Here is a 144,179-nt window from a genome sequence, read left to right on the forward strand (position 1 = left end):
CAACCATGAATTTTGTCGGGGACGATTTTGGAGACGTGGTGTGGCTTCTTCCCAAATAGTTCATGAAATACATCTCCATGACACTTGATATCAACTTCAACTTCAACTTCAAGCTAGCCTGTCACTCCCATACTTGATTGAATGAAAAATACTCTAGGGAATTAATTACAGAGTATAAAATAAATATGGATTTTGAATTTTGAGATACGAATAATGTTTATAGAAAGACCTTATTTATAGGTGATTGGCAGACCATTGCACAATTTGCATCATTCCTTAAATAAAAAATAAAATAATAAAAGAAGGGTCAAGAATACTAATAATTGTTTTGTATATAGTGAATACTAGTAGTTGTTGGATAGTAAGTAATAATTGGTTCGTCACCTTGTTATCATTTATTTATTAATTTATTTTTTTTAACTTTTTCTAAAACCTCGTGAATCATGTGTACCAAATCTACTAGTTTTTGTCTCTCTATCATATATAAATCGAGAAAAAAATGGTCATTTGATGAATAACCATAATTTAAAGGTAATGATTTTTATTAAAACTTGTGTGAACCTAGTTAACAATGATATTACTGTAGATCTTGATATTTATAAGTGTCGATGTTAAATGACGTTATGTTAAAAGTTACTGGCCCTAATTTACAAGTGCCTTTTATATATATTCATTCATATTGACCCATATATTAAAACTCGCATCTCTTATATATTTAAATATTTAATCATGCATGTATAACATAAACATTGATCAACGTGGTGTACGTAAATAGTGTAAAAATCAAAATGAGCGCTTAAAAAAAAGGGAATGTGGAGAATAGTACTTATTGAAATAAATTTGTCCTAATTTTCGTGTATTTTTCCTCCGTTAAAAGAATACGGAGTATAAAAATTGACAACTCTTTCATGTGGCATTGCTACCCATGTATTCTGCACTCTCTAATTTGCTAATTGATGTGTCTATATTGTTTGCATAATTACATTATTGGTTTTGTTTGCTTGAATATATGTCTAATGATGTGATACTCTGTATAAGAATTACTACGTATTAAATAACTTTCGCTCTCATTTTTGCTATACTCCATATATATACACTTAGCAAGGGGAATTTAGCTAACCAAATTCATTATTTTTTATGGAGATAAGTATAATTTTTAGCCAACTGATAAGGTTCTAGCCAAACAACTTCACTTTTTTTAATTGAAGTTCCAATATCAACCTTTTTTTTTTAATTTAATTGTTTTAACACTACCTTCGTTTTTTATTATTTGCAATAAAAGAGTATTATTTGTGTGACATAAAATATTTCTTTATTACAAATAATAAATTAATGAAGGTAGTATTTATATTTAGGATATGTCAGATAAGCATTTAAAATATTACATAAAGTGGTAGGAAATGCATGACAAATTCATGTGTCGATCGTTGTTGTTAATGTTCATTTTAATTTAATACTCTATTTCTACTTTTAGTTATCTTCTCCTAGGCCCCGGAGAGTTTGTTAGCTTTTGCCTTATACGAACTAGTATTATTTTCATGTTAGGGTCTGTTCTCTTCAGCTTAATTTCAATTCATTTCAGCTCCATTCAGTTTAGTTCAGCTTCAATCAGTTCAGTTCAGTTCCTAATTTTCTTCTGTCATAAACAATTCATTTCAGCCTTATTCAGTTCAGTTTCGTTCAGGTTCAATCAGTTTAGTTCAGTTCAGTTCAATTCAGCTCAACTCAATTCAATAAATCAGAATAGGCCCTTAATTAGACAAGTACTTTAATGTGATGGATGTTTCAGCAAACATGTGTATTAAATATTATCACTACGACTGACTAAATCTTACACGAATATTAAAATTTACCCTACATAAATTTTATAATTGCTCAATCATTTCTCCAATAAATTATTATCTCTAATAAATACATACATGTAACGTCTTCATCAAGGTTATACTCACCGGTCACCGGCTAACAACCAGCCATTATGAATGAAGTGCAATAGCTTTTGCCAAGAAAGGTAAAAATGGATCTCAATTTACCGGAACAAGCAACGGACAATGACAAGCACTTAATGATCTCGTATTAAGCCCTGTTTATTAGAGATGCTTTTTTTTTTTTTGGGCAGTGGTGAGAAAAAAGTAATACACATTTCACCCACGTTCCCTGCAAGTTGTTGCTAGGGAATGGGCTTTAGCTACATTGCGTCTATGGACTTTAATGCAGAACACAAAGTCCTTCCTTCAAGCTACTTTGATAATATCCTTGGTTATACTCTTGAGCTCTTCTTCCGCCTTTGAAGGATGTTGAAGTGCTTTTACCGCAACCAAAGAGTCTGTTTTTATCACAACATTTCTGTACTCCTCAGGGATCTCCTTGATAGCGTTCCATATAGCTAGAATCTCTGCTTGGTTTGAGTTAATTGCAAAAACTCTTGTTGCACTTTGCAGTTGTTGCGAATCCACATTCTCTGTGATCCACGTTGTAGCTGCTTCCCATGATGACTCTTGTTTCTTTTTCCTTCTCTTCCAGGCTGCATCAACACAGACTGAGACAAAAGGCCTATTTGTTGTCACTCTTGAGCTCCAATACACCATGCTATTGTTTCTAATGATTGTGCAGTCGTTGGAGGGGGTGACTCGTCCTTGTGTGTTAGAGCTTGATTCCCCCTGTTGACGTGTGACTGTATCATATCCATTACCAAAGAAGGATTGATACTCACGCCTCTAAAGATGATATCATTTCTATGATTCCATATTGCCCAAAGAATTACTACAAATAACCTGAAACAATGTCTGTTAGTTCTTCTGTCCTGCAAGAAAAAACTCAAGAAGTTAGTGACCCATTCCCTACATGAGATGTTTACTAGGGTGGTAGAGGAGATGCCAAGTAAAAAGGCCTTCCATATTCTCTGGGAGAATTCACAAAATCTGAAGAGATGGTTCATGGATTCTGACTCTGGTCTTCAAAAAGGGCATAACGTGGAAGTTTGAATTCCTCTCTTGCTTAGATTGTCCATGGTTGGTATAATATTCTAGGTGATTCTCCAGATGAACCATTTCCATCTTGGGAGCAAGTGACTTTTCCAGAAGATCTTCCAAAAATCATGTTTCGAAGGTCTCCAGATTTGAATACCTTGATTATTCTTTAGCCACTAGTAGCCTAATTTGACAGAAAACTCCCCTCGCTTATCCAGTGTCCAAGTGAATTCGTCTGGTTGATCTTCCTCTGGGATGTGAATTGACAGAATTTCTTTGGCCGTGAATTTATCAAAGGCTCTCCAAATAAGACCTGCATTCCATTGTCTCTCCGAGTTAATCAAATCCGAAACCTTTTCAGGGGCAGAGTGCCTTTCTTGTGCAACCATGCTGACTCTTCTTCTGTTTACCCATATATCTCTTTCAATGTAGGTAGATCTTCCATTACCTATCCGTTTCCCACACTCTTGTTTGAAGCTTACAATCGCTCTTATCATGCTTTTTGCAGCCCAAGACCCTTTTTTCAACTTATGATCTTTCAGTCCTAGCGAAATAGGGTCCTTTCCATACTTTGCTCTGAAAATTCTCCTTGCTAAAAGTGAGGGGTTTGAGTAAAGTCTCCAACCTTGTTTCGCTAGCAAGCTTTGATTGATGGCTGAGATTTCCTTAAGTCCCAGTCCCCCGTTATTTTTATGAAGATACAAGATCTCCTTCTTCCGCCAGCAGATGTGGTTCCTAGAGTTAGGGGATTGCCACCAACATTTATTAATAGTGGAGCAAAATTTGGAGGATAAGTTTTTTGGGCACCAGTATAGAGCTAGGACATGTTGAGCTAGAGCAGTAAGTACTCCATTGATGAGTATAAGTTTCCCTGACTGTGATAGAGAAGAGAATTTCTAAGAAGTAATTCTTCCCTGTATTTTCTCTAGTATGAAGGTTAGTTTCTTGGTTGATCTTCCATTCACATCCATGGGGCAGCCTAAGTAGGTTCATAACTCCGAGCAGCTTTTGACTTTGAGAGGGGATCTGAGTAGCCTTACAAACCTTGAGGGAGTGTTTGGGCTAAACAGAACGGCTGACTTCTTTTCGTTCACTACCTCCCCCGAGACCAAGCAAAATTTATCTATGATATTCTTAACCAATCTGCAGGAAGAGGGGGTATCTTTGAAGCAGAAAAGGGTATCATCTGCAAAGAACAGGTGATTTATTGGAGTTATATTCTTAGCTAACTTGATTCCTTGTAGGTCACCCGAACTTTGGAGAGAGACCAATCTCCTTGATAGAGATTCCATTACTAAGATGAATAGGTAAGGGGAGAGAGGATCTCCTTGACTAAGCCCTGCCTTTGGATTAAAGAAACCTGTAGCTTCACCATTTATCAGCACAGAGTATGAGACCGTAGTCACACATTGCATAATCCATCGGCACCACTGTGTTAAAAACTCCATCTTTTCCAGAATAGTTTGAACAAATTTCCAACTTACCCTGTCATATGCTTTACTGAGGTCAATTTTCAATATCCCTTCAAAACGGCCTCCTTTTTTCCTTCCTTTGACCTTAGAGAGAATTTCATAATTTCATGGGCCAAATAGCGATTGTCTAGCATAATTCTTCCTGGGATGAAAGCATTTTGGAATTCACCTACTAAGTCCAGGAGGATTGCTTTTATTCTGTTTACCATACATTTCGAAATGATCTTGTAAATAGAGTTGCATAGACTAATTGGTCTAAACTCATTTACATTTTTAGGTTGTTTCACCTTTGGAATTAAGGTGATAAATGTATGGTTAGATTCGGAGAGCATATTTCCAGACCAGAAAAAGTGTTGGACTCCTTTTATAACATCCTCTCCTATAGTGGCCCAATTTTCTTGGAAGAATAAGGGTGGGCATCCATCTGGGCCCGGCGATTTTAGAGGATGAGGTGCAAAAGCAGCCCTTTTGATCTCCTCTTTTGAGAAAGGCTTATTAAGCCAAGCCTTGTGGGCTTGAGTGAGAACTTGTAGAGAGGCGGCCCAGTCTTGACAAAGGGAATCCACTTCCATAGATTGGGCTTCTGTGATGGGCCGCCCACAAAATAAGTCTTCGAAATGAGCTTTGAACTTGTCTTTAATCTGCTGTGAATCCGAAATTCAAGTATCATCTTCATCTTGTAGCATTCTAATCTCTGTTTTTAATGATCTATCTTTGACACTTTTGTGGAAGAAAGAGGTTGATTGATCACCTAAGGCATCCCATTTTGATTTTTCCCTGTCTCCAGTACCACCATTTTAGTGTAGCCATATCTTCCAAGTCTTTCCGTTTTCCTACTTCGATTCCCTTATCCTGCCTGGACAAATGGCTTCCTCACATTGTAGATCTTCCAACGAATCCTTTAACTCTTGCCAATTCACTCCCATATAAACGTTCCTGTAATTTAGGAACCATTTTCTAATGTTTGTAAGACAATGCTTAATTTTCCTTTGGGCTTTGAATGACGGAGATCCATTGTAATCCGGAGCCCATGAGTTTTCAATTAGCTTATGCACCTCTTGGACCTTTAGGCACCAAGCATCCATTTTATATGGTGTTTTCCTACTTGATCTCGTAGCACTAACATCTAGGATTATTGGTGCATGATCATAAAACATAATGGGAAGGTTCCAAACTCTGGCATCTGGAAACATGAGTTTCCAACCATTAGAGGCATATGCTCTATCCAGTTGTTCGTAAATAATATCCTCTTCCCTATTTTTGCACCAGGTATATTTTATTCTAGTTGAGATGACATTCGACAAGCCATTTTCAATTTTCCAACTAATGAAGGATTGGTTGCCATTTATAGAATTCCCGCCTCCCATTTTTTTGGTCTAAAGACTCCAATTGATTAAAGTCTCCAATCAAAATGTAATGTCCTTTGTGTGATTGCATCAGTTGACTTAGAAAAGTCCACACTTCATTTCTAAGCATAAGATAGGGATTACCATAGACACACGCGTGATAATAAGAACGGCCATCCACTAGAAATATTTTACACAAGATGACATTAGGGTGCACTTCAACGACATCTACTACTACCCTATCCAACCAACATAGGAATAGACCACCCTTGTTGGCTACAGCATCGATACCCGTACTACCCTTATAGCCCTTCCTACTGAAAGAAGGAGTTAGAGAGTTAACATAACATTTAGTTTCGCTTAAAAAAATAAAATATACGTTAAACCTAGCCGCTAAGATCTTCACATAGGGGAAAATTGGGGAGTTATGATCACTCACTCCCCTGCAGTTTCAACTGATGCAGCTCATTTTCCCACCCAAGGCTGTGGGCCAGCTGCGCCTTCAACAACATTCTGAATTGGCTCCCTGCTGGTAACTTCATCGTCCGAGCCAAAAGTATCTTCCTTCACCGTGATCCTCAGAACCTGGACCCTTGTGGGGAGGGCATCCTTACTTTCCATTTCCTCCATCTTCACCCATAGGTCATCCTCTTTGCTGACCCCGTACTTAAGCTTCTTGTTGCTTCCTTGGTCCGACTCACCATCCGACCTTTTCAGAGATCTTTCCACTTTCTTCTTTCCTCCACAGCTAGCTTTAACATTCAAGTTATCTTCTACAGTATCTTTTAGCAAATCCTTCCTAACCCTAGAACTCCATATCTTTTTCATAGCACCATTTTAAGAAAATCACCTCCCCTTCCTTCTCTTGTAGAGCATTTAGCGCTATTCGTGAGTGTAATACTCTTGTTCAAATTCAGATGACTCTTGGCTAGATTCAATGACTAGCTTGCTAATTTCAAGGGTTTGTTTCACGGAGTCAGAAGAGATGGAGGAGGGAGCCGTGTTAAACGACTCTATCGAAGCAGGAGAATTGGGAGGACTTTCACCAAGATCGTTTGGACCTTTCGGTTTCGGCCAGTTGTGAACCGGGTTAGCAGAAACATGATGAAAATATTGTTTACAGGCAGATTGAGAGCTAGCTAGGAGAGAGTGCAGAGAAACGTACTTAGAGGAAGCTTGAGAGGCAAGGTAGGTTTCCAGCTCAGCCTTGTTAGCCATCCTCAGAGGAAAAGCAAACTCAATTTCCCTAATAAGGGGGTCAACTAATATGTTTTTTGGTTTAAAAGGGTCAACAAGAGGATTCAGAGTATAAACTCTGTCTGATGGGAGTAAAAAAACTCTATAGTCCTCTTTGCCTTCCATTTTTGTGGTTGACAAATCAAGAGGGAAGTTGACAGTTGGTGGTTGGGATGAAAATGGCAATTGACAATGATAGAAGAAGGTGGTGGGGCTTTGAAGCGGATAGAACGGGGGATAAATATTATTATTCAGAGAATAAAGAGGGATAGCAGGGGAGTTTAACTCCAACTTATCATCAATGCAGGTAGTTGGGAGATTTAACCAAAGGAAACAAGATAGAAAACCAGTAAAGGAGTTACTATCCTTAGTAAATGGAGGGTCTATCAAATTAAAACTCATGCCAGGTATTTTCCATTTTGGGGCTCTAGGCAGATTACGTGGCATGGTTAAGTCAAACCCAGTTGGAAAGTCATAAGCCAATTCAACAGGCAAGTCAACCTCTAGAGGAGAGTTCTTTTGAATTGAAAACTTAGGGCCTGTTCTCTTTCGTTAAAATTCAGTTCAGTTCAGTTCAGTTCAATTCTTAATTTATGTCTAATGATATTGCTAATGATATAAAGCCAAATTTCATTCTTTTAATCTCTTATTACAACGGCGACAACAACAACAACAACAACAACAACAACAACAACAACAACAACAACAATAATAATAATAATAATATTAACAATAATAATAATAATAATAATAATAATAATAATAATCAATAAATAATAATAATAATCAATAAATAATAATAATAATAATCATCAATAAATAATAATAATAATAATAATAATAATAACAATATTTTTTTAATTTTTTTTTAAAATTTGTTTAAATGGGTTAGATACATGTAAGTGTTTGGTGTTCTTTTGTCATAATACTATTTTATTTTTAAATTAAATAGTATATGTGTTTAAAATGATGTAGACACCCATTTGTGTCTCCCCAAAACCAAATCCGGTGATGAGTACCTTTCACATCGAATCATAATCGAATGAAGTAAAAGTGTGGAAAGTCTAGTGTTGCGGATAGTTTTAATTTCTTTTCTCTTCTCTCTATTTTTGAAAATCTATTTTAAGAAAACAGTCAATCCAGTTTGGTTGGTCCATGATATGAGTCCAATAGTAGTGTAATTGGATAGGGTTTGAAAAGAGCTCTCCAACGATATATTATAAGCCCAATTCCGATGAATATTGAGGAAATTATGGCCAAATTACTAAACTGGGCCTGGTTTGAGCCTTATATGCGGCTCAATGATCTAGGGGAGGGCCTAATATAGATTTACCATTCCTAATGCAATTAGGAATGGTTTTAGTCTTCTAGATTCTTCTAGAAGGTTCTTTTCATTCCTAATTCAATTAGCATTGATAAATTGACTTTTGTTGACTTTTTAGAGTTTTAATCAAAATAAAAGAATGTTTTTGAGGAAAATACGATTTTATCCTCCTGTACGGTTAATTTTTATCTGATTTTAAAAAAACGCGTTAGAAAGTTAATCAGCGCCAAACGCCAGTTATTAGCGACTGGCTCTAAGCCTGGCGCCTAGCGCTAGCGTTAGCGCATGGAGCTAATGTCAGCGTCTGGTGCTAACCTTGTTTTTACGCGTCAGAACTCTATTTCGATTTTCTATCTTTTTTGGCTGATTTTCTCTATAAATAGCCTTCTAAAAACTCCGTTTTGATTCATCAGTTTTCACCAATTCTCACCAACTCTCATCAAGAATTTCTTGATTCTCTCTCTTTTTCTAAACCAACCCTTTTTACAAACACAATTCCTCATACATTAGCACTAGACATACCTAGCATAATTCAAAGTTGCCTTCGCCCTAGACATGAAAGGTTTTAATATTTCTGAGGGTTTGGTCCCAAATCTCTCTTTCAACTATTTAATTTAATTGTTTGATTTTATATTTTCCTTGAAGTTACTAACGTGTGTATTTTGTTATTAGAAAAAGGTACGAGGCATCCAACTAAGTGCTTTAATGGTTTTTATTGATATTATGATGTAGAAATCATGCTTAGGTTGTTATTATGATTCCTAGTGTTATGTTACGGTATTTTGATCTTCCTAGTATCATGTCTAGGGTAACTTTAATACCAAGTATGATTAAAAGTATGATGCCTTTTATGTTCTTCATAATATTTATGATCGTTAGTATCATGTTAGGGATAAATATTTGATTTTCAACGCTTAGTGACATGCTAGGGTTTGTTATTAATCTTGTTAGTATCATGCCTAGGATCTTGCTATTATGCTTTATCATGATTATGATGACTATTATTATGATTTTGATTATTTATTATGTTACTATATATTTATTGTTATTGCTTGATCACACCTTTTATGCATGTTTAAAGGGAATTGGTACTTGTAATCACGCTTAATAAGATAATTAATAATCTTGTTTAGGGTTAATTATGATTATAATTCAATTGATCGCCAATAATAGATTTATTTGTGCATTAATATTCAACCAACATAGATAAACAGGTTTAGGGTTAATCCTATTGATTGCATGTTAGTCAGAAAGCGCACATGAATACGATCAGAATAAAGTAGAGGCCTATTATTAGGGCAGGTTCAATCTCTTTTAGGTTTGATTTGTACCTTCATCCCCGAACTACCAGTCATGGTTCCAGACCTATTGGAGTTGACGATCTCCTGGATCGTTAAAGGGTGTAACCTTTACCCTGTGAATGGTTTACAAGATCCTAAAACTTGTTGGCGACTCTTTTGTTCTCTATTTTTTCCCTTTGGACGCCACCGTACTTTAGTGTATGATCACAGTGGGGTTCAGGTTAGGGGTAATGCTTGAAATATTCCCTACAGTTTTTGGAGACTCTGCTGGGGAGGATTTCTATTTTAATTCCTGAAATTTATTTCGGCAATGATTTAGAATGAGTGGATGAGACTCGAAAAGTTCTAACTATTTCATGTGGGTAATTTTGATTAACATTATTGTCATATGCATAAAAAAGATCTCATTGGAAAGACCATCCGTAATGAGTTAAAACATAGGATTTTTACACGTAGGAAATTTGAGGAATATCTTTCACAACTAGAATCGAAATAACACTTCACGAAACTTGAAAATTTTATCGAGCACAGAAAGCTGTTGAGGCATGTAGGAACTAGCATCAGCAAACAAAGATTAGCGCCAACCTTTTGGCTTTAGCGCCAGACGACAGTCCCTGTCCCCAGGCGCTAAAGGCAAAAAGTGGCACCAGCCTCTGTTTGCTGGCGCCAAGTTCTTCCAATACCGAGCTAGAAATATGCGTTCTAATTTCGACCAGTTTTTTAGCATTGTTTGCTCGATCCTACTTCTTGATTGGGTTTTTTCTCACTTGAAACCCATATGTGTTCTACATATGGACATAACCCTCTGGGAATTCATGCTCCATCTACCTGATTGAACGCTCTGAGCAACAAAGGGTACATCCAAGAATGATGCATTCACCAAACCATGGAAGCGAGTTTTTTCTAAATTCACGGTGTCCCATCCACTCGCGCCAACCCTTCACGGTTAGGCTTCCGCGCGGTGCATCCAGACAATTAACCATGGAACCTCTATTGACTAACCCATATCCCGAACTTTAGAGAACTAGAGACATGGTTAGGTTGCAAACTCATTGCATCACGTTGTGCCTACTTGACTACTTGTGCATTATTGCTTGTGCATACTCTATGTCTTTTTTCCTAACCATTTGTTTGACTTGTGTTAAAACAAAATAAACTGCTTAATGGCTAAAAAGACTTTGCTTAATTAATTAATTAATTTTGGTAATTAGAGTCTAATAATTTAATCAGAGTTGACTTAATACGACTTTAGGCATACCCTGTAGAGTAATAATACCGAAAGCAGTTCCAGATCAACGTTCCAGCACTGGCGCCGAGATTTGGACTGCAGCACCACTCTGTGGAGTGTAGCGCCTGGCGACCGCTCTGTCGTCTGGTGCTACACTATACAGTACGGCGACAGTCCTTTCGTTTTGGCGACATTTCGATTTATTGCTCGAGTCATCACCTTGTGTCTAATTAAACAGTTTGCTAATTAATTCGGTTAATTTTTACTGTTAATAATACCGTGTTAAGTCATTAATTAAGTCACATGGTCATGACACGAGTCTTAACATGTCACCTACACTCACCAGTCTTAGCACACACTTTGAGTATATATCACCATGACCATGTCTTAGGTTCATGCATGAGTCGGTTTTTTCCGTCATTTGAGTTGGGGGTACATTCCATTCCTAATTCTTCATATCCCTCCATCTACATCATCTTTCTTCACTTCCTCCATCCATTGCATGTAGAATAAATTTTGAGTCAAATAATTAACAATGAATATCCCCAAATTCCTTTTCCACAATACTTGGTCGAGGATAGAAGGGCGATTAATCAAGGACAACCTCTTTATTCAAGTCTTACTTTTTGATAAACCAATTCGTCAAAAGAAGAAATCTAAAAAGATAATGGCAACTCAAGAAGAAATTAATGAACTTAAGAATCAATTGACTACCATGACTGAGGCATTGAAGGTTTTAATCCTCAAAATTGATGACCCTGTGAAGCAACAACAAATGGAGCTCATGCAAGAAAGCTTGAGTAAGCTATCTAGTGATTACAAGTTTCAAGGCATTAGTTCACAAGGGGTCTTGGTGGACAAAGAACTTTGTCCGCATAAGTTCAATGCCAACGACATCCCAAAATTCAAGGCAACAGATAATCCTTACCTTCACTTAAGAGCCTTTGAAACTATGACGAACATTAACGGGATTAATAAGAAAGTCTTTCATTCCTTGTTTTCCTTATCTCTTGAAACCGTTTGCCAACAACGGTTCTTCTCCCTGGAAAAAGAGAAAACCTCTACCTGGGAATCGATGGTAAACGCTTTCATTGATAGGTATAAATGCAATATCCAAGTCGAAACTGATTATAGACAACTTGAAATGCTAAGACAAAAAGAGAATGAAGGCTTTACTTCTTTCTTCAATAAGTGGAGGGAAACTTCCGCTAAGATGATTGAGGTCCCCACCGAAAAGGAGTCTGTGAGGATGTTTATCAAGAATCTCCAAGAAAAGTATTCAAAGCACTTAAAATATCAACACAACTTAAATACTTTCAGAGCCATCTATGACATAGGTATCGAGATTGAAGACAACCTCGCAAAGAAAAAAGCTACTAACAATAGTAACCACGGTGGCTGGAAAGGAAAAAAGAACGACAATCCTTCTTCTTCCGAAAACGCCCACTCTAGTAACAATGTTAGTACCTTTGATCTCAGTGAAGTTTTAGCCATGGATAACCAAGGATCTAAGAAGCAACTAAGGAATGACTTAACCCCCATTGGGATGAGCTACGATACTGCCTTCGATCGACTCCATGCCAAGGGACTCATTACTCCCATTGGACCTATTCAAGATCCCGCACCTGAAAAGAGATTTCCTAGTTGGAATCCAGATGTACACTGCAAGTACCATCAAGGTAAGGGTCATGCTGAAGAGCTGTTGGTAGCTAAAGGAGGCTATCCAACATTTGATTGATAATAACAAGCTTCCCATGCCTCCAGTTAATAAGAAGAGCGAGTGATGATAAAGAAAAAAACACAAGACAAGAGGCGAGCTTCAACGACAAGATTTCGTGACCTCTTTTTCTACTTCTTTTTTTTTTATTATTTGCCCTTTCCCCAATAAGTCTAGCATAGGCACCTTTTTATTCCCCTTAGATTAATTTTGTAGATTCTCTCTTTTTTCCTTATAATAAAATGAGCATTTATTTTCTTGCATATGATCATTTCATTACATTGCATTAAAAAAAATTAAAAAAATGTCAAACTAAGCACAAGGTATACCAATGATTTGAGGCACCCCTTGTAGCCACCTCATATTATCTTTTACCCTTCAAATACGCAATCCTTTCTTGATTAACCACTTTTGAGCCTCGTCTAACAATAGACCTGTCTTTCTTCAACCCACTTCTACCTAACTTTGGGATGGGATGGTGTGTAACCTATGCAATTACAAAAAGCTTGAGTGATTCAAAAAAAATAAATAATAAAAAGCAATATAAATAAAATAAAATAAATAAATAAAAGTGTACAAAAGGGCAAGTGTTCCAATGTCTTTCATAAGAACACGTCTCAGATTGCGTCTCTTATCGAGTGCTCGGTATCGTGCCTGAAAAACATGAATGTCAAGTGAGTGATAGACCGCATGATCGGGATTGCCCACACATATAAAAATAAAATAAATAAAGCAAAAAGAGAGCTAAACCTCAATCATAAAAATACAAATATTCCAAAAGCAAAGTTGCACACCTTGGGGGCTTATCTAGGGTCTTGAGCCTTTTATCCCCTTCTTCTTCAAGACTTTAGCCTAACCACGTTATAACCCTTTAAAAGACCTTTTTGAGGTATACACACACTTGTGTGAGGTTCAGCTAGAGCTACGTTGGGCCTGATTCCTAATGGATACGTAGGCAACCTCACATCGAGGTGCGGCCGTAATAAACTTGCATTCATATTCACATTCACACACCATGATCATATTAAGGGATCTCCAATGCTTATCCTTATTCATGTAGAGCTAGACTTGGGGGCTTGATCCTTACATCATTAGCCTACCTAGCCTAAGAGTCACCACCATTTGACTCTTTTAAAAATTAATATCTTTCCACACACTTAACTCTTGGGGCCTAACTTTAGTGTCACTTTCACACACATCACAGATACATGACCAAACATACTTCCCTTAGGAACCCTTTTGTCATGAAATCTTAACACAATTTTGAAGCATGCCTTGTCATATCAACATCACTCATCAATCATAATTGTCATTGCTTCACGAAGTATGAAGTGCTTAGCCTCCGCGCCTAAGTTACCTAAATACTTTCATTATCGAGTCAACTAGGATAGTCTAAGATGTTACAATCCTTGTACTGTGAGAAACAATGTTAACGGATTAAGCTCATTCAACATGAATCTTCAAAAAAAAAAAATTAACTTCGATTCTTTTTTTTCGCGTCTTTCTTTTTCGGGAGAAAGTCGGTACCCTCCACAAAGATGACGGAAAATTTTTGCATTTTCAAGTCGCACGATCATATTACAATGCACACATTGATTCATGTAGTGTCATATCACCTTGATTTGAGTCTAACACATGTGTCAAACACTTTGAATCGAGTCAACCTCGAGTCAATCACAGCGACTCAAGTTCATACCTTGAGTCGTGTCAAGTCACTGAGTCAAGCAATACAAAACCTTAGGTTAACCCTAAAATAATTAAAGAAATATAAGCAAAGTCCTATAGTCAAAGATATAAATGCAAGTGCATCCTAGCAAGCGAGGACATTCCCAGATTTTTTCGAAAAAAAGTCGCGAATATGAAACAGGAGATTCCTCCAAGATAAGAGAAATTACATTGATCGGTAAATTAGAGATGAAGAGCTTTAATTTACAAAAGATTTGAGCGGATTTGGTTGAAAGAAAACGACCAAGCTCAAAGTTCAGAGAAAAACCGAGCAGCAACGGCAGAAAAAGCAGAATAGGGAAGACTCGACTCCCGCGCTAGACAACGACATCCAGCGTCTGGCAACAGATTTCAGCGCCTGGCGCTAGATCCCAGCGTCCGGCGACAGAGCCAATTCTTGGCGCCAGAGACATTTCAGCAGCGACATAGCTCGAAGCCTCTCAGAACATCAATTTCGGGTTCCTTGGTACGCCAGTTAGCCCCTATAAGCAATTTGACATGATTGAGTAGTCGATTTATTACAACCGCAAATAAGTGATTGACCTGACGAAAGATCCTCTCGCTTAGCTTAAAGCGCCTAAACATTGGCTCATCACAAAGGCACCGACATACTGGTTTAGAAGCACCGACGTAATAGTTCACAACACTGACATACTGGTTTACATACAGCAGAAGCGCCGACGCACTGGCTAAAGCAAAGTTCAAGCGAGCTTTAAAGATCGACAAGCGTTGGTCTTCGGTGATTTTTTTCGGAATATTATCACAACAACTGAGGATGACTTCAAGTAAAGTTATTTTCGACGACATTCACTGAGATTGTGGAGGTTGTCACCGAGATTTGAGAAGATAGCACGAGATGGGCGGTCTTCGATGACATTCGCTAAGATTGTGGAGGTTGTCACCAAGATTTGAGAAGATAGTACGAGATGGCCAGTCGTCGACAGTATTCGCTAAGATTGTGGAGGTTGTCACCAAGATTTGAGAAGATGGCACGAGATGGGCAGTCTTCGACGGCATTCGCTAAGATTGTGGAGGTTGTCGCCAAGATTTGAGAAGGACGGTTCGTGATGAGGCGGTCTTCGACGACTTTTGCTATGATTGGAAAGGTTGTCATTATGATTCAAGAAAAGGCTAGAGATGTAGCAACATTGATCGACGGCGTTCCCTAGATTGCGGAAGATCGTCAAAACAAGCAGCAAGATGGCGTTCCCTAGATTGTGGAAGGTTATCACGACAAATACAACAGAAAAAATAGTAGCAAATCGGTTACCTTCAGAGACGTGTGCTCGACGGTGCAAGATACACGTTTCTTAACTCTTTTTTCTGTTTAACTAACGCTAGTTTGCAGGTATCGGCGTTACAAGAGTGATTTAGGATCGCCGAACGTTCTGAATCATTCTCCGTCCCTATCTATACTTTCACTTTTGTTTTCAAAACCTGTGTTTCTGCAAACTCAGTCAAAGTGGAGGCTTCTGTAGACGCCCATTTGTGTCTCCCTAAAACCAAACTCGGTGATGAGTGCCTTTCATGTCGAATCATAATTGAATAAAGTAAAAGTGTGGAATGTCTAGTGTTGCGAATAGCTTTAATTTCTTTTCTCTTCTCTCTGTTTCTGAAAATCTATTTTAAGAAAACAGCCAATCCAGTTTGGTTGGTCCATGATATGGGTCCGTTAATAGTGTCTTTGGATGGGGCTTGAAAAGACATTTCCAACGATATATTATAAACCTAATTCTGATGAATATTGAGAAAGTTATGGCCAAATTGCTAATTAAACTGGGCTTGGTTTGAGCATTATATGTGGCCCAAAGATTTAGGGGAGGGCCTAACATGGATTTATCATTCCTAATGCAATTAATTAATTAATTTCGGTAATTACAGTCTAATAATTTAATTAGAGTTGACTTAGTACGACTTTGGCTAAAAAGACTTTGCTTAATTAAATAATTTAATCGAAATAGAGTTCTGACGCACAAAAACAAGGTTAGCGCCAAACGTTAACATTAGTGCTAGGCGCTAACACTAGTGTCAGGCGCCAAGATTAGTGTCAGGCGCTAATGCTGGCGTTTGGCGCTGACTAAATTATTGACGCGTTTTCTAAAATCAGATAGAAATTGCTGTACATGAGGATAAAATCGTATTTTCCTCAAAAATATTCTTTTATTCTGATTAAAACTCTAAAAAGTCAACAAAAAGTCAATTTATCAATGCTAATTGAATTAGGAATGAAAAATCTATATTAGGCTCTCCTCTAGATCATTGGGCCGCATATAAGGCTCAAACCGGGCCCAGTTTAGTAATTTGGCCATAACTTCCTCAATATTCATCGGAATTGGGCTTATAATATATCGTTGGAGAGCTCTTTTCAAACCCTATTGATTGCATGTTGGTTAGAAAGCGCACATGAATACAGTCAGAATAAAGTAGAGGCCTATTAAAAGGACAAGTTCAATCTCTTTTAAGTTGGATTTGTACCTTCATCCCCGAACCCTATTTGGTTCAAGACCTTATGGATTTGACGATCTCTTGGATCGTTAAGGGGTGTAACCTTCACCTCGTGAACGGTTTACAAGTTCCTAAAAAAACTTGTTGGCGACTCTTTTGCTCTATCTTCTTTCCCTTTGGATGCCACCGTACTTTAGTGTATGATCACACTGGGGTTCAAGCTAGGGATAACGCTTGAAATATTCCCTACAGTTTTTGGCGACTTCACTATGGAGGATTTCTATTTTAATTCCTAAATTTGTTTCGGCAATGATTTAGAATGAGTGAATGAGACTCGAAACGTTCTAAGTATTTCATGTGCGTAATTTTGATTAACATTATTATCATATGCATAAAAAAAATCTCATTGGAAAGACCATCCGTAATGAGTTAAAACATAGGATTTTTACACGTAGGAAATTTGAGAAATATCTTTCACAACTAGGACCGAAATAACACTGCGCGAAACTAGAAAATTTTATCGAGCACAGAAAGCTGCTGAGGCATGTAGGAATTAGCGTCAGGGACCAGAGCATTAGCGCAAGAATTTTAACTGTAGCGCCAGACGATAGTTCTGTCGCCAGGCGCTACAGCTAAAACTTGGCGCCAATCTCTGTTTGCTGGCGCCAAATTCTTCCAATACCGAGCCAGAAATATGCGTTCTAATTTCGACCAATTTTTTGTATTGTTTGCTCGATCCTGCTTCCTGATTGAGTTTTTCTCACTTTTCTGAAACCCATATGTGTTCTACATATGGACATAACCCTCTGGGAATTCATGCTCCATTTACCTGATTGAACGCTCTGAGCAACAAAGGGTACATCCGAGAATGTTGAATTCACCAAACCATGGAAGCGAGTTTTTCTAAAACTCGCGGTGTCTCATCCACTCGCGCCAACCCTTCGCGGTTAGGCTTCCGCGCGGTGCATCTGGACAATTAACCATGGAACCTCTATTGACAAAACCATATCCCGAACTTTAGAGAACTAGAGCCATGGTTAGGTTGCAAATTCATTGCATCATATTGTGCCTACTTGACTAATTGTGCATGATTTGTTGTGCATATACTATGTTTTCTTAACCGTTTGTTTGACTTGTGTTAAGATTAAATAAATTAATGACTTAAAGAATTTTTCCTAATTAATTAATTAATTAATTAATTTGAATAAATAAAGTCTAATAATTTAATCAGAATTGACCTAGTACGACTTTAGGCATGCCCCTGTTGATTAATAAAACCGAAAACAGTCTCAGATTGAAGATCCAACATTGGCGCCAAAGTCTGAACTGTAGTGCCACTCTGTGGAGTGTGGCGCCTGGTGACAACTCTGTCGTCTGGCGCTACACTGCAAAAGAGGCGCCAGTCCTGTCGTTTTGCCGACAGTTCGGATTATTGATCGAGTCATCATCTAGTGTCTAATTAACCAGTTTGCTAATTAATTCGGTTAAATTTTACTGTGAATAATACCTTATTAAGTCATTAATTAAGTCTAGTCACATAGTCTAGCCAAATGGTCATGACACGAGTCTTAACATGTCACCTACACTCACTAGTCTTAGCACGCACTTTGAGTACATATCACCATGACCATGTCTTAGGTTCATGCATGAGTCGGTTTTTTCCGTCATTTGAGTTGGGGGTACATTCTATTCCTAATTCTTCATATCCCTTAATCTACATCATGTTCCTTCACATTCTATTCCAATTTTTCTTCACTTCCTCCATCTATTGCATGTTGAATAAGGCTTGAGTCAAAAAATTAATAATTAATATCCCCAAATTCCTTTTCCACAGTACTTGGTCGAGGAGAGAAGGACGATTAATCAAGGACAACCTCTTTATTCAAGTCTCACTTTTTGATAAACCAATTCGTCAAAAGAGGAAGGCTAAAAGGATAATGGCAAGTCAAGAAGAGGTCAATGAACTTAGGAATCAATTGAATGACGTGACTGAGGTGTTAAAGGCTTTAACCCTAAAAATTGATGACCCTGTGAAGCAACAACAAATGAACCTTATGCAAGAAAGTTTGAGCAAGCTATCTAGTGACTATAAGTTTCAGGGCCTTAGTGCACAAGGGGTCTCGCTGGACAAGGAACTTCTTCCGCATAAGTTCAACGCCACTGACATCCCTAAATTCAAAGCAACAAATAACCCTTACTTTCATCTAAGAGCCTTTGAAACTATAATGAGCATTAAGGGTATCGATAAAAAGGTTTTTCCCTCTTTGTTCTCACTATCTCTCGAGACCGTTTTCCAGCAATGGTTCTTTTCTCTCGAGAAAGAAAAAACATCCACCTGGTTGTCTATAGCAAACGCTTTCACAGATAGATATAAGTGCAACATCCAAGACGAAACAGACCATAGACAACTTGAAATGTTAAAACAAAAAGAAAACGAAGGGTTCACTTCTTTCTTCAACAAATGGAGGGAAACTTCCGCTAATATGGTCAAGGCTCCTATCGAAAAAGAATCTGTGAGGATGTTTATCAAGAATCTCCAAGGGAAGCATTCAAGGCACTTAAAGTACCAACACAATTTGAATACTTTCAAGGCTGTCTATAATATAGGCATTGACATTGAAGATGACCTTCTGAAAGATAATAGTGCGAGAGGAAAGAAGAACGACCATCCTTCTTCTTCCTCTCCCATTAATGAGGTACATGCCACGAACGCCTCTAAATCACGAATCCAAAGGTCAAAAAGGGTGTTCACTCCACTTGGTATGAGTTATGAAACTGCTTTCGAGAAGCTACATCACAAAGGACTAGTCATGCCCATAGGGCCCATCAAATATCCAATTCCAGAAGCCAGGCCACCCAAGTGGGACCCTAATAAGTACTGCAAATATCACCAAGGAAAGGGTCACGACACTTAGGAATGTTGGAAACTCAAAGAAGCTATTCGAGATTTGATCGATAACAATGAAACTTCCGAAATTCTAGCCATCGAAGGAGATCAAACATCATTCGATCCATCACTTCTTATCACACCTGTAGGAGAGCCCATGATCGAGACAGCTTATATAACCTCTCTCGATGAAGTGGCCATAATTGAGGAAGATAATACCAAGGAAGACTCGTCAAGTCTAAAAGAGGACGTTCGAAAACTGCAAGATGTCGTTGCCATGCTTTTGAATGTGGTAGATGGATTAGCAAATCGGGTGATGGTCATCGAACAAAATTATCGCCAAGGGTTTAATGAAGAACTCAATACTCCTAAGCCACGGGCAAAACGGACCATTGAAGAATACACACCAACAGGAATGACTTACAATGAAGCTTTTGACTGTCTTCACGATCAAGGTCTTATTCACTCCATTGGTCCCAGTCAAGACTCTCCATATGAAAAACGTTTTCCCAATTGGGATCCAAATTCCTATTGTCGATACCATAGAGGTCGCGGTCACACTACCGAAAAGTGTCTCTCCCTCAAGGATCGTGTTCAAGACTTCATTGATTCAAATCTCCTTCATGTTCCTCTGCGCGACAAGAAGGCCAAGATTAGTAACGATAGTAACAGTGGCTGTAAAGGGAAGAAGAACGACTATCCTTCTTCTTCCGAAAACACCCACTCTAGTAACAGTGTTGGTACTTTCGACCTTAATGAAATCTTAGCCATGGATAATCGAGGATTTAGAAAGCAACAAAAAAAGGATTTTACCCCTATTGGAATTAGCTACGATGATGCTTTCGATCGACTCCATGCCAAGGGAATCATTACTCCTATTGGACCTCTTCAAGATCCCCCACTTGAGAAGAGAGTGCCTAGTTGGAATCCAAATGTGCGCTGCAAGTACCATCAAGGTAGGGGTCATGCTATTGGGAGCTATTGGAAGCTAAAGGAGGCTATCCAACATTTGATTGATAATAACAAGCTTCCCATACCTCCAGTTAACAAGAAGAGCGAGTGATGATAAAGCAAACAACACAAGACAAGAGGCGAGCTTCAAACGACGAGATTTCATGACATCTTTTTTTTCTTTTTCTTTATTTATCCTTTCCCCAATAAGTCTAGCATATACACCTTTCTTTTCTCTTATATTACTTTTGTAGATTCTTTCTTTTCCCCTTTTAATAAAAATGAGCATTTATTTCCTTGCATATGATCATCGCATTGCATTCCATTAAAAAAACAAAAAAAAATCAATGTCAAACTAAGCACAAGGTATACCAATGATTTGAGGCACCACCTTGTAGCCACATCATATCACCTTTCACCCTTCAAATATTCAATCCTTTCTTCATAAACCACTTTGAGCCTCGTCTAATGATAGACCTTTCATTTTTTCAACCCATATCTACCTAACTTTGGGATGGGATGGTGTGCAACTTATGCAATTCTAAAAAGCTTGAATGATTTCAAAAGATCAAAATAAATAGAAAGCAATAGCAAAAAAAATAAACAATGCAAATAAAAGTGTACAAAAGGGCAAGTGTTCCAATGTTTTTGATACGAAAGTATCTTCGATAAGAACACGTCTCAGATTGCGTCTCTTATCGAGTGCTCGATACCGTGCCTGAGAAACATGAATGCCAAGTGAGTGATAAACCGCATGATCGGGATTGCCCACACTTATAAAAATAAAATAGATGCTAAAGAAAAAGATAAAAGAGAGCTAAAAAAGAGCTAAAATCCTCAAGCATAAAAATATAAATATTCCAAAAGAAAAGTTGCACACCTTGGGGGCTTATCTAGGGTCTTGAGCCTTTTATCCCCTTCTTCTTCAACCTTTAGCCTAACCACGTTACAACCCTTAAAAAGACCTTTTTGAGGTATACACACACTTGTACGAGGTTCGGCTAGAGATACGTTCGGCCTGATTCTTAACGGATACGTAGGCAACCTCACATCGAGGTGCGGTCGTAATAAAAATGCATTCATATTTACATTCACAATTGATCATATCAAGGGATTCCCTGTGCTCATCCCTATTCACTTAGAGCTAGACTTGGGGGCTTGATCCCTACATCATTAGCTTACCTAGCCTAAGAGTCACCACCGTTTGACTCTTTTCAATATATTTTCCCACACACTTAGCCCTTGCGCCCTAACTTTAGAATCACTTTCACACACATCACACATACATGACCAAATATACTTCCCTTAGGAACCCTTTTTCATGAAATCTTAACACAACGTTGAAGCATGCCTTGTCATATCAACATCACTCATCAATCATAATCATCATTGCATCACAAAGTATAAAGTTCTTAGCCTCCGTGCCTAAGTTACCCAAATACTTTCAACATTGAGTCAACCATTGAGATAGCCTAGGATGGATTAATCCTTGCACCTTGAGAGATAGTATCAAATGACATTTGACTAAGCTCATTCAACATGCACCTTAAAAAAACTTCGATTCTTTTTCGTGTCTTTCTTTTTCGGGAGAAAGTCAGTACCCTCCACAAAAATGACGGAAATTTTTGTTTTTTCTGCATTTCGAGTCATGTACATATCGAGTTTCATGAGTCAACACTACAGTCACATCGAGTCGAGTCAACCTCGAGTCAGTCAATCACAGTGAATCAAGTTTATACCTTGAGTCGTGTCAAGTTAATGAGTCCAACGACATTAAACCTTAGGTCAACCCTAAAATAAATTGGCAAAGTTCTATAGTCAAAAATAAATACAGGTGCAGCAGAATAGGGATGACCCTACTCCAGCGCCAAACGACAATATCTAGCGTCTGGCAACAGTTTTTAGCGCCTGGCGCTAGATCCCAGTGTCTGGCGACAGAGTCAATTCTTGGCACCAGAGATATTTCAGCAGCGACAGAACTCGAAGCCTTTTAGATAGGTGATTTCGGCCTCATACAGCAATTTCGGGTTCCTTGGTACGCCAGTTAGCCCCTATAAGCAATTTGAAATGATTAAGTAGTCGGTTTGATTACAGTCATAATAATTGATCGACCTGATGAAAGATCGTCTCACTTAGTTTAAAGCGCCTAAGCGTTGGCTTATCACGGACATAATGGTTCACAAGCAGCAAACCGCCGACGTACTGGCATAGCGGAAGCAAAGTTCAAGCGAGCTTTAGAGATCGACAAGCGTTGGTCTTCGGAAATTTTTCATCAGAATATTATCGCAACAAACGTTCAAGTATCGAAGCTCTTTTGTTCAGAGACGCGTGGACATATCATAAAGCTCTTTTGCTCCAGAGACGCGTGGGCATGTCATTCAAAAGCTCTTTTGCTCGGAGACGCGTGGGCATCCTATTTTCAAAGCTCTTTTTCTCCAGATACGCGTGGGCATATCAATCAAAAGCTTTTTGTTCAGAGAAGCGTGGACATATCATCAAGCTCTTTTGCTTAGAGACACGTGGGTATATCAATCAAAGCTCTTTGTTCAGAGGCGCGTGAACATATCCAAAAGAAGCTCTTTGTTCAGAGACGGGAGAACATCAAAACAGCAGGATGGCGTTCCCTAGATTGTGAAGAGTTGTCAAAAACAACTGAGGATTGTTTCAAGCGAAGCAATCTTCGATAGTATTCCCTTGGACGTGGAATATTATCAAAGCGGAAGAGGATCGTTTCAAGCGAAGCAATCTTCAATATTGGAAGCAGTTACAAGCATAGCGGTTTTCAAGCGGGATGGCATTCTCTTGGCAGGAGGTCATCAAAACAAGGATACAGCAGCAAATCGGTTACTTTAAGTGACATGTGCTCGACGGTGCAAGATACGCGTTTCTTAACATTCTTATCTGTTTTAACTAACGCTAGTTTTGCAGGTATCGGCGTTACAAGAGTGATTTAGGATCGCAGAACGTTCTGAATCATTCTCCGTCCCTATCGATACTTTGACTTTTGTTTTCAAAACTCGCGTTTCTCCAAACTCAGTCAAAGTGGGGGCTTATGTAGACACCCATTTGTGTCTCCCCAAAACAAAACCCAGTGATGAGTACCTTTCGCGTCGAATCATAATCGAATGAAGTGAAAGTGTGGAAAGTCTAGTGTTGCGGATAGTTTTAATTTCTTTTCTCTTCTCTCTGTTTTTAAAAACTTATTTTAAGAAAACAGTCAATCCAGTTTAGTTGGTCCATGATATGGGTCCAATAGTAGTGTAGTTGGATGGGGCTTGACGAGACCTTTCCAACGATATATTATAAGCCCAATTCCGATTGAGGAAGTTATGGCAAAATTACTGAACTGGGCCCTGTTTGAGCCTTATGTGCCGCCCAATGATCTAGAGGATGGCCTAATATGGATTTATCATTCCTAATGCAATTAGGAATGGTTTTAGTCTTCTAGATTCTTCTAGAAGGTTCTTTTCATTCCTAATTCAATTAGCATTAATAAATTGACTTTTGTTGACTTTTCAGAGTTTTAATTAGAATCAAAGAACATTTTTGAGGAAAAAATACGATTTTATCCTCCTGTACGGCAATATTTATCTGATTTTAAGAAAACGCGTGAATTTCCAAATCAGCACCAAACGCCAGCTGTAGCGCCTGACGCTACGCTTGGCGCCTGGCGCTAGCCTTAGCGCCTGGCGCTAATGTTGGCGTTTGGCGCCAATGGTCAGCGTTGGCGCTAATCAAATTTTATTTGCGTCAGTACTCTGTTTTTGATATTTTATCTTATTGGCTGATTTTCTTTATAAATAACGTCGTAAAAACTCCGTTTTCATTCACCAACTCTCATCAAGATTCTCTTGATTACTCTCTCTCTTTCTCTTTTCTAAACTAGCCTTCTCTCAAATATAAAATTTCTCATTCGCAAGACATAGAAACACCTAGACATATTCGAAGTTGCCTTCGCCCTAGACGTGAAAGGTTTAATTTCTGAGGGTTTGGTCCCAAATCTCTATTTCAATTATTTAATTTAGTTATTTTGTTTATTATTTTCCATGAAGTTACTAACGTGTGTATTTTTTTATAGAAAGAGGTACGAGGCATCAAAGTAAGTACTTTAATGGTTTTTATTGATGTTATGATGTAGAAATCATGTTTAGGTTGTTATTATGATATTCCTAGTATCATGTCTAGGGTAACTTTAATATCAAGTATGATTGTTATGATGCCTTTTATGTTCTTCCTAATATTTTTGATGTTAGTATCATGTTAGGGCTATAACTTTGATCTTTATTATTTAGTGACATGCTAGTGTTTGTTATTAATCTTGTTAGTATTATGCCTAGGATCTTGCTATTATTATGCTTTAACATTATTATGATTATTGTTATGATTTATGATTATTATTATTATTTTGATGATGATTATTATTTTGATTATTTATTATGTTGCTTGATGATTATTGTTATTGCTTGATCACACCTTTTTATGCATGTTTAAAGGGAATTTGTACTTGTAATCACGCTTTATAAGATAATTAATAATCTTGTTTAGGGTTAATTTGATTATAATTCAAGTGATCGCCAATAATAGTTTATTTGTGCATTAATATTCAACCAGCATAGATAAACAGGTTTAGGATAATCCTATTGACTGCATGTTAGTCAGATAGCGCACATGAATACGATCAGAATAAAGTAGAGGTCTATTATTAGGGCAGGTTCAATCTCTTTTAGGTTGGATTTGTACCTTCATCCCCGAACCCTATTTGGTTCAAGACCTTATGGAGTTGACGATCTCTTGGATCGTTAAGGGGTGTAACCTTCACCTCGTGAACGGTTTACAAGTTCCTAAAAAAACTTGTTGGCGACTCTTTTGCTCTATCTTCTTTCCCTTTGGACGCCACCGTACTTTAGTGTATGATCACAGTGGGGTTCAAGCTAGGGATTACGCTTGAAATATTCCCTACAACACCTTTCTATTATCACGCTTGCTAACACATGTTTTTAACGATTAATATCTCTAATTATCAACATTGTTAAGTTATAAAAAGTGGATATTAATAAAATATACATTGAAACGATTCAAACAAGATCCCACATGAATATGTTTTATCGTATCTATTAAAAGTGAGTCAAAGCGTGTTGTGTGAATAGTATAAAAGTCAAACGGTGTCAACTAAAAAAAACAAGGGAAGTAATAATAACATATTAAGTATAAATTATTTTTTTAAAAAAAAAAACCCTAAAAGTGTAGCACTACAAGGTAAAAAAAACATGAAAATGTATAAGACGTTCGATTGTTAATAGACGTTCAGTTCACTAGAATTATGAATCTATTAACTATTACTAAAACAAAACAAAACATTGCTGACATCATCAACTCTAAACTATCCTATGTGTCATTCTCACATTAAAAATTTTCACTCCATTTCTAAGTATGATGTCATCAATATTATTATTATTATTATTATTATTATTATTATTATTATTATTATTATTATTATTATTATTATTATTTCATCTACACTATATATATTTCAAACAAAAAATAATTGCCACTCTTTTTTACACAAATGATAAAAACTAATTTAAAAAATTTTAAGTCTAATCTAGTAAGCTAGTAAACCAAGCATTTCCAAAAAAAGAAAAGAGGGCTTTACAAGTTTTTTGATAAAGAAATTTTCGAATTAATTAATGATATATTTAACGTAAAAAACATCAAATCTATACTTTTATACTAAAGTAATCCTCGTAGTTATCCCCTAAGTACACGTGTCACCACTTGATAAAAAAAATTCACAATGTTTATTGTACAATTTTTTTTATTTTTTTTTGTAGTTATAATGATTTCGTTTTGTACATTTTCTAATAAACGATTAATGAAATCTAATATATCATATAACTAATATATAAAGCTAAACTTTTAGCCAGGTCACGAGGAAGTGACACTTGGCGCCATAATTTTTCGCCAAGTGACGCGCCACGTTGGATAGATTTAAATAGAATTGAAACGATAAAAAAATACTCTGTATTAGTTTAAAATTCTATGGATAAGATTGTTAGTTTAGTGTTTTATTTTCGATAAAATACTAATATTTCAGATGTACAAATTGAAATATAACTTTATTCAAAAAATTATTAGATTACAATTCTCAAAATTATAATATAAATTTATTATTTATATCATAATATTTTTTGGAGTGGAGGAAGTAGTTCAAAGCATAAAATATACATTTATAATATATACTAATCGGTTAAAATAATATATTTCACAATCTAATAGAATTTTATACTTCCTCCGTTCTTTTATTATTGCACCACTTGCCTTTTTAGGAACTTTCACGAATATTGCACCATTTCCTCTTTAGGAAAAAATTTATTTGTGTTCACACTACAAATACCAAACATACCCTTGCTTTTCACACTTACTTTTTAATTTATAAATATGTCACATGGGCAATTTTGTATTTTTACCTTTCTTTCTCTTACTTTTTTCCACTACCAAAATATTTGTACCCAACCCCTATGGTGCAATAATAAAAAAAACGGAGGAAGTACTATGTACACCTGTTAATTAGGATCGGGTCATGAGTCATCTCGGATTGGGAAACTTCAAGTTACGAGTAAAGAAATGTTCAACCCTTGCACTTATTTTATTTAATTTATTTTTTGCTATTTTTTAATGTATTAAATCGAATATTTCCACCAATGCGCAACATTATTATTATTAACATTACACGCCTACTAAATAGCAAACCATCACAAAAGTACATCAATTTTTAACTAATTTTCTATCAATGATATATTTTAAAATTTGATATATAGATTAAAATTTTTATCTTAAAATTCAATAAACAATCCGGGCATCGCACGGGGCACAAAACTAGTATATATATAAAGGTGAGTTTTTCCCCGAGTTTTTAGAGAGCCATGTAGGATTTAATTTTCTGAGCGCACCACGTAGGATTATAAATTTAAGTTGTAGCCAATTAAATAAGACATTATTAATTTCTTTTATAATTAAATTATTCAAATGCCACGTAAGCAAAATTAATGAATGAGATTTTAAATTTTAAATTAATTAAATACAAATATTATCTTTTGAGATTAGAAATTTTATTTAATATTTTAAAACTAATATAATAACAATTTTAATCACATAGATATGAAAAATATTTTGAAAAAAATACTAACAAACCGTGCATTACACAGGCTTCATCTAGTAATATTGTAAAATCGTGCATAGCACGGGTTTTGAACTAATATATTAATGATGATGAACATATTAATCCCTACCTTATAAAAAGTAGAAAGTTGTTCTTATGAATAGTGCACGGACTTTTATACCCTTTAAAATGTTATTTTACCTATGTACCCCTATTTACCCTTCAAAATGTGTTTTACCTTTGTACCCATATTTGTAATTTTGTACTCCAACAGTCCAACTTCAAATCGTTCTTGCCCGTCTACATTTTCTTACGCATTTGAGCTTTCTCTCCTCCTCTCCATGACTCCATCTCTTGAAATATTAGAGTTTGGTTTGTTAATTATGTTAATATTGTATGTTATGTTAGAACTTTTAACTTTCTCTCTCCACACTAACTTTGCCATTTGCAAGTACTAAATTCCACATCTTTGTTCACCACCTTCCCAAAATTTCCAAATCAAATTGTGGCAAAAAAAAAAACAAATTGTGGCAAAAAAAAAAGTTGACAATACCAATATATAGTAGAAAAGGAATAATTAATGAGGACCTTTTCACAGTATGTAGACACCCATTTGTGTTTCCCCAAAACCAAACCAAGTGATGAGTGCCTTTCACGTCGAATTATAATCGAATGAAGTGAAAGTGTGGAAAGTCTAGTGTTGCGGATAGTTTTAATTTCTTTTCTCTTCTCTCTGTTTTTGAAAACTTATTTTAAGAAAAGAGTCAATCCAGTTTAGTTGGTCCATGATATGGGTCCAATAATAGTGCAGTTGGATGGGGCTTGACAAGAGCTTTCCAACGATATATTATAAGCCCAATTCCGACGAATATTGAGGAAGTTATGGCCAATTTACTAAGCTGAGCCCGGTTTGAGCCTTATGTGCGGCCCAATGATCTAGGGGAGGGTCTAATATGATTTATCATTCCTAATGCAATTAGGAATGGTTTTAGTCTTCTAGATTCTTCTAGAAGGTTCTTTTCATTCCTAATTCAATTAGCATTGATAAATTGACTTTTGTTGACTTTTCAGAGTTTTAATTAAAATAAAATAGCATTTTCGAGGAAATTATATGATTTTATCCTCCAGTACGGCAAACTTATCTGATTTTCGAAAACGCGTTAAAAACAAGCTTGGCGCCTGACTCCAGGCATTGGCGCCTGGAACCAGGCCTGGCGCTAGCCATTGGCGCCTGGCGCTAGTGTTGGTGCCTGGCGCCAGTTAGCCAGGGTTTGCGTCAGCTCTGTTTTTTATGCGTCAGACTCTGTTTTGTTTATTTTATCTTTTTGGCTGATTTTCTCTATATATAACGTATTAAAAACTCCGTTTTCATTCACCAATTCTCACGAATTCTCATCTACAATCAGTTTTCATTCGCAATCATTAATTCTCTAATTCTCTTAATTCATTCATCTCTCTCTTTTAAAATTAGTCTTTTTTATACAAAATTCCGCATTCACAAGATCTAGAAACACCTAGCCATATTCGAAGTTGCCTTTGCCCTAGACGTGAAAGGTTTAATTTCTGAGGGTTTGGTCCCAAATCTCTCTTTCAATTATTTAATGTAATTGTTTGTTTTATTATTTTCCTTGAAGTTACTAACGTGTGTATTTTGTAAATAGAAAGAGGTACGAGGCATCAAAGTAAGTACTTTAATGATTTTTAATTGATGTTATAATGTAGAGATCATGTTTACATTGTTATTATGATATACCTAGTATCATGTCTAGGGTAACTTTAATATTAAATATGATTGTTATGATGCTTCCTATTTTCTTCCTAATATTTGTGATTGTTAGTATCATGTTAGGGTTAAAGAATTGATTTTTAATGCTTAGTGACATGCTAGGGTTTGTTATTAATCTTGTTAGTATCATGCCTAGGATCTTGCTATTATTATGCTTTAATCTTAATATGAACATGATTATGATTATAATCATTATAATTTATTAATATTATTATTATTGTTTTGATGATGATTATTTTGTTGATGATTATTATTATTATTATTTATAATGATTTTTATTGTCATGATATTTTGATTATTATTATGGTGATTGATGCTTATTTGTTGTTATTGCTTGATCACACCTTTTATGCATGTTTAAAGGGAATTGATACTTGTAATCATGCTTGATAAGATAATTAATAATCTTGTTTAGGGTTAATTTGATTATAATTCAAGTGATCGCCAATAATAGATTTATATGTGCATTAATATTCAACCAACATAGATAAACAGGTTTAGGGTTAATCCTATTACTTGCATGTTAATTGAAAAGCGCACATGAATACGATCTGAACAAAGTAGAGGCCTATTATTAGGGCAGGTTCAATCTCTTTTAGGTTGGAATTGTACCTTCATCCCCGAACCCTTATTTGGTTCTAGACCTTATGGAGTTGACGATCTCTTGGATCGTTAAGTGGTGTAACCTTCACCCTGTGAACGGTTTACAAGTTCCTAAAACTTGTTGGCGACTCTTTTGCTCTATCTTCTTCCCTTTTGGACGCCACCGTACTTTAGTGTATGATCACAGTGGGGTTCGAGCTAGGGGTTAACGCTTGAAATATTCCCCACAGTTTTTGGCGACTCCACTGGGGAGGATTTCTATTTTAATTCCTGAATTTATTTCGGCAATGATTTAGAATGAGTGGAGGAGACTCGAAAAGTTCTAAGTATTTCATGTGCGTAATTTTGATTAACATTATTGTTATATGCATAAAAAAGATCTCATTGGAAAGACCATCCGTAATGAGTTAAAAACATAGGAATTTACACGTAGGAAATTTGAGAAATATCTTTCACAACTAGGACTGAAATAACACCGCGCGAAACTAGAAAATTTTATCGAACACAGAAAGCTGCTGAGGCATGTGGGAAGTAGCGTTAGGGGCCAGAGCTTGGCGTCAGCATTTTGGTCGTAGCGCCAGACGCCAGCATTGGCACCAGGCGCTACAGATAAAAGCTGGCGCCAGTCTCTGATTGCTGGCACCAATTTCCCCCAATACCGAGCCAGAAATATGCGCTCTAATTTCTACCGGTTTTTCGTATTGTTTGCTCGATCCTACTTCCTGATTGAATTTTTTCTCACTTTTCTGAAACCCATATGTGTTCTACATATGGACATAACCCTCTGGGAATTCATGCTCCATCTACCCGATTGAACGCTCCGTGCAACAAAGGGTACATCCGAGATGTTGAATTCACCAAACCATGGAAGCGAGTTTTTCTAAACTCGCAGTGTCCCATCAACTCGCGCCAACCATTCACAGTTAGGCTTCCGCGCAGTGCATCCGGACAATTAACCATGGACCCTCTATTAACTAACTCATATCCCGAACTTTAGATAACTAGAGCCATGGTTAGGTTGCAAACGCATTGCATCATATTGTGCCTACTTGACTAATTGTGCATTATTTGTCGTGCATATATATTATGATTTCTCTTAACCGTTTGTTGACTTGTGTTGAGATTAAATAAATTAATGACTTAAAGAACTTTGCCTAATTAATTAATTAATTAATTAATTAATTAATTTGAGTCAATAAAGTCTAATATATTAATCGGAATTGACCTAGTACGACTTAGGGCATACCCCAATTGACTAATAACACCGAAAGTAGTCCCAGATCAAAGCTCCAATATTGGCGCCAAGGTCTGAGCTATAGCGCCACATTATGGAGTGTGGCGCCTGACGACAGCTCTGTCGTCTGGGGCCAAGCTCCACGGTGCGACGCCATTCCTGTCGTTTGGTCGACAATTCGGATTATTGGTCGAGTCATCACCTAGAGTCTAATTAATCAGTTTTCTAACTAATTCGGTTAAATTTTGCTGTCAATAGTACTTATTTGAGTCGATGATCGAGTTTAGGCACTAAGTCCCATGGTCTTACACAAGAGTTCAAGCATGTCACTTACACTCAACGCACACACCAATACACATACTTTGACCATGTTTAAGAGAGTCTTGTGTGCGCGTTTTTTCTGTCATTTTTTTAAAGGGGGTAAGTCGGATATTAATCCTCCGAAAAAAAACTATACTTAGTCTTGTGTGCGCGTTTTGACTTTTAACACCAAAAAATTTGGACAAATTGTTTTTTACCACCTACTATTTTAAAAGTTGTATTTTACCACCAAATAAAACTCAAAAATTGTTTTTACCACCTACCGTTTAGAAAACCGTTAAATCTAACCGATTTTTTTTTAAATTCTTGAATTTTCGTGCCAAAAATATGTTCTAAATAGGTTTAGGGGGGCATTTTAGACCTACGGGTCCATTTTGAAGTCAAAATTAATAAAAAAAAATGATCAGAAATACCTCGTTTTGCGTGTTTAAAAATACATCGAATTGCGTGAACACGCAAAACGAGGTATTTCCGACCATTTTTTATCAATTTTGACCTCAAATTGGTCCAATAGGACCAAAATGCCCCCCTAAACCTATAAAAAACATATTTCGGGCACGAAAATCGAAAAATGTTTTTTAACACCGTTAGATTTAACGGTTTTCTTAACGGTAGGTGGTGAAAAACAATTTTTAAAACATTATTTGGTGGTAAAATACAACTTTTATAATAGTAGGTGGTAAAAAACAAATTATCCAAATTTTTTGGTGGTAAAAGTCAAAATTTGAAAATTTTTACCAAAAATATGCACCCTTTTTTACTTTATTCTTTTTTCCTCCTTAAAATAAACCGTAAAGTCAAGTTGATTCGAGTCAAGTAATTAAAACGCAAAATGGTTTAATTTACAGCGTGTGGTCAAGAAAGGAAGGACGGTTAATCAAAGACAACCTCTTCGTACAAGTCCAACTTTTTGACAAACCCATAGCTCGTAAGAGGAAAGCTAAGACTATAATGGCAACACAAGAAGAAGTCAATGATCTTAGGAACCAACTGGTTACCGTGACTGAGACACTGAAGCTTCTCGTACTCAAGATCGATGATCCCGTGAAGCAACAACAGATGGACCTCATGCAAGAGAGTCTAAGCAAACTGTCTAGCGACTACAAATTTCAAGGGCTTACATCACAAGGGGTCTCGGTGGACAAAGATCTTCTTCCGCAGAATTTCAACGCCAACGACATCACAAAATTCAGAGCAACCGACAACCCTTACTTTCATTTAAGAGCATTCGAAACAATAATGAGTAATAAGGGTATCGATAAGAAGGTTTTCCCCTCTCTGTTCTCACTATCTCTCGAGACCGTTTGCCAACAATGGTTCTTTTCTCTCGAGAAAGAAAAGACCTCTATCTGGGAGTCCATAGAAAACGCTTTCGTTGATAGATACAAGTGCAACATTCAAGTCGAGACTGAGCATAAGGAACTTGAGATCCTCAAGCAGAAAGAGAATGAAGGGTTCACCTCTTTCTTTAACAAATGGAGAGAAACCTCAGCTAAGATGATTAAGGTGCCAAGTGAAAAAGAATCCGTGAGGCTGTTCATCAAAAATCTTCAAGAAAAATATTCCAAGCATCTCAAGTAACAAAATAATCTCCACACCTTCAAGGCCGTTTATGACATTGGGATCAATATTGAAGAAGACTTGGCTAAGTTAAAATTTGCCAACAATAACTCCAACAGTGGCTGGAAAGGAAAGAAGAACGACAATCCTTCTTCTTCCAAAACCGCCCACTCAAACAACGTTAGCACTTTCAATTTAGGAGAAGTCCTTGCTATGAACAATCAAGGATAGAAGAAACCATTTAGGAGGAACTTCACTCCTATTGGCATGAGTTATGACACCGCATTTGATCGATTAAATGCAAAAGGTCTTATAACTCCTATTGGACCATTTGGGGACCCACCAGTCGAGAAGAGGTTGGCTAATTGGAACCCTAATGCACACTGCAAGTATCACCAAGGTAGGGGTCATCTCACCGAAAACTGTTGGAAGCTTAAGGAAGCTATCCAAGACTTAATCGATAACAACAAGCTGCCGTTGCCCCCTGCCAGTAAGAAGCCAAGCATCGACAATGCACCTCTCGCTCAGACCCTGGCTATCTCTGATGAGGAAAACGAGGTTGACCCCTCATCTCTCATTAGACCTGTCAAAGAAATCCATGCCGCAGAAAAGGAAGAGGAAATCTTTTTCGATGTCAAGGATAACCTTCTAGAACTGGCAAGTAAGGAAGATATACAATTGCTCACACTGTCTATGATGGAGGTATCGCATTTACTACGTGAAGCGCTCAAGGCTATAAAGGAATCCCAAAAGAAATGTAATGAGGTTCCACTTCCGAAAGATGAACCTAAAAGGGAATTCACACCAATAAGAACGACTTATGAGGCAAGCATTTTCCCTTACAAGTCACTGAAAAACCCAAGAAGATCAATAGAATCTACACTCCAATTGAGATCCCATATGCTCAAATGGTCGAAATGCTCTCCGAGAGTGGCGAGATCAAACCTCTCGAACCGAGACCATTCGAATCGTTGAAAAGAACAGATAGATATTACTGTCAGTATCATCAGTATCATCAATCAGGGGGTCACACTATAGAAAACAGTTTTAAATTCAAGGATTTGGTTCAGAAAATGATTGATGAAAAGAAACTAGTCCAAGTTCAACAAAAAGAGGATGCGACCAATAATGGAGTTTGGGACAGTGATGAAGAAGATGTCTATCTAAAGGACATAGTAGGACCTACACCTTCTGTGTCATACACCACAGATGACATTTGGGCTGAAGAAGACTCATAGATAGACGTCCTCACAAGATCCGGGAGAATGCAACCTCCCGTTTCAGTACAACCTATGCCAACCACACAACAAGTTCCCATACCTATCATTGAAGACAATGATATTGTTAAGCAGTTTAAGAAGACAAAAGTTGAGATGAATGTATGGAAACTTCTGGCAACATCTCGAGAACATAGGTTGGCTGTAATGAATGCCTTGGAAGAATTTGGGATAGATTTTGACACTACTCCTGAGGGATTAGCCAACTTCCTCACAAGTGACCTTCCTAGTCCGATTAATTTGATCACCTTTTTTTACAAAGATCTGCCCCCAGAAGGTGACAAACATTACAAGGCATTAAACCTCACAGTAGTTTGCAAGAGGATGAATGTTCCTATGACTCTCGTAGACAATGGATCGGCCATCAACGTCTGTCCACTTAGGACTGCTGGGATGCTCGGCATAAGGGACGAAGATTTAACTCCGTCTACACAAGGAATAAGGGCCTACGACAACACTCGTCGTCAAGCTCTTGGCAAGATTACCCTAAATGTAACGACAGGAGCAATAGAACATGCTACTACTTTCCAAGTAGTAGACATTAAAGCTTCATTCAACTTGTTGTTGGGACTCCCTTGGCTTCATGATCTAAAGGTCGTCCCTTCGTCTCTCCACCAACAAGTAAAAGCTATAGTTGGGGAAATTCCAATCACCATCGATGCTTCGCCTATGAGGATCAAATCTATAGAGAATCCTATCACTAATGTGGAGCACGACGAGGATGATGAAGATTTATGGGGCTTTAACGAAGAAGTCTCCTTAATCCAGGAGGATGAAAGGACCCCTCTTTGCCATGATCCCCATTCCAACATGATTGTCAATGCCATAATGAAGAAATAAGGACATTTTCCTGGGATGACTCTAGGAAAGAAGAAAGGAATGGCAAAACCGCTGGAGTCACCTGGCCTCCCTAAGTTAAACACTTTCGGAGTTGTTTTCAAACCGACTCGGAAAGATCTCAAGCGAGCCCAGGAAAAGTCAAAAGCACGTAGGGACGCTCGCATTCAAAAGAAAGCAATCCCAATGGATCAGTACCCTCTTACGCTTAATGGTCAATTTATAAAAGAAGGAGAGGACTATCCATGCCATGAATTTCCCAAGCCATTTTTTGTAAACAGCATAAGATAACCGGGATTCGATATTTTCTTGGATTGCTACTTCACTGATGAAATCCCAACTCCTGTCTACAAGGAGAAAGCACCCCCATTCTTTGACTTTAACGTCATGGGATTACTGTTTGGGCGAGAAAAGAATTAGTCAACTTATAAAGAGGATAACTCCTCGCTCATTCAAACAGTCCTACAAAGTGAAAGCTTCGTTCCCTCGAAGCTAATCACTCCAGCTGAAGAATCCCTACAAGGGTGGCGCAAGATTATCAAGGTGAGTACTCCAAGTGGAAGGAAGATATCCATCACGACAGGGCAAGGACCGATGTTTGAAGAGTCGTCTAAGTCAGAGTCTGAGTCAGAGTCTTTCCCCCTAGAGTCTTCTAAGTCTTTAGTAGTAACACCTCCCCCTCCTTTTTCTTCTCCTAGGATAGTTAGTGATCCAGTCCCTGAGGACATATTACTCTTTGATGTAATGATCTCAGAGTATAATAATATTTCTCATTCTCCTTACTTCTCGTGTTCTTCTCTAACCCAAGATGACGAGCATTGCTTAACTAACAATGAAAAATACAAAGAAATTATTAAAGCAATGGAAACACTCGAAAAGAAAACACCGGTAATTGAAGAAACTAAAACAGTTGATATCTCAAATGAATCAACTCATAAAAGAGAAGTTAAAATCGGATTAACAATGAATAAACAAGAAAGAACCAATTTAATTAACTTACTTAAAGAATTTATCGATGCATTTGCTTGGTCATATGAAGATATGCCAGGCATTAATAGAGAAATAGCTTAACACACTATACCACTGATTCCAGGAATGAAACCTGTAAAACAAAAGTTACGTCGAATGAAACCTGACGTAACTCTTAAAATAAAAAATGAAGTTCAAAAATAAATAACTGCAGGTTTTATCAAGGTATCCAAATACCCCGAATGGGTCGCCAACGTCGTCCCAGTTCAGAAGAAAGACGGAAGGGTAAGAATGTGTCTCGAATATCGAGATCTAAATAAGGCAAGTCCAAAGGATGACTTCCCTTTGCCACACATCGATATTCTGGTAGATAACACGGAAAATCACACACTTCTTTCGTTCATGGATGGGTACGCAGGTTATAACCAGATTCTCATGGCAGAAGAAGACATGGAGAAAACAACTTTTATAACACCATGGGGCACTTACTGCTACACGGTAATGCCATTCGGGTTGAAAAACGCGGGTGCTACTTACCAACGTGCAACAACTGCCTTACTCCATGACATGATGCATAAAAAAGTTGAGATATATGTTGACGACATGATTGTAAAATCAAAAGACCGTCCAGGCCATCAAGTAGCCTTAAGGAAATTCTTGGAAAGGCTAAGAAAATATAATATGAGGTTGAATCCAGCTAAGTGTGCTTTCGGAGTCACCTCACGCAAGCTTTTGGGTTACGTCATAAGCTCTAGAGGAATAGAGGTAGACCCAACCAAGATCAAAGCAATCGCGTCAATGCCACCGCCTAAGACCGAGAAACAAATTCGAGGATTTATTGGCCGGTTGCAATACATAAGTAGGTTCATATCAAAACTGACGACAATATGTGAACCAATCTTCAAGAAGCTCAAGAAGAATGTACCAGTGATATGGGACGACGAGTGTCAAAAATCCTTTGAAAATATCAAATTCTATCTCGCAAATCCTCCCGTATTAGCACCAGCACTCCCCGGAATACCTCTTAGGTTATATTTGACGGTTACCAAAGAGACAATGGGATCTATGCTAGCACAAGAAGTAGAAGGCAAAGAGAATGAAATCTACTACCTAAGAAAGAAGACGCTTGAGTACAAAGCACGCTATACACCGCTCGAGAAGTTGTGCCTCGCCTTGGTGTGGGCCACAACCAAGTTAAGACATTACATGCTAGTGCATACCGTCTTTGTAGTCTCCCGATTAGATCCACTCAAGTATCTATTCGAGAAATCTACACTCAACGGACGCATATCAAGATGGATAGTCAATCTAGCCCAGTTTGATGTAAGGTTCATGCCACAAAAAGCTATCAAAGGATCCGTGGTGTCAGACTTTCTAGCAGATTTTCCAATAGAAGACTCGACGCCAATACAAGACAATGAATTTCCAGATGAAGACTTAATGGTCACTAAAGATGATACTTGGACCTTGTACTTCGACGGAGCCTCAAACCAAAAGGGATGTGGCGTTAGAGTGTTACTAGTATCACCTAAAGAAGAAGATGTTCCAATCTCCATAAAGCTTGATTTCGACGTTACCAACAATGCTGCTGAATATGAAACATGTGTGGTAGGCCTTGAAACAACTTTGGCATTGGGAGTAAAAAAGTTAAGGATATTCGGAGACTCTTCTTTGATCATCAATCAGATATCTAAAAGGTGGAAAGTAAGGAGCGAAATCCTAGCCCCTTACCAAACCTATTTGGAAACTCTTACCGATCAGTTAGAGAAGGTAGAATACACATATCTACCTAGGGAAGAAAACCAATTTGCTGATGCCTTGGCAAGACTAGCCTCAATGGTTAGGATTCCCACGGAAATTGAGCAAATGCCTCTAACTATAGAAAAAATACACAAACCAGCATACATCCAGGCTATAGGAGACGACGAAGCAGTCCAAGGCGAAGCAGAAGAAGAAGAAGAAGAAGAAGAAGAAGAAGAAGAAGAAGAAGAAGAAGAAGAAGAAGAAGAAGAAGAAGAAGAAGAAGAAGAAGAAGAAGAAGAAGAAGAACCGTGGTACACAGACATACTCAATTATGTCACCAAAGGAGAATACCCTCCTCATGCTGACAAAAGAGCAAAATGAGCATTAAGGCTTTCGGCTTCCCAATATGTACTCCTAGACAACGAGCTACATAAAAGGGTACCTAAGGGTCGAGCTCTCTTATGTGTAGGAAAAAAGGATGCACAAAGAGCAATGAGGATAGTCCACGAAGGAATCTGTGGAACTCATATAAATGGCAAAATGTTAGTCCAGAAAATAATGCGAGAATGATATTATTGGACTACAATGAATAGGGATTCCATCAATACGTAAAAATATGCCCTAAGTGCCAAATTTATACCAATTTACAACATGTTCCTCCATCCTTGCTCTATACCTACACATCGCCATGGCCATTCTCTACGTGGGGAATTGACATCATTGGCGAAAATCACTACCCCAGGAACAGGAGGCCACGAATATATCTTAGTAGCAATCGATTACTTCACAAAGTGGGTCGAAGAGCAATCATACGCTAAACTCACTGCAAAACATGTAGCACTCTTTATCGAGAGAAATATTATTTGTCGATACGGAGTCCCACATGAAATGATAAGTGACAATGGAACTCACTTTCAAGCCGAATGTGAAGAATTGCTACAAAAATACGGCATTCAAAATCATCATTCTTCCCCTTATAGACCTCAAGAAAATGGAGCAATCGAGGCAGCTAATAAAAATTTAAAGACTATCATCGAAAAAATGACGGAAAATTATAAGGATTGGCCTGACAAACTTCACTTCGCATTGTGGGGTTACCGCACGTCAATCCGTACATCAACAGGAAATACACCATTTTCCTTGGTATATGGAATGGATGTCGTATAACCTGTCGAACTAGAAATACCATCTCTACGCATTGCATTAGAGAGTAAACTCGATGAAGTCGAATGGACTAGGGCAAGATATAAAGAATTAATTCTACTCGATAAGAAACGACTAGAAGCTCTACATCACACTCAGTGTTACCAGACTCGTATGGCTAGGCATTTTAATAAGAAGGTCAAGACAAGAAACTTCAAAGTAGGAGACTTGGTGTTAAAAGCACTAAGGAAAAATGTTTTAGATCCAAGGGGTAAATTTAGACCTAATTGGTCTGGACCCTACATTGTCAAAACAATCCTATCAGGAGGTGCAGCAAAACTAACTGATATGGATGGCAATGAGTTCTCGAACATGACAAATCTTGACCAACTTAAGAAATACTACCTGTAATTACTTGAGTAGGATACTCAAGAGAGCTACGTTTGGCCTGATTCCTTAAGAAAGGATACGTAGGCAACCCTTTACGGATGCGGCCACCTTATTTTTTGACATTCTTGCGTCCCTGATTTAATTAAAAATTCGATAGAAAATCGGCGAAATATTGGCGTCGCAGAGTAAGCTCTGGTGCCAGCCAACAACCATCAGCGCTAGCCGATAGAATTGGCGCCTGGCGCCAGACTGCAATGGCAGGCGCCAGTTGCAAATAAGCGGCGCCAATTTGAAAATAAATTCTGGGCAAATCTCGGTGTTTTTCGGAAAATTTTTTGACTTTCGTACTCAAAGAATTTCTGTAAAATTAACTTTTTCGGTTTTCATTGCTTTAATAAAATAAATTTAAAGTAAATAATTTAATTAAAAGCTTAAATTTAATTAATAAAATAAAATTACATTATTGATGGAATTTAAATAAAGCTGAAATAAATTAACTTTAAAATAAACTAAGTCTAATAATTTGAAGTTAAGCGATGCTCCTAATCTTTCTTTTCTTTTCTAGCCCTTTTCCAATTTTTGTCTGCTTCCTCTTCATCATCCATAACTTTAGCTAGTAGGCATCCTTTAGAGGACCTACATTCAATCTTAGAATTGATAGTCTCCCCTTCAGCTAGTACTCCGTGTTTCTTTTCCACCCAAGTCTTTTTATCTGTGGTGTCAGCTTTCCTGTTCCCTTTATGTTTGGTGACACCTTTCTTCCTAGGCATTGAAGGTGTTTTGAATTCAACTCTTGCACCTAGGAGTTCCTTGGCGGGAATCACCCTGTCACCCAGACGACTCTTCACATCAGTTTTACCCTGATCTTTCTTCGAATCCTTCGAAGGCTTCTTCAGCAACCACTTCTTCACATCATTGGGCAAAGAAGGAGGAACCTTTTTGGTAACCACTTCCTATAAAGGCCTAGCACTCCTGTAAGCATCAAATTTGTCTACTTCTTGAGAAACAGGGTACTCATAGGGAGGACGAAGATCCCAGGAAGGAATATTCTGAAGCAAGCCGTATTGTCTTTTTACCCTGCAGGGTAATAATAAGTCATACAAGACAAACTCGGAAGATGGCAGAAAGGTTGCTTGTTGACACCAACCATCCTTTCTATTTTCCACCATGGGACGACCCACTTGATAGCAAAATTGCGAGATTCAAAGACCTTTCTCCACCCATGGCGCCCAATCTTAGGGAAGCGTTTCTTCCTCCTCACGAAGCAATTGGGAGTGTACTTCTCAATATCGCCCGGAGGGCTAATTAATTCTAGCCTTTCCATTAGCCACATCTATAAAAAAAATTGCAATGCAATTATTATTACAATACAAAAATATATTTTTTGATTTCTGTAATTAAAAATATTATTTTTCTACCTGTAATAAAATTGGAGAGCCACGAAAAGGTGCTTTTGGGTCCCTTTTCAATTCATCAAGACTAATCATAGTCTCTCCAACTATCAATGGCATTGGATTTCTCCCTGATTCAATTTGTTCTAGTACGGTGGTTATAATTGATTGACCTTCATTATTTTTACCACTACTAAGAAAAAATTGATTAAGCATGCAAAATAAGAACGCTCTTCTTCTATATATATGAAAAGATTCAGAAAGAGGCTTATCAAAATAATGGTTTGCAAATTCTTTTAAATTAACTATGTTGCCATCTACTATTTTTGATAAATCCCTTTCTTTTAAATTAAAGAAGCGCTCAAAATCCTTATAATGCATCTACTCTAGGGATTACTATGAGGTCTATTGCAGGGAAGCCTAAAATAGCACCAAATTCTTCTGGTAAAGGGCTAATCTCATCATACCCTATTCTAAAACAACGAGTATCAACATTCTAAAATTCTAGAGCGGTATGAACAAAATCTAAGTCAAGATCTACCCCTTTTATGCCATAAATTCCCCCCAAGTGGAACAAATCTAATTCTTTTTTATTTCTCTAGCATTGAGAGATCGACACCATTCATGAGTGTATTGGGTGAAGGTTTTGGTGACTAGAGACATTGTATTATTTCCTAAAGCAAAGAATTATTTTATCTGCTGGAATTATGAGAAGAATCGGCTGGGCAGGGGGCTATTTATACACAAATTGCGAGAAGTTTTAATCAGAATGAAATACGGAATCAGCGTCAATTGGCATCAAACTTCGTAATTAGCGCCAGCCGCCAGCGCTTGGCGCCACACGCCAAGTGTAGCGCCTGGCGCCTACGCGCCATTGCGTGGCGCCAGCTGGCGCCAAGTTGCCACATCAGGCGCGCTTGCTTAAATTGCATTTTTATCCTAAACTCGAGTCGGCTAATGACTTTACGGCTCCGATTATCTTATCTAAACATCTTTTTATCCTTTTCTTTTTAATTAAATAGCTTTTATATTAATTATATTAATCTTTTTTGGATTTATTTAGATTAATTTTCCAAGTTTTTATACACACAAGCATTTATTTGATTTTTTCCTTTTTTAATTTTTCTTTTTGGGGGAGAGAGTCGGATACCCTCCATCAATAATAAAAATGACGGAATTTTTGCGCAAAATTGTTTGTCACACTTCTCTAGTACACACAAACATACACATAATAATAGTAAACAAAATAACTCATAATAGCATAAATATACAAAATGTTTCTAAAAATAGTGAGTCTAGGCAAAGTTCTATAAAAAGTCAAAATAAAAATTACAGGAACAAACTACGGCGCCGGAGGACGTATACCCATCATATCGTAAAATTGTGCCGTACGAGGAGTCACCTCTCCACCAGCTCCAACTCCAGTCTCCGCAGGAGGAGGAAAACTCAATGTAGGTCCACTCCACCCAGGATCAACCTGAGGCTGAGGCTGCGAAGGGTGCTGCGATGACGAGCCTACCTCGTACATCCCACCACCCCTGAAAGCCGAGGTAGCCTCTCCCTCGCCTACCGGTGCAGCATGAGAACCCTCAGAAGAAGATCACGAGCCCTCTGCAATGTCAGCACGAGCGGCCTCAGAGCGACCACCTCTACCCCCTGACGTAGTACGACGACATCTCGAGCTAGACCTCGCCGGATCCCTCCGCACCTCAGGTCTCGTGCGAGTGTGAGAAGCAATAGGCTGGCCCTGTAAAAAGAATGAAATTAGAAATAAGGCAAAATCAAAGCGGTAATGCAAAAAATATATATAGAAAGACTACCTCTCGGATGACGTCGTCCCGACGGCAGGTGGCTGCATTCCTCATCCGGACGAGCTGGCTCCGGAAGGCATCTATACATTGTGCCATCGCCGAAACCACCTCGCGCGAGAACTGACAAAGAAATAAGTTAGTAAATATGCATAATATATGGACAAAAATTTCAAATAAACCAAACTTACTCGAGTCTGGTGGCGAGGAATCGACCGCTCTACGAAGCGCTCGCCCTCGGGAGCCGGAGGAATCATCTCCTCAGTCGGCCCATATGTCCCCTGGTAGTGGATGGACATACGGGGTGGCACGAACTCAGTAGCACCGTCCGGATAAAGCAAAAAGGTCAGTAAAACATTACTTGGGGGCTACCTAATAGAAAGTAAAATCTGAAAAAATTTTACCCTCACATCCTCAGCCGGTACGGGTGCTGGAGCTAATAACGACAGTAGCTCCTCAACATAGCACTGCCCAGGGACTGCGTAGGACCGCCAAGGGGTACAAGCTCCCTCGGACATGCTCAATAATCGCGCATCATCGAACATGTGACGTGGTGGAGCAGCAGGAACGACGAAGACATCAGAGGAATGTTGTCTAGCAACTCTCTCTCCTAAGTACGCGATCTCCCCATAAGTCCCCAGGAAATAACGATGCTCAGCAGAATACTATGCGGCTAACCCAGGGACTGTCCAGCCGCCCCATGGCCGGTACACCACCTCAGGCCCCTACAAAGAACATCAATCAGGCGAGAGTATACCTAAAGCGTCGTAAAAGGCAAACAAATAAAAAAGAAGTTGTACCGCCATGATCCAGCTCCGGACATGTGTAGTAGACATATCCACATGGCGGGCACCCCAAGAAGTGCTCACTGGAAATCCGCGCGGCGATGGTCTCGCCGGCGCAGTAGATGGGAAGTGCTCGTAGAACCAGATCTACAAGGAGTAAAAAGTGTGAGCAAATGCTAGCTAATATGTAGAGCTAAACTTTATAGGGAATAATGTTTACCTCTACGACCTTCCAAAACGCAGACAAAGAAACATTCGTCCCGAAGGACCGGTGTCGATACGAGTCCCTCAATGCACGAACGAAGTCAACGTAGGCCAAGCTGGCCCAATCATAAGTCCCGATCCGGTGAAGATCGCGGACAGCAGGAAGGTAGTAAAGCAACGCCCTACTACCCTTGTCAGGAGAGAATGTCCCTGACAACAACATCGGTGCAAAGATGCGCACCCGGTGCTCTCGGGTAGTCGCATCGTCATCAAAAGCCCCTGCCAGCGTCGAGCGGCGAATTCCCCTAGCACTAAACTGAGTCGTCTCGACCTCAGCTCGGGCCCGAATAGAGATCGGCCCCAACAGCTCCTCGACCTCCGCAGAAAAGACGTCGATTCCACTGTCGAACGGCAGTGGCACAGAGTTGAACTCCAGTCCTGTAATGAGACTGAAGTCCGTAGGGGTGACCATCATCTCGCCCCAAGGGAAATGGAAAGTGTTGGTGGTGTCCCAGAAGAACTCCACCAAAGCGCGCACTATATGGTGACCACCACTGGAGGCAACCATAGCCTTGGAGGTCTCGAACAGGGTAGCCAGTCCGCAAGACTCCCATAGGAGTCTCGTCTCCCGATCCCTGGCGATGTACATCTTGTACAAATCGCCCAAACCATCACAGCCGGAACCGTGGTAGCACGTCCTCCCGACCGTGATGCCCCGTCTCACCCTCTCAGAAATGTGGTGGACGGGGGCGAAGAACAGGGTCCTCTCATCCCACTCGGGAAGTCGACCAAGTGAAGTAGAAGGTGTGACGTCATCCTCTACGGGCTCATGCTCCCGTCGGGTGTTTCGGGACCGTGAACCCGAACCTCCCTGTCTAGCCATACTACATTGTGCAAAATCATCATAAATTAAGGTTCTATAGTATCTAAGGTTCGCCTAGCCGCATGATACTATGTTCACAAAAAACAGAGTATGTAGTACTAAAACAGAGCACAAATTCGAATTGAGCATAACGGCATTTTTTCAAGCAATCACACAATTTCTTGCAACAATATAGTAATTATTGTGACAAATTGGATAAGAATTGCTAGCAAAAACACCAAGAACAAGTCACATTGTTCTTCACGACCTTAGGAGGCCCAACAATGGCAAATTGCTCATTTCTTCACCAAATTGAGTCAAACAAGTCTCAAATTACTCCCAAGGCAATATATAAACATAATCAAGCAATTTAATGGCATAAAACTTGATAAACAAAGCGAATTGAGCATTTTTAATTTCGAATTTACATGAAATTCGTGAATAAACATGCCAAAAATTCATAAAAACTGATATGAGTTTGAAGAAAACTTACACAGATCGGGAAAGTAGATGAAAAGAGCTTTGATTTGCAACAAATTTGAGTAAATTCGGTTGAGAAACGAGCAAGAACCAAGCAATTGAAGTTCTGCGGTTTTTCGAGCAATTTCGCGACGAGCAAGCAGCAAAATGAAGAGGAAAGGGGTATTTAAGGAAATCCTCGTGCTGGCGCCAAGCCCTAGGCATTGGCGTTAAAAATTAGGCTTGGCGCCTGGTGCCAATCCCAGCGCCTAGCGCTAAGGCTAATTGTGTAGCGCTGATGGCTTTTCAGCGGCGCCAGAACGCCCAGCCACTTGGTGAGGATGTTCTACCTTTCTGCAACATATTTTGGGTTCCTTGGTATGCCAGTTAGCCCCTCTAAGAAATTTGACATGATTTAGTAATCGGCTTGATTACGTAAAGTGATCGACCTGATGAAAGATCGTCTGACTTTTAAAGATCATTAACAAAAAAAGGGCACCCACATATAGGTTTAAAAGCGAAAAAAGCACCGACGTACAGGTTCAAAGCAACAGAAGCGCCAACGTACAGGCATAGAGGAAGCAAAGTTCAGGCGAACTTTTAAAGATCGACGAGTGTGGGTCTTCAGTAATTTCCTTTGGAAGATTATCGCATCAAATGAGGATGATTTCAGGCGAGGATATCTTCGACGGCATTCCCTAGCTTGCGAAGAGTTGTCACAAACAACTGAAGGTAATTTCAGGCGAAGTTGACTTCGATCGTGTTCCCTTAGGCATGGAAGATGGTCATAATGCGGAAGGAGATTGTTTCAAGAGAAATAATCTTCGATAGTATTCCCTTGGACGTGGAATATTATCAATGCGGATGAAGGTGATTTCAAGAGAAATAATCTTCGATGGTATTCCCTTGGACGTGGAATATTATCAAAGCGGAGGAGGATCGTTTCAAGTGAAGCAATCTTCCAAATTGGAAGCAGTTACGGTCGTAGCAGTTTTCAAGTGGGATGGCATTCTCTAGCTTGTAGGAGGTCATCAAAACAACAGTAAAGCGGCAGCAATCGGTTACTTTCATAGACGTGTGCTCGACGGTGCAAGATACGCGTTTCTTAACTCTTTTATCTGTTTAACTAACGCTAGTTTGCAGGTATCGGCGTTACAAGAGTGGTTTAGGATCGCAGAACGTTCTAAATCATTCTCCATCCCTATCACTACTTTGACTTTTGTTTTCGAAACACGCGTTTCTCCAAACTCACTCAAAGTGGGGGCTTCTGTAGATACCCATTTGTGTCTCCCCAAAACCAAACCCAGTGATGAGTGCCTTTCACGTCGAATCATAATCGAATGAAGTGAAAGTGTGGAAAGTCTAGTGTTGCGGATAGTTTTAATTTCTTTTCTCTTCTCTCTGTTTTTGAAAACTTATTTTAAGAAAAAAGTCAATCCAGTTTGGTTGGTCCATGATATGGGTCCAATAATAGTGTAGTTGGATGGGGCTTGACAAGAGCTTTCCAACGATATATTATAAGCCCAATTCCAACGAATATTGAGGAAGTTATGGTCAATTTACTAAACTGGGCCCGGTTTGAGCCTTATGTGCGGCCCAATGATCTAGGGGAGGGTCTAATATGATTTATCATTCCTAATGCAATTAGGAATGGTTTTAGTCTTCTAGATTCTTCTAGAAGGTTCTTTTCATTCCTAATTCAATTAGCATTGATAAATTGACTTTTGTTGACTTTTCAGAGTTTTAATTAAAATCAAATAGCATTTTCGAGGAAATTACTACCTCCGTTAATGGTTATTTGCAACATTTACCAAAATAAGGTGCTACTTATTATTTGCAACAAATCTATTTTTTTCCTAATATAATAACTTTTTTCTGGTAAAATGACCAGAATACCCTCATTTAAAAATTATTAACAGATAATACTACACATAATTACAAATTATTATAACTCTAATCTAACTTTTAATTATCAAACTTTTCCCCTCAAAAAATCAGATTAATCTCATCTACCCACCATCTCTCTCCTCCATCTTCATCTCTAAGTTCATCATCTCTCATCTTTTTCGATCTTCATCTTTTAGTTCACCATCATCATCTTCTCTCATCTGTCATCTTCTTCCCTCTTCATCTCTTATCTTCTTCCCACTTCATCTTCTTCTGTATCGTCATTTCTTCTCAGATCGTGGGGGATGTTAATGGTTTGTGGGTGGGTTTGGTAGATTAGGTGGTAATTTATGGTTCGGGGGTTGTTTTTGTGGTTTGTGGGTGGGTGTTATTCGCGGATTGTTGTTTCAATTTGTGGGTTGGTGTTAGTAGTGGTGGTTTTGGGCGGTTCATGGGGGTAGTTTCGTGGATGGGTTTAGTTTTTGGGTTTCAGATCTGGTGGTTCTAAGGTGGTTTTCGTAGTTATTTTGTGGTTTCCATGATTCTTGAGTGGATTTCGGTGGTTTGTGGGTGACTTTCGTTGAGTTGTGGGTGGCGTGGGTGGTGGTTCGTCGGTTCTGGGTGGATTCCGTCAGTTCGTGGGTGGTTCTCGGTGAGTTGTGGGTGATTATCGGTGAGTTGTGGGTGGCATGGGTGGTGGTTCGTGGGTTCTGGGTGGCATGTGGTGGTTGTTCTGGGATGTTCTCTTTAATTGGAATTGGTTTTTTTTTTAATTAAAATTATGTAGTTAATTACATATCCATAACTTTCAATAATCGTGTTTAAGAAGTTTTGCCTAGGAGTCCACGCATGTCCCTTTCGTTGCAAATAACTGTTAACGGAGGTAGTATATGATTTTATCCTCCAGTACGGCAAACTTATCTGATTTTCGAAAACGCGTTAAAAACAAGCTTGGCGCCTGACTCCAGGCATTGGCGCCTGGAACCAGGCCTGGCGCTAGCCATTGGCGCCTGGCGCTAGTGTTGGTGCCTGGCGCCAGTTAGCCAGGGTTTGCGTCAGCTCTGTTTTTTATGCGTCAGACTCTGTTTTGTTTATTTTATCTTTTTGGCTGATTTTCTCTATATATAACGTATTAAAAACTCCGTTTTCATTCACCAATTCTCACGAATTCTCATCTACAATCAGTTTTCATTCGCAATCATTAATTCTCTAATTCTCTTAATTCATTCATCTCTCTCTTTTAAAATTAGTCTTTTTTATACAAAATTCCGCATTCACAAGATCTAGAAACACCTAGCCATATTCGAAGTTGCCTTCGCCCTAGACGTGAAAGGTTTAATTTCTGAGGGTTTGGTCCCAAATCTCTCTTTCAATTATTTAATTTAATTGTTTGTTTTATTATTTTCCTTGAAGTTACTAACGTGTGTATTTTGTAATTAGAAAGAGGTACGAGGCATCAAAGTAAGTACTTTAATGATTTTTAATTGATGTTATGATGTAGAGATCATGTTTACATTGTTATTATAATATTCCTAGTATCATGTCTAGGGTAACTTTAACATTAAATATGATTGTTATGATGCTTTCTATTTTCTTCCTAATATTTGTAATTGTTAGTATCATGTTAGGGTTAAAGATTTGATTTTTAATGCTTAGTGACATGCTAGGGTTTGTTATTAATCTTGTTAGTATCATGTCTAGGATCTTGCTATTATTATGCTTTAATCTTAATATGAACATGATTATGATTATAATCGTTATAATTTATGAATATTATTATTATTATTTTGATGATGATTATTTTATTGATGATTATTATTATTATTATTATTTATAATGATTTTTATTGTCATAATATTTTGATTATTATTATGGTGCTTGATGCTTATTTATTGTTATTGCTTGATCACACCTTTTATGCATGTTTAAAGGGAATTGATACTTGTAATCATGCTTGATAAGATAATTAATAATTTTGTTTAGGGTTAATTTGATTATAATTCAAGTGATCGCCAATAATAGATTTATATGTGCATTAATATTCAACCAACATAGATAAACAGGTTTAGGGTTAATCCTATTGCTTGCATGTTAATTGAAAAGCGCACATGAATACGATCTGAACAAAGTAGAGGCCTATTATTAGGGCAGGTTCAATCTATTTTAGGTTGGATTTGTACCTTCATCCCCGAACCCTTATTTGATTCTAGACCTTATGGAGTTGACGATCTCTTGGATCGTTAAGGGGTGTAACCTTCACCCTGTGAATGGTTTACAAGTTCCTAAAACTTGTTGGCGACTCTTTTGCTCTATTGTCTTCCCTTTTGGACGCCACCGTACTTTAGTGTATGATCACAGTGGGGTTCGAGCTAGGGGTTAATACTTGAAATATTCCCCACATGGTCGATGGTCTGGAAACGAGAACTCTGACAAAAGGGGCCTCGAGAAGGGAGAGGGGAGAGGGGGAGGTGGTGGAAGAGGGCGGCCGGATTTTCTGGGAGCAAAGTCCATAGATTTAAAACAGGATTTCATTATGTTAAGAACATTCTACTATGGATTTTGAACTTCATAACCTGTAATGATATGATCACATTGGGATTCTATTAAAGATCATTATTTTAGCATATGAGCAATTCATCAGTGTAAGATAAGATTAATTTCATAATTTAATCTGGACTTGAATTTAGTCACTATACACTATCCAGGACTTCTTAAGTCTAAGAACTCATTGGTTAGACTGGGCTTGGTAGGTGGATATAGTTCGCTTTAGTATAATATATATACCTATCATGTACGGTTGGGCATAAGTGTGTGAAGGAATTGGTTGTTTTGGTTTCATCTAGAAGGATTGTACTTTTAAATTAGAAATGAACTCATTGATTAATATTGTTAGCCTTTGTGATGGATAAAATGAACTCATTGATTAATATTGTTAGCCTCTGTGGTGGATTAGGAATTGGTCGTTCCGGTTTCATCATTGATGATTCTTTCTCTATTTCATATTGCACCACCACAATTAAGTAATGCTAATATCAACATTGCAAAAATAAACAAACCACAATTTTAACATTTGTTCCTTTTCAGCATTATCATTGAAAAACCTAAGAATTATATTCTACTGTAACTCTACATAGTATTCCAGTTAAAAGAATCACCATATACAAATAATAAAAATAAAGATTTTTTTTTTCAATATATGAGATATTTCACATGTAACATTTAACTTAGGACGGCTATAAACAAACAATGTCGAACCAATAGAAATATATTCCTTTGCCGGTCTTTTATTCCTCCATGTGAAGTGCAAACACAAGACAAGTAAAATTAAGTTGCAAAGGCAAGCCATTCCGCGCACAACGCGCGTTGGCTGCCCTAATGAAGGTAAAAGTGTAAAAAAGTGATTTTTTTATAAGGTAGGGAAAATTCAAATCCAGCCTAAAAAGCCTTTACGGATTTGGATAAGTGATTTAATGTTAAGTCCTGGCCAACCCGGCTCGACTCTACTCGGCTCGAACTCTTGATCACCTTAGTGGTCAATCCCCGACCCCAAACTTTATTCTACCTCCGACACCTCATCACCTCCCTTCTCACCTAACACAAGCCGCCGGCGACACCGCGCACAAGCATAATCCGGCAACGCTGAGCCAACAGAAGCCGGAGTCAAGCACGACCAGACACTTGATCCTGCGGCAAGGTAATGTACCCTTTTCTTCTTCTTCTTTTTTTTTTTTTTTTCTTTCTTCAAAGGTCTGTTCTTTCTTAGTTACCCTGCACCATTGTTAATTGCTGTGCTTTACTTTACTTTATTCCTCTATTATAAATCTAAAGTATTCTTTTCTTTTGAGATTCTCTGTCCAATTCATTTCATAAGGTTCATTTAGCTTTTATAAAGGGTTTTTGTGAAATTTTGTTATGTAAAGGCAGTGAGAAATTGAGAATTATTGATTTTATGCAATTCATTCATTCTAATTGGTATTCTAGGTGTTGAGATATGGATGATAATGATATAATGGCGTCGGTTCGTTCTGTTGTGTTCAAGGAATCAAAAACCCTTGAAGGGAAATGTATTAAGATTGAGGGTTATGATTTTAATCAAGGAGTGAATTATCCCAAGCTTTTGAAATCGTTTGTCTCAACCGGTTTCCAAGCATCTAATCTCGGTGATGCTATCGATGTTGTAAATCAAATGGTTAGCTTGAGTTTTAAGCTGTGTAACAGTTTTAGGTGTTGCTCTGCTCGTTTTCGTTTTGTGTTCATTTGTGTGTTTTGTGTGGTTCAAGCTAGATTGGCGGCTGGCAAATGAGATACCCGATGATGATTGCAGCAAGGAAGAGAAGGATCCTGTTTATAGGGAATCCGTGGGGTGCAAAGTGTTTTTAGGTTTTACCTCGAATCTTATATCTTCTGGTGTTCGTGACACTGTTCGATATCTTACTCAGCATCATATGGTGAGATTAATGTTTAGATATTATTAGCCTTGTTGATTTTTTTTTTTTTTTTTCAAAATGTTGTTTGAATATGTGAAGAGGTGGAACTTAGTTGTGTGGGGTATTTGACTTGTTTCCTTCAGTATATCCTATGCTTAACATAGTCTTGGGTTATTGGGTGAAAGAAAGTATTTTCCAAGAGAGAAGATTGTGCAGTAGCAAGTGACTTATAGCTCAGAGATTGCAATCTGTTAATTGTTGAGATTTTGAGAGGTTGTTTTTTATTTATTCATTCACAACAATTTAAATGGCATCCTATCTCTTAATTGTTTGACTGAATCAATGTTAATTGGGATATTAGTGGCTGTCTCATATTTGAGTTATACTATTTGATAGAGAACTGTAAGAAGGCCTATATAAAGGTAGGAACCTTTCAGTCTTTCACCACATTATTGCTTGGAAGAAGTGTGATTTGAAGTAGCCCTTTTTTCTGGAAACCCTTCACGGCATCATTACATAAGTTTTGTTACTTCCATAATGTCTTTTTCCTGCACGGCTGTACTAATAATGTAGACTTTGGGATGTAGATGTCCACTTCGAACACCAAAAGAATAGGGGAAATAGATAGAGAAAATTTCGTGCAAACCTTAGGGGCTTGGTTCAAACCTTCTTAATCCCCCCCCCCTCTTTTTTTTTAGAGAAATTTCGTATTAGATATGTGTCTTGGGGGCCTAAAATAGAGAGTTGTTGGCTATGTGATTTGAATTTTTAGCTGATTGATTCCGTTGTGACCTGTTATTTTGCTCACATAACTGTTTCTTCTCTCCATCATGGCCTTGTATGAAGTAACGTGTTTAGCATCTTTTTTACCCAACTTTCTAAGATTAGATTATTTGCACTCAAAGGTCAGGCATTTGCACATGTTCAGGTTGATGTCATTGTAACAACTACCGGTGGTATAGAAGAGGATCTTGTTAAATGTCTTGCACCTACATTCAAAGGCGAATTTTCTTTACCTGGAGCTCAGTTACGCTCAAAAGGATTGAATCGCATTGGTAATTTATTGGTTCCAAATGACAACTACTGCAAATTTGAGGATTGGATTGTTCCAATTTTTGATAAAATGCTAGAAGAGCAAATTAAAGAGGTAAATTCTTAACTATTGCTGTCTGTTATCTGATGAATTGATCCCCAATGAGATATTTTTGTTCTGTTTTTGTGTTCCGGAGTGTGGCTGTTATTTTTATTTGTATTTATTTATTTATTTATTTATTTTTTTCCCTCAAGTACAACATAACCCTAGATTTACTTCATCCCTGTCATTAATTATATGTTTTCAAGCTTTCTTTGTTGGCACTTGTCAGTTATGTTCTATTTATTTATTTAAGTTCATATTTCTCAAAAATTTCTGAATGCAGAAGATAACATGGACGCCATCTAAGGTGATTGCTCGTTTGGGTAAAGAAATAAATAATGAGAGCTCATACCTTTATTGGGCATACAAGGTGAAAAATCTACTCATTTAGAGGTTAGGCTTGGCTTGGCTTTTCCCCCCATTGATTCTCATAAAATAATGTTACTCCATATTAATCCGTTTTAAGTTTTGGTCAACTTGTGCGCAAAGGTGTTCATTTTCTATGTTGCTCAATTTCAATGCACATTAATACCAAACTTAGAAGCCTGTTTGTCAGTTCATGTAACGATCATTCATGCTTATCTTCATATTTAATTTGAAGTATTGCTGAAAACACTGCTGTGACTAGTAATACTATCAAAAAACTATCTTAAACTCAACAAAAGTCTAAATGCTCTTTAGTAGCGAGACTATGCTTGTGATGTTTAACTGTTTACACAATGGAAATCTTCAATAAAAGTCTATTTGAAGCAGTTTTACTAGTTCCTGCTAAATTGGAGCAATGGTCAATCTAAATCTAAATCAAGAAAAGTATCTGTAGCAGGTGGTGGTTGATGGATAGTAGATTATCATGGAAAAAGTTATTGTATTATATCTTCCTATAGCGTTTAACTGATTCAGCTTTCACTTCATGCATAAATTTTCAGAATAATATTCCAGTATACTGCCCAGGTTTGACAGACGGCTCACTGGGAGACATGTTGTATTTTCATTCAATTCGGACTCCAGGTTTAATTATCGACATTGTTCAAGGTCAGTTATTTTCTTGTTAATCTGATGTACGACATCTTCCAATATAATTTGCTTACAAATATTTTATGGTCATATGTAGATATAAAAGCCATGAATGGTGAGGCTGTTCATGCGAGCCCCAGGAAGACTGGAATGATAATTCTTGGTGGAGGGTTGCCTAAACATCACATTTGTAATGCAAATATGATGCGAAATGGGGCAGATTATGCAGCTTTCATTAACACTGCCCAGGAGTATGATGGCAGTGATTCTGGTGCTCGTCCTGATGAGGCCGTCTCCTGGGGAAAAATCCGAGGTTCTGCTATAACCGTTAAGGTTTGTGTATTTGCATATATCTTCTTTTCTTGAAGTTTTACTTTTGTGTCCCATATTTTTTTTCATGTCCTAATTAGCAATGACCTTGGTGTTCAGGTGCATTGTGATGCCACTATTGCTTTCCCACTATTAGTCGCAGAGACCTTTGCAGCTAAAAAGAGAGTGAGAGAGGCTAGCTTAAATGTTGACAGAGGAGGTAGATTTTGATATTCACTCTCCACATTTCTGCAAGGGTGATTAAACTTGATACCTACAATTTTACCGTAAAAACAATCGATTATGGTAGTGCTTCTGTTGTTTCACTTATCCATCTTGCACCCGCCAATCTGGTGGACAGATATATAAGCAGAATTGTTGAACTCTGGTTTCTTGACGCCTGTGTAAAACTAAACATCATTGTTGTCTTGTTGAGCTAATCTCACACATCATTCTACAGAGATTTAAAATCTCCAAATATTGTTCTTGTAGGAAACCTTATTTGCTTTGTTGGAAAAAATATGAAAGACAAGTACTAAAACTCAAATACTTTGCATTGAATGCATTATTACACTTGCTAAAAATTTGTTCGATGGGTGCAATTGTATGCTCCTCCATTGAAATAATATAAGAAGCATAAAGACAGTAGATCAAATGAGACGCCTACAAAAAGTGATGCCATCACCAAGAGGAAGATGAGCAATGTCGATGCGAGAATCAGCAGCCAGGGACTTGTTCAACTTGATAACGGCCTCTCGATTCTTCTTCATGGAGTCTGGTACATGTGATCCAGGCACGGCCACTGTTCCTCCCCAAAGTGTGTTATCGTAAGCAATCACACCCCCAACCTTGACGAGCTTCATCAACCTCTCATGGTAATTCAGGTAGCTAGTTTTGTCCGCATCTACGAAGGCAAAGTCGAAACTACCCTCATTTTTTGCCTGTAGTCAATCAACAAGGTAATGCGTCAGCTAAGTCATAATCTAAGCAAAGACAGTAGGCATCATATCTTTTGAAAAGATCAACCATATTCAGGGCAATTGTTTCCTACATGAAACAATACTAAAGGACTAGTCGAGTCTAAATTTATGAGCGTATGAAGTTATTACAGCAATGTAGTCTAGAGCAGCTTTGTTAGATCTTGATGAAAAGCTTTTGAACTTAAAACTATTTTGTAATATTGTGGAGATGTTTTATGGAATCGTTCGCTTACATTCAGGAGAAGATTATCAAGAGCTAGATGAGCATCTGATACAATGAAGTCGATTTTGTCTTCAACACCGGCTTTCTTGATGAATGGTAAGCCAATCTGATATGCTTCTCTATCACAGTCAATTGCAACAATCTGTTGTAACAAAACAAACAGAAGTAGGCTATAGAAATTGATAAGCAATTATAAAGAATTATATAACTCAACATCATAGGCTTTTAGTTACAAGAGATTAACACGACGTGATAGCTAGAAAGAACTAAGAAGAAGATGTATGCAATAAGTTAACCTTTCCATCATCCGGGATCGAAAGAGCGGTTAGCAAGAGGGAGTATCCTGTAAACACTCCAACTTCAATAGTTTTTTTAGCATTCTCCTTCTTCAGAAGGAATGAAATCATTTGTCCTGCAATTGGTGCACCAGCCATGTAGGACCTTCAAAGTGAAGAGGAAATGAGTACCAAATTTGTATAGAATAATAATCTTCAGCTATGATATTACAAAAGGAATGCTGTATTACTTAGGGTGATTTTCAGTTGCTTCCCTTAGCTCCTTCAGGGGTTCTGCTTCGCGTGGATAAACACTAGTTTCAAGAATATACTGCATCCAAATGAATGCAACATCAACCATTAATTCAGTATTGTAAGCCAAAGAAGATCAACATAGTATCAATAACTCAGAAAGCGATATCGAGTGCAAGACTAACATTGTGCAGTTCTTCACTCTGCAGCAACCTTGTGTTCTTGATTTGCTTCTTTAGATCAAAATCCATCTTAAATCCCTGCATAAATTTTACGGAAATTTCACCATATACCACTGAGTTTAAGCATAATTCACCGTATAGCACCAAAAACTTTCTAATACACCATATACCACTCAGTTATTGAATATTAACACAAAATGCCCTTTTTGCTAACTGCCGTTAGTCTGCCGTTTGGGGGACTTTACTAATTCACCATATACCATTAATTTATAAGTAATTTCACCATATACCATGTAGTTTAAGGTTAATTCACAGGATACCACTTTTTTAAAACGGTAACTTTTTTTGAAAAAAAATAGCCGTTGCACATTGATAACAGCTACTTTGTCTATATAAAAGCTGGGCGTGAGGGATTCATGTTTCAGGTCACTCTTCTAAACACATTAGTTATATGTAGCCTTGAAATGATTATTGTAATCAAAGTGCATTATCATTCCAAAAATTATGGCCACATAATTGTGCATTAACACTTAAGGTCAAATAGTAATCCCTAAAAAACAACCAAGTACTTAACAGTTTGTTGAGCAAAAAACCAGAAACTTAACAAAAAATTTAAAAAATTATCCTCAAACAAAGTTGACACATCATGCATGGCAGCTTCAAGGTTGCTGACTGTCAGCCTTTCTCTTCCTCCCCTTTCCTTTGGCTTGCTGTGAAGAGGTTGCTGCATCTTGTGCCTTTTTTGCTGCTTCCTTTCTTGCCTTACAGGTTAAGGCATTGTGTCCCAATTCCTTGCAAACACTGCATTTGTTGTTCTTGTGCCTCTTTCCTTTCCTTGCTTCATGATGGGCTCTTCTTCTCTGCTTAGCTGGTCTGCCTGCAGTTCTTTTGACAGTTGGTGGTAAAATTTCAGGTACATCAAATGCAGGCCAATGAGTAGGATCAGCCATAGGGTGGATATGGTCTCCATAAGTCATCTTATACGCAGCCCCCTTGTAGTATGGTGACACAAAATCTGTTGGCTGTAGTCTCTGGCTGTAGATGACCCTAAGACCATGCCTGCATGGTATCCCTGATCCCTGCCATTTCCCACACCCACATGTCATAGTCTGGAGTGTGACAGGGAACTTGACATGGCCATCCCTGACTTCAAACTCTCTCCCACCAGCTGTTGTTACATGGCACAACCTTGACTCTTCACTTCTTGTCTCCAAAACCTCTTTAGCATGGTCTGTCAGCTCATTAGGGTCCATGTCAATTGCTTTGTCAAACCTGGAACCCATTCTTTTCATGCACCAATTCCTGACAGCTGGTTCAGTTTTTGAAAAAAAAAAACAAAAAAAAAAACAAATACAGCACAAACAAATTCACAGATATCAGAACAAGAAATAAAGTACCAACTGAACTCATGAAATAAAGTGTCAGTTAATACCTTCCAGTAAAGTGAACACAGGCATGTCTCTGTTGTCCTTTGTAACTGAGTTGAATGACTCAACAAAGTTTGTTGTGTTATGATCACAACAAACAACTTTGTCAAACTTGTGCCTAGTCCACTGCTCTTCAATATTTGTTAGGTACTCAAATGCTGCTGCATCATACTTCTTTATCTTTGACATTGCTTTGTCATACACATACTCATTATAGGCATTGGCTGCAATCCAAAATAGCTTATGGAACTCTGTCCCACTCCATCCAGCAGTCTTGCAATTTGAGTACAGATGCTGACAGCAGACTCTCCTTGTTGCCCTTGGGAACACTTCAAAAAGGGCTGGTTCAACACCCTTCATGGAAGATTAAACACTTGGTTAGTGGTCATTCACATAAGAGAAGCAAAGTTGAATTACAAAAAAAAAGCAAGACACTAACCCTCATCCTGTCACTTATAAAAGTCCAGTCTTCCTTCTGGCAACCATTCTGGGCAAACAAGTGTCTTAGGTTTCTGAAGAAATAAGACCAGCTGTCTATGCTCTCTGTATCCACCAATCCATAAGCTATTACAAAAATTTCATTGTTACCATCAATGCCTACTGCAGTGAGCATAATTCCTTTGTAATACCCACTTAGATGTGCACCATCTATCCCTATAATGGGTCTGCAACCACTCAAGAACCCTTTCACCTGAGCTGCAAAAGAGAAGAAACATGCCTTGAATTTGGTACCATTAACCCCATTGTCAGTCCATGTGATTAGAGCATATGAGCCAGTATTTGTGGCTTTAATCATCTCTGCATATTTTGGTAAAATTGCATAAGACTCTGCAAAACCACCATGAATTTGCTCCCTGGCTAAACACTTCACTTTATAAAACAATCTGAGCTTCACTTGGATCCTAAACCTTTCCAGGCACATTCTTTATAATGATTCAACTGGAGTCTCAGGGTTTGCCTCTAAGTCTTGCCTCAACTATCTATAGAGCCATGCTGAAGAGACCATGGGGTTCTCTTCCAGCCTCCCACAAGTTCTATGTTCACCTTCTAGCTTCTTAATAGCACAGCTCACCTTATCAACAAGAACTGCTGCATGAATCCTCCAATTGCAGTCACTGATCAGACACGTAGTTGTATATCTGTAATTGTCAGCATAGTCAACTGACACTGCAAAGCCTTCTTGTATGCAAAAATCTCTGAATACCTCATGAAATTGTGTTTTGTTTTCAAAGATTAACCAAGGTTCTACCTGAGTTGACCCAAATGGTAAGTTAGCCCAAACCTTGCCATTTCTGTACATCTTGTCCAGAGCATGAGATCCATCTAGGTAATCTTCAAATGTCTTCTCTGGTATGTTATCAGCTAGGTTATCCTCTTCCACAATGTAGTCATCATCAAGGTTCAAGTCCATCTCCATATCACCCTCATCTTCAGAAAATTCATAGTCATCGTCATCACTATCATCAAATGGCTATGGATCAGACTCACTGTCAGTTTCTTGAACAAGCATAGGTTTTTTGCTCCTAGTATTGATTTCCCTCCCTCCTCTTTTGTTTTTCCCAACCTCAACACCATACTTCTTTGTTGTGCTTCTAGGCACCCTCCATTCAGCTGGTTTAACCCTTGTTTGTTCTTTAGGCTTTGCTGCAGAACTAGAAGCACCCCTAGTTTTGGTTGGTTGCCTTGATGCAGCTGTATTTGGTTGAGGTGGTGGTGGGGGTGGTGGTGGTGGGGGTGGGGGTGGTGTAGGTTGCCTGGGTGGGGGTGGTGGTGTAGGTTTCCTGGGTGGGGGTGGTGGTGTAGGTTGCCTGGGTGGGGGGGGGGGAAGCATGGTGTGTTGATGTTGTTGGTGGAGAAGGGTGCTCTTGAGAAACATTTGGTGGAGATGGAGGCTGAGTTGGTTGAGTAGATTGTGAAGGTTGGGTTTTTTTCTTCCTTGGAGTTACTTTTTTCCTTCTAGGATTTTTTTTGGGTGGTGATGGTGTCTTACATTTTTCATTTGAGGGTTGACATGGTTCATTTTGTGAAGGTTGAGGCTGAGAATCTCCTGGAAATGACTCATCAGCTGCTGTAGTGTGGAATACCCTCACATATTCAAGCACATCATCTTCTGCATTCACAACAGGGACCTCTACAGCAACAGTATATGGTACTTGAGCATTAAGCTCCTCCTCAACTTCTTCAGCCTCTGCATTTCTCCTTCTCTCTTCCTCCTTCTGCCTAATTTGGTCAGCCCTATTCTTCACAGTTCTAGCCCAACTAGCTTCTGCAGACTGAAAGACAACAGATGGGTTTTGTGTCTCTTCTATGAACACTTCAATTTCATCCTTCCCTTCATTCCACTCCCACATTTTCAACATTGCCCCATCATCCACTAACTCCAGCTTACGATTAGTTCTAGGTTTACTCACAAACAAAGTGAAGTACTTAGGGAGGAAAACATTCTGCTTCACTGAATCCTCAAACATATACTCAAATAACTCCATCAAATTTGTCTTATCAGTATCATCTACCCTAACATCAAAAGTACCACCAGGCGAACGAACTAACAGCCAAAGTGCACTCATCCTATTCATGAATAATACACAACAAAAATTAACAACACACACCAACACATCATACAAAACACATCATACTTAACAACAAACTTACTTATAAATCGCATGCAACACATCATTCGCACATAATAACATAACAACCACACTCACATAATCAATGTCGAACAAACCCTAACCCTAACTCAATTTCGCAATAAACAGCAAAATCAGGCCTCGAAAAACAAATTGAAAAGGATAATTTTACCTTCAGAAAGCTTGATCGAGCCCAGGTGCGAATTACGACCGAAATTCAGTCAAGAACAACTTCCTCTCTCTCAAACTTCACCAAGTTCGTTCTTTTTCCAATCACAAGCCCCAAATTGAAAACATACTGGCAACGTCGACCTTGGATCGATGAAAGTTTGAAGCTTTTTGATTGATTTTGGGGTTCGATTTTAATGGAGAAGAACAGGGAGAAGCTTCAATGGAAAGGGGAAATGGGGGGTCAATTTTTTCAAACTACAAAAATTATGTTTGGGGGAGTCAACCCTATCAATGGCGCCAGTTAGATGTATAAGGGCATAATGGTAAAGTCCCCCAAACGGCAGACTAACGACAGTTAGCAAAAAGGGCATTTTGTGTTAATATACAATAACTGAGTGGTATATGGTGTATTAAAAAGTTTTTGGTGGTATACGGTGAATTATGCTTAAACTCAGTGGTATATGGTGAAATTTCCGTAAATTTTAATGAGTAAAGAGTTTTGAAAGAGTGTATTTTTTGTGTTTAGAGAGCCACAAGGGCAGAGTGAGAAACTGATCCCGGGAAAAGTGTTAGTTTGACATATATGCAAAATAAAAACCTTATTTGTAGCTGGCAATAAGAGTGGTAGTCCACTGGGATTACTACTAATTCAAACCCATACCCATTGAAAGAAATTTATTTTATATTCCAACATACTGTAGCAATTGAAAACCTTAGAAATGAGAGAATAAAGTGTTATTTAACAACACTAGTATTATTATACGAAGTATATATTAATAAGTTCAGTACAAATAATTTAAGTTTAACAAAAATAAGTTATGTTCTGTAAAATGGGTTTTAATAAAAAAAAAATCAAATAAGTTAAGTCTAGTAAAAATAATTTTCATTCAACAAAAACAATTTTAATTCATCAAAGCTAAACTTAAGTTATTTTTACTACTCGTAATTAAAATTTATCATTACTGATTTAATTTAAAGTTATGTATTTTTACTAATTAAAACTTTTTTTTACTAAACTGAATACATTTTTGCCGAACTTAAATTATTTATTTTGAAAACTATTTGAAAAGGGTGAAAAGAACCCACATTATTATTATTATTATTATTATTATTATTATTATTATTATTATTATTATTATTATTATTATTATTATTATTATTATTATTGTTGTTGTTGTTGTTATTTAATAATAATATATTAGTGCATCACCACACCATTTTTTTTTTGACAAAAGCAAAATATATTTATATAATCAGAGATTACAACATACCAAATAAGAACTAAGACTTACCACTACCAACTTTGAAATTAAAATAACGTGAGAATTAAAAATCTGGCTTTTAACACTTAAGCCTTTACAACTTTTGAAATAAAAAACAACATTAAATTGGACTTGGTCGAACATATTGCAGATGATGTCCTTATAGAAATATAAACACACCCTAAAGAGAGTAGCAGAGAGGATCGAAACTGTTTGACCATGGCTAGCATTTCCTTTCTTGGCGGGATCAACTCATCACCAAGTAAGGTCTTCAAACAGGTCACTAGAACTTGTGACCTTTTCTTCAATAGCTTTTCTAGTTGGTAAGAAAGCTTTGACAACGTTGAGGCTCGTGAAACCCCAAAATAAAGTTTGGGTGCCTGCTTCGGATAGTAAATTTCAAGAGTAAAGATTGCAACAATCATCACAAAGAAGGTAAAAGGAAGACATCAAATACCACTCCAACAAAACACACACTTCACCTTAGCCAAGGCCAACTTCCTGTTCATCCCCCAAACAACAACATAACATGTAAACTCTCTTTACATTATAGCAAAACTAAGATCCTTAACAAAGGATCCTAACTCCTTCAGCACACAACCATCCAAATGGCTATAGCCAAAACAACCAGAAAACATAACAACAACTTAAAATGACAAGCAAACTCTGATTAGTATTTAGAAAAAACATACTTAGCTAGAGGAAGAGCACCGTCCAAACCGTAAACCGCACCAAACACAAAGGACCTCGAAACCCAGCCTTAACGAACTTCACCGTTTCCGTCACGATTTCCTCCCAACGGCGGCGTTAAGCCTAGCTGTAATACCTCGTATTTTATACATATTTAATTTAATTAAAATAAATATTTTGAGAAGTATTTAATTAAATTGAAATATTTTATTTAAAGTATTTAAAGTATTCATTTTAATAAGTCTAGAAATATTTCATAAAACGAAAGTTTATTTAATTAATTATTTTATTTAAGTTGGGGTTTAATTTAAGAAAGTTTTATTTTAGTAAAGTTTTATTAGGAAAGGGATTAGGAAAGATTAAAAAAGGAAAGTTTAGGGAAAAGGGTTTCTAGAGAAGGGGTATAAATATTCAACACTTGAGGCAACTCAAACTTTGCCCAGAGTGGTGATAACCCAAGGTAAACTTCTCTTCCTTTTTTCTTTATTTTTCTTTTTCTTTCTCTTTTTCCCCCTTCCCCTTCTCGACTCCCCCTCACAGCCAAGCACCACCAGCAGCGGTGACCGCCGGCCGCAATAGCGCCAGCCGCCGGCAGCAGGCAGCCACCGGCGCTGGCAGCTGCCGTGGTGGCTGTCGTTGCCACCCCCCTTTTTCGGATTAAAAAAAATTAAACTTAGTTTTAAAAACTAGTTTAATCCTAGATCTAATTATTAATTATGAGTTTTGTGATTTGATTTTTGATGTTTGGTTATGAGTATTGTGTAAATTAATTTTCAGATTTTATTTTTAATTGAAAAGCCCCAATTTTTGAAACCCTAGGTTCTTGAATTATGAGTTATTGAAGGAATATGATATATAATGGTTTAAACCTTTGATTAAAGTGTTTTAAGGCTTAATTACAACAAGTTTTCATTAAAATATAATGCTGGAATTTTTGGTAGTGCATTAAAAATCAAGTTATTTTGTAAGGAATTTCAATTACCCATTAATTGAGATTAAAGTATGATGTTTTAAATATAATTTTAGCTTATTTAATTAAATTATGAGGGTATATATTGCTGGAAATTTGTGTAGAAAGGATTTTAATACTCTTCTATGATTTTTATTTGTAGAATACTTCGAAGTGAGTGATTTCTATTAGTTGTGGCGATTTTAAGATCGTATACAAGGTACGTTCGCATACTTAGTATAATTTTATTGATGTAGTAGCATACTACATGTGTTTAATTGATTACAAGTAGTGTCATACTAGATTTGGAATAGAAATTATGATTTGGATGTTATTGGTGATTGAATTATGAAGCATGATTTATTTGTGATGGATTAATGGATGGAAAATTATAGTTTGGAATATTGTTTATGAAACACACTTTTATTTATGGCATGTTATAGAGCATGTTTAATTAAAATAAAGGTTTAATTTGGTTTGGAATATTAAAAGAGAATTTTATTATGATTCATATAATTTTTATTGATATTTTAAGCATGGGAAAGGAGCTATGTAAGTGTCTAAGTACACGTGGAATAAATTATATGTTGGTGCTTTGGTGCACTTAAGGTGTTTTTAATACCGAGGGATAGGATTTGTGGTGTTTTATGCGTTTAAAGTGTCATTGGCACCGAGGTAGAATTAAAAAGGGTTTAAAATTTAATATTATGTGGTCACTAATTATTCAAGAATTAAATTTGTATATTTAATTGTTTGAATAATTATTGTTGATTGAATGATTATGGTTTGAGACTCATCACCAAGTTTAATAATCTGTGAATAACGTAAAGTGAAAGAGATTACGCACCAAAACTCTTGGAACGTATACACCTTGAGTATGAACACATGAGGGGAGTTATGTGACTTTACATTTGATCATAACCTCTACTGGAGTACAGGACGTTGTACATTCCTTTTATTATTATTATGCGCAGGAATTCCGCCACTTACGAGTGGTTATTGATGCTGACGCATTTAGCTCTCATGTTAGTAACCTCAATTTATTGGGGGAGGTTAGTGGGGAAACCCGTTCGATGTGTAATCAATGCTGAATAACTTATGTAGTTATTTAGTAAGAAGTTTTGTTGAATGTTGTATGCTTGAAAAACAGGTACAATAAGGTAAGTTGTGTGTTGATAGGTAATTGCATGTTAGTGTGTTAATTACGCTTATATACTCAGATTTGCTGATTGAGTGTTTTGTGTGTTGTTGGCCTTGTCTTTATCTTGGCCCTATGATGACCCATTTTTAATGGAGAGTAGTGGAAACAAATAAAAAGAAGCTTTTCAGGTGAAGAGGCATATTCATGAATGAGCATGAGTGAAAAGCGAATCATGCTAGTTTCTATAAGTATATGATGTGTTTATTGCTTTATTTATTTATGATATTATTATTTATGCATGACTAATGCAAAGTTTTGGAATTTGGTTTGGTTTTAATAAGGGCCTATAATGGTTCCAAGTTGTAGGTTGATATTATTTTACTTCGTTTGACTTTACAAGTTGACTTGTTTTGAATGGTTTTGAAATTAGTCTTCCGCTGTGTGTCTTTGATAGTTGTCTTATCCGTTTTCACGGTGGTGGTAATGTCTTAGACATTCCTGTTTAAAGTTTTAAATAGGGCAAAACAGGTATTTTAAAATAAAGGAATTTCTAGGTGTTACACTAGCCCTCCAGCGCAAGGACCCACGAAACCCTAACCCTAACTTTACCGTTTTCGTCACGGTCAAAATTACCAATGACCTATGACGGCGGCGTTAGGCCTAGTCCTTAGACCTTGTTTCACTGGTGGAGGTACCCTTTGAATGAACAAAACCTTCCACGCAAAGGTGGGAAACGGCGCCGGAGTTGACGATCAGAAACCTCCCCTCAAAACCTTTGTAAACTAGGATATGCTCACACAAACACCTCAAGAAAGAAGGGGACGCCTTCGTCGGCTTTTAGCGTGTGAGGAAACCACCTTAAATAAGAAGGGGAAATGAAAAGAAAGGAGAGGAGAAGCATTAGAAAAGAGAAGAAAAAGAAAGAAGTGGAGGAGGCTCGCCGGAGTACGGCCGGGACGCTGGAACTTCGGCGAGCTCCTAGGGTTCTAAAAGGGGGAAACTGAATCCAGAGGAGAGGATTTTAAGAGAGGAGAGAGAAGCGTGAAAAGTGCATCACCACACCATGTGACTAGGGGTGAACATGGTCTGGTTTGGTGCGGTTTGAGTCTAAACCAAACCAAACCGCAAAATACGGTTTGGTAAATTTTCCAAACCAAACCAAACCATATTAGTATTGAAACCAAACCAAACCAAACCGTAATAATGTGGTTTGGTGCGGTTTGGATTGCGATTTATAGTGAGACGACATTTTTTCCTAAAACTTGTCAAATATTAATAAACTTATAATAAAGTTCAAATAATTAGGCCAAAGGGATTAAATTATACTATGATTTTTTAATAAAAATAATAACCAACTAATCAAGTGCTAAATGCTAACACAATAATACATAATAAAAATAATACATAACAAATTAACAGTGGAAAAAAAATTAATACATTTGTCCAAAAAAAAATTCATACTACATCATACTACATTATAGTTATATGACCTATTGAAGTTTAAGTATTGATATTTGAGATTGAGTATAGAGTATAGTAGTATACTGACCGTATAGTCTTCTAATGATTTTTCATGTTTTTTTTTTTTGTTTTTTTATAATATATAATAACTATTTTAATTGATTTAAAAATTATATAAATATTAAAATGCGGTTTACTGGTTTACGGTTTGGTTTGGTTTATAATTTTTGAAAAACCAAACCAAACCGCAAACTGTATTTCCCAAAAAATCGAAACCAAACCGTATTTTTCCAAACCGTAAACCAAACCAAACCGCAAACCGTAAACCAAAATGCGGTTTGGTCTGGTTTGGTTACGGTCCAGACCAAACTGTGTACAGCCCTACATGTGACCATGTAAAAGAACAAAATAATTTTTATAATACCGACCGGATAACGTTGATGAAGTAAACTATGTAGCATTAACAAAGTAACCCTATAACTTTAACGAATTAAGCCCTATGATGGTTGGCCACACATAGGGATGTCATTAGGGCGGGACGGAGCGAATGTTAGCTTTCCTATCCCATCTCAACCTAAAATTTTCATCTCCTTCCCCACAGCGGGGCCAAAACTCATCCCCATCCCTGCCTTGATGGGTATAGTTCCAAAATCATATCAGCCCCACCTCCACTTGGATATCCACCCCCATCTAATCTGCACTCAAGACCCATCTAATCTCCGCCCCCAAATACACTATCCTACATAATTAATACTCCCTCCGTGTTTTTTATGTGTTACACTGTGACCGACATATAGTTTTAGGCAATTTAATTGACTTAAATAAAACAAGAAGTGGGGTAGTTGGAGAATTAAAAAATTGTAAAAGAAAGATAGTGGGGTTAATAGTTTATTGAAAAGTAAAGAATGTGAGAGGAAATATATAATAAAAAAGTAGTAGTGGGTTTGGATGGGAACTATGAAAAGAGAGAGATATAATATTTTAATGTAGTTTTTTGCTAAAAAAGAAAGTGTAACACTTAAAAAAACACGGCCGGAAATGAGAAGTGTAACACTTAAAAAACACAGAGGGAGTAAAGGTTACCAGAAAAAATTGTTAATATTACAAACTTTTTTGCTTATAGTATGTACTATTTTATTTTACATAATTTTTTTTTTTTGTCGTAAAGGATAATAAGTTAATAATATATACAAAGTAATTTTGGTTTTTATAAATATATAGATGGGGGTATGAGATGAGGATAGGGGCTGGGAAAATTAAAATACCCATCACCAATGGCAGATAAAGGTTTTTATCTCTATCCTCGTCTCGGCACCTGCAAAATTGAGACCCATCCCGTCAGTGGGGCGAGTCTCCTACTAGACCCACTCCACTAGTCACATTGTCATATAGGAATTTGTGATAATATAATAATATAAGTAATAAATATATAATAATAATAATAATAATAATAATAATAATAATAATAATAATAATTGATTCTAAAGGATACAGCGACACTCCTAGTATATATCAACTAGTTTGGAAAGTGACAAGACTTTACGTTTAAGGTTTGGAATTAATACTACTTGAAATACATACTTCGTACTTCCTATCTAGTACTATGTACAAAGAAATAGTGTTGAATTTTCTACCAAATAATACATGTAAGTGTCCCATATTGAGAAAAGAAGAGAGAGGCAAACAATTAATAAGACTAAGGGGCTACCCCTCCTAATACCATATGATTTTAAAATGTAACCTTCTTTAAACTTCTGAAGTGAACTCTCTCTCTTAATTAGTGTGACAAGACTTAGAGATCTCTATAACCTCATTCCTAGATCGACTATGTGAGCCAGACATCTCTTGAACAAATAATTAAATAATGACGAACAATTGTTTAGAGCACCCAAGTCATGGACTTTACAGGCATTTTATATTTGATAAACAAGTTGATTAACAACTGCAGAGTACTACGTAACAAAGTTTGCTTAATTTAACTAATTGAATTTCAAAAGATTCGAAATATAAAATGAAATAAAAGAGGAACACTAAACCAAATAACTTACCAAATAAAGGAAAGCAAGCTTCTTCTTAATTCAATCGTATGTGTAGTGGCTAGTTTGAAAGTTCACAATCTTGGTTTTCAATATGAGAGTTAAATTGAAGTGTTCGTACAGTTTTTTTTTTGACAACCAAGTCTAAGTGTTCGTACAGTAATCGATGTTAATAAAAAAAGAATACGTACCAATAAGCATAGCCACTCAATTGGTGACCCACCCCCCCTAATCAAAATAAATATTTGATAATAACATTACTTTTACATAGTATTACATTTACAATACGGTTTTTCTTACCATATACCTCTTAGTAATTCGTTTAATCATTATATACCAATAAAAAATTTCAATTTCACCATATACCCATAATGTCATATGACACAGTTAACCCTTAATGACTAACGGAGTACACGTTTGTTAGTCATTCGAGCATTTGGTGACATTCCTGTTAAACTTGGAAGTATGATAAATTAGAGAGAATTAGAATATATTATAATGGAATTGCTTGCCTTCTCATTGATTATAATTGGGAATATATAGAGTTACAAAGTCCTAGTCCTTGTATCAAAAAGATATCGTAGGATTTTAGGAAATTAACTAAAATATATGAGATAAATATATGGAAATATTCTATCAAATCTTCCTAATATATGATAATATCTCAATACCCCCCTCAAATTGGAGCATGTCTATTATTATCCTGTCTTCTGTTTTGTTGTCAGTTTAGTAAATTATTGTGAGTAGCATGATAATTTTGTTAGTATGAATAAATTATTATTAGTAGCATGATAATAGTTTTTAGGCATCCTTTCTATATTTTACTTCTCTAATATTATGTGAGTTTGCTTGGTTTGTCATTCATCAAAAAGGGGGAATATTGTTGACCCTTATGTGTTTTGATGATGACTCAAGCAAACTTACACGTTTTAACAAGTGTCTTTAAGTATTGTAAGTCTTAGGTTTCGAGGAGGAAACTGAAGTATGTGATGATGTACCTGAGGAGGAACGAGCATACTAGAAGACAAAGAAGACTAAAGACTAAGCGAGAAGATAAAATCAAGAAAGCAAAACATTAGTTCCCCGAGGGAACTAAAGTGTGGAATCTTTTGAGTCGAAGAATCCTTAGAGAAAGCAAGGAGTTTAAAAGTTAATAGGTTATCTTTTTTAGCTTCTTGTACGTATAAATTATATTGACATTAGTAGGAGTCAAGTGGAATAGTTATCTTATTTTAATTAATTATATTTTCCTATATTTCTATTAGATATTATTTACTTAAATAATTATCTTTTGGAAAATATCAAATATCTTTCTAAAATATCTTTTAACTGATTTGGTTTTTATTTTTGAGAAAAAGATTTTTTTTGGAAAATATTTTAACGTGGGTTTTAATCAGTCAAATTGGTTGAGAAAATTAAGGAAGCAGTTTTGGAGTTTGAAAAAAATCATGGGTTAGTTGCTTTCACTTGCAGCACAAGTAGTTCACTTCTACGTGCTCCTCAAGTTGAGGAACGTGGAGTTAGTGGAACTAACTAACTGTTTAGTGGATGCATTTCTAACTCTATAAATAATGCTTTCCTCAGTTTGCAAAAATACACTTGAGCATTCTAGCATATTTATTCTTACTTATTCCACTTGAGTCTAAAAGTGTCCTTGTGATTTATATTAGAGTTTAATTCATTGAGTTGTAATTTGGGGTAAGAGTTTGAGTGAACTCTAGAGTGTTTATTGCTTTGAGTGAAGCAAGGAGATAGAGAGAGTTTTGAGCATTCAACTGATTGAGGGATCGGTTGAAGGGGAACTCAAGTTTGTTGAGGAACTTGAGTTAGATTGTAATAGGTTGTTTGCCCTATTATAATTAAGAGTTGAGTTTTAAAATCTCTTGTGGTCGTGGTTTTTCTTCTTGATTAGGGCCAAGAAGTTTTCCACGTAAAATCTCTCTGCGCACTTTAAGTTTTCGCTTAGTTTCTTTACAAATTCCGTAAAAATTACCCTAGTTTCCCCACAATACAATTCACCCCCCCTCTTGTATTGTTCGTTCAAGTCAACACTCTGGATCAGAAAGAAAAACGCCTGTGGCCAAACCCAATTTGTGGTTTTGCTCCATGAGAAAACCACTAGGTTTCACGCCTAATAAACCTGTCTCAGAAATAATATCCAGAGTATATTTTCACTGACATAGGAATAAACCTGCATAGCTACGAGCCACTTCAATCCCCAAAAAATATTTCAAAGGACCTAGATCCTTCATCTTAAAACAGTCACACAAATAGGCCTTAAAAACCGTCAATGCAGTGGAATCATTCCCAGAAATAATCAAATCATCAACATACACTAAAACTGTAATCTGAGTATCACGAGTAGTATGAGTGAATAAAGAATAATCAGAGTAAGATTGTTTGAAACCATACTGTTTTAAGGTTGTGGTAAGTTTAGCAAACCAACATCTAGGAGCTTACTTCAAACCATAGAGTGACTTCCTCAATCTGCAAACCAATGAAGGATCCGAACTCTGAAAACCAGGCGGAAGTTTCATATAGACTTCTTCATCTAAGTCACCATGAAGAAAAGCATTGTGAACATCCATTTGGTGATGTTCTTAACTCTTGGCGGCCGCAATAGCAAGAACTGTGCGAACCGTTGTCATCTTAGCAACCGGAGCAAATGTCTCATCATAATCTACACCTGCTTTTTGATGGTTCCCATATACCACTAAACGAGATTTGAGACGCTCAACTTCACCATTAGAAAGAAACTTGGTCTTATAGACCCATTGACTTCCTAGAGCCTTTTTACCCGGGGGAAGAGGCTCCAAAGTCCAGGTACCATTGTTCTCTAAAGCTCGAATTTCTTCATTCATGGACTTACACCAACCTTCATATTTCATAGCTTCTTTGAAAGTTGTCGGTTCTTTAGTGTGAACAACAACTGAAATAAACTTCCGATAGTTCACAGAAAATTTGTCACAATGTGTATAATGTGCTAAAGGATATGGGGTACCTGATGACTGATTGGGAGACGGAGATGGACTATTGGCAAAAATCGAGTGAGTAACATAATCACGAAGCAAAACTGACGGGAATTTATCCCAAAATCCGCGGGCCATAGCAGGCTGTTGTACGGAAGAAGTGGCGCGTGTGGTGTCGTGGAGTAGCTGCTGCTCAGCGTATGTGCTGCTGCTGCCAGGTTCCAGTTGCAGCTGGGCTTCTGTGCTGCTGCCAGCATCTGTGCTGCCACTGCCAGCATGTGTGCTGCTGTTGTGCAACGGAGGCAGAGTAGACCCCTTGCCCGCAGCATTTCCAGCGGACTGGTCAGTGCTGGAATGTTGCGAGGCAGAGCCTACACCATCACCCGCAGCATTTCCAGCGTGCTGGCCAGAACTGGAATGTTATGCGGTTGGCTCGGGTTGCCTGCGGCATTGGACTTGGGGTCTTCAATGGCCCCCCTGTCGTGGGCACCTCATCATTATCATTCCCAAAATTATCATATGCATCCCCAAAGTCGTACTCTGCAAAATCAAGGTGTATATCATCCGAAACATCATGCACCCCCAAATCAATATTAACATCATCCGGAGTAGCAAAAGGAAAAATCTCTTCCACAAATTTTACATCACGAGACACAAAAAATTCTTTAGTTTCAAGATCATATAACCTCCAACCCTTCTTCCCAAACGGATCGGATACCCCAAAAACACACACTTGCGACTCCGACTAGCAAACTTATCCCCTTTGGTCTTTTGATTATGAGCAAAACACAAGCATCCAAAGGTACGAATAGCATCGAAGGAAGGGTTTTATTGAAAAGTATTTCAAATGGGGTTTTGTTTTGAAGAATAGGTGTTGGAGTTCGGTTTATTAAGTGAGCGGCGGCTAAAACACACTCACCCCAAAAATAAATAGGCAATTTATCTTGGAATCTCAAGGCTCTCCCAACATTAAGAATATGTTTTTGTTTTCGTTCTACCTTCTCATTTTGTTGAGGAGTTCCCACACATGAGGTTTGGAAAATAATGCCAGTAGCAATGAAAAAATCAATCAAGCAATTAAATTCGGTTCCATTATCACTTTGAACTATTTTAATTATTTGATTAAATTGCCTTTCAACCATAGCAACAAAAGTCATAAACATCTGAAAAACTTTGGTTTTATCAATCAACAAATAAATCCATACAGCTCTTGAATAATCATCAACGATAGTAAAAAAATAACGAGCCCCACACGATGAAACATGTCGATATGGACCCCATAAATCACAATGTCTTTCTCAAAAATCCTAGATGTTTTATTTTCACTCAAGGGAAATTTGTCTCTAGGATGCTTAGCACGAAAACATACTTCACAACTTTTATTTAAACTACTTTTATTGCTAATGTGCGGAAGTAACTTAACTATTTTCTCCGAAGGATGCCCCATTCTTCTATGCCAAAGCTCCAAATCTGACGTTGCTTCAACCACAAACACACGTTGCACCATATCCGGCTTGCCAAAGAAATAATATAGTCCATCTCGTCTAATTCCCATTCCAATCAGCTGCTTCAGTCGGTCCTGTATAGCACACATATATGAGTTAAATTGGACAATAACATTTAATTGATCACTGAACTGTGTAACGGAAAGTAAATTGCAATTAAGATGAGGCACAAAAAGAACTCCAGAGATAGTTATTTGATCAGATAATTTGACCGATCCTTCCAAAGTAGCAAAAACATTTTCATCACCATTCGGCAATCCAACAGGGCATTCAATATAACGAATGTCGAATAACCAAGATTTATTGCCGGTAACATGATGAGTAGCTCCGGTATCTATAATCCAACAAGTATCATCAAATTGACAATATAGATGATTTTCATGAGTTTTTGCATTACCCACAATTATAGGTAAAGAGGACGGAAGTGGTGTCTCACCACTAGCCATGGTTGTGATTTTTGAAAAATAAATAAATTAACCTACTCTAGATGCCATGATAAATTAGAGAGAATTAGAAAATATTAGAATGGAATTGCTTGCCTTCTCATTGATTATAATTGGGAATATATAGACTTATAAAGTCCTAGTCCTCGTGTCAAAAGATATCGTAAGATCTTAGGAAATTAACTAAAATATATGAGATAAATATATGAAAATATTCTATCAAATCTTCCTAATATATGATAATATCCCAATAAAGTATATGGTGATTTTGAAAAGTTTTATAGGTATATGCAGAATAAAAGAATTATTTAGGGATACATAGGGAAAGAACCATTTACAATATGGGCGTAACAAAGCTACAGGTCTGATAAATCATATTTATATAGAGTTTATACGCACGTTTATGCTAAGTTTATAGTAGCTTTTTAGGTCTTTTCTTGCTTTTTAGGACGCAAATGCATAAGTTTTTTGTTTTGTGCTCTATTACGCTCCGTTTTGTGTTTGTCTTGATGTTTCAGGTGATTTTATAGTCATTTGGACGCTTTCGAAGTGTTTGGAGTTGATTCGGATGATATTTAGATGAAAAGTCGATGAATTGAGCTTATTAATCGAAGATCTCATGTTTGTGGATGTTGACTATGAGGATTTTATGCATGAGAAATGAAAATAGCATCCACAATGATCGTTACGCACTTTTCGACATTGAATTTGAGTTAGAAACAAAGTTAAACGATGTTTTACAAAGTGGTAAAACTGACTCTTATTCACTCTTTTGATCATAACTTGAGTTCTACATATTGGATTGAGGTGATTCAAATTGCGTTGGAAAATAGACTTGAATAGATTTCCATTTTAGGTCACACGCCCCTATACGGTTCCTAGAACGCGAGATACAGCCCTTTGAAGTCAATCCTGCGAAGCTGCTAACCCATCACCCAGTCATCGGGCGATGGACGTGATGTACGCTCGAGCGTGAGCTGCTGGTTGGGGCGATGGTTTTCCATCGCCCGATGGTCGAGTGTCGTTCCGACCATCGGCCACCCATCGCCCGATGAGTGGGGTGTGCGCGCAAGCCACGAGAAATCCTACATCGATTATAACTCTTTCAATCGACCAATCGTATCACGACTATTGTAATTGCTATTTTTCTGATTTTATTTTATTTTAATTATCTTTAGATTAGTTTTAGAATATTATAAATACTCAAGGGATATTATTTTTCCCTTATGCCTTTTTTATGCTTTTTATTATTTTACGTTTTTTTCAGTTTTCTCTCAAACCCTAGTTTCTCATGGCATCTCCATAAATTCTTCCATGGATGATTCTTGGGTTTATTATTTCAATTCATTAAGGTATTTTATTTCTATTTTTTGTTTTTAATTATGTTTTATTCCTTAGATCTAGTTTTAATTATTTCTTCCATGTTTGAGTAGTTTATTTTTAGGGTTTGGGAATCCATGTTTATATGATGAATCTTGATTGATAATTTTAATATTTTGATTATTGATTTCTCTAATTGATAGTGTTTTGTTGTTAATCTTGCAACCTGATCAATTGTTTGATTAATTATTGTTAATAAGAGTATGAATCGAAAGATCTTACTTTTAGAGGCTTCCCTACAATTAGCAATTCGTATTATGTTAGCGACCGTACTGCATATGTTGAATTGAGAGCGTTAAGACCCGACCGTAGGCTTAGCAATTGCTCTAGATAATTGATTGATTGAATTGTTATTGATATTTGATAGATTTAGAGCTATAAACATGGTGAACCATAACCCTAGGTATTTTTATTAATTGTTTTATTTCTATTTTAATTTATACTATTTTTCTATCCCAATTTCGTGACATAGTTTAGTTTCTCCATACCTTGAAAGCTATATTAAATAGCCATCTCTCTGTGGATTCGACCCTACTTACCCTACTACATTGTTAGTTGGTTTGTTAGGAATTTATTTTTGACAGGTGTACGACAACCTATCAAATTTTGGCGTCGTTGTCGGGGAGACGGCTTAATTTGATTTAACTTTTATTTTTGGTTGAACTAAACTTGTATATAATTTTTATTTTTTTTATATACTTCCTTTTTGTTTTATTTTTTATATACTTCCTTTTTGTTTTACTCTTATTGTGTTTTCATGGAGTGGTATGATTATAATTCGTATGCACTAGTGGAAAAAAGGTCATCCGTAACGGGCAAAAAGGGCCCATCCGTAACGGGCAGCGTCCGTTACGTATGCGGCCGTTACGGATGGCCATTATTATTCGTAACGGGCACCGTCCATTACGAATAACTACTTATTCGTAACGGGCACTTACATTGTCCGTTACGAATAAGTAGTTATTCGTAACGAGCGTTTCAAGTGCCCGTTACAAATAACCCGTTATTCGTAACGGGCTGATAAAATGTCCGTTACGAATAACCCGTTATTCGTAACGGGCATTTATTTTGCCCGTTACGAATAACCCGTTATTCGTAACAGACATTACATATGCCCGTTAAGAATAGTGTTTAATGCAATTAAAAAAATATCCAGCACATGCTGGATCATTTTATCAAATAATGCGATTATTTTTTTTTACACAAATATAATACACAGATATTTTTTTTTTTATTTCATAAGTATAATACACATTTAATATACTCAAAAATACATCAACTTTTGTTTAAAAAAAAAAAATACATCAACTTTAAAATACATCAACTTGGTCATATAATGTCGCAAGTTTCTTAAGACTAAGACTAATAAAAGAGCAAAAAAATCGTAATTGTAATAAAAACAAGTTTTATCCCAACATTTATGGTCTGAGACGTTGAGTCTTAAGCTCCCTTGTGTAGATATTATATGCTCCACCTACATTCAATAATTACAACAAACCAAAATTAACATAATTGGAAAAAAAAAATATCAAAATTAAAAAAAATAGTTGAATCATAATTGAATCAGCCCGTAAATAATAATAATAATAATAATAATAATAATAATAATAATAATAATAATAATAATAATAATAATAATAATAATAATAATAATAATAATAATAATAATAATAATAATAATAATAATAATAATAATAATAATAATAATAATAATAATAATAATAATAATAATAATTGAATTACATAAAATAAGTTGATTTAAAAAAATCAAAATTTAAAAAAAATATATAAGCTGATTTCACCATGAAATTACATAATTCAAGCATAATTAAGCTTCGGAACTACGAACATTTGCGCATTACTTAAAGATCTCAGAAATCAGAAAGTTTTTCACTAATTTAAAGTCATAACTACCAAATCGCATCTCATTTCCAAGCTAAATTCAAATTCACAAACAACAAAACTAAATAACCATTTTCAAAATTCAAATAAATTTACAGATCTACAAGATTTACACCACAAAATCCTCTTCAGATCATTGAAATAAACAATCCAAAATCACAAATCCTAAAATCAACACTAAGAATCAAACACCTAGACGAAAAATTCTCAAATCTTACCGATGACGAGAACGCATGATTTCACAAATTCACTAACAACACGTACTGAAAATCAGATCAAATGTTGAATCAATAATCACATTATAAATCTATTAAATCACTCAAAAACCTAAATAATTCTCGAACAATAACCAATTATAAATCCTAAAAAATTCAATGCGAAGATCAAAACAACGAGCACATCAAATCGAAGAACGAAAAGAAAGCAAAAGAGAAAAAAATCGAAACAAACCTGTGAATTTGTTCAACGACTTAGATCTAAATTAGAGGAAGAATCCTACGGGCTTGGTTGTTCTCAACGTCGCTATAGAATCCCAACGGGCAGATCTATCCTTCCTTCCTTTGCTCAATCGACGCTAACCAGGTTTGGACCGGAGTTCCGTCACCGTCGATTACACCTCCGCCCAAAACACCAAAATAATCACCTCCGAAGATAGAATGACGGAGAAAGAGGAGAGGAGATAGAGAGGATAGGAGATAGAGAGGTGAATGACGGAGAAAGAGGAGAGAAAGAGATGACGGAGAGGAGAGAGAGAGGAGAGGAGAGAGAGAGAGAGGAGAGGAGAGGAGAGAGAGAGGTGAATGACGGCCAGAGGAGGGTGTGAGGGACTGATGAGTGAGAGAGGGAGTGAAACCCTAAAAAGCAAAGTATTGGGCTCTCCTCTCATCAGTTGGGCTAAGTTTGGTCATTTACGTGTAATATAGTATTCGTAACGGGCAAAATAGTGTCCGCTACGAATAATAATTATTCGTAACGGACACTATTTTGCCCGTTACGAATACTTATTTATTCGTAATGGACACTATTTTGCCCGTTACGAATACTTATTTATTCGTAACGGACACTATTTTGCCCGTTACGAATATCTTTATTCGTAACAGGCACTATTTTGCCCGTTACGAATAAATAAGTATTCGTAACGGACACTATTTTGCCCGTTACGAATATCTTAATTGTAACGGGCAAAGCTTTTCCCGTTACAAATAGCCTGTTACGAATGAGAAATTTTCCACTAGTGTATATGGGATGAATGATCTTAATTATAAGGGGCAATATGATTATAATTCCGGGTATTGTAATGCTTATTTTTCTATGTTTGATACATCATATGATTATCAAAATTCACAAAATATATGCATGAATTCCTGTGAAATTTCTTATTACCCTAGTGAGTCTTATATGCCTGATTTTAATTCCTCTTACCAACCTCAAGTGGATAATTATACTCAACCCAATTCATCGGAGTGTAGGGAACTTTTTAATATGATGAATGAGTTTATTGTTTATCAGCATGAAGAGCTTAATGAATTGATGCATGATTGTCAACGTATTTCAAAATCAATTGAATTACTTGTTGTGCAACAATATACTAACCAACAGGTGATACATGATGATAATGATATTGGTTTTGAGGATTGTATTTCGGTGGAGGAAAGCGCTAATTTGACTCATGATATTTACTCCCCGTCAAATGAAAGTATAATAGAGGAGAATAATTTCCTATCTATTTATGATTCTGATGGTGAAAGTTTTTGGAATGATGATATAGAGGTAGTGGAGAAGGAAGAACAACCAATTATCGTGAAGTCCTTGGTTGAGAAACCAATGGTTTTGGATTTTTTTGGTAGTCGAAAATTTTGTTGACAAGCTTATTCATGAGGGTGAAGTTGAAGGTAAAAACATTTATGTTAAGCCTAACCCATCTCCCCTTCATATCCCATTTACCCATAGGCTTGATCTAGTTCCTTCATTCACTATGTCAAATCACTAGTAGAAAAAATGTTATTCGTAACTGGCGAAATTGACTTTTTGTAACTGACATTGTTGGTTGCGAATGCCACCGTTACAACTAGTGAAAATTATTCGTAACCAACTTATGTTAGTTACAAATAATGTACTATTAGTAACTGGCTTAACCTAATGTCAGTTACAAAAAGTTTTTTCTAAGTTAGAAAGCATGCTATTCGTAACTGGCATTAAGTTACGCCGGTTACAATTAGGGTAATATTAGTAACTGACAAATCTAAACGCCGGTTACAAATAGCCGTTTATTTTATTAAAAAAATTAAAATGGCAGTAGTAGGAGATGCCCCTACTGCCATTACCCACGCTACATTTTTTTTTTTTAAATGTAAAGCATCATAAATTATTAACCCAACTTTTTTACAGTAATAAATAAAATGAGTATCAATCTAAACCACGTAATGTCCAATTTAATCGACATCGATCAACATCATCAATTATAAAATATAGAAAATGATGTACTTGTCGATTACAAATATGTTACCAACTTTCAACTACAAAGGACACATATGTCATCCTAAAAGAAACAGAGTGATAAGAGGTGATTTGAACTAAACAAAATATAACATTATTATGATTTATAAAACAGAACAATATGAGAAATGCTTGTAGAAATCATCCTCTCATCATAAGTCATTCACCCTTTTGAAGGTGCTTGTAGAATAAGCTTGAAATTATATTGAACCCTGCATCCAAAACCATCCTGCCAAATTGTTATCACAAAGACTAATTAATCTTAAATAATTTCCAGAATATGAGTTCATGGGATATCTTAATTAAAAGGTTCCAACGATAAGAGTTTTAACTTACTCAAGTAGTGATAATGGATTTCTTAACTTATTAAATCTTGAGAAGATTACAAGACATTGAGTATTAAGAGTGTCTAAATGTTATGTGAATAGAATCAGGATAACTATTCATGATGCATGCAAGGAACAACATAACGAAACTAATTAAGTTGGGTGGAATGGGGGAAATCACCTAAATAGAACCCAACTCCAAGAGCATCCACCTCACCAAGAGAAATTATAGAAATAGCTAAGGAAGATGCAAAATTAAACTATAAAAGTATATGTTCAAAATAATGGGATCTTACCAACATCTGATATAGAGCACAAAGTATCAAATAAAATCATCACTTTCCTGCTAATTACAAAAGGGAAAAATAGATGTCAAACTTTTGGTAAATTAAAATTCCTGTAAAACAAAGGAAACCAATATAGGATTAGGAATTTCAGTTAATTTCTATCTCTTTTAGAAGAAAGAAATTAATCATGTTAGTAAACAAATATTGATAATTCTATATGGTTATAACCTAGTCAAATCTAATAATCACAAGTATATGCTCCAAATGATAGGATCTATCCATTAAAAAAAATTAAAAAAAATGATGGGACTAATCTCAATATCTCAAGATATAGAGCACAAAGTATCCTATGAAACCACCAAATTTCAACTATAAAGGACAAGTCATCCTAGAAGAAAGATGTTTCTTAGCAATTTAACAAAATTGTTACTGTAAAAAAATGGGTTATAAAGGACATGTCATCTTAGTGTTCTCATGGTGGACTAGAAAAGCAACAAATTAGAAACTCTTTTACTCCATACATTTTTTAATTAAACAAAGAAATCATTATAGGAAATTTCATCACCTCTTTAGGTAGATTCACAGCATGAATTATTTATTCTCCTCTTCCTACTTTTGTCACACTGCACCCATTCATTATCAAGTTTGGCCTTTTTTCTGACACAAATACAAACATAAACTAAGAACATCAAGTTATACGACTTAAAATGCTGAAAATTCTCATTGGAAACAAAAGCTCATTAACCAAACAAGCATTTTACTTGTTTGACACCAAAAAAAAAACATGGCCCAAGTTAATTGTTGGCGGCGAAACTTCAAACTAACTGCAAATTCTAGCATTTGATACCTCACTCAAAATTATAAAATTCCTTAAAACTACTTGCATAAGGGAGAGGGCATTAGGAGAATCTTTTTCTTCCTTGTTTTAATTAATTTCCCAAGTACTTTAAAGGTTCAATCTAAGTGAGCCTTCTGATGTTAGACCTTACTACTTAATAACCCTTTTTTTTCTTCCTTGTTTTAATTAATTTCCTAAGTACAATAAAACATACATGTGTCTACTTTGGACCTTTTGTGTCTAGGAATCCAATAAAATTATACATACACACCAGAATTGACCTCCAAATTGTTTTTTTCCTACAGAGTACTATAAACTTGACCCTTCTGATGTTCTGAATATCTTATACTTATTAGCTACATTACAAAAAGTATATCATACATTCATACTTTAAACCAAAAATACAAGACCTTAACTTGGTATAGAATTTTAGAAAAAAGTTGAATATTAACACACATCAAATGCATATTCTGCCACGATGCTACTTCCAAGCTGGCCAATAAATGGCCCTTCATAATCTCTCAATTTACTGAATATTAATTTTTAGCGATTATGCTAATTAATTATCTTGTACAATTCAATTACCACCTACTTGCTTCCATTTAAGGGTGCAATATTTCATCTTACACTCTAAGAGCTAATTCTGTAATACCTTCATCTTCTAATATTGCCAGAATTAATTTCTAATTCTGCTTGATTAGTACAGCACAACTTTCTAAAAAAAAAAAAAAAAAAAAAAAAAAAGAGAGATTAGTACAGCACAGCACATACATCCTATTTTAAATGTACTACCTCATTCTTTATGCTATTCTCTAGCTTATCATTAATCTCATTAGTGAAGTATACGTTAGACCTTACTCCTACTACTACACAACATTTAATGATTCAACTAACTAAAACCCACCAAAAACAAACAAAAAAAAAAAAAAAAAAAAAAAAAAAAAAAAAAAAAAAAACGGGGGCTAAGTAACCAATTGATCGACTTTTGTCAACCTCGTGTTTTAACAACCGGCTAGTAACTTAGAAAATTGTCTAGCCATGAATGAAACATCCTCACAAGTGGAATAAATACACAGGAAGCATGAATTTCCCAATTAATTATCATGTTGTGATCACTAACAACAACATAATTCGTTACTCTAAAAAACTATAGTCTTAGAGCAGTAACGTTTTTTACATTTTAGTTAAATAAATCACTAACATCAGCATAAATATCTAGTCTAACTTGATACTTTTATAGTGAAACTCTTAATTCTGCAAGGGAGAACAAGTTGAGTCATCTATAATTAAACTAATTGCCTTAAACTAGTAATGAAATCAAGAATCAAACATTAGATGGAAAATTCATCAAAGTGACAATTATGATTTTGATTCAGCTAAAGGCCAATAAACGCAAACATATATTTGAAATTAAAAATAATAAAAAAAAAAGCAAAGAAAATAAAACCCTGTTCGAGTAAATATAGCAAATAAGTAACCTTAATATAACTTAATTTGAAAATTAACATTGATAATCAAATCTATTTTAAGTAGTTAAGTAAACTTACTTAAACAATATAACTTGAAGAAAGAAAATCAGAAAGACGCTAGTCACTCATTCAAAGTTAGAGACCGTAAAACCATGCCAAAGAATCACACCCAAAAATTAAAATCAGAATGCAAGAAAATTTAGAATACAATTAGAATTTACGATTAAATTGACAGTCATATACCAAACAAATTCAACAATACTCCAACAACCCATAATTATTGAAGATTATAAATCTAAAATTGAAAACTTTAAACAACTTACAAGAATTTTTGGGCTTGAACTTGATCAATTTTCTCCAACAAACTAGATAAACGGTGGATCCTAGAGTCACAACAATGAATTAAAAACCCCGAAGCCTAATTAAGAGAATAGCTTTTAGCAATTTTTGAAGGGTAGTACTTATTCAATCTGAAATTCACATCGTATATATATGCCTCACATATATAGAAAAATGATTAGAGATGACAAAGAATTATGTGGGTTAGTTGAGAAGATAATTTGCTAACTGGAAGCAAATAATTAGGGTTTTTTCTTTTTGGGAAGATTTAAAAGGAAATTCGCAGCAGAGCAACAAACGGTGGTTATTGGGATTTAGGTTGAGGAACTAATGGAATATGTAGCAGCTAATGAGGGTATGGGAGATTAGTAGCCGGCGGGATAGAAGTTTTCAATTTCGTGAAATTTTAGTTTAGCACTTTCTCAAAATAAAATACTACATAAAATAAAATAAACGAGAACATTTAGTAACTGACCTTGATGAAACCCACCACCATTAATAAGGTCAATAAAGTTTGACTTATTATTTGTAACTGTACTTTTTTATACCCCTTACTTATAGTTGGTCAGCCTACCATTGATATACTATTTGTAACTGTCCTTGGTTATGCCAGTTATTAATAATAATTTATTCGTAACCCACAATATCTATGTTAGTTATTAATACTCTTATTGTAACTTGCATAATTTATGTCAGTTACTAATAGGGCGTTACAAATAGCATTTTTTCTACTAGTGAATCCTCCATACTTTCTCAAAATTTCTCCATTTCATGATACACTTGGTCATGTGGACCTTGATGATTATTCAAAAAGGTCTACATTACCTAAGGGGCAAGCAGGGGTAAGGTGTATACATTCTTTTTCTTTTTTATTTTAACTTTTCTTTTTTCGATTATTTTTATTTTATTTTTTCTAGCCCCATGTATTTTAAGATTAGTGTGCTTGCTATCAAGCCATATGTGGTGCTCAATGATATGTTTGCAGGGGCGTATGATAAGTTACTCAAGGCATTGGATTCTTCCGATTGACTAATTGAGTAGGGTCGTGCGGGACCTTAAAAACCAGCGCTAATTGGGAGGCAACCCAATTTTCTTTTTGTTTTTTTATTTCTACTTCCTATTTTCATTTCATTTTTTTCATTATTTAAATAATAATGCTAATGTGTGTTCTAGTGATGACGTCTTTTGCTAAGTACAAACATAGCTAAGTTTCTTGGCTATGTCGGCTACCCAATTACAACTACCAATTGTGGTGGAGGTGTCTATACATTTGACGCTCCCTTCGCTTACCCATCCCTTTGTGAGTTATGCCTCTCCCTTATTTATGCTTTAGTTCCTCTTTGTTTACATTGAGGACAATGTGATGTTTAGCTTGGGGGAGGATGATTGCCATCATTACTCTGTGCATGTTAGTTGAGTTTAGTTTATTTTTTATTGCTTTTTAGGTGTTGTATGGTTTGTACCATTCATTAGGAGTGGGAGTTTACATACAACGAAAAACAATGTATTGCTTTCTTAGTGTTTTAAGTTGTTTTTAGTTATTTTTGCTAGTGCATACTTGTGTCTATCTTTTATATTTTGACTTCGAACCGTGTGCGGATTTGGTTTGACTCTCTTGAGCTTCTTTTGATCTTAGTTATAATTCTAAAATTCAGTCGGTCTGTGCTATACATTGCTAACTGCTTGACATTGTGTGAATCAATTGAATGGTTTGTGGAAGATTGGTTGTCCCATATCAAGTATAGCTAGCCAATTCTCTTGTTAGGTCACCTTACTATGTGTTTGTGTGATTGATGCAATTTGTTATTTAAATGATTTTGGCTTGAAATTTATTAGTAATTTGATTATGATTCACGCATGCCGCATATGATAAAGGCCACGTTCTTTAGGTAGCCTTCAGATGATATTTAGATACATTTGTTCCCTTTTTGCTCACCCATGTTTATGTCTTGCCCATTTATTGATATATAGCTACATTAAAAGCCTCTTTAGCCCCATTTATTACTATTCCCAAGTCTAGCTAGCTTGGGGAGCTTATTGATGTGGTGTCGTTTGTGTGTCAAGCTTCAATTTATGCAAAACCTGATGGAGTAAAGATTGAAAAAAAAAAGTTGTACTTATAGTTGAGAAATGTTACTTGAAGATGTAAAGAAAAAAAAAAGAAAAAAAAATAAAAAGCTTGTTTATATGTGATTCGTTGAAAAAGCCAAAAGAATTGAAAGAAAAAGGCAAAGAAAAAGGAAAAAAGAAAGAAAAAAAAATTATTCATTACGATGTATAATTAATTTCAATCTTGGCTCGATATAATGTTTTGGAGAAAGTTGGTGATGTCAATCGAAGTTAGATCATTATTTGATCGCGTTTAAGTTTTTGCTCCCCAAGTTGGCTTTTTACACGCATTTTCCTAAAATATTATCCTACCTCTTTACCTTAGCCCCATTACAAGCTTATAAAGTCCTTTTGATCGGCATGTTTGTTTTGTGATTGAGTGAACATTATCTCTTGCTATCGTCAAATTACCCTATGTCGCATCAAATATTTATATTCTACAAGGTGTGCGGCGACAACTAGCTTGATTGGGAAATCGTTTGTGACCAAGTTTGGTTTCAATTGTGGATCGTGATGTTAAGTGGTTCTATTTGTATCCGAGCTAGATTTTGGTCTTAATAACTTTGCTTTGATTGTTTGCTCGAGAGTCAGGTCGATCTTATTCTGGTTCCCTGGAAGTCTTATTGGTCTTGTTTCTCCGTTTTGAGTCTAGTGTTGCTTGGGGACAAGCAACGGTTTAGCTTGGGGGAATTTGATAAATCATATTTATATAGAGTTTATAGGCACGTTTATGCTAAGTTTATAGTAGCTTTTTAGGTCTTTTCTTGCTTTTTAGGACGCAAATGCATAAGTTGTTTGTTTTGTTCTCTATTACGATCCGTTTGTGTTTGTCTTGATGTTTCAGGTGATTTTATAGTCATTTGGACGCTTTCGAAGTGTTTGGAGTTGATTCGGATGATATTTAGATGAAAAGTCGATGAATTGAGCTTACTAATCGAAGATCTCATGTTTGTGGATGTTGACTATGAGGATTTTATGCATGAGAAATGAAAATAGCATCCACAATGATCGTTGCGCACTTTTCGGAATTGAATTTGAGTTAGAAACGAAGTTAAACGATGTTTTACAAAGTGGTAAAACTGACTCTTATTCACTCTTTTGATCATAACTTGAGTTTTACACATTAGATTTATGTGATTCAAATTGCGTTGGAAACTAGACTTGAAAATATTTCCATTGATAGGTCACACGCTCCTATAAAGTTCCTATAACGCGAGATACAGCCCTTTGAAGTCAATCCTGCGAAGCTGCCAACCCATCACCCAGTCATCGGGCGATGGACGTGATGTACGCTCGAGCGTGAGCTGCTGGTTGGGGCGATGGTTTTCCATCGCCCGATGGTTTTCCATCGCCCGATGGTCGAGTGTCGTTCCGACCATCGGCCACCCATCGCCCGATGGGTGGGGTGTGCGCGCAAGCCACGAGAAATCCTACATCAATTATAACTCTTTCAATCGACCAATCGTATCACGACTATTGTAATTGCTATTTTTCTGATTTTATTTTATTTTAATTATCTTTAGATTAGTTTTAGAATATTATAAATACTCAAGGAATATTATTTTTCCCTTATGCCTTTTTTATGCTTTTTATTATTTTACGTTCATTTCAGTTTTCTCTCAAACCCTAGTTTCTCATAGCATCTCCATGGATTCTTCCATGGATGATTCTTGGGTTTATTATTTGAATTCATTGAGGTATTTTATTTCTATTTCTTGTTTTTAATTATGTTTTATTCCTTAGATCTAGTTTTAATTATTTCTTCCATGTTCGAGTAGTTTATTTTTAGGGTTTGGGAATCCATGTTTATATGATGAATCTTGATTGATAATTTTAATATTTTGATTATTGATTTCTCTAATTGATAGTGTTTTGTTGTTAATCTTGCAACCTGCCCAATTGTTTGATTAATTATTGTTAGTAAGAGTATGAATCGAAAGATCTTACTTTTAGAGGCTTCCCTACAATTAGCAATTCTGATTATGTTAGCGACCGTACTGCATATGTTGAATTGAGAGCGTTAAGACCCGACCGTAGGCTTAGCAATTTCTCTAGATAATTGATTGATTGAATTGTTATTGATATTTGATAGATTTAGAGCTATAAACATGGTGAACCATAACCCTATGTCTTTTTATTAATTGTTTTATTTCTATTTTAATTTAGACTATTTTTCTATCCCAATTTCGTGACATAGTTTAGTTTCTCCATACCTTGAAAGCTATATTAAAATAGCCATCTCTCTGTGGTTTCGACCCTACTTACCCTACTACATTGTTAGTTGGTTTGTTAGGAATTTATTTTTGACAGGTGTCCGACAACCTATCAAGGTCCAACTCGATAGTCCAGTAGTGGTCATGGTTTCTAGTAACACAATGTCTTATAGGATTTAATAAGCTACTAGAGGAAACAAATTGGCTTGTAGAGGTCCACCAACCATATAACGGGGTGTTCTATTCACCTATTTTTACTTTTCTGAACTTATCTGATCTTATATGAACTTATCTTAACTTATCTGATCTTATCTAAACTTAACTCTTATTAGAACTTATTTTAGTTATAAATTAAACTTAGCAGCCCTAATTAACTCTTATCACAACTTATCTGAACTTATTAACCCTGAAATAAGTGGAAATAAAGTGAACAGAACAGAGCCTTAATCGAGAGACAAATTTACTTGGAGATTGACTGACAAATCAATGTGTAAATCAAAATAACAATTTTGAGTTGATTCAAGTCCCTTTTTATGTGATGATATCATAGGAATGCCTATATATGCTATGATTTGTTCATCAGATTTTTCATTTTATGTGTCTTTCTTGGGGCCTAGCCCTCTGTGCACCACTTTTCTTTTTCTTTATTTTTTATTTATTTTATTTATTTACTTTACCTGTGCCATCACTGCCATGCATTTTAGATCGACATTTTTTTTTTGAGGGATAATAAAATTGTTTATACATTAAAAAGAATAACATGAATTTTTTAAACAAAAAAAAAAAAAAAAAAAAAAAAAAAAAAGAGGTTTTAGTCAAGTTTTATGCTACATCCGTTTCTTTTTAATTTAATGTACTCCATGCCTCTGAACCGATATTATTTTAATTGTCAAATGCATTGAACTAAATCCATTAGTGTTCAAACATAACTGTTTTTCGTATTTCTAATATTCTACTTATGGATCAATAAGTGTTTATGGTCAAATTTTAAATGAAATTTAGATATAATTTACTGTTTTGGATATTTCATATAAATTTTAGGAAATTTTGATTTTTACCACCTTCAAATAACGACTTTATTGAATTTACCACCTCCAAAAAAAAAAGATTTACTGTACCACCTCATAAAAAAATTAAACATCAGTTTTCCCACCTAAGCCTAACTCCGGTGACGGAAACCGCCAGTGAGGCCCGCCATAACAGCTAGTTTTTGAAATTATCCCCAAATCTCCCGATTTCCCTTTGATTTAAACCTAACTTCTTCATTTCTACATCTATTTCGTGAAGATTGAAGTTTTTTTTGCCATTTTCTTCACAAATTCTGATTTTGGGTGATCCTTAACAATCCCACATCCTCAAATTATCAAATTATTGAAGATTGTACTCGGCCCTGAATCAATTGAACTGTTCGACGACAAACAGCGAAAAGGTAAGAAATTTTCATGAATTCTGTTGTAATTTTTTGCAATTGTTTGCGTGATTATGTTACAATTTCTAAGTATAATTGAAATTGCATGTTTTCTGTTATTAATTCAACCCCAATTTCATATTGTAAATAATTAGGGTTCATGTAAGTGTAAATTAATTTGGGGGTTTTTGATATTTCAATTGGGCAGTAAAATTAGGGTTAGATTATGGTAATTGTGTTCAAATACAATCAACTTCAATGAAAATTTGGCAGTAGAAATGGTCACACTACCTCTGAATTACGAGAATAATTTTTTTTCCAGAAGTCGGATCTATTCTTCGTCGCCGTCTGTTTTCTGAAACCTCTGTCATATAACAATCAGGTTCAGGAAACAGAAATTGAAGCAGCTCAGGTACGAGTAATTGTTGTTGCTCATCCACGGATTCGGTATTTATAAGATCAAACACGTTTTTGTTTGCAATCCTTAAGCCATTAAGGATACAAATCAGACCAAAAACCAAGCTATAAGCAAATATAAGATGAACTTTGGCTCATTTACTACCCAAATTAAGGATTTGTGAAGAAAATCGCAAAAAAAAAACTTCAATCTTCAACAATTTGATGTGGAAATGAAGAAGGTTGGTTTAAATAGAAGGAAAATCGAGAGAATTTGGGGATAAATTCAAAAACTAGCTGTTATGGCGGGCCCCACTGGCGGTTTCCATCACCGGAGTTAGGCTTAGGTGGGAAAACTGATGTTTAATTTTTTTATGAGGTGGTAAAGTAAATCTTTTTTTTTTGGAGGTGGTAAATTCAATAAAGTCGTTATTTGTAGGTGGTAAAAAACAAAATTTCCTAAATTTTAAATATATCATACAAGTTATTAAGGAGTAATGTTTTCCCGAGCTTGTAATTGGATAAATCAAGTGATAAATTTATTCGTAATTAATATTTTCCAAGCTTGTAAATTTGTAATTGATGCCTCTTCTCCGTGTTTTGTAAATTCTTTACAAAATGTATATCAAAGGCAAATGAATCATCACATTCTTCTTTCTTTTTGATCAAGCTAAGGGTCTGTTCTCATTGACTGAAATGAGCTGAACTGAACTGAACTTATTAGAACTGAACTGAACTGAACTTATTAGAACTGAATTGAATTACACTGAGCTGAAATGAATATTTTATAAGAGAAGGAAATTAAAAGCTTATTAGAGCTGGATTGAATTGAACAGAAAATAATCATATGAGAACATGCCCTAAATCTCATCATTATAATTAGTTAAATTTTTTATTCTATCACAAGAGAAGTTTTTTAATTTAGGGAAACAAGAGGAGAAGTTTCTTGCTACTTGTCCAATAGTGTAAGACTACAAATTATAAATGATCAACAAAATTGTTTAACTAACTACAAAGTTTTGATTGTTCAATAATTGCAACATTATTAGAAGCATTAAGAGATTTGATCAATAAAGTCGCCTAATTCCCCAATGTAACAACCTCCTTCTCTAATTCCTCAAGTGAAGAAAAGGGGAAGCGGATGAAACCATATCCAATTGCCTGACATCGAGAAATTTCAAAAAAACTACAAAGTCAATCAATTTACAATCTGGGGAGCCGAAATACAATATGGGCCCCCACCCCTCTAGCTATAGCAAACCTGATCTTGCTGAAGATGTGAGCAGCTGCACGATCATCATCCCTCCTTACCATGGGACAAAACCATGTGACCCTTCATTAAATTATAATAAAAACGTCGATTGATGACAATTACTCCCTCCATTTCAAAATAATATTCATATTTACGTAAATCAATGCAAGTTTTTACCCATATTTTGACCGTAGATATTGTTGAGCTCACACCAGCAAAAATTATTAAAGTTAGATATTAATAATATACTCACCAAGACGAATCAAACTAGATCCCATGTGACTATATTTGTTTTTATAGATTGAGGAAAGTTTAGAATATACTCTCTTATTTTTTAAAAGTCTTAGATTCCAAACAGGAACATCACTGTAAAACGAAAGGAGTATAATATATAATCATGTAAAAGTTTTTTGAGGGTCTCAACTAATGAAATTTAGATATAAGTTACTTTTTTTGGATATTTCATATAAAATTTTAAATGTATCATACAAGTAATATGCATTAATTAAATTATAAATGATCAATAGAATTAGTCATCAAAGGCAAATGAGTCATCACATTCTTCCACCAATTTTATCAAGCTAAGTCTCATTATATTTAGTTAAATTTCTAATTCTATCACACGAGGAGAAGTTTCTTCTTGCTACTTGTCCGTAAATGATCAACAAAATTAATTAATATGCATTAAACACAATATTAACCTGTCCAACAAATTGTTTTACAAAGTTTTAATTGTTCAATAACTGCAACATTATTAGAAGCATTAAGAGATTTGATCAATAAAGACGCCTACAAAATGTAATACCATCACCTAGAGGAAGTTGAGCAATATCAATGCGAGGATCAGCAGCAAGAGACTTGTTTAACTTGATCATGGCCTCTCGATTCACCTTCATGAAGTCCGGTACTTGTGATTCAGCCATGGCTACCGTTCCCCCCCCCCCCCCCCCCCAAAGCGTGTTGTCGTAAGCAATCACGCCTCCAACCTTGACGAGCTTCATCAACCGCTCATGGTAGTGTTGGTAGCTAGGCTTGTCCGCGTCCACAAAGGCAAAGTCGAAACTTCCCTCATTCTTAGGCTGTATACATGTACTCGATCAAGTTATTCAAAATCTTAATCTAGTTACAACAACATATCTTTTGAAATTTCTGGATATTAATATAAGTAAAACTTTCACAATCTTTTAAAAAATCGCATTTATTTTGTATAATGATACTCTCTCTGTTTTAGGATAAAGGTAGATTGTTAGAGCAAAATTATTTTATTTGACCAACATTAGCTTATTGACTACTCTCTCCGTCCCCAAAACTTCGACCCTTTTGGGTTGATTTCGCGGTTATTAAGAAACTTAAACAAAAAGAAATAAAAACGTATTGGAACGATAAATTTACATGGGGTTTGTAAAAAAGTAGAGAGATAAAGTATTAAAAATACATGAAAAAACAAAAAATTATATGGAGAACCTAATTTTACACAATATTGTTGTAAATTGGTGGGTGTTTTTAAATGCAAATGGGTTGATCTTTTTGGGACTAAAATTAGGCCAAAAGGGTCAAAGTTTTGGGGACGGATGGAGTATTAAATAAGCAATTCAAAGTGTTTGATAGGAAGATAGCTTATTTGAAGAGCTTATTCCACTTATACCCCTATTTAATTTAAATTAGCTTATTCAATTCTTATAGTGAAATGACACTTATACACCTATTTAATTTAAAAATACTATATGAACTACCTACCCCACAATTAGTTTATTGGTCATTTCAGATAATCAATTGGCTTTAAGCAATCAGCTATTTTCGAAACACTTTTATACAATCACCTAAAAAAATAAGTAATTTAAATCAGTTAATACAATCAACTAGTTATAATTAGCTAACACAATCAGTTTCAGCTTTTAACTTTTTCCCAAAACATGGCTATAATTTTAATAATTTTTACTAATGTAAAATTAAAAATATTTGCGATTAAAAATTTACATTGATCCGATATACGTAAACACAAACAGTACACTAGCTAAACTTCAAAGGTATTCAACATTACATTGAGATCTATTTCTTAAAATAATAATAATAATAATAATAATAATATAAAAAGAAAAAAATAAGTACTATAACAAACATTGGGTGGGGTTATTGCAAAATAAAGAGGAATTTTAAAGGGAGGAAGGTTAGGCATTTAAAAATGCATAACAAAGGATATTAATGTAATTATGCATATGTAAAAATGAATAAATATTCTGATATCATTGGATGATCAAATGGTACCATTGAATATATAGCGATACTATATGTGCACATAATGGTATTATATACGCATTCAGTTGTACTAAATTTATGCGTAAATAGTACCATTGAGGATTCAATGGTACTATATAAACTTTCAGTGGAACAATCAGCATGTGCCCCCCATCACGTAATACAATCCGACCAAAAAATAGGTGTGGTCCACCTACATGCCTCTCTCTTCCTATCTCTCTCCTCTTTTCTCTCTCTACCATGTGTTTTTATAATATTTTAATCAATGTTATGCATTAGTAAATGCATAACTTTCCTCCATTTCTAGTTCCTCCAAAATAAATAATCAAATCAGATCATGCAATAAATAGCTAAACTGGCCGCCCCATCTGTGAATTTGTAATAGGTGGGTATGTACTACGGAGGAAATCATTAATTATAAGAGCAGAGGAATTTTAAAGGGAGGAAAGTTAGGCATTTGTAAATGCATAACATTGATTAAAATATTATTAAAATACATGATAGAGAGAGAAAATAGGAGAGAGATAGGAAGAGGAAGGTCTGTAGGTGGACCCCACCTATTTTTTGGTCGGATTGTATCACGTGATGGGAGACCACAAGTTGATTGTTCCACTGAAAGTTTATATGGTACCATTGAATCCTCAGTGGTACTATTTATGCATAAATTTTGTACAACTGAATGCATATATTATACCATTATGTGCATATATAGTATCACTGTATATTCAGTGGTACCATTTGATCATCCAATGATACCAGAATATGCATTCGTTTGTACATAGGTATTATTACATGAATATCCCTTGTTATGCATTTATAAATGCCTAACTTTTCTCCATTTCTACTTCCTCATAAGAGCAAGGGCTCTATATGTTTTAGGGATGTACAATAAATTACTCCGTATGGAGTATTGTTTTATATGTACAGATCTATATTTGTTAAAAATTTGAAGTCAAATACATGTGTTTTTTTTTCTTTGATGCAAAAAAGTCAAATACTAGTACATGTGAGATGGATATTAATTAAGGCAGATAAAGTAGGTGGTGAGATGAGTACCATCCCGTTCTTTTAAACTTAGCTCAATTAAACTGAAATATATAGAACTTAAATAAATGGTAGAAGAGTCTAAGGATTTGTTCTCTTCAACTTATTTCAGATACTTATTACTTATTTCTTAATAAATTCTGATCAGATCAAAAGATTCAGATCAGACCAAATCAGAACTTTTGATCATCATTTACTTATTACTAAATACCGTTAACTGTGTATTAATTTTTTTTTATAAAAATTACATATTTAAAAAGTTCATAATGAGACGAATCTAACAAGATCCATTTTGATAATATTTTTCTTTATAGATTAGTATTAAAATGCGGTCAAAGTTTAGTCAAATTGTTATATTAGATCAGATCAGACCAAGCCGTGAGGGTGGTGAAATCAGTTAATTCTACGAAATTATATACTTACATTCAACAGAAGATTATCAAGAGCTAGGTGAGCATCTGATTCAACAAAATCAATTTTTGCTTCAACGCCAGCTTTTTTGATGAATGGCAAGCCAATCTCATATGCTTCTCTGTTGCAATCAATTGCAGTAATCTGTAGTAATCAATAACAAAACTTGTTCACTTTTGCAAGGAATTATAGAAAAATTGATATTAGTGACCCAACTACTACCTCCGTTAATTATTATGTGCAACTTTGAAATATTTTATACCTCATAAATAATACCCCAAAGTTGCATATAATAATTAACGGAGGTAGTATTTATAAACGAAATATGTTCATTTATTAATTGTTTTGTCGGAAAACAAAAATATGTTTAATTTTTCATTATTTTTTTAACTTAATTTCATATTAGGAAGTATATTTAATACTTATATACATATATTTTACACTTTATAGTGCTTCTGACTTAAATAAACTAGGTTGTGTCGTTGTGACGATGTAACAAAAAGATAAACTCAAAAAAAAATTCAACCTTTCCATCACCCGGAATTGAAAGAGCAGTTAGCAAAAGGGAATATCCTGTAAAAACTCCAACTTCAATAGTCTTTTTAGCATTCTCCTTCTTCAAAAGGAATGAAATCATTTGTCCTGCAATTGGTGCGGCAGCCATAAAGGACCTGGTAAATTATTAGAAGAGGATGTAAAATACCAAGTGTACACACATTTATAGTATTGTAAATTTGTATGATAAGTTACTACTTTTTAAGTTTAATTATTAAAATCAAATCTCAATGAATTACTACTTTTTAAGTTTATTTAATTAAAAGTCAGATGAATAGAACCAGACTATTACGAATAAAAAGTGGAATGGAGGGAGATCATAATTCAGTTATTTGGAAGATGTAATGTCCTTGTCTTAATTATAACTGTGCATGATTAATCTAGAATTATTGATTGTTTACAATTATAATTACACCAACTACTTCTAGGCACTCAAAATCAATATTTTTTAACACTCAAATCAATAAAGTATAGTTCATATCTAAGTTCCTGACTTCTAGGTCCCATATATGCAATTATATTAGGAAAATGCTAACGAACGCTTCGTGAACGTTGGATAAGCTAGTTAAAATTAGAAAGATTAAATTAAAACTAATATTAATTACACCGATTGACGCGTGATTTTGTCATGATTTCTCAAATTAATACTAGGAAATTTTGACAATTACCACCTTATGTTATGTCCATTTTAACAATTACCACCTTCTATTTTTTATTTTGAAAATTACCACCTTCTATTTTCAAAAACATGAAAAGTTACCACTTTTTTACCCCCCAACTACCACGTGACGTCATTTTGGACCCATTCTTTCCCTTCCCTCCCTATTTCCCTCACATTTCTCATTCCTATTTGGATTCTCATCGACCCTTTCACTTTTTTTCCCCCAAACCACCAATAATTGTGTGAATCGCTAAACATCGCCCGCAAATTACCATATAAAGCCCACAAATATGACTTGGTGTGACCATTATGCCCATTTTCTAAAATTGAAATAATCTCGGTTTAAAAAATGTGGAGCCGTACTGGCTCACCGGGGGAGACTGGAGGGCAGGCCGGAGATGCGGGGGACGCCGGAGGTACGTCGTCGTCGACGGAAAACGAGGTAAGTCACCGTTAAAATTCACGGTTTACCGTCGGAGTGGCGTCCAGCCCAGACCGTAGCCTGGACGTCCAAGCCAGACGCCAGAACCACCACAGTGGCGTCCAGCCCAGACGCCCAGACCACCAGACTGGCGTCCTGGCCAGGCGCCACTCTACTGGCTGAGGCGGCCCTGCCAGGCGCCAGTCCAGTGGCTGTGGCAGCCCTGGCAGACGCCACCTTTATATATTAATTTTTTTTTTTTGATTTTGTTGTTGTTTTTTATTTATTTATTTTTTTTTTTAAAAAAGAAATCGAAAATGATTTTTTAAAAAAATTCGAAATGGGTTTTTTTTAAAATTAATTTTGAAAATTCGAAATAGGTTTTTTTTAAAATTAAGTTTGAAAATTCGAAATGGTATATTTTTAAATTTAGTTTGAAAATTCGAATTGGGTTTTTATAAAAATTAAGTTTGATTATACATAATTATGCTTTTTTTGTGTTAATTCTGTGTAAATATAGAAATTAAATGTATTATCCGTTAAATGTATTTATTATAATATATAATTGATGCAGGATTATGGTGGAGATGGAAATGATTACAATGGGATATTTGGACATGATGGTCCATTCGAAGAAGCTCAACAGGCGATTGATTGGGCAAAACAGGTTGCAATTGCAGCTGGATTTTTCTTGGTAGTAGTAACTCATAAATCTCAACGGGATGGTAGAATGGATCGCATTTTGAGATGTGACCGTTATCGCAAAAGAGAAGAAAGAGATTTTCGTACAACCACTCGGTTTGATACAAAGCGGAAAGGTTGTGGGTGTGAGTTCAGAGTAAAGGTTCGACAACTACGGAGTCGTGACGGTTGGGAAGTGATTGGTTACTCTAAATGGGGGTATCACTGAGTGAAAGTGAAAGCCTAGAACCTTTTCAACAAGAATTTGGAAATGGCAGAGAGATTGGTGAATGGTAAGTGGCGGAAGATCCTACAGGCTACCACAGAGGAAGCGTATGAGCGAGCATTGGCTAACTTCAGGGATTCGTACCAGTGGTGTCCGACACTGGTGGACTATGTGATGCAGCAATGGGTCCCTCACAGGGAAAAGTTTGTCAAATATTGGACAAACCAGGTACTTCATTTCGGGAACACTACAACATGTAGAGTTGAGAGCGCTCATAGAGCTACCAAGGACTGGATTGATTCATCGACCGCCGCTTTGGATACACTGTTCGATAGACTTAACAAGTCAATTGAAACTCAGAAGAACGGCATCAGGAACTCTCTAGAGGACTCCAGACGACGACATGGTACGATGTATAGCCATTTTATATTTAAGATTCTCCATGGTCGTGTGTCGCACTACTGCTTGGAGTTGATTCTCACTGAGCTGAACAGGATAAGGGACTTGGCTGACGAAGTGTATGCTCGGTGTGGGTGTGCTATTTCAGTAACTCATGGATTACCTTGCGCATGCACCATTCACCGCGTTATTACAGAAGAAAGGGTGTCGTTACATGTTGATCAGGTCCATTCATTCTGGAGGACGCTCGTTATTGGTGAGCATGCAGACACTCAAACGGCCGACCGTGAACAGGAGGAGTTGGAGCAGTTTCGTTCGATGTACGACCGAGTGTCCTCCAGCCATCCTTCTATTATTCGTGACGCTACTCATGTACTTCATGACATGTTCCACACGTCTACCTTAGATTATGAGGAACCCGAAGGAGTTGACCGTCCTCGAGGTCGACAACGGCGGAACAGGAGTGCGTTTGAGTATATCTGTGGTCTTGCTCGTGCTCGTGCTCGTGGTCGGACATCGTCATCTAGTCGTAGTCAATCTTCATCGTCTGTGAATATGCCCCTGAGAACTGGTACGTTTTGGTTGTTTACATTGCACATAGTTTTAAAGTGTTACTCCTGCCTTCTTAACTGTCTATAATTATATGGTGAATAGGAAGAAACGATGTTGATCAGTTTCCGTACAAGGAAAGGATACCTGCGATCATCATGCCGTACTTGGAAGGGTGGAATGATGTAGTCGGAGATGGTAACTGCGGATTCCGGGTCGTGGCTGATGTTTTTCAAATGGGCGAAGACAACTACGGTTTGGTACGTCAGTTGATGTACAGCAAAATTGCCTCTAACCGAAATGTTTATCGTCATGTGTACCAGGATGACTTGGATGGCGCTCTGCGGCGTATCCGGTGGGGAGGTGGACCTTGCGGCCAAAATCATTATTTTGACGCGCCCCTAGATCTGTTTGCCGTTGCAAACATTTACAAATGTGCAGTCATGCATTTCGGCCTAGGAGTGCATAGTCAAGCTTATTATCCTTGTACCACGGTTCTCCCTTTGCGGTCGCGTGAGACTGTCACCACACCGGTCAGAGAGGTAGCTATTGCGTTTCTTGGGTCGTCATACAGACATTTCATCCGACTAGACATGTCATCCGATTTTCCAGTGCCACCGATTATACCTCGGTGGTACACCATTCGCACAGCGAGCGTAGAGGGTTGGGATGCGCTATATCATGACCGGATCCACGAATGGAACACCCTAGCTGCATTTTAGTTTTTCATGTTTACATTCTTCCTATGTAATCTTATTTGTACGTTGCTCTTTTAATGAGAACATTAATCTTTTATATTGTATTGCTTACTGCATTCTATATGTTGCATGGGTAAGTTGCGCGGATCCACGAACGGTTATATCAAAATTTAAAAACACCAATGATAATATGTTTAAGTTGGAAGCTAAAAGAACAATCTAAATTTCAAACTTACAACATCATGTCCAATTTAATAAATTAAAACGATAATATTTAAAGTGCTCTATAAATAAAATGACAAAACCATCAGTAATCCCTCCTCGACGACGACTCCCACTGCGCAAGGGTCTGTTCCAGACTATCAACAACAGCTCTCACTGTTGCACTCATGCTGTCCTTCTCAAGAGAGAGTTTCTGTACGTCCTGCATTATCTTTCCCATCCACTGCATACAACAAAAAATAAAAGATGAAATACAATAACAACATATAAAACTTAATTAAAAGACAACGATAAATATAATATGAGACATACCGCTTCCATGGCAGTAGGCGGTGGCACATAATCATCATCGCTGTGGTCGAGATCTGCGATCAACCTCGGGTGCGAATACCGGTTGAACCATTCCATGTAGTAATGGTCACACATGGGAGGAATCCCAGAGGGCGGCCGCTGCAACTCCGCAGTCAATAAGCGGGCCACCATCGGAAACTGGTCCCACGTCCCGGTCATGATATCCGGCCATTGCACGACGTAGTCCCTCGACGATGCAGGTCGGACCGCCTTCATCGGGCATGCCGGGGGAGGAGGGACAACTTGGACAAATCCAAGCTGGCGAAGACAACGCTGGGGCATGTACGCCTCGACGATCTCACGATACTGAATGAGTCCCGTGTACAGGGTCCTGGGTACCCTAACACTAGGGTTCGGGCCGAAAGGCATCCAGTTCACCTGCACATAGTTTTAAAATTTAATAACATGAATATAATATGTGCAAATAATAAAATGTAGAAACAATTTATAAACGTTACCTCTAAGAAGGACAGCCTGTCCAGCAATAACCGTATCGATCGGAGGCGGTCAACGGACTTCTTCTCCGAGCGAGGACTCCACGCACAAGCACGCGTCATCCCGTCATCAATAGGATTCGGGTCACGATGTGGTCGCAATGCAGGAAAGTACTCGTATATCCAGGTCTGCAATAGAGTCAGACACCCAGTGATACCTGCCGCGTCAGCCCGACTCGCAAATCCTAGTTGGCGATACAAATACGCCAACGTAGCCGATCCCCAAGAAAACTGGCCTACACTGTCGGGGTCACACGCCTCTACTATGTCGCGTGGCCTGAGCTTGTTTCCACCGCTCTTATCCGGAAACAAGGTACATCCGAGGAGTAGAAAAACATAAGCACTCAGCTGTGCGTCGTGCGTCCTACGTGCACTGGGGTACAAACACCGCTGCAACACGGATGCGATCTTCACACCGCCGTGTTCCCAAACACCAAGCGCCTCGGTGTACAGTGCAACCCTGTCCACCGCCAACAACTCCGCCAGCAAATCTGCCTGATCCGCATCAGCCACAGCACAAAGTCGTTTACCCTCAACACGAAACCCTAGAATGGCCTCGACGTCATGTAACATGATCGTCATCTCACCGAACGGAAGGTGGAAAGAGTTTGTATCCGGCTGCCATCGCTCAATGAAAGCCGTGATCAGCGTACTGTCAATCTTATCGTGCATGGTGGCAGGAACGTGATTCACCCCAGTGCCCTCCAGTCGCTCGAACATCTCGCTCTCCGCCGGCCAAGCCTCAGCCCATGTACGCAAAAAGCTACAAGTCTTTTCCCGGGTATGACATTTCAACAACCCCGTAACTAAAGGCCTCTCCTGGTCCTCCCAAATACGGGCAGTTATGTGTCCTAGAAAGCTAGGAATCACACTCCCATCAACAGGCCCACCGGGCACCTCACTCCTAACAACCCAAGAATCATTAACGACCCTCGACCGTTTCCTGCTTGCCCCAGATACAGTGGACGCAGATGATGTGCCAGATCTACTAACAAACCTACCACCCCTACCCTTACGCACCTCCACCATATGTGTCTCGTACATGTCATCAACCCTCTGACTGAATGGACCGTAATCATCATACGGTCCACTACCATCGTCCACATCCTCATCCTCATCCGCGCCCTCCTCCTGCTCCTCCTCTTGGTCACCCTCCTCAGCATCATCAACGTCATCGTCATCCTCATCCCGACGGTGGATCCGTTCTCTACGAGCCGAGGCCGAAATACCACGGGATCTAACATGTCTATGCCCCGACCTCTCCACTGAATAGCTTCTACTAAGAAGCTCTACATTCTTCCCCGCACCATGACGACGCAGTGAATTCTACAAAAAATTTAAAAATATATAAACATACAAAAAATTATACGAAAAATAGCTACCACTACCCAAATCAAATAAACTAAAAACATACTAAAAAATTAACATAATAAAGAAATTAACAAAACACTTAAATAAAAATAATAGAATAAAAAATACACTAAGAAAGGAAATAAAACCAACACATAAGAATATATATAAACATAAATAATTCATTCCCAATTAAAATAAATTAACTAACCAAAAACAATATCAATAATAAAAATTAAAATAAATTAACTAACCAAAAACAATATCAAATGAACAAAAAAATGTACTAACAAATTGAAATTGAGAATAAAAATAAAAATGTACAAATAAAACAAACAAATAATTGTAAACAAAATATAAACATAGAAAAAATAGTTGTATTTTTAAAATGTACAAATAAAACAAACAAATAATTGTAAACAAAATATAAACATAGAAAAAATACAACAAAATTGATAAAATTTATAAAAATAAACAACAAAATATAAAAACAATTGAAAAAGATATTACACAAAAAAAAAACAATATTTTAATACAAAAAAAAGGGGGGGGCGCCTTGGCTGGACGCCCAGCCAACAGTGGTGGCACCAGCTGCAGACGCCGCAACCAGTGGGCTGGCGCCTGGGCTGGACGCCATAGCCACGGCTGCGGCGCTTTGAATAAACGCCACAACCGTGGCTATGGCGTCCAGCCCAGGCGCCAGCCTACTGGTTGCGGCGTCTGCAGCTGGCGCCACCACCGCTGGCTGGGCGTCCGGCCAAGGCGCCCCTCCTCCGTCACGGCGGTTTTCCCTTTTTTTTTTTTAACAAATTGTACCTTGCCTCCTTGAGACCTCCATCCCTCCGCCGCCGCCGCCAATTCCTTGCCTTGCCGCCTCGACATTGTCGTTGTTTGAATATTTTTTTTTTTTTGAGATGTTGAAAGAAGATGAGCGATGAGAGTGTGAGTGATGAGAGTGTGAGTGTTTTTTTTAGGTCAAGGGCAATATTGTCAAACCAATTCACTTATCTTTTCAAATTAATGAATTATTTATTTATTTATAAAATCTTTTTAAATCTTTTTCAAAACTGATTTTATCACTTCCTTAAATTAAGGGTTTTTGAAAACCGTTTTAAAACTTTCGTTTAAAACTTTCTGAGTCATTCGTCAAGTTCCTTCAGGAACTTCAGGTTCCTTCAGGAACTTCGAGTTTCTTCTTAATTCCTTCCAACACTTTTGTTTCTTAAGTTCGTACACTGAGTAACTAAGAATATAGAGTTGTGAGGACATCTTGAAAGCTTGCATTCATCATCAAGTCTTCCAAACTCTGTTGTTCCTACTCCAGAACATTTAACTTCAAACCTGAATCTTCTGTTTTAACCAAGACTCATAAACGTCGTTAGTCAAAGTTTGTTTTATGTAGGTCAATCATCAAAATATAAGGTGGTCAATTCAACAATATTCCCCCTTTTTGATGATGACAAACAAAAACAAACTCGGTTAAACAAAACAAACATCCAAGCACTCAGAGTAACCAATACTTAAATAAAACAATTAAATTATTTAAAGCAATAAAATAAACTAAGGATAAAGAAGTCTACATCATTCATGAAATTAATAAATTATGAAAGTATACCTTCACTTAATGATAAAGACTTGAAGGGAATCAGTTTGAGTCCGTCTTTCTGAGTTTGTTCTTCTCTTCCCCCTTTTGACATTATCAAAATGATAGAAAGAGCATGCTATATATAGTACTAAACTACGGAGGGAGTAGTAAATCTGAATTCATGAACGATTAAGCATGCGCACACAGTTCATATGCAACCAAAATGAAAACATCAAATTCAAAGACAAACTTAGCCAATTTAATACAAACCGAAATAAAACAAAATAAAGTGTTCAAAACAAGCCAAACAAAATAAAATTGAAGGACAATATCACTGTTTAATAAATCACAAGAAAGAGTGGGGTAGGTTTGTTTTGCAAAGGGCTAGGAAATGGTAGCAGCTTCATGGTAAGGTAACATCCTTGATCGCATCAAGAATGGTCTTGTAACAACTTTGCTTCACTTTAGCTTTGAGTTCCTGAGCCGAGGAGTCCATATGAGCATTTACTTTATCTTCCAGAGAAAGCATCTGAGTTTGCAGCCCCTCAACTTTAGTAGCCAGGTTATCCACTTTAGAAGAAAGGTTAGTTATACTCTGTGTAAGTGTAGTGGACAAAAGCTTAAGTTCCTCCTGGATTTGCAAGAAACTTGGACCAGAGCTAAAAGCACTGAAGCCGAGACCAGAAGTATGAGGCTGTGAAGCAGGTGGAGAAGGTGTGGTTTGGTGAGCAGGGGATGGAATTGGAGGTGGTGATGGAGTTTCTTCTGGAACAGATGAGGAGGGACCCTGAGGAACTTGGATGGAAGTTCCTTCAGAAACTTTGGTTGAATCATCATCCAACTCAACAATAACAGGCTCAGATTGCAGGGTTCTGGGTTTAGATGTAGCAAGTCTGATACTTCTCCTTCTTCTTCCTGTTACAGGGGTGTGTTTGACAGAGCCCCCAATTTCCTGAAGCAACTCTTTCATTAATTTCTCTTGATCATCCTCTTCCTCCTTCTCACTCTCACTCTCTTTTTCTATTATATCACTCTCACTCTCTTTTTCTATTGTATCTTTCTCTTTTTCTTTTTCTCTTGCTTCCTCTGATTCACCTTCTGTTTTCTCTCCTTTGCTACTCTTCTTTTCTACTGCCCCATCACTCTTGTCTTCTTCGTCCTCTTTGTCACTATCTTTTTCTGTTTTTTTCTCACCAATTTCTTCTATATTTTTCTCACTATCTTCCTCTTTCTTTTCTCCTTCCCCCTCACCGTGTTCCCCCTCAGACTCACTTTGCACATCAGATGCAAAACAAACATTCCCATTCACCACTTTTAAATTCTGCTTTAACAATGATTTTTCTTGAAGGATGTGTTCAGGCTTGAGAATGTAATTCTCGATGAATGATGGTTGAGAGTTTAGTGGGGTAAGGTAAAGGATTTTGTGATTTACTTACAATAATTAAGATAAAATAAGAATTAAAGATAAAGATAAAAAATAAGATAAAATCTAATTGAGAAAATAAAAAAATCTTTTTGTTGTTTTGAAATTTATAAGATAAAATTAATAAAAAGATAAAAATTGAAAGATAAAGAAAATTAAAAATTACGAAAGAAAAAAAATTCCAGTAAGTTACTTCAAAATAAAATACTGGTTGACCTGTACAGAGCTTTTCACAAAGGAACTTGGAAAATAATATGGCTTAATTTGTCTTCTTCATCAACATAATCACATGATCACACACTCATTAGAATTACACACTCTTTCATTGCAAGATTCGAGATTATGCTTTTCACACCAAGGTTATATATAGCAATGCTCAGTCGTTTCACTAAGACATACCTTGGGGTTCCAAGAAGAACTGCTCAATTCAGCTTTATCATTCCGAGTTCCAATCGCATCTTTTCGAATTTTTCTCTACTCAAAGGCTTTGTTAGAATGTCAGCAATTTGATATTCAGTTTGTACAAATTCTAGTTTAATAGAGCCTTTTTCCACATTGTCTTTTAGAAAATGATGCCTAACATGAATATGCTTTACACGTGAATGATGTACTGGATCTTTTGATATGCAAATAGCACTTGTATTATCACAGTATATTGGAACACATTCAAGAACTATGCCAAAATCACGTAATTGTTGTTTTATCCACAATAGTTGTGAGCAACATGCAGCAGCTGCTACGTATTCTGATTCTGCTGTGGATAGAGCAACTGTATTCTGTTTCTTGGAACTCCAAGAAACTAAACAAGATCCTAGGAATTGGACCATACCTGATGTACTTTTTCTATTCACCAAATCCCCAGCATAGTCGGCATCGGCAAATCCAGTAAGATCATATGTGTCACTTCTTGGGTAGAATAAACTCAAGTCGTCAGTTCCTTTGAGATATCTCAGTATTCTCTTGACGGCTGTTAGATGCGATTCTTTGGGATTTGATTGGAACCTAGCACACAGACCAACACTAAAAGAAATGTCAGGTCTACTTGCAGTTAAGTATAGTAAGGAACCAATCATACCTCTGTACTTTGTCTGGTCCACACAAGTTCCTGAGGGATCTTCGTCTAACCTAGAGTTAGTTCCCATAGGAGTGTGGTTAGTCTTTGCGCTGTCAAGGTTATACTTTTTCAGGAGTTCCTTGACATATTTTTGCTGATGTATAAATATTCCTGATTCTGTTTGTTTGATCTGCAGTCCTAAAAAGAAATTGAGTTCCCCTATCATGCTCATTTGGAACTCACTGCACATCAAGTCAGCAAAGTACTTGCACAAAGATTCGTTAGTTGCACCAAATATAATATCATCAACATAGATCTGCACAACTAAGAGATGAGTTCCTTTAGATTTTAAAAACAAAGTTTTATCAATTTTTCCTCGTTTTAAAATCATTTTCCAAAAGGAACTTGGACAGTCTTTCGTACCATGCTCTTGGAGCCTGTTTTAGCCCGTAGAGAGCCTTATCAAGTTTAAAAACATGGTTTGGAAAGTTTGGATTCTCGAATCCAGGGGGTTGATCGACGTAAACTGTTTCTTTTAATAAACCATTCAAAAACGCACACTTTACGTCCATCTGATACAGTTTAAAACCCATAAAAGCAGTAAAAGATATTAAAATTCTAATAGCCTCAAGTCTAGCAACAGGAGAAAATGTTTCCTCAAAATCAATACCTTCCTGTTGGTTATATCCCTTTACAACCAACCTAGCCTTATTTCTTACAATTGTACCATATTCATCAAGTTTGTTTCGAAAGACACATTTTAAACCTATGACCTTTTTATCTAGTGGCTTAGGTTCAAGATGTCATACCTGATTTCTTTAGAATTCATTAAGTTCCTCTTGCATGGCTATAATCCAGTCAGGGTCTTCTAAGGGTTCTTTATGGTTGCGAGGTTCCAAGGTAGATAGAAAAGCATTGAAGGCACAAAAGTTCCTCATTTGCGATCTAGTCTGAGTTCCTTTGCAAAAGTCACTGATAATTTTGTCCAGTGGGTGTGACTTTTGGTGCTTCCAAGGTTTGGGCTGGAAGGTTTGGATAGTAACTCGACTATTCTGATTTTCTGAGCCAGTTGCTTCTTCTTCAGTGATTTCCTCTTGTGTTATTGGTTCCTCGGCGGGTTCTTCAATCTGAGGCTATTCTGTCGAAGGAACTTCAGTCAGTATGTCGAGTTCCTTCTCCGGATTTTCATGATTTTCATTTACTGGAGTTGGCTGCTTATTTGGAATTACTACATCTTCTTCTTGTTCTTGAGAACGTACTAGACCAATTTCAAAGTCATAGTCCTCATGTTCCTTTGTACATGGAAGTGGATTAGTTTCATCAAATATAACATGCACACTTTCCTCAACACACATAGTACGTTTATTGTAAACTCTATACGCTTTACTGTTAGTAGCATATCCAAGAAATACGGCTTCATCACTTCTTTCATCAAATTTCCCTATGTTTCTTTTACCATTATTATGCACAAAACATTTACAACCGAATGCTCTAAGATGAGATATGTTCGGTTTTCTGCCTTTCATCAGTTCATAGGGTGTCTTATTTAATATAGGCCTTAGCATGACACGATTTATAATATAACAGGCTGTATTCACGGCTTCTTCCAAGAAGTTCCTTGGAAGATCGCTGGCTATTAACATGGTTCGAGCCATGTCTTCTAAGGTTCTGTTCTTCCTTTCCACAACTCCATTTTGCTGTGGAGTTCTTGGAGCTGAGAAATTATGACTTAAGCCTTGTTCCCTGCATAAATCATCAAATTTAAAATTCTCAAATTCAGTGCCATGATCGGATCTAAGGTGTATCAGTTGATGACCTGTGGACTTTTGAATTCTCCTGGAAAATGTAACAAACTCGTCAAAAGTCTCATCCTTACTAGACATAAAAATAACCCATGTAAATCTAGAATAATCATCAACAATTACTAAGACGTACTTCTTTCCACTTCTACTTTGAATTCTCATAGGACCACATAAATCCATATGAATTAACTCTAAGGGTTTCGTGGAACTCACCATCTTCTTGGATTTAAAGGATGTCCTGACCTGCTTTCCTTTCACACAAGCGTCACAAATTTTGTCACATAGGAACTTGATTGAAGGAAGTCCCTCTACCAAGTTCCTTGTTCTTAACTTATCAATCAAAGAGAAACTTGCATGACCAAAACGTTTATGCCACAGTAAAGGATCATCCTCAATGACACTGAGGCAAGTTAAGTTGTTCCTCGGAACTGTATTGAGATCCACTGTATAAGTGTTTCCTTTCCGAGTTTCTTCTAGCAAAACTTTCCCAGTGTCATTCTGAATGGTGCTACATTTTTCAGAATCAAAACTTACAGAGTTTCCTTTATCACAAAATTGTGATATGCTTAATAAGCTGTGTTTGAGGCCCTCGACTAAAAAAACATTATCAATAGCTTGGGAACTTGACCTTCCAACTTTTCCTACGGCAACAATGCTGCCTTTCTTGTTATCACCAAAGGTCACTGTTCCTCCTGTATAGGCCGTCAGTGAGAGAAATCTTGATTTATCTCCTGTCATGTGCTTGGAACAACCACTATCGAGGTACCATTGGTTGTTCCCCCTCACTACGACCTGCAAAAGAAACTAAGGGTTAGATTCAGGAACCCCGTCTTTCATGGGTTCCTGCGTTGACACAGTAGACTCAACTTTCTTTTGCCATACATAGTTCATGTTTTTAGCAGACTTGAGTTCCTTCCTTTTACATTCAGTGTCTTTGTGTCCTGACTTGCCACAGAAGGAACACACAGTCTCACTAGGGAGTTCCACGTACTTTTTCTTTTTACCACTGTTCTTCTTTTTGTGGTTGAAACTCAAACCCTTTGTCCTTCTGGTTTGAGCTTCAGATATCCACTTTGGAACTCCCATGTGGATTGCACTTTTGTTGTTTCTAGCTCTTTCTAAATCCTTTTCAAGGGATTCATTTTTGTCTTTAGTAACCTGCAATTCTTTTTTCAAATTTTCAAGATCATCATTAAAGGTTACTAAAGGCAATTGAAGAGCATTATTAGAATCAATGTTAGTGCATAACAATTTATACTGAGTCAATTCAACATTTAACATGATATTTTCATTTTTGACTCTTTCCAATGTTTCCTTTAGCATAGAGTTTCTATCTAGCAAATCAAAGAATCTTCCCTGAACATCTGTTCTTGAACTATTCAAATATTCCATATGATCCTTATAGATTTCTAGAGCTTTTTAATTTTGTCCAAGTTTAAGACATATTTCTTTATATTCATCCAAAGTTTCTATGAGCAAAGAAATTAATTTGTCTTTTGACAGGGATTTCAGAAATTTAGGTTCGAGATTTACCTCCTCTGACTTTTTAGCAGACTCATTGTGTTTAGCCATCAAACACAGGTTTGCCGTCTCTTCTTCCGTGGATTCTTCTTCATCCTCGGAACTTGTGTCTCCCCACGCAGCTATCATGGATTTCCTGTAATCAGATTTTGAAAAGTTTGGAGTATTAGATTTTCCGTGTTCCTTCATTTTGCCTTTTCCTTTTTCTGATGCCCAGAGAGGGCATTCCTTGATGAAGTGATCTGTGTTCCCACATTTGTGGCATCCTCCAGTTTCCTTGGAATATTGGTTTTTCTTGAAGTTCCTTTTCTTTTGGTCACCAAACCTTTTGTTGCGGTACAACTTTTTTAGCTTCCTGACTAGCATGGCAGCTTCTTCCTCTCCAGATTCGGAATCCTCTTCACTTGGTTGGACAACCTTTAGAGCAATTCCTCGGCTCTTTGAACTTTCTTGGTTTTTGTTTGATAGGTGAAGCTCATGAGTTATTAAGGAACCTGCAAGTTGTTCAAGGTTGAAAGTTGTAAAGTCCTTTGATTCCTGCAAAGCTGCCACTTTGGATCTCCACCGTTCATCTTCAGGAAGACTCCTTAGAATTTTGCGTACCTGTTCATCCATAGGAATAACTCTACCAAGAGAAACTAATTCATTAGTAATATTTTTAAAACGAGTAAACATTTCTTGAATAGTTTCTTTTGAACCCATTTCAAAACGTTCATATTTAGAAAGCAGTATATCAATTTTAGAACGTTTAACTTCATGAGTTCCTTCGTGGGTTATTTCTAGTAAATCCCATATTTCTTTTGCTGTTTTACATCCCATAACACGAGTGTGTTCATCTGGCCCTAAACCCCAAACTAGGAGTTTTTTAGAAGTAGCATTAATCTCTTTCTTCTCAAAGTCGCTTATATCGTATTCAGAAATAGGTTTAGGAATTACCTCGTTTTCTGCATTGGTCTTTGTTACCTCGTAATCTCCTACCTCGATAGCTCGCCAAACTTGATAATTCTCGGACTGTATGAACATCTCCATCCTCGTCTTCCAATAGGTGTAGTACTTCCCATTGAAGAGTGGAGGTCTTTGTGTAGAATAACCTTCAGCTAGTCTCTCGTCCTTCGACATTGTTCCTCCAGGAACTTGACACGACAGGGCTTCCTGCTTTTCCGAGTTCCTTGCTCTGATACCAATTGATAGAACAATGTATACTACAAGAGGGGGGGGGTGAATTGTAGTGTATGTAGACTATGGTAAATTTTGCGGAATTAAATCTACTACTAAGAGAAAAGACACTGAGATAGGCAATGAATAAATTCACTATGTAAAAATGATTTACAATCACTAATACGTTGCCTAGACTCAAGTTCCGTGAGGAACTCAAGTTACCCAACTGTGATCCCTCAATCACAGTTTCTCACACTTTGTGATTCTACTCCGAATCACTTGTACAGTGTAAACAACTCTCTTAAGTCTCACACTTTACAACTCTCACAACCCAAACCCAATTACACAATGATTACAAGTATTTCCTAAAGAACTTAAGAGACTAAGGATGGAAGGAACTTCTCTTTTAAACACTTTGAAACTCTATGCTCAGAATACTTAAGATTGTTTTTCCACGCTTTCAAAACTTAACGTTGATCTGTTTTTATAAGGAGTTAAACCAAGCTTCCATCAAGTTCCCACTTCCCCCTTAATCCCACGTTCTCTTTGACTGAGAAGTTGGGATGTAGACAGAGGAAATTTAGGAACATGATTTCCCTACCTTGACTCCTAAATTCAACGTGCTCCTTAATTTAAGAAGCCAATATTTACCAAGTTAAAAATCAGTTAAAGACTTATTCAAAAGATAATTATTATTTATTAAAAAAGATAATTATTTATTTATTAATTAAAACATAAATAATTAATTAATTTAAAACTTATCTTTTTAAATTAATGAATTATTTATTTATTTATAAAATCTTTTTAAATCTTTTTCAAAACTGATTTTTATCACTTCCTTAAATTAAGGGTTTTTGAAAACCGTTTTAAAATTTTCGTTTAAAACTTTCTGAGTCATTCGTCAAGTTCCTTCAGGAACTTCGAGTTTCTTCTTAATTCCTTCCAACACTTTTGTTTCTTAAGTTCGTACACTGAGTAACTAAGAATATAGAGTTGTGAGGACATCTTGAAAGCTTGCATTCATCATCAAGTCATCCAAACTATGTTGTTCCTACTCCGGAACATTTAACTTCAAACCTGAATCTTCTGTTTTAACCAACACTCACTAATTCACTATATGATCATAATTAAGTGTATTGGATTGTGAAAAATATGAATTTAATGTATCCTATAATTAAGTGTATTGGATTGTGAAAAATATGAATTTAATGTATCCTATTTTAGGAAAGTTTAGAAATGTAGGAAGGAGCTGCCTATAGAATACGTAACCATCTTTGTCTAAAAAAAATGTAACCATAGAAAAGAGGTAGAAGGAGTAATAGCATAGCAAAGAAAAAAGAAACAAACTTACTTAGGGTGATTTTCAGTTGCTTCCCTGAGCTCCTTGAGAGGTTCTGCTTCTCGTGGATAAACACTAGTTTCCAGAATATACTGCATCCAAATATTCAACTATTGGGTTAATTCTAAGCACAACATGAAATAAAATTCAGCATTACAATCCAAGATCAATGTAATGGATCAATATTAATAACTCGAGAAAGCGAGATCGAATGCAAGACTAACATTGTGCAATTCCTCACTCTGCAACAACCCTTTATTCTTCACCTGCTTCTTGATATCAAACTCCTCCTTAGCCTGCTTCTTGAGATCAAATTCCATATCTTAAATTTCCTGCACAAACTTTTGAGTTAAGAGTTCTTTAGTTGAAAGTGTTTGTTCAATGGATTTGGAAAAAATGATAGAGTTTTGAGTAAACCTGTTCAACGGACCGGGTCGGGCTGGACAGGGCTTTATCTAAAATGGGCCGGGCCGGCCAAGCCTAATCCAAAATGGGCCAATATTGTCCATGGGCCATTAAGACTGGCCCGGCCCAGCCCGGCCCATGAACATAACTAATCATAGTCGTAAAATAAAATAACCAAGTACATATCCAGGTAGTTCCTATTGCATATTCATTTTAATTATTGAGTTTTTAGAGATATGCGCACACTTCAAATACAAGTGCACATAATTAACCTTTTTCTAATTGCCAATCAGAATGAAAAGTTTGGGGTACATCTATTCAATCAAAGAATCACACTAAAAAAAACAACAAAAATGCTAATAAGAAAGAGACATTGTATTAGAAATGGAATCAGTGCAACACCTTTCATGATCATGATAGGGGGCAAATTCACCCACTTTCCAAGAACAAATTCACCCACTTTCTCTATAAATAACTTCATTGTGTCATTTTATCAAACACCTTTCATACACTCCATAAATCCCAATCAATTTTCAAAATTTCTCCTTTTTAGTTTTTTAAAATCGAGTAGATGATGATCAATTAGCATTCAAACTTCAAAAAATATTATATAATTTAAAATCCAAGCACAAAATCAATAGATTCGTACATTATTGAGAGCGGCGAGCAAGAATACATAAATTGACATAAAAACAAACAAATTTAGAAATTAATACACGAAAACATACCTTGGTAGTTGAAGATTAAGAGCGGCGAGCAAGAAGAAGGAATTTATTAGCTATAATCTGGGAATTTTTGAAGATTATAATCTGGGAATTTTTTTAGGGTTCATAATTTGGGGGAAATAGGGAATTTTAAAATTGACGTTAGGAAGTTTTAGAAACAAACAGAAAAATTAGGATACAAAAAGCCTCTTAAGTGTTATCCAATTTCAACCCTTTTTAACTTAGACCCGAACCTTTAAAAACCCATTATTTAATAGCTCTTTAAAAGCCCACCCCATTTAAATATTGGATGGGTAAAACCCTTTTATAAAAGGGCTGGACTAGGGCTTTAAATGGGCCCCTAACCCATTGAACATGTCTAGTTTTGAGAAAAAGAATGTTAGAAAGCTTGGATATTGATGTAATTCCATGAGTATATATAGTACATGAGTAAGCAATATAATACGACTAGATACATTAGAATACTTGTCTAGGTACATTAGCTAAGAATAAGAGATATCTTTGACTATCAATCTAAAGAGTAAATCAAGAGATTGCTAACTATAAACAATATCAATAAATATGATTTGATCAAATCCTTTACAAAAAAGACCTCAAGTATATGTAATTGGGAATGAGGGGAGTAATCCTCCTCTACTGTAGGATTACGTACTTCACCACTACTGTGAAATTCTGATCATATGGTTGATTCAAAATGGGGAAATCTAAGTTCAAATCAGGGGTATTTTCGTCTTTTACTCATTTATGTTAAGGGTAAATGAGTACATTCCTGATGATGTTGTATAACGGTAACTTCAATGGTTTTTTGTTGACTAACGACTTCGTAAGTCAAAGACGTCTTCCGTGAGTTTACTTTACCTTCTCAAATTGTAAACCCAATGAGTCTAATAAGTTTCAGAGCGAAATCATCTTCTTCAACCAATTGAAGATCAATTCCGGTTATTGTAAGGCCAATTGTGATGTGTGTTGTAATTTGACATATTGAAAACCATAAGTCGCCTTCCTCTTTCAAATCAATTGGTAAGATTGTGATACCAATTCCCGTAAACTAGCCCTCCTCTGTCAAATCAATTGAGAAGATTGTGATACCGATTCCCGTAACCTAGTTCGGGAAATTTCCAGCTTTCTACAAACTAATTACTAATTCCGCGTAGTCGAATCACTGTAAGCTAGTTCATGTATTTTTTATGCTTTCGAATTGGTTAATTAACTTGAATTTTTTTGATGAATGTGGCTTTTACTGCTTTACATTGATTGAGTATAGTGGATTAAAAAGTTGATTGTGGTTATAATTGTTGAAACTTGTTTCCCATATCTGGTACAAGTTAAATTTTGCCTCTATAACGTTGATTTTCCTCTTGCGAACTCAGTGGATCGACCAGGTGATTTCCGTGAAGATGGCTACCGAGATGAAACTGGCAATCGAGGAGATATTGGCGATCCAGGAGAAAGGCTTTTGTTTTAAGAAATTTATCATAACGACATTAATATTAATGTTACTAACGGGCAATTTTCAACGGTTTCCATAATCCGTACGAGTGAATATAATACTACTAAAAAGGATGGTGTAGGGCCCCACATCAGCGGCTGATTGACAAAATTTCGTCAATCAGGCTGATTGTCCGAGTCCACCTCGATTCAAAATGGAGAACTAACTCTGTGGTATATGAACTAAAATAAGATACTACCTCCGTTACAGATTATGTACAACAATTAGACATTTTCCCTCTCTACTATATGTCAAATTGTTGCACATAACTTGTAACGGAGGTAGTATTATTTCCAATGTATCAAATGTGTATGCAAGATTAGCGCAGTCTCATCTTAAGACTTTAATGTATTGCCACATTAGCTCTTTAGATTAAATTTAATTATTTTTCTAATTTATAATTATGTTAAGGCTCCTTAAGACTCTATTAAACTTATCTCTTCAATTGCTTAGACTCATTTTTTAACATATAAATTAAATTATTTAAGTTTTATAAAAATTAAATAAAAAATTAATCGAATGTTAAATTAAGTCTGAAGTAGAGTCTTGAATTTCATATTTTATTAAGACCAAACTTAATAAATGCTTAAAAATAATTATGTCTTGTCTTAATACCGCAAAATTAGAAATTGATGATGTTATTTAAAATCTTAAGACCTAGCTAGGGTTAATCTTGCTCTTAGTAAGTAACTAAGTATACACCAAATAGTTTTTAAGTGTATCAAGTGTATCCAGTGTGTATGATAATAGACACTAAGTTAGGTTCTTATAAAAGTAGCATATATATTTTCACCTAGATTTAATTTGATTTTTACTCATTTATTAAAAACGGTAAATTTTTAATTGTAGTAAATTGATTTTTTACAATTTTATTAAAACAAATGTATAACATATTTTTTTTTTGAATAATATAATGTATAATATTTGTTGTACATCAAATTTTAATTATAGTTTGTAATGTATATGCAGTCATGTATATATGTACCCTGCAATTTCTATGGTACTCCACCTTTATAAAATCTAAGTTATTTTGATGTTAACTTCTAATTAAATTTAATTTATATATATATTATTTTGAAATAAGTACATGTAATTTTATTTTTGCATTTTTTTATGTTTTCAAGTTTATAAAATTCATGTTATTTTGATATGAACTTCTTACTATTTTAATTTTTATACATGTTATTTCATTCTTGCATGCTTTTTTTTTATTATTATTTTTTTTTTATTATTATACATGTTGTTGAAGTAAGTAAGTAAATAACATACTGTTTTAGCAAAATAACAAAAGATTTAAGCAAATTAACATAATATTTAGGCAAAATAACTCAATCATAATTGGTATGAAATATATGATCCCTTTCCCTCAAAAAAAAAAAAAAGTATATGATCCCTACTTCATATTGAAAATAAATTTCAAATGATCCATATATGCAATATGCCTACATTGGTTGCATATACATTTATACCCATCACAAATTACATTTTTCATTTCTTTTTTAAGATGCATCACTTATAAATAAGAAAGTTTCGAATTCGATGCATCATTATGTATTTTAGTTAATAAATTCTCTCCAAAATTCTTAAATGGACCTGGTTCACACTAATTTATTGTGGACCACTAACATTAGAGAAAGTATGGTTGTTTTATGAATAAAAAAGGGTCATTATAATTAAAAAAAGGTCACTATGTTGAAATAAAAATCATTCTGGTAATATATAGGCCTAAGTGGTTATTTTTGTAATGAAATATTTTATATACTGATCAATATGAATAGTAAAGGCCACTATGTTAAAATTAGGGTAATAGTGTCATATTTCAAGTTCACAATATTATTAAACGTTGTAGTAGTTTTAATAAAGGTTATTATGTTAAAAATAATGGTCACTATGTTCAATATAATGTCAGTTGCGTGTGTATAGACTTCGGGTCCACAATAATATTATTGTGGACTAGGTCCACACAAATCTTTTTGCTCATATCATATAGACCATCTTTTTTCATTCTCCGGATCTCTCTTATCTCTAAAACCTACAAATAATGCATCTAAAAAACAAAAGAAGTATGACAAAAAAAATTTAATCAAGCTTTTTCTTTTTTTTGAATAGAAATCAACCTTGTTATAACCTTGTTAATTCGTTCTTGCATCCCTTACTACAAGGATCAACTACTGAACAACACTTAGGGAATTCAGCTGAACTGAACTGAGTTGAGCTGAACTGAAATAAATATTTTATAAGAAAAGGAAATTAGGAGCTGAACTGAACTGAGCTAAGCTGATTTGAAAATAAACGTATGATGAACAAACCCTTATTCATTTACTTTTAATCAACAAAATTCCTTTAACGTAAAGATTTCTTTGTTATTGGAATTATTTGAGTTAGATAAAAAGCAGAAACGTAAAGATACAAAACATGTTGAGTGGGTGGTCTCCTCACTTCAATAAGATCCCTCATATAGTCATATGAGTCATATCCTATTTTAATAAATCTTAATTGGAAATTTGGAAGTTGTGCTTTATTAGAGAATCGTGAAGTTGTGGTTTCCAACTATAATGATAATAATAATATTATTATTTGTATATTGACACGTTGTAGGGCTATTGACTATAATTTTTCTTCTTTTCTCTTTCTCTTTATTGGAGGAATCAGAGAAAAAATTTGTTAAGTTGCTACAGTAGGTTCAGGCGTACATTTACTAGAACTCCAGATATTGATGCTTGTACAACTGCTCACTATAGGTTTTTGTTATTATTATTTAATTTGGTGCTTCGTTGGGTATTCGACAATTTCCATTATGATGATAGAGTTCACAAGACGTATATCTAATGTTAATTTTATTACTCTTCAATGTACAGTTGAGTTTATAATAATACATCCCAAAAGCATTTTTCATTTTGCTGAAAAAAAAAAAATTCATTCTAGTAATCTAACGAGCTCCTAAAATATAACTGGAGGCATTTGAATTGTCATTGTGATATTAAGGTTGTAAAGTGAAACCCTTATCTGTATGATGTCTTAGTGTCTTGTACAAATTTAGGAAAGTTTTACTCCGTACTACTTACTAGACTTTCTATTAAATAACTTACTACTCCGTACTATAGGAGCATATTGTACAAACGTTGAGAACGGAATGAAAAGAAACAGATAATAATTCATCTAACTTTTACCTTTTATTTGTTTGGTTTTAAACGTAAAAATGAATCACTTAAATTCATTAACTCCTTAAAAAAAAAAAAAAAAAAAAAAAGGAGATTAGATACTTTTAATGTGAGGGGACATGGATTAGATATCCATATCGTCAAGCGTCTTAGTGGAGATTGAACCCCTAACCTCAAGATTGGAAGATATATCGATCGCATAGACGGCAGACATGTACATTTGTTAACATAATGCATGGATACACTTCTAGTAATATAAAAGTTTGCCATAAACACAAAACAAATGATGCGAATCTACAGAGATGAGAGCAGAAAAACAAAAGTTGGGGAAAGCAAGCAAGATCCACAAGGGTAGAGCCACATAAAACCATGGACATAGATCGCTTACATATTATTTGTATATATTTATAATTATATATTAAAGTATCAACAACAAAGTTTTAACTCAAATATTCATAAATAAAAAAAATAAAATAAAATATAATAAAAACGTGAACTGAAAATTAATTGAATAAGCATGGATTTAAAAAGTAAAGAGAGGCAGAAAAGATAGATGAATAAGAAATGTGACGTACCAAGATAACCAAGGACTAACAGATTAAGGAGCTTCTTATGTAAGAACCGAGAGAAGAGTGCGTAATGAGTGGAATAGCTTGCACGCTTTAAATAGAATTGTAGTCTAATTTTTTCCAGATTTTTATACAACTGCTCCACGTGTGTTACTTTATTTGTATCACCTCTCCTTGATTGTTGACAGTTGTTACGTTTTATATGCGACTTTGTGGTGATTTGTAAGAGAAAACAATAATCCATGTAACACTGATTGAGTAATTTATGTAACACTAATCCAGGGACCCTTACGACACTTGATGAATGAATAATCCTTGTAACGCTGACTGAATAACTCATATAACACTAACAAAATAACTCTCATGATAACTAATCACACCGTGTGACCGATACATATAAAAATTTATATATACTACCTTCGTTACAACTTATGTGCAAAGATTAGACATTTTTCCTCTCTGCTTTATGTCAAATCGTTGCACATAACTTATAACGGAGGTAGTAGTATATTATATCTAATAAATTAGTAAAGATTTGAGGTAAAAATAATCAAACTTTTCCATTTCGTTACTGCCAGGTACTAGTATTAAATCCAACAATAAAATGTCAGGAGGCCCAACTAGCTTCAATACATTGGGTATCCATTATCAGTCAGCCTACTACAATCAAATATGGTAACACTCCAATGCAAAACTGTTGGCTCATCAAGAGAAATGATCCATAATGGAGGTGAAATTACATTAAAAAATCATATGACTATAGAAGAAATAAGGGAACCAGAAACTTTATACGAATTATAAAGTATGAGACAATATTTTTTCACACCCAGAAGATAAATTACCAATTATCTTTCACTTCACATAATTGGATGCACGTTCTAAGTACTTTCAAAACACATTGCTGATTGCTACACTCTTGCTAATAGGAGAGTAACATCTAACATAGAATAAAGGTAATTTTGACTTTTGCTACCTATCAAACACATCAATTTCATTTTTGCTATCTATGAAAACCTTTATTTTATGTTAATACCTAACATATGCCCTTTTTTTTTTTTTTTTTTTTTTTAACTTTTGCTACCAGTTAACGGAATCCGTTAGGGTTCCGTTAAGTTTATTTTTTTAAAAAAATAATAATAAATTAAAAAATTAAAATTTTTACTACCTCCGTTTCTCATTAGTTGCAACTTTGAACTCGACACGGATTTTAAGACAAAATTTCATAATGGTTGATTAATTAATCAAAGATAAGTAATCAAGCAAGGTAGGAGAGAGAAAGTAAAGGTAATTAATTATTTACCCACCACCACCAACAGCACCCACCACCACCAACAGCACCCACCACACAATCGTCGGCCAACAGCACCCACCGCACCACCGTCGGCCGTAGCACCCACCTTGAAGCCACCCACGTCATAGCCTTAAACCACCGCATCTCAACCCATAATAGGCCCTGAAACCACCCACACACACACGAACAACCGTAAAACCCTCTCTTAGCTCGGAAAACCCCATAACCACCCCCTTTTAGCTCAAACCACCTTAAAACTACCCTTTCTCAACCCAAACCACCTCGAAATCGTACACCCTCACTCAACCCCAGAACCACCCACAATCAACCTAAATCGCTCAAAAACTACCCCTACTCACCCTGAACCTCAACGAAACCACCCTCAATCACCCTAATCCACCCAGAAATCGCCTCAAGCAACCACAAACTAGCCCACCCACCCCTTAAACCATTAAATCTAAACGATTTTTTTTCAAAAAAAAAAGAAGAGAGAGAAATAGGAACACAGGAGGAGGAGGCGACTTTGACGGTGGTGATGAGCATCGACAACGTTGAAGATGGTGTTGCGGTGGTATGATTTACGGTGGTTAGATGTAGCAATGGCGACGGTAAAGGTGGGTGTTGCGGTGGTCTGATTTGTTCGTGGGAGATGAAGATGGGAGATAATGATTTTTGATTTAATTGGGTGACATAACTTATGTTAAATAAGTTAGATTAGGAATTTAATGAAATATGAATTATGTAGTTAATTGTGTTTATGAGCTCTTTAGTAAGGGTTTTTTTGTACTTTCATTGAAAAAAACTTACTTAAAAAGGAAAAAAATGAAAAGTTGCAACTAATATGTAGCACCCCTAAATGGCAAAAGTTGCAACTAATATGTAACGGAGGTAGTAAAAAAAAACCACCCTACCTCTACCGTTGAAGGTAACCCAGCCACCCCTGCCACACTCCTTCCCTCCCCCCTGCCGGCGGCCAGAGGCCGGCGCCCAGAACTTCGGCCGGCGCCGGCGCGAACCCACCCCCTCCCTTTCCCCCAACAAACCCCCCTTCCCTTTCCCCGTTCTCGCTGCCCCGACCCCCACCCCGTACCAAAACAACCCCTTTCCCCTTCCTCCCACCGGAATCCGCCCTCCTTCCTCCCACCAGATCCTACCTCTTTCGCTTCTTTTAGAAGCCCTTTCTTCATCCTCTTCCTTTTCATCATCTTTCGCCGCCGTCGAAGCATCCGACGGACGACTTCAATACATTCCACCAGAATACATGGACAACAGCAGCAAACAACGACGCAATTCGCCGTCGTAATTCCGGCCACTTCTCCGACATTTGACGACGATTCTCTCGGAGAAGTTAGGGTTTCGGTGAGAAGTTAGGGTTTTGGATTCTGGTGGGGGGAAGGGGAAAGGGGTGATTTTGGTTCGGGGTGGGTGGGGGTCGGGGCACCGAGAACGGGGATAGGGAAGGGATTCGTTGTGGTGACTGGTCGGCAGCAAGTAAGGGGTTCGCCGGCGCCGGGAGGGGCTGGGCTTGGTTTGGTGGTTTTTTAATTTTTTTTATTTATTTTGGTGGCTGACGGGGAGGCATTTAGGGTTGCTAAGGAGGTAGTGGTGGTCGGAAGGTGGTAATGACGGTGGCTGGATCTCACTAACGATATTGTTAACTGAAACCGTTAACTTGTAGCAAAAGTTAAAAAAGGGCGTAGTAAAATAAAATAAAAGTTTTCATAGGTAGCAAAAATGAAATCAATGTGTTTAATAGGTAGCAAAAGTCAAAATTTCTTAGAATAAAAGATCATATTTTAAAACCATATACTCCACGTTACAACGCATACATACATGGAAAAATTACTTACTAACATTCATCATCTAAGAAAGTTAAACATCAAATTTAGTACGTATTGATTGCATTTGTACTACATACAATAAGATCGAATTAACTAAAATGGTTCTACTGTTGATATAACTAGGGATCCAAACATACAGATAATAAACTTTTCTATCTGATCGATCATATACTTAGCTTTCTTCCAACCTAGCTTTTAACGAACTTCATGCAAATAGGAGGATTAACACCAGCCAAGGCAAGTATAGCACTAGGCAAACTCCATATACCATCACCACAAATCAAACCCGAGGCAACTGCAGGCGCGAATGCATCAGCCTTAGCCTTATTCATGTACTCCCACACGAATAGTATCAAGCTACCAACACACATGTCGATAGCAAAGTAGCCTCCGAGGTAGAAAGGTATAGCCATTGCCATTGGAATCGGTATAAACCTCGAGTACTTCTCCCCTACGACATCCTTAACTCCATTGATTCCCATTGCAATGATGAAGAATATTATGCATAACAGGAGACAGTTCTTAGGCAATGTACTTACTCCCTTAAGAAGAGCTATGTTTCGATACACAGCAGAAAATGGTGCTGGATACTTGGACTCTGGTAGTCCTAGATCAGGGTATGCATTGTAGAAAATCCAGAAAACAATCGGAGATATTACACAGCCCATTGCAGTCCCTACTATTTGGCTCACAAACATTGATCGAGGTGAAGCTAGTGTCATGTAACCGGTTTTAAAGTCTTGTGTTTGGTCTGATGCTGTTGAGACGATGTTCATCATAACACCACAGGCCGCGAGCTAAGAGAGGGTTTTACGACCCCGACCCAAGGAACCACTCGCAATAATTAAAATCATAAAGCATAAATAAATATTCACTAAGAAAAGATAACGAATCTTACCCTCGAAGCGAGCTTCGCCCAAAAACCGGGGCTCTTACTTGAAAGCTACGAGCACGTCAAGCGCCGCGCCTCCGACGGTATCCACACATAAAAAGGCGAACACAACTTTAAGGTCTACTACCTAGGGGTTAGCGAGGTCCGACCAAAACCCGAGTGTTATATGAGTTTAAGAGTTTTCCCAATATTATGGAATGCTCTATTTAACTCCCACTAATGCAAAGAATTCTCAAGCCATTCCATGACTATTTATAAGGAAGTATGCCTTGTGAATTTCACTCATCTTTCAATGTGGGACTTTTCACAAAAAGATCCCACATGGAAAGATTGGTGAATTCAACCTTAGTTAAATAAACAAAGGAACAAGTGACAAGTGTCACATGGTTAGGTGTGGACCACTTTCTCACTTGGTCCCCAAGGCATTTCACATGCAATGTGAACTAACCATGTGTCACCCAACCTTGAGCCCCAAGTTGGGTTCGGTTGGCCCATTTTATTTTGGCCCGTGTCCATGACCCATCAACCCGGGTCCACGACCATTTCCACATGTGTTGCCACCGTGGCGCGCCGCCACCATGGCGCTGCCACGTGGCACGCTGCCAACGTGGCACGCTGTCACTTGGTGGCTGCCACTAGGTGGCTGCCAATGTGGCGGCTGCCAACGTGGCGGCCACGTGTGCTGCCACATGGCGTTTTGCCATGTGTGCTGCCACGTGGCATGCTCCTATTGGGCACGCATTCCTAGCCTTTTGCGTGGCTAGGATTTTACTTGTTACTTGATGCATTTTCCCGTCTCGCCAAATCCTAAATTTTGGCTCGACATTTGAGATTCTCCGACGCTCGGTTTCGACGCTCCAAGCTTGAATTTCCGACGTCTAAATGTTTAACACTCGGGCGACGAATTAATTTCTTCCAAATTAATTCGTCGAGTTGGTTCGCATATATTTGCTTGGGTGTGACCCGAAGGGTTCAGTCAAGATTAAGCTGTAATATTAATTATATTAATATTACTGATCGGAAGCGGCCTCCACCCAGGCATTCCGATCACTTGACGTTACTGAATATATTAGCTTTCTAATAATTCTGAACCTGCTATCAGAATAATACACTTGTTCGAAGGACACCATTTCTTTCAATCTCCCACTTGTCCTTCCGGACAAGTGTGCATTTAGTGTATAGCCCTTATCCTATGTCTCTTCATGTCTCTTCATGAACTACAGAGTAAGATTACTAGTCATCTCTGTTACGTCCAGAAGTGTTTCTCGAAATCCAAGTTTGACTGTTAATAAGCAGATGATTTCTAAAATCCATCTGAGCACGGCCATGCATTTTTCACAGTTTCGCTCTTCGAGAGGCCTTGTAAACAACAAGACATGTTCCCTATTGTTAGTAGGGGGACATTTCCAGTCTTGTAGTGTAGCTTCTCTTACTAAGAGGACTCACCCGCCCAATATCTGTCTTTATAATCCCCAGTTACGACAGACATTTGGCGGATACCAAAGCGGACCAGTACTCAAACAAGAGATCTCCCACTACTCATGGTCAAAGGAAAAGAGTTCCGATAGTAATAATGAGAAAATACTTATGACGATTTTTAAATCTCTTAAAGTATCCTCATAGGTCGATCCAGTATGGTTCTAAACCAATACCTGTGCAAATGATTTATATCCTCATAGCACAAGAAACGGTGCTATAAATCATACTACACACTAATCTCTGATGGTCATCAATCGTCCATAAAATATGACCTTGATTAGGGATAATTTTCGATTAAAATATTCAATGTTCACTTAATAGGTGTTTCTTTATCCAAGCCATTGACTTGATACCCTATTTTGAATATTTATTAAAATCGAATGGACTCATTATTTAATTCTAAACCATAATTAAATAGTTTTGTGGAATATTTAGAAATATTTTATTCCACAATGAAACTTCACAATGTTTCATCTTATGATAAATGGTTTTTCCCAAATGTTTAAAGAGTAATACTCTTCATAAAACATTCATAGAAATCACACCCATATTTGATATGCTTGATTTCTTTCATGCAATTATGAATGTTATCGTTCACTTATTGCAAAGGTTTAGTTAAAATTACTTTGCAAACCTTAGCATCTTCATTATCCACCATTTCCATAATAAGATGATAAAATTTTGAGAGTGTTAATGGATTACATGTGATTCAGGATTTATTGTCCAAGCAATGGCTCCCACTCATTTTCATGATTTGAGACCTTCTACTTGACAACCTACAATCATTAATGTTCAACAACGAACCTTTCCATTTAACATCTATCTTATTATTGCCTTTAAGGCAAAAATATTCTCAACATATATTTTAGTAGACTCCCCGATGATGCCTTGCTTGGGTTTTACTCCAAGCGACTCACAACGATTTGGGATACCCTAATCACTTGTGATCATGGAAATTTTCCTTAAATCCTCGCACATTATACATGGATGCACATCCATGTTACCATTCTCAAGCCACGACACTTCTTGTCTCGTGCTTATAAATGGCTTCCTTGCTAAGGATCTAATCCTTGTTAAGGTTTGTGCTTGCAACATCAAAACTCAAATTATATCTGTTTCCATGCGTCAAGAACTCATCCAACTACTTATCTAAGTTCTTTGGATGTTCTTGACTATAATCTAATGATCTAATACTTAGATTAATGTCGATTGGTATTATATACGTACTTCACATGCTCTAAGCATGTAAGTCATTTGACGATTCCATATCATAGCCTTACATGATGGACTTAATTCTAGAATGATTCTCAATTTTATTCCATCCATGTGACATTTAACTCATACAGTTACACTGAGTCTTGCCAAATTGTTCGCTGTATGATATGATTGAAAGTCTCTTACTAGAGTCTTTCTTGTTTGATTTAGTACTTATCCTAGCTTATACTTAGTTCAAACATTTACTTAGCTTCATACATATGGGTCAAAAGCCTTTCAAAGTCTTTCATGTTTAACATGGTAATTTCTTTTACTCATTTAAACATTTAATTAAGTCTATACCATAGAACTTAATTCCCAACATGTACTAAGTATCGTCTTTAGCTCGGTCCATTGTCGAAAATACTTTCAAATCTAAACATTTAGCATTTGATGGTTGTTTCACAATAGAGTTCGTAAACTTCTTGTTGGACCATTACTTTTGCTCCCACTAAACTTCTTGTTCATCAGAATTTTTATGTTTCTCCATAAGTCAATCCTCTTATTAACTTTATGAGAGAACACGTTCCAATTCCTTCATGCAATACTTCCTTTAATCCCATGACGGATTCCATGTGCTTGCTTTCAAATCTAGCATTATTTAGATTTTCAAAACCCTTAGACTATTCCATAGTCACTTCCAAAATTCCATTTTGGGAAGGCGGTTTTGGTATCTATTTTGCCATATTTCATATGCGCAATTTTGCTAGATCAATCACGAAAAGACTTGAGCATTCCGATTGGTGAATGGGATTTTATTAAAATCAACTCCTTGAAATTAATTATATCCTTTACAACCAATCTAGCTATGTATGCATATACATTTCCACATTTGTTAGTTTTCTCCTTGAAAACTTATTTGCAATCGATGGGTCTTTCACCTTTCATGCAAATTAATCAATTTTCAAACATGATTTTCAAACATGGAGTCTATTTCGGATTTTCATGGCTTTTAACCATTATTCGGAATTTGGATTTTTTGTAGCTATCTTACAAGACATTATTCCTTTACTATCTAATAGTAAATAGTATGCTTGTAAGTCTTAGGTTTGTTTCTAACTTAATAGAAAATTTATAGGATTCAATCCAAGACTTTGGTGAATTCTATACCTATACGGGGCAATTGCATCAAACACTGAGTTTTAAGGCGCTTTCAAAGCCCTTTTATTATGTTGATCTTACTCCAACATCTTTAATGTTTTGTGAGTAATGAATTCTCTTTTAAGGAACTTGTAAAGTCCTTTTGAGTATTTCTTGATCAAGCATTATCACGAAGTCCTTTAAGGTCTTCCGAGATTCTCAGTTCTAGTTTGTTGCTAAGATCGATGGTCATCGAGTTCATTTTCCTCCCACTTGTCGTTTTGGAAACGTGTTACTTTCCAGAAAGACACTAATTAGAGCAACAAACAATTTTTGCTCTCAATTAGGATGTGGAGGTAATACCCGTAGTCTCACTTGAATGCTTACAAAGAGACATGTATATTGTCTTTGGGTAAAAGTTCGTTGTGAAACAAACAGTTAGCTCCTACTTGAGCTATCTTAGTCTTTATTGAGCCATTCATCTCCCACTGAGTCACCTAGCTCCCACTAAGCCACTTTGCTCCCACTGAGCTAGTGAACTCCTACTGAGACTAAGAGCCTTAGACATATACTTGAAAAGACTTTTAGAAGTTATTTCTATCCATAACTGAATATGGCGTCCTTTCTTAGCTTCGACACATTGTTTAGTGTAACATTAGTCATTTGTGCAAATCTTTAAGAACTTTATAGGAAGGGTTGTGAACCATCATTGTTCGAGTCATTTCCAAATGACACTGAGGTCTCCGTGAAGACACACTATGTTCTTTGTGGAGTTATTTATGAAAATTTCCATTCATAACTTTGAGATAGTCATGCTTGGCTCAAGCAAACATCGCTCGATCTAATCTAGACATTTTGATATCTTGCCAAGTCGATTCTGTACTTCACCAAACTCTTGAGCTACTCAAGTCAAGTTTGTTCACATTTGATGAATATAGCCATGTCCTTTCAAATTCTTTGTGAAACGTTGAAGTAATTGAATCCTCTTTAGCCTTCGGAGTCAATTGTCTATACCAAGAACAATAGCTCTCTGCTTTGTCGGTTTCAACAAGTAATACTTTCTTGTCTTAGAACGATTCCAATTCAAGCAACTATCAAGAGCCTATTTAATAGAGCCTTGAGTACGTTCTTGTCGATGTGACATTGCTAAAGATGTTTGGAACGCAAATCAAGCCCATGACTTGAACTTAGTGAGTTTATCATGTTAGAGAAATGTTTGTTTATAATCAAGCATTCTTAACTCAACGCTTGGATAACCATCTCATTCAAATAAATCTCGCAACTATTGCTCATTACTTTGAATGTGAGTCTTTCTGTGTGTAAACGGATCAGTTGCTGATTATGGAACATAATAACCATTACTTGTTCCAGCCTTTGGCTTAAAAGGTCTTTAAACAAAACATACGACCTTACAACTGATGTAGCTCTTCTTGCTTCATTCTAAGCTTGTAAGTCGATAACTTAGCTTAACTTCAATAGTTTGAGGTCACTATCATAGTGGAACACTCAAGCAGTATCCGATACTTGTGAAGATAACGAATTGCTAAGTAAATAACATGAACTCATGAGTTGAAATGAAATCTAATTCCTTTTCTTCGTTCCTTCTTTCCTATATTTCTTATTATACAATATCTCATAATCTTACTTTAAGAATCATTTCTTTAAGTACCTTGACTCTTATACTTTGTTAGGCATAATCAAGCACCTAGTGCGCCGTTTAAACAAAGTTTCATCTTTTCCATTAATTCTTACTCGAATTACTACATCAATGAGTCTTACTCAATTGTGATGCGAAAAGATACGTTGGTTGTCAAACATTGACAATCTTGAGTTTGCAACTCAATACCTCATGTTTTATCAAAACTACCTAGTATTTTGAATACATGATGTTCAACCGTCCTTTCGGACTTAATTATAAAAGTCATTCATGAGAATTGTATTTTAGAAATGCTTTTCCTTTCTTTGAGAACTATTCTCAAGGATTTCCTTTACCAATCATGGAAACAATATTATTTGATTTAGAATACTATAAATATAAGTGCTAAGTATAACCATTTATCAAGAACATAATAAGTTTGAAATTTAATAGCATTCATGCAAACTTCAATCTTATTAAACGTCTTATTTACGCATAATAATTGTCCCTATTTGGCGAAAATAAGGCGATTCCAAGATCCGAAGAAACAAAGACTGGTTAAGCATGCTTTGGCTTGTCTTAAACACTCAATCTTCTTGGGTAAGCATTGCCTTTCTAATGGCTCTAAGCCACTCTTGGTTAGATAATCGTCGCATCTAATGCATCTTCGACGATGTATCTCTTTTGCCACGGTATGTGAGGACTCCTCACCCATACCGATGAGTTAAACCAAAACCAACGTGCACACCCGGTGTGCCTTATGCCCCTTGGAGAAGTGATGGCACCTCGCTTTGGCGTAGCCTACCATCACTCTCGTTCGGTTAATAAGTGTTTTTTGGAAAGGCAAGTTTGACTCAATATTATTAGGGACCTAGGATTTCTATGTTGGTTGATTTAAGTGAACTTAACTAATCATCGCAACATCAAGAAAACCTAAACATGCATCTAACAAATAATTCACACATATATATATAAGCATAAAATATAAAGCGAAATTATAGATGCATATTGGCAACTAGCATGACCCCTTGAGATCTTCATATCTTCAAAAGGTCTTCATTTGCAATTCGAGGCTTTGTCTTCCAAGATACGCCGTCTTCAAGACTTAACCAAACTATGCAAAAACTAGTGTCTACAACTAGGAAAGATCTAAATATTAAAGTACAAAAATACTTAACGGTGCGTAGACCGTATTTAGATTTACAAAAATACATAACGGCACGTAGTCCGTATTTGCTATCCTAGTCGGGTCCCACTAGTTTCCATTTCATAAAACCTGTGAGAGATAATATATACATATATTCCATTCATCCATTCACTATTTGTGAATGGCCCATGCAATTTACAAATTAAAACAAAGTAAAATGCATTTAAACAATGCGCGCTCTAGTAACTAATCTAGGTGGTTAATCCGATTAACACGCCTAATTAAAACTAGTCAAAGTTGTTTAACCGATTATATAAATCACGTCATTAATAATTGAAGCTCCCACTAAATTCCGCATTTCCTTAATTAATCTAATTAATTAAGTCGGTAGCACCCAAACTTGTCAAAATGAAATTTTGCCAATGCCGCTCAAAACCGAGGCCTAGCCTCCCAAAATTTTAATTAAAATAAACAAAGTTAATTAAAATAAGTAAAACGGCAAAATAAGCAACATCAAGCCTACTATGGCTAGCCACCTCACCGCACCAAGCATACACACACGCCAAGACCACGAACACACGACCCACGGCACACGGCCGCGAGCTGCTGCCACGGCACAGCCGCGCGTGGCTGCTGCAGCCCGCACCTGCTGCCGCGCGTGTGGCCGCAAGTAAGGCGGTGCTGCCACCTTGGCAGCCACATATGGGTTGCTATGCAGCCCGGCTCGCCAAGGTGATGTAATGCCTCGTTTTGCGTGCCACGACCTCGGGATTTGATCCCTTTTCGCGAGACAACAATAATTAATTCTAAATTAATTTTAGAACTAATTTAGAGAGCAAAATAAAATTTTAAACAAGTCTAACTTAATAAAATTTTCAAAGTGCAAATAACCAAAATAATTCCAAGAACCATTCTTAATTAAATTGGTTTAGCTTGGTGCAACATAAAATTGAGGCAATTTCTCACTTTTAATTTAATCAATTTAAATTAAACTTGAGAATTTGACAAAGTAAAGGGAAGTTGGAAAAATATGAACTTTAATGTTCAAATGAAAATTCCAACATCTAAATTTTGTGAATCCTTGAAAATTATATCTTCCAACATGAAGATAATCAAATTTCTATCACAAAAATCGAAACTTTATGTTTCCAATCAACTCAAAATGATTAAAACATCAAAGTTTAACACAAAATAACATGGAATTTAGTGGTTTTTAAAGTTTCAATCACTTATCACAAATAAAGATTGAATCTTTAACACTTATGGAAGCCTCAAATTAAAACTTTCACACTAAAAAGCAATTAGTTTGCAATTATGTGAAAATAAATCAACCTTTAAGCATCAAATACTACGAAGTAAGTGTGCTTTAAGGGGACATAAAATTTCAGAAAATAATGCAAAAAACCAACCATATAATCAACAATTTATGCCATTAATTTCAAGGTTAGAAAAGACTTAAAATTTTTCGTCAAAAACGAAAAACCCTTCGAAAAAGGCATTTCTGGTCAGAATTTGGCTAAAATCACAGGTCCCTTTGGGGGTAAAAACCTTTCCAGAACAAGTTTTCCACCCAAAAGTCACTAGTTTGGGCAAAAATCTGGGTTCTGGGCCAAAATCGACATTAAAACGGGATTAAAATAAATAAAACCGAGCTACTAATCTAATTAGCAACTTAAACCAGAAAATTAAGCCAAAATAAACCTTGAAAAACATGATTATAAAAATAAACGAGCGGGGCTCCGATACCGCTGTTGGGGTTTGGTGAGTCCGACTCACCGCGGAAACAAACCCCGACCCAAGGAACCACTCACAATAATTAAACTCATAAAGCATAAATAAATATTCACTAAGAAAAGATAACGAATCTTACCCTCGAAGCGAGCTTCGCCCAAAAACCGGGGCTCTTACTTGAAAGCTACGAGCACGTCAAGCGCCGCGCCTCCGACGGTATCCATCCACAAAAAGGCGAACACAACTTTAAGGTCTACTACCTGGGGGTTAGCGAGGTCCGACCAAAACCCGAGTGTTATATGAGTTTAAGATTTTTCCCAATATTATGGAATGCTCTATTTAACTCCCACTCAAGCAAAGAATTCTCAAGCCATTCCATGACTATTTATAAGGAAGTATGCCTTGTGAATTTCACTCATCTTTCAATGTGGGACTTTTCACAAAAAGATCCCACATGGAAAGATTGGTGAATTCAATCCTTAGTTAAATAAACAAAGGAACAAGTGACAAGTGTCACATGGTTAGGTGTGGACCACTTTCTCACTTGGTCCCCAAGGCATTTCACATGCAATGTGAACTAACCATGTGTCACCCAACCTTGAGCCCCAAGTTGGGTTCGGTTGGCCCATTTTATTTTGGCCCGTATCCATGACCCATCAACCCGGGTCCACGGCCATTGCCACATGTGTCGCCACCGTGGCGCGCCGCCACCATGGCGCTGCCACGTGGCACGCTGTCACTTGGTGGCTGCCAATGTGGCGGCTGCCAACGTGGCTGCTGCCACTTGGCGGCTGCCAACGTGGCGGCCACGTGTGCTGCCACATGGCGTTTTGCCATGTGTGCTGCCACGTGGCATGCTCCTATTGGGCACGCATTCCTAGCCTTTTGCGTGGCTAGGATTTTACTTGTTACTTGATGCATTTTCCCGTCTCGCCAAATCCTAAATTTTGGCTCGACATTTGAGATTCTCCGACGCTCGGTTTCGACGCTCCAAGCTTGAATTTCCAACGTCTAAATGTTTAACACTCGGGCGACGAATTAATTTCTTCCAAATTAATTCGTCGAGTTGGTTCGCATATATTTGCTTGGGTGTGACCCGAAGGGTTCAGTCAAGATTAAGCTGTAATATTAATTATATTAATATTACTGATCGGAAGCGGCCTCCACCCAGGCATTCCGATCACTTGACCTTACTGAATATATTAGCTTTCTATTAATTCTGAACCCGCTATCAGAATAATACACTTGTTCGAAGGACACCATTCCTTTCATGGTATTCCACCACACTTGCTCCTCATAGCTTGAGAAGTAAGTACCATTGGGGTCATAGACTTGGTTGAGGGTGGGCCATTCGAAAATTTCGTTCAATCTCGTCAAAGTTAAGGTTTTTTCGACATTGAACATTCTAAATTTTATCTCACATTCCAATGGCTCATCCTCAAGGCTAATGCGTTTCATAGAAACCGATGAAAGGAATTCAAGAGTTAGGGAAGAAAAGGTTTCTTCCCCAAGGTCCAAGAAGTTTAGCCAACCGAAGTTTTCGGCTACTCTTCTAATTCCATCATCGAGCCCTAGAAGTCACATTGATTGCTGATGATAGAAACGGGTTGGAATAATCTTTCGTTTGGAAAGGTCATCGAAAGGCTTTTTAAATCGTTTATCGATTTTTAAAGTTGGTGGTGGGTTAGGGTTTTCTCGTTGTGAAGGGGATGAGGATGTTTGAGGTTCACTTGTTTTTCTTTTCTTAATCCCTCCAATGAATTCCTTCATTTTTAGTTTGGAAAAGGTTATTTAGGAAAATCACTCAACAACAAACAACTCCACACACACCCTTAACTTCAAACCCCCTTTAAAAATCCAAATGTACCTGTTCCACAACACAACCAACAATATATTCCAACACACAAATTCCCAACAACAATGTACTTCACTAATTTCACACAAATCACATTCACAAAATCACAATGTTTATGCAATTTTCAATCTCAAATTCAACTACTCCAAAAATCATTCACAATTTTCTCTAACAATTCTCCATAAACAACAATAATTGTTCAATTCCAACCAATCATGCAATCAACTACACAATTTGTAAGAAATAAACAATAATTTAGAAAATTTGAAAAAGAAAGTTGAGTAGAGAAGTGGATTATACCAAATAGAGTATGAAAATACTCTAAAATCCTCTAAGACTACCCAAATTTGCTACTCCTTCTTCAAGCTTTCACCTTTTTGCTCTTGTTCTTCAATGGAGATTTTGTGGGTTTTTGAATTTTTGACCAAATTTGTGAAATTTTGTGATTTTTAGAAAGAGAATTGGAAGGAGAGTAAGAATTTGTGAATTTTGAGTGAAAAAAGTGAAGGTTTGATGATGATTTTGATGAGAGAAGGTAAAGAAAATGGGGTTTTTAGAGTGAGAAAGTGGTGGGTAAAGAGGAGAGAGAATATGAATGTGGAAAAATGAGAGGTGGGAGATGAAAGAGGGTAAAAAGGGATAAGGGGAAATCCCCTTTTTTTACACGGCAGGGAAGGAGCGGGCGTGCAAGGTTCGAGGAGCGCCCGCTCCTGCTGGTGTTAGGAGCGCCCGCTCCTACTTCTTGGCATCGACTCTGCCTGTTTTCCAATTTTTTTTTTTCGAGAGCGGAATATAGGAGCGGGCGTGCAGGGTGGTAGGAGCGCCCGCTCCTAACATTTGCTGTAGAAACTGCCTCTTCTGAGTACAAAGGAGCGGGCGTGCACTCCTTCAGGAGCGCCCGCTCCTAAACTTGCTGGAGTTCCTACCTTGTTTGCTGCTAGTAGGAGCGGGCGTGCACTCGGGTAGGAGCGCCCACTCCTATCTTGAATTGTCGAATCTGCCTATTTCTGCTATCCTTTTGCAAATTTCCTACAACAAAAACAAAACACTAAACAAAACATTCAAAATGTTAAGTGTTAGTTTAAGCTCTTTCATCTCTCTCTTTTTTTTTTTTTTTTTTTGAGTAAAAGCAAAAATACTCGGGTTGCCTCCCGGGAGCGCTTCTTTAACGTCACTATCTTGACGCAAATTCGAAAAGTATCCTCAAGGTGGGATAAAGTTCGAAATCGAATTGTCACCATTGTTTTCATTGTTACAACTTGCCATCTTGGGGCAAAACCAAATTGTTTTCTTGACTAATACCTACAACAAATTTATTTTCATCATTTTTCTTTGAATCCTTCTTCCTTTTTCTCTTTGACTTTCCCTTCCTCTTCTTCTTGGAAGCCTTGATGTCACCCTCTTCATCCTTGTGAGCGTCGGACTCACCATCTTCAAGCAGAGTCTTGAGGCAAGCAAGCATGGCAATCACCTCATCAAACCTATCCAAACCTTGCTTTGACTCATGGACATTGAAAAGAGGGTTAGTAGCACAAAGCATTCTCAACATATGCAAATCATTATCACTAATAGCATCTAAGGTCATGCAATCTTTCATGGGGGAAGGACATCCTCTCTTGGGGTCAATAGTAAGACAAAATTCATCATCACCCGCATTTAATGTGAGTTTTCCTTCCCTTACATCAATGATTGCACCACCCGTTGCTAAGAAAGGTCGACCTAGGATAATAGGGGTGAGGGTATCTTCCGTCATTCCTAGCACAATAAAATCAACCGGAATGGTGAAATTACCTACCTTGAGAGGAACATCCTCAACCTTACCCTTAGGGAATTTGGTGGATCCATCGGCAAGTTGAAGAGTGACATTAGTGGGTACCAAACCACCTATACCAAGCTTCTCATAAACCGAAAAGGCATCAAACTCACACTAGCTCCTAGATCACATAGGGCATTCTCAAAGGAAATGTTCTTAATAGAGCAAGGAATAGAGAAACTTCCGGGATCTTTTAGTTTAGTGGGAGAGTGGTTTTTGATAATTGCACTACAATTTTCGGTTAAGCTCACCATGGTGGACTTACTCATGACAACCATCTCATCCTCACTTGACTTAGACACCTCACATTGTTTTTCTTCTCTAACCTCCTCATTCTCACTCTCTTTTTGCAAGCTCATGGGTGGAGTTTCATCTATGCTAGTCCCACATCTAGTCATGATTGCCTTACAATGTTCTTCTTGACTAGGAGAAGAGGTGCTAGAATTGTTACTTTTAAGTGCATTAACTAATTGAGTAAATTGAGTTTCTAGCATCTTATTGTGGACTTGCACTTGCTTGATAGAGTCCTCTAAGTCATTGGTTTTCTTGGTTTGAGAATTAACAAATTTTTCCATTGTTGTTTCTAGACTTGACTTAGGAGGGGGAGCTTGAAGTTGGAGAGGAGGTTGAGGGATAGGAGCAAGGGTAGGTCTATTTCCTCCATTAAACCCGGGTGGGTTATGATTAGACGAATATTAACCTCTTTGGTGATACCTATTGTCATTTTGTTGATTAACTTGGTTGTTTGACACATAGTTACCATTACCTTGGTTCCTATAGTTTCCTTGATTATTTTGAACATTCCTTTGGCCACTATATTGACCTTGACCATTTCCTTGGGTTTGGCCCCCTTTCCAACCAAAGTTTGGGTGATGTTTCCATCCCTCATTGTAGGTGTTGGAATAAGGGTCATACCTAGGATTGGTTTGACCATTGTTGATTGCATTTACTTGTTCCATGGAAGGGGAATGGGAGCATGAATCATTTAACAAATAGCATTCCGAAGTCACATGGTCATCACTTCCACAAGCATCACAAGACATCATTTGTATTGACATGTTATCGTTTAAAGAACTAGATGCATGCAAATTTTGGCGTGGGGAAGGGGATAGAGAAGAGGATTGCAATTGATCAAACTTAGAAGATAAAACATCTAATTTTGAATTAATCATGTTTATAGCATTTACCTCATACTTCAAATTATCAACTCAAAACAATTAAAATTAAAAATTAAGAGCAAGAGATAGAGGAAAAAGATTACTTAAAATGCTTCAAAGTTGAGAAATTGTTGAATTCAAGAGAACAATCTTCAATTAATCTACTACAATGATTGAGTTGAGAAGTTCTAAGCTAATTAATGAGGGTTGAGAGAAACTAAGGACCTAAGAAAACTAAAAGGGGAAGAAGATCATCTGGAAAACTGAAGCCAAGGGTCGTATTTATACACCCCGAAATAACATTGTAAGATCCGCCCAAAAAGTTGGGTCTGCATGTAGGAGCGCCCTCTCCTGGCTCTTGCGCGCCCTCTCCTCCTGCAGCAATTTGAGGCAGTTTGTAGGAAAACAGGGAGGAGCGCCCGCTCCTATATAGGTGCACGCCCGCTCCTAAAAATGCAGGGGAGGCAGAATGTGGCAGTTCAGGCAAGAGCGCCCACTCCTAACAGGCTGCACGCCCGCTCCTGCTTTCCTTTGCTTCCAAAGAGTATTTCTTCATGCTTATGCTATTTAGCCCATTTTTCATCGTACCTACAAGCACGAGCACACACATAAAAAGAAACGGGGAAGCCAAAAGATGCAAATTAGCACAAGAGGAGTTAGAAAAAGGGATTAGAGTAGGGGAAAGAGTACAAAATTGTGTTTAGAAAGCCATGATAAGTGGACAAATAAAACACTTATCAAATAGAAATCACAATTATGAATTATTTGATAAATTTGATTGTATATCACTTTCAAAAAAAAAAAAATGAAGATTTGAAGGTGAAGTTGTAATTGTAAGTATGCTTTTTTTTTTGTTTTTTTTTTCAATTTTTGGACTGTATAACTAAGAAATTTGGATTTCCAGGTTGTAAAACTTATAAGTATTAAGCATAGTCCGTACAATTTTTGTATGATTAAAAGGTTAATTCATTTATAGAATGTACGCCACCTTTAGTCCGTCCTCCTAGGTGGAAAATCCTGGCTTCACCACTGGTCTAACTTGTAGCTTTTGAAAATTACAAGCAAGTCCTTATCTACAACCATTGAAGGTGCTCCAAGACGAAATAAGTATTCAAAATTAAATGTGTGCATTAAATTACGTAGAAACTAATGCATAAACAACAAATAATGGGAGACTTTGGGGTAATTAATAAGTTCACACCATTGGCTTTACTTGGCCTAGTAGCAAGCTGTCAACAGTCAAAGAATACATACATAGAAATGAATCAAATGTATCAAAAACTCCCATATTAAAATAGGACCTAAATGATTTCATTTGATTTGATTCACTATTAATAGATACTCTATTACAACTTCATACATACATACATTGTCTCATTTCCCATTCTCAAAACAAATAAACAACCTTAATCCCTTAAACCCTTACAATAATGGATCCTGATAGAGAAAACAAATCAGCTGTAACGACGTTCGAAATCGACAATTCGACAACAAACACAACCCTAATAACCTCCGTAGAGAAGACTTTCGAAGGAACCGTGGTACCACCATGGAAACAACAGCTAACGATTCGAGCATTCGTCGTAAGCTTCGTGTTGAGCATTCTTTTTACATTCATTGTAATGAAACTCAACCTTACAACCGGGATTATACCATCGTTGAATGTTTCGGCTGGATTGTTGGGTTTCTTCTTTGTTAAGACGTGGACAAAGTTGCTTGAGAAATCTGGTTATCTTAAACAACCTTTTACTCGTCAAGAGAATACTGTTATTCAGACTTGTGTTGTTGCATCCTCCGGTATCGCCTTTTCTGGTGAGTTCTTCAATTTTTACCGGCGTAAATTGTTCTTGAGTAATTCTGATTTTTATTGGTTTGATATTAATTAATTACGTTTGTTAACTTAATGGCTGATTGGTTTGATGCAATTTCTCAATTAGTTCCTTAATTTTTTTCAATTATGTATAAATTTCAATTCAAATGGTATCTAATAATTTAGTGATAATTATGTACAAAGATTGTTTTAGTAGAAATTCATCATTGATTGATGAGCGCGTTTTCTGTGTGATTGGGTACTTATTTTATTAATCGGTCGGTCAGGGATTACTTATTCAAGAGTTAGGCCCCGTTCACTTCACCTTATTTTTGCTGAACATAAATTATTTTTAGTGAACTAAAATTATTATTTTTGAAACAGAACTAAAAAGCTTAAATTATTTTTACTAAACTGAAATTATTTTTGCTGAACTGAAATTATTTTTGTTGAATCTCTATTATATTTATTCTTTACATTTACTGATTTTTACTGAACTGAAATTATTTTTACTGAACTGAAATTATTTTTATTGAACAAAAATTATTTTTGTTGAACTGAGATTATTTTTACTGAATATTATATTTTTAAAGTGAAGTGAACAGACCTTAATCGATCAGAGATTAATTGATCAACCACATATAAAAATTTGTATTGGTCTTTAATTAGTCTCCTTTTGAATATTAATTTTTAATAATTTTTCAATATTTATGGAAGGAACATATAATAAGAAAAATTAAAATTAATATCAAGAAGGATTATTTATGTTTTGAAATAATGTTCATTTTTTGTGTGGTTTGCTGAGATAACTGATCCTATGATATGACGGGTCAACTCATCAAGAATACTCTTTGTAAAGACCAAAGAGAATGATTTTTGTAGTTAATTTCTTATATTAACGATTGAGAATGTATGAAGGGAAAATATTAGGGGCCATAAACCTCAAAATGTCCCCAAATATTGAACATTACACCTAAGTATGGTCAAATACATTTTGTTCAACATTGTACACCAAGAAATCAATTAATGCGTTCAAACAAGGATTGAAGGACATTTTCTATGAATTTAAAACATGAGTTGAAGATTAATCTACTTCATTTTGTATGGATTTTAATTTGTAACGTATGGACTATGGAGTGTTTGGGAGTCTTGTGTTTGTTGGAATTTTCCAAAATTGACTATTACACTCACATAACTACATAAGGACTTGGATTAAGTTTTGTTGTCATACCTTATTGTGCCATTAATGACATCGCGTGATTTAGGTGTTTTCATCATAAGAAGGATCATCGCGTACTCATTTTCCTCTTTTAAATGAGTATCAAATCTTTTTTTCAATTTAAGTATAGTAAATTTCTATTTAGAAATAATTTGATTTCGTACGGAATAAGCAATTCCATATGGAGTTTTTGGTTTTAGCCATGTACAGTGCACCATTTGTTGTATTTTCCAATTATTTACTCATGTTTGATTATGGGCATATATTTTCTTATTGCCAAAATAAGCAATTTGTTGGGGACTTTCAAACCTTGAGTTTAAAATTTTACGTATTAAAGTGTAATTAAAGTTTTTGTTTTTGTAAATTGGAAGTAAGTTTTTCAATTACTTTCATCTAAACCGGGTTTGCTTTGATATAACTCATTAACACCCTAAAATACAAGAGTTAAGCTTATCTTACAGCTTTTGCTCTCTTAAAAGAATATTGAAATTACCAAAAAAAAAAAAAAACAAAAACGTGTACCAAAATTATTCTTTCTAATTGGATTTCAGTATTTCACAGTTCACAGTTGTTTTCCATTGTATAATGATACGCCAATAAATTTGAGATGGTATGCAACTATGTCATCAGTCAATTAAAGAGATTTTTAATATACCAAACCAAACCACAAAAAAAAAAAAAAAAAAAAAAAAATTAAAAAATTAATAAATAAATAAAGTAGATTATTAAATAGTTTTAGTAGGAAAAATGTGGAATGAATTCAATATGCAAATAAACAATAATTGATTTCATTTTGTTTTTATTTTTTGTTAAGAGGCTATAGCCAAGCTGAATATATTGAACTAGAAGTAGCAACAATTGTGAAATCGACCAGCAAGTATGGAATCCAAATCTTCTATGACATGATTTATTTCACTTATGTAATCATGTATTATTACAATTTGGATAATTACGACGGAACATAATAATTATATCAACCAATAAACCAATTAGAAAAATAAAGTAACACACTGGACGTGCACACGAACATGGCTCTAAATTATGTAGCCTCACAAAGTCAGTGTAGAATTATTATGTAACACTTCCAAACAACGCATATTAGCGTCTCACTTTGACAATAATAGTGTAACGATCTATAATGTTACTCTTATAGTCTTATTGACCTATAGTTTTGGGATGAACTCTAACTTGATCTGGTGGAATGGACTCTCTCTCAACTTGCTTGTGTCGAGGGCAGGGGCGGACCCACCTTTAGTCATAGTGGGTCCGGTGACACAGTATTTTTTTTAAAAAATAAAATATCAAAGAGACCTCTTATTATAGATAGGCGGTCTCTTTGATGCTGCTAGTGGTAACAACAAACAATATCAAAGAGACCGCTTATTAAGATAGGAGATCTCTTTGATGCTGCTATTGCTACAAAAGACTTGTGTGTTTTTTTTATATATTAAAGAGACCTGTTATTTATATAAGAGGTCTCTTTGATGCTGCTATTGCATTTCACAATTTTTTTGCGTTACTTTCTTTTTCATTAAAGAGACCAGTTATATTTAATAACTGATCTTTTAAGTTATCTCACTTTTTTTTGTATAATTTTTTTAATAATTTTTTTTCCCTTTTTATATCTTATATTTGTACAACCAATTTTAATATTTCCCCATAAAGCTTATCAATTAACTAAAAAATCATAAAGTTAATTAAATATAATAATTTTATTGTACCATTGGTTTATAACATGTTATTTGTAGTATTTTCGACTTGTAAAATTGAATTCTTAAGTACTGTATTTGGTTGTGATATGAACTTTTGTGTCCTATTTTTGGATTGAAATCAATTTGGTATATGTATATATACATATATATGTATGTATATATACATATATATATATATTTTATATATATAAGTTTTGGATTGAAATTAATTATGAACAAGACATGGAAAAAAAATTGTACTTTCACAAATGATCAATAATTGATGGTGACACACTATCTCGGAAATCCTGGATCCGCCACTGGTCGAGGGGTTGAACTCTATTAGACTAGTCATTATACTGGTGTTACACTATATTAGACTAGTCATTGTACAATTAGATTGATTATGCATAAATGATTTCGCCTTTTACTTGTATGTGTAAATTAAACTATGTAATCAAGGAATAAATTATTGATATTGAGCAGGAGGTGCGGCAAGTTACGTTCTTGGGATGAGTGATAGAATTGCAAAGTTGGGAGATGGCTCTTTACATGACACCAAGAATCCTTCTCTTGGATGGATGATTGGCTTCATCTTTATTGTTAGCTTTATTGGACTTCTTTCTGTTGTTCCCCTTCGTAAGGTACGTATTCAATTTTATTAACGAACATTTTGTTTGAATAGAAGTAAATGGACCAAAAGAGAGGAAGGAGGAGAGCGAGTTCCTTTGTTTGGTTAAAGGGGAGGGAGAGCGAGGAGGGAGAAGTTCCTTGAATTCCCTCCCTCGCTCTCTAGTAGATACCATCCCTTCAAAATTGGAGTGATTTGGAGGAAAATCGGAGCTCCATATTTCCTATCCTATCTCTTTTCCTTTTAAAATACGTTTATTTATTTCATTAAAAGTATATTTATTTTTTGACGGATTTATATTGGTAGAATAAAAAAGAATGGAGTCAATACTTGATTTAATTCGTGATTGTATCGTATCATATTGCACATAATAATCTATATATGCTTTAAAACATGGATGCTTAGATTATGATTATCGACTACAAACTCATTTACCCAAGTGGGACTGCTACTGCTCATCTCATCAATAGCTTTCACACTCCAGAAGGTGCCATTATAGCCAAGTAAGCTTTACATTCTTATTAGCTTGAATACTTGATTCCATTGTAATTCATTAATGGGGTGAATCGAATCGAATCGAGTCGAGTCATTCTGATATTGGCTAACATTTGTTCTTTAACTTGTTATTTTTTAACTATAGAAAAAAGGTGAAGATTTTAGGCAAATTCTTCTCTTTCAGCTTCTTGTGGGGTTTCTTCCAATGGTTCTTTGCAGGAGGTGATGATTGCGGATTTGTGAATTTCCCAACTTTTGGCCTATTAGCCTATGATCAAAAGTATGTGTTACATGAAAATCTTCTACTATTTATTTAGTTTTCATGCTAAACTGATAAATGTCATGTTTACTAGCCTCCCTTACAGCTATTATACATACCTTACATGAACAGATCAATTTAGTTTTGAGAGAAGACCGTCCTAACTACAATGTATTGCAGGTTTTACTTCGATTTTTCTGCAACGTATGTTGGTGTGGGTATGATATGCCCTTACATTGTTAACATATCTTTGCTACTCGGAGCAATTATATCATATGGTATCATGTGGCCTCTTATAGCGAAACAAAAAGGACATTGGTTCGACGACACCCTTGCAGACAGCAGCCTTCATGGCTTGCAGGGCTACAAGGTATAAAGTTTATGTTTGATTATTGTATTTTCAATGAGAATTGATGATAAACAAAAAATAATTTATAATATCTAATCTTTTGATTGCAGATTTTTATTGCAATAGCCATAATTTTGGCTGATGGACTATACAATTTTGTTAAAATCTTCTATAGATCAATGTCAGGCTTGTACAAGCAGTACAAGGCAAAGAACTCCGGCGCAATCCTCCCCTCTAACGAACATAAGACCCCTGAAGTCTCCCCTGAATCATTCGATGACCAACGAAGAACTCAATATTTCCTCAAGGACAGCATCCCAAATTGGTTTGCAGCAGCTGGTTACGTCGCCATTGCTATAATTGCCATGAGTGCACTTCCAAAGATCATCCATCCACTCAAGTGGTACCATATCTTAGTCATGTACATTGTTGCACCAATTTTAGCTTTTTGTAATGCATATGGTTGTGGCCTAACTGACTGGTCCTTGGCATCTACTTACGGAAAGTTAGCAATCTTCACGATTGGTGGATGGGCCGGTGCTTCTCATGGTGGGATTGTTGCAGGGCTCGCGGCCTGTGGTGTTATGATGAACATCGTCTCAACAGCATCAGACCTTACACAAGACTTTAAAACAGGTTACATGACACTAGCCTCACCTCGATCAATGTTTGTGTGCCAAATAGCAGGGACTGCAATGGGCTGTATCATATCACCGTGTGTCTTCTGGATTTTCTACATGGCTTACCCTGATCTTGGATTGCCAAAGACCACATATCCGGCACCATTTGCATCCTTATATCGAAACATAGCTCTTCTTGGAGTTGAAGGAGTGAGTTCGTTGCCTAAACATTGTCTCTTGCTATGCATAATATTTTTCGTTGTTGCAATTGTTATAAATGGACTAAAAGACGTGGTAGGTGAGAAATACTCGAAGTTTATACCGATTCCGATGGCCATGGCTATACCATTCTACATTGGAGGCTACTTTGCTATTGACATGTGTGTTGGTAGCTTGATACTCTTCGTGTGGGAGTACAACAATAAGGCTAAGGCTGATATGTTCGCGCCTGCAGTTGCTTCCGGGTTGATTTGTGGTGATGGTATATGGAGTTTGCCTAGTGCAATACTTGCTTTGGCTGGTGTAAATCCTCCACACTGCATGAAGTTCGAATCTAGCAAATCTAGCTAAGTTGGAAGAAATCAAGCTAATGATATGAACATAGACTATTAGTGTGTGGATTTAATTTCCTAGTGACGCAAAAATTGTATATTTGGGTTGCTATTTTATCGTTAATGCATGAATCCAGTACAATTCAACAATATCGTCCCTACTTTTTCTTCCCTATATTAATAAAGATCGATCATAGGTGAATTTTCATACAATTTTGTAAGAAACATGTGAAAAGGGAGAAAATTAGAGCCTAAAAAAAAATTGCTAATTTTACAGCAGTTACAAGGTAAAGATACTATGTAGAAGCTTAAATATGAAATTCATACAATAAAAATACTTTTAGCATAGATCCATATTGGCCAACTACAACATAAAGTTAAAGATACAACTAGAAATAAGGGTAAATTTATAGCTATATCTCCACAGTTTTTATCATTATTGGCGTTCAAACCATTAAACACTTGGAAACCCTTAAAAAGCTAGTAGTTAGCTACACAAGCACCACTTTAAAGTAGAATAAAATTACTATCACAGAAATCTGATCCCTCTCCTCAGCTTCAATGCAACATAAGCCAGGTAATTCTTACGAGGTAAGTTTGAACCAGCTGCTGTGCTAAGCAACCGCGATGCTGGGACAGATGGACATAAGTTTAGAACTTCCCTTGAAGTGAGCCTAGCGAGCAAAGGATCCCAGTGAGCCTGACAACGCACAAGCTTTCAATTATGACCAACAAAAGAAAAATGTAAAGGAAATTTGCAGAGGAGTTTTCCTCAAGACTTGACAGTTGACAACCATTTTTTTTTTTTTCGAATGTATGATTATCTATATTAGCATTTCACACAACAGTTAAGGGTTGGCAAAACAATCAGGCGGATCGATTTTGGGTCTGGTGATCTCAAGTTCAGGTGACTTTTGGTTTTGGCCATGACCCAGAATACTCATCACAGTTCCTTTGTTGGTTGGATTAAGGGTGCATTCTCTATTTTGATTTTTGGCAAATTTATAGTGTTCATATTTAATGTAAAAGTTCAAAAAGCATAATCTAATAGATAAAACATAAATGATAGTAATACTAGTAATAATCTATATCTATACTTAGTATTTAAAAACTCTAACCATGATACACACATGTCTTCATCCTATGTTCACTTCTCCAATCCAATGTGTCAAGTGTTCACTATTCTAATTCAATGTGCCACATATTCACTATTCCAATCAAATGTGCCACATGTTCAATATTATTCTCTTTTCAATTCATATATTCATTTATTTATATATATATTCATATTAGTATTAAAAGGATTAAGAATTAAAAGTTAAAAATAAATAATATTAATACTACATTTTTTTTAAAACCAATAATAATAACAATACATAATAATATTAATATTATTATTTTTTGATACTACATTTTTTTAAAAACCAATAATAATAATAATAATAATAATAATAATAATAATAATAATAATACTAGTAATAACTTAGTATTTAAAAACTCTAACCATGATACACACATGTCTTCATCCTATGTTCACTTCTCCAATCCAATGTGTCAAGTGTTCGCTATTCTAATTCAATGTGCCACATGTTCACTATTCCAATCAAATGTGCCACATGTTCAATATTATTCTCTTTTCAATTCATATATTCATTTATTTATATATATATTCATATTAGTATTAAAAGGATTAAGAATTAAAAGTTAAAAATAAATAATATTAATACTACATTTTTTTTAAAACCAATAATAATAACAATACTTAATAATATTAATATTATTATTTTTTGATACTACATTTTTTTAAAAACCAATAATAATAATAATAATAATAATACTAGTAATAACAATACATAAAAATATTAATCTTGTCGCACTAAAGCACCTTCCATATTCCATATTACAATCAATAATAATATGACCTTCCAGGCTTCCACCTGTTCAAGTTAGAATCATTTCCCTTTTTTATTTTTAAAATTTTTTATTTTGGTTTGAGACACATAATCAATTAATCATCTTCTACCTTTATTACCTTTTTATTACACATTAATGATTTCTAATATGGAGTATCTGCAAACCCACAACTCTTCCTCTTCATAATCCCCTAGCTGCTGATCAATGTTCATCGGCAAATTGTACCCATAACTCTTCCTCTTCATCTCCCCTCTTCAATTCCCACAAATTAAATTTCTTAAATTATCATGTTTTCGGTTACAAATTTTGCCCACAATTATAATAATGGTAACGATGATTTTAGGGTATTTATTCACTCATCTCTCAATGCAATATTAACTCTCTACAACATAGTACCTCCATCATCAAATCTATATGCAGAAATACCTTCACATTTGGTGAGTTTCTATCATCTTGTGGTTTTTTTTTTAAAATAATTATTCTTATTATTCTGATTTTGTTGATTTGTTGAATTTATATATGACAACCTGCAATTAACAAGATTTATAAATTGTTGTTTGATTTTGTAGAGAGCTAGATGCAAATTGAAGGTTGTTGCAAGAGGTAAATCTCTTTGGCAACTTTAATCTACTATTTGGTCTAAGCTTCAACATTTTTGGGGAATCAACATTGTGTAGTTGCATTAGCTTATCTGAATTTGGTTTGTTTTTCCTTCTCTGTATGTTACTTTCATAATCAATATTCCCAATAGATGTCGGTTTCGGCATAAATTGATTGATAGTGAGTCATAATTAATACGATTCAGGTTATAGTTTATCATGAGTTGTCCAACAATGACCAACCAAAGTATCCTTTCAATCTAAGTGTATAGCTGCAAAATTACGGCTTAACACCCACAATTAGTTGATGTAATATAAGATTGAAAAAAGAAAAACCCCACAAATTAAAGGAAAGGGACTAATTATTGAATTGAAAACATATGAAAAAATTATTAGATGAAAGTCAAGAACAATAAAAGGATTACCTTGATGAAAGAGGGAGATTAGATTAAGGAATTGAAAGAGTTAGTCCATGATACTATGAATTCTCTTTTCAGAATCGTTATATTATTGAACTTTTGAGATTATATTGCTTTTGCTATTTTTTTTTTCACTTTCTCCTTTGTGAAATAAGTATGTGATACTCTTATTAAGACATCTTCAATTTAGCAATATTGTACCCTACTCAGTAATTGTTGGTGTGTGATGCATAATCATGGAAATGGTATTTTTGAATTATTAAAGTTTCTTGGTTTAAAAAAGCCCCTTACTCATATCAATATTACTAATTCACAGGAAAGACGACAGCAACCCAGAAATAGAAGAGAGTCAACAGCAAAAATAGCAAAAAGAAAACAGAAATGCTGATGCTACACGACAAAGAATGACATCTCATTCTCATCTATCCCATGTAACCATAGTCACTTCAGACATATATTAAATAATAATTTGATCTACAATTTAATGTAATATAGAGTGTTAATTTTATTTCCCAATTTCAGCTAGATTATCTTACACTAGAATTAATTTAAATCTAAATAGATTACCTACAAATGTGTTTTCATATGTAATAATCATGGACAAATTTTCCCTAAATTAGATGATGCACTCATCTTTTCTTCCCTAATAAACCAAAGGGTTTGTTAAAAATAGTTTGACATGTTCATGCTCAAGAGTGGATTACTTTCATAATAATTATTTAATCCATACCCCCAAAAAAACCAACTAATAACAAGCCCCGTACATTGTACGGGCCTAAAGACTAGTTAACATAAAGTTATCAACCACTTAAAGTGTATTATGTTGGGTTGAAACCGCTTATTAGGAAAACTAGCCATCCATCCCATAAGCTGCACACGGCACACCTAAAGACCACGAGGCTAAGAACTGGCAGCAACAAACAACATGTATTCAATGTTTAAGAACAATGGAGAATTTGCATAAGAAAAGTTGGAATAAGATTTC

General features: G+C 36.2%; 6 protein-coding genes, 1 long non-coding RNA gene and 1 pseudogene across 14 annotated transcripts in view; 2 read left to right on the plus strand and 6 right to left on the minus strand.

Annotated features, from left to right (window-relative positions):
- The window catches only part of LOC110716700, a 2,101-nt pseudogene extending 1,884 nt beyond the window's left edge, over positions 1–217 (minus strand).
- A 50,261-nt stretch (positions 218–50,478) lies between these two features.
- Positions 50,479–54,375, plus strand: LOC110716609 (deoxyhypusine synthase-like). 3 transcript variants are annotated; one of them, XM_021895254.1, is made up of 8 exons: positions 50,479–50,710; positions 50,998–51,205; positions 51,297–51,464; positions 52,372–52,590; positions 52,862–52,948; positions 53,505–53,610; positions 53,690–53,925; positions 54,022–54,375. In XM_021895254.1, the coding sequence occupies exons 2-8, from the start codon at positions 51,008–51,010 to the stop codon at positions 54,130–54,132; spliced, it is 1,125 nt and encodes a 374-aa protein (XP_021750946.1). In that variant the 5' UTR covers positions 50,479–50,710; positions 50,998–51,007; the 3' UTR covers positions 54,133–54,375. The 3 variants fall into 3 exon arrangements, with proteins under 3 accessions (XP_021750946.1, XP_021750948.1, XP_021750947.1); XM_021895256.1 differs by lacking the exon at positions 50,998–51,205 and having other exon boundaries at positions 51,301–51,464; positions 54,022–54,173; XM_021895255.1 differs by lacking the exon at positions 50,479–50,710 and having other exon boundaries at positions 51,102–51,205; positions 51,301–51,464; positions 54,022–54,173.
- A 75-nt stretch (positions 54,376–54,450) lies between these two features.
- Positions 54,451–55,882, minus strand: LOC110716610 (caffeoyl-CoA O-methyltransferase-like). The gene is made up of 5 exons (XM_021895258.1): positions 55,817–55,882; positions 55,631–55,710; positions 55,401–55,545; positions 55,115–55,246; positions 54,451–54,842 (listed from the first exon to the last, which is right to left on the minus strand). Exons 1-5 carry the CDS (start codon positions 55,880–55,882, stop codon positions 54,552–54,554), a joined length of 714 nt encoding a protein of 237 aa, XP_021750950.1. The 3' UTR covers positions 54,451–54,551.
- Positions 55,883–56,472: 590 nt separating this feature from the next.
- On the minus strand, positions 56,473–58,162 carry LOC110716651. The gene is made up of 3 exons (XM_021895297.1): positions 57,680–58,162; positions 57,246–57,594; positions 56,473–57,122 (listed from the first exon to the last, which is right to left on the minus strand). The coding sequence occupies exons 1-3, from the start codon at positions 58,160–58,162 to the stop codon at positions 56,473–56,475; spliced, it is 1,482 nt and encodes a 493-aa protein (XP_021750989.1).
- Positions 58,163–78,205: 20,043 nt separating this feature from the next.
- Positions 78,206–82,008, minus strand: LOC110716637. 6 transcript variants are annotated; one of them, XR_002510537.1, is made up of 4 exons: positions 81,519–82,008; positions 79,454–79,545; positions 78,898–78,998; positions 78,206–78,504 (listed from the first exon to the last, which is right to left on the minus strand). It is a non-coding gene; the product is annotated as an uncharacterized LOC110716637 (long non-coding RNA). The 6 variants fall into 6 exon arrangements; XR_002510535.1 differs by having other exon boundaries at positions 78,206–78,487; positions 78,898–78,944; positions 81,519–82,007; XR_002510534.1 differs by having other exon boundaries at positions 78,898–78,944; positions 81,519–82,007.
- Positions 82,009–89,594: 7,586 nt separating this feature from the next.
- On the minus strand, positions 89,595–112,583 carry LOC110716571 (caffeoyl-CoA O-methyltransferase-like). Its single transcript, XM_021895197.1, has 6 exons — positions 110,246–112,583; positions 109,337–109,453; positions 109,125–109,204; positions 93,150–93,294; positions 92,636–92,767; positions 89,595–89,991 (listed from the first exon to the last, which is right to left on the minus strand). Exons 2-6 carry the CDS (start codon positions 109,430–109,432, stop codon positions 89,689–89,691), a joined length of 756 nt encoding a protein of 251 aa, XP_021750889.1. The 5' UTR covers positions 109,433–109,453; positions 110,246–112,583; the 3' UTR covers positions 89,595–89,688.
- Positions 112,584–133,931: 21,348 nt separating this feature from the next.
- Positions 133,932–140,472, plus strand: LOC110716739 (probable metal-nicotianamine transporter YSL7). The gene is made up of 6 exons (XM_021895372.1): positions 133,932–134,449; positions 137,844–138,001; positions 138,394–138,491; positions 138,629–138,763; positions 138,923–139,112; positions 139,202–140,472. The coding sequence occupies exons 1-6, from the start codon at positions 134,068–134,070 to the stop codon at positions 140,279–140,281; spliced, it is 2,043 nt and encodes a 680-aa protein (XP_021751064.1). The 5' UTR covers positions 133,932–134,067; the 3' UTR covers positions 140,282–140,472.
- Positions 140,473–140,577: 105 nt separating this feature from the next.
- Positions 140,578–144,179, minus strand: part of LOC110716740 — a 5,935-nt gene continuing 2,333 nt past the window's right edge. The window contains exon 7 of the mRNA XM_021895374.1: positions 140,578–140,962. The gene's annotated coding sequence lies outside the window, so the exon portion shown is untranslated. The remainder of the gene's footprint in view (positions 140,963–144,179) is intronic.

The sequence above is a fragment of the Chenopodium quinoa genome, unplaced genomic scaffold (assembly GCF_001683475.1).
Source record: "Chenopodium quinoa cultivar QQ74 unplaced genomic scaffold, ASM168347v1, whole genome shotgun sequence".
NCBI lineage: Eukaryota > Viridiplantae > Streptophyta > Magnoliopsida > Caryophyllales > Amaranthaceae > Chenopodium > Chenopodium quinoa.

Coding starts and splice junctions, on each gene's coding strand:
- LOC110716739 (XM_021895372.1), top strand. CDS start 134,068: ATGGATCCTGATAGAGAAAACAAATCAGCTGTAACGACGTTCGAAATC. Junction 138,492..138,628: donor GAAGGTGCCATTATAGCCAA/GTAAGCTTTACA, acceptor TTTTAACTATAG/AAAAAAGGTGAAGATTTTAG. Junction 139,113..139,201: donor ATGGCTTGCAGGGCTACAAG/GTATAAAGTTTA, acceptor TTTTGATTGCAG/ATTTTTATTGCAATAGCCAT.
- LOC110716609 (XM_021895254.1), top strand. CDS start 51,008: ATGGATGATAATGATATAATGGCGTCGGTTCGTTCTGTTGTGTTCAAG. Junction 51,206..51,296: donor TCGATGTTGTAAATCAAATG/GTTAGCTTGAGT, acceptor GTGTGGTTCAAG/CTAGATTGGCGGCTGGCAAA. Junction 52,949..53,504: donor ACCTTTATTGGGCATACAAG/GTGAAAAATCTA, acceptor ATAAATTTTCAG/AATAATATTCCAGTATACTG.
- LOC110716571 (XM_021895197.1), bottom strand. CDS start 109,432: ATGGAATTTGATCTCAAGAAGCAGGCTAAGGAGGAGTTTGATATCAAG. Junction 109,205..109,336: donor AGAGTGAGGAATTGCACAAT/GTTAGTCTTGCA, acceptor ATTTGGATGCAG/TATATTCTGGAAACTAGTGT. Junction 92,768..93,149: donor CAATTCCGGGTGATGGAAAG/GTTGAATTTTTT, acceptor TGATTACTACAG/ATTACTGCAATTGATTGCAA.
- LOC110716651 (XM_021895297.1), bottom strand. CDS start 58,162: ATGTGCCTGGAAAGGTTTAGGATCCAAGTGAAGCTCAGATTGTTTTAT. Junction 57,595..57,679: donor TTATAAGTGACAGGATGAGG/GTTAGTGTCTTG, acceptor TCTTCCATGAAG/GGTGTTGAACCAGCCCTTTT. Junction 57,123..57,245: donor TGTGTTCACTTTACTGGAAG/GTATTAACTGAC, acceptor AAACTGAACCAG/CTGTCAGGAATTGGTGCATG.
- LOC110716610 (XM_021895258.1), bottom strand. CDS start 55,882: ATGGATTTTGATCTAAAGAAGCAAATCAAGAACACAAGGTTGCTGCAG. Junction 55,711..55,816: donor AGAGTGAAGAACTGCACAAT/GTTAGTCTTGCA, acceptor ATTTGGATGCAG/TATATTCTTGAAACTAGTGT. Junction 55,546..55,630: donor GCAACTGAAAATCACCCTAA/GTAATACAGCAT, acceptor TTCACTTTGAAG/GTCCTACATGGCTGGTGCAC.